The sequence below is a fragment of the Thermobia domestica genome, chromosome 9 (assembly GCF_964235325.1).
Source record: "Thermobia domestica chromosome 9, izTheDome1.hap1.1, whole genome shotgun sequence".
Lineage (NCBI taxonomy): Eukaryota > Metazoa > Arthropoda > Insecta > Zygentoma > Lepismatidae > Thermobia > Thermobia domestica.
Window position 1 is genome coordinate 93445123 of NC_137462.1, and position 144179 is coordinate 93589301.

General features: G+C 36.6%; 2 protein-coding genes across 3 annotated transcripts in view; one reads left to right on the forward strand and one right to left on the reverse strand.

Moving 5' to 3' along the window:
* The window catches only part of Der-2 (Derlin 2), a 25984-nt gene extending 10006 nt beyond the window's left edge, over positions 1 to 15978 (reverse strand). Inside the window, exons 1-3 of the mRNA XM_081771563.1 lie at positions 15582 to 15978; positions 10710 to 10775; positions 990 to 1157 (exon numbers count right to left, since the gene is read on the reverse strand). Of these exons, the coding sequence (XP_081627689.1) occupies positions 990 to 1157; positions 10710 to 10775; positions 15582 to 15674 (327 nt within the window). The 5' untranslated portion in view covers positions 15675 to 15978. The remainder of the gene's footprint in view (positions 1 to 989; positions 1158 to 10709; positions 10776 to 15581) is intronic.
* Positions 15979 to 18265: 2287 nt separating this feature from the next.
* LOC145694863 (P2X purinoceptor 4-like) lies at positions 18266 to 90264 on the forward strand. 2 transcript variants are annotated; one of them, XM_081771564.1, is made up of 11 exons: positions 18266 to 18471; positions 28786 to 28897; positions 37370 to 37510; positions 42371 to 42549; positions 55965 to 56060; positions 61952 to 62093; positions 68321 to 68454; positions 71882 to 72029; positions 75519 to 75620; positions 81877 to 81945; positions 87135 to 90256. In XM_081771564.1, the coding sequence occupies exons 1-10, from the start codon at positions 18305 to 18307 to the stop codon at positions 81907 to 81909; spliced, it is 1254 nt and encodes a 417-aa protein (XP_081627690.1). In that variant the 5' UTR covers positions 18266 to 18304; the 3' UTR covers positions 81910 to 81945; positions 87135 to 90256. The 2 variants fall into 2 exon arrangements, with proteins under 2 accessions (XP_081627690.1, XP_081627691.1); XM_081771565.1 differs by lacking the exons at positions 61952 to 62093; positions 68321 to 68454 and having other exon boundaries at positions 87135 to 90264.
* The last annotated feature ends 53915 nt before the right edge of the window (positions 90265 to 144179 follow it).

Consider the following 144179-nt stretch of genomic DNA (forward strand, 5'->3'; position numbering starts at 1 on the left):
AACTGATGCTTCATTCATTACATTTCCATACACCTCAGTGATTTGTCTATAAATTTCTATCGGACGCACTTTTCTTGCATTCAAAAATCTTATCACACTACGAACCTCACACTTGGCGGGATCAGTAATTGTATCGCACATTTTACAGTCGCACAGCGAAGCAATAACGGACCATAGCGGATCGCAGCTGGTGCCAGACTGAGGCTAAAGCATGCCCAGGTCAATAACCCAGCGGCAGCGGGGGTGGGGGAACACGCGCACGCGCTAGCGCAAAACGTTCTTTACTTTCCGAATGACCCTCGTATAAAGAGCTCCTACCGTGAATAGGTGCATGACCTTGCACACCTTTTACCCAGAGCCCGAAATATCCTACAAATATGAGCTCGCTTGTTCGCATTCTCGCTATATAAATGATAGCGGAAGTGGGGATGGATTCCTATGCATCGTTTTTCCTGAGGATAATAATGGATCAGTTGAAGATAAGGGCGATGAGGCCAAAGATTTGGTAGATGATACCGAAGTAAGTAGAGTTGTGCTTGATCCCATGGGAATTGATTAGTACTAAGTATTTTAGTAAATATGTTCATTTTTTTTTAATCATATACGTTTCCATCCTGTCACTATTTTAGTTTATATCTTACGAAATTGATGTCACAGGAAATAGTGAGAATTTAAAGTTCATAGTTATAGAACCTTTCTTATCAAATTTATATAAAAAATAAAATTTAAAACAAACAAACAAACAAAAACGCAAGTTGGAAATTCATTAGAATAAAGAGTTCACAGCGATTATATTTCTTCATTATGTCAACTCGTTTGCACAGTTACAAGAACATAATAAATTATTATTTAAAAGTGATTTTACTTCTTATTACTTAGAAATTGTAGCTTTAAAAACGAATGTATCACATATCAAAATCCAAATTAATTGCTACTTTATCAATCTAAATATACTAAAGATTAATGATATTTGATGATGCAAAGGATACTATCATGCAGACTCCACCGAAAAGAAACATCATTACAAAATCAGCTGTTCTTCCACGAAATGAACCTTCTTCCAACATCCTGCAATACCGGTACGTGAAAATCATATTGAAGAAAAAATTGAAACCTACTGTTCCGAAGAACAGAAATGCTGTCACAAGGCGCCATACCTGTAAAACAAAATAAAAAATAAGCAATTTATACTAAAGCCAGCACACGGAACATCTACAAAAGAGTTAAAAGAAATAAACAAATAATAAAGGTAATTCGAAGAAACTAACCAACTTCACGTCACAGAACACTATGGTAAATGAATAATCTTGATAACGCTACACTAGTCACTGTTCATTTTTGTTCTTTCCAAATGTCAGTACTATGTACTTTACATTAGTCAATGATGGTTCATTTACTATAGTGATCTGTGACGTGAAGTTATACAGTTGAATCGTATTACCTTTTTATCCTTTTACCTATTCCAAATGTTTTTATTATTTTTCCTTCTTTTCAGACTTGAATCTGATCATAAGGATCGTGATACCCGAAAACGTTCCTCCGTTTTCGTAATCATTTCGTTGAGTATTAATTTTCTTTTGGATACTATAGTGACTATTATCACTGCCCGCAATCTACACTGTGATATCTGTAATGAACTATTTAAATTTTAATGTATTGTGGTTATTATTTTTTATTGTTCTTGATTTCAAAATGGCAGTTTTAATTTACAAGTATTAGATGTCTTCTTTTCGGGAAAAGTTAATGGTTTCAGTTTTATGCCCTAATTTTGGAATGAGAACATTGTAATTACAAATCTTCTGCACTAAATTTATGAAAAAAAGAAAAATGTATTACTATTTAATTAGAACAGAACTACGCGAGATGAAAACGCGTACAAGCAACAGCAAAAGTGAGTATGAAAAAGTTGAACTTATGTTGAAACCTCATTCATATTTGTTTCTGTTATAAACAAAAAGGGAATGTAAATTTTTATATTTTTCTATTTGTCATAAAGGACCAAATATATATTTTAACGTTTGACAGTAAGCGTTATTCATAATTTCAACACGTTCTATCTCAAAGCTTAATTATGCTAAGTCATTTTTTAATCCCATCTGATATCGTGTACTTTCCTGAAGCTGCCAGCATTGGAACTATCTTCCTTTTCTTTGGAATCGATTCTCCCCTCTCAGTTCATTGATTTGATTGTTATTTCGTCTCGGTGCGAAGGAATGGATTCATGTTTCATCCATGGCTATGAGTAGAAGCAAAATCTTAGCTCTATTGTTGTGAAACATCGCCAAGCCAAACACTCGACTGAAACATTCTCACGTTTTTTTTTTTTATTATTATTATTATTATTATTATTATTAATGGGGCACCCATTTCTCCCACAGCTTTTTCATGTCCAAATATTCAGTAAATATGCGATGTACAGGACTTTTTGAAACGCCTACTACATCTGTTAGCTAGCACACTTTCAGTCGACGGTCATCCAATACCATTTTGTGGATTTACTTCACCATATTTGGCGTGGTCACTTCATTTAGTCAAGTACTGCAATGTTCGTCTTTGCAGCTCATACAGCCTCATTTAAACTCTGGCATTCAATATTTTACTGTTGTGAACGAAGGAGCAGATTTTCCCAGAGTAGAATCTAGCTCGACTTTGATTTTGGTTAAACTGAGACCTTTCAAATGAAAATATTGTATCACATAACGATAACTTTTTATTTTCTCAATGTTTACAAATTCAGTGAGAGCGTTTACTATTGACGGCTGCTGAACAAATACTAAACAACATAGTGTCTTCAAAATTAAGCTTTGTTAGGATTGGTACTTTCGACCATAATGTTTTCAAACAATAACCATCTATACGTCACGTCGGATACTTCTGGGACTACCCCACACAGTGACTCATTGCCCATGTAAGGAAATGAAAATGCACTGCTTTGTTTCCATTGAGCTAGTAAGCGTTCATCAAAGTGCTGAACCTTAGTCATGATAGGAGCTTTAAAGCAATTTGTTTGATCAGCTTTGAAGAGCCTCCCAGAGATTTTCAGCTTTTGTTGGCATGTGTTCACGGACTGTCATGTGAAGTTCATTCCACAGTAATTCGATGCGTAACAAATCACGAGACTGTGGCCGCCACTTCATTTTCATGATAATGTGAGCATCTTCTTTGTTTTGCAGATAATTACTCCATAACTGGGATGGGATCAATATCCTGTTGCCACATTCTTAATGGAATTGCATACCTCAATTTTTGTGTTAACGTTATTGTCTATTATTCCGTTGATTTGACTCGATTGCCTATAAAACATTCCCATATAGTAACAATTCCTTTTCCGTGTTTTACTGAAGGCATTACACAGTCGGGATGAAAGCGCTTTTGGGAGAGCGATGCATAAACATCTTACGTTGAAGATTCAAAAGTTTAAATGTTGATTCGACTATCCAGATAACTCATCCATTGTTCATCGATCCAGTGTTTATGTTCTTGCCCAAGAGCACTATTTTGCAATGATTCCTGCTCGAAGGAATGGTTTCTTTACTGCAACTTACCTCCAAGACCAAAAATATGCAGACTTCGGACCATCATCCTATCTGATACCAACTGCGAATGGCTCTTCTGTAGTTCTGTTGCTACTTCCGAAGCAGTTAAGCGTCTATTCCATTTGTTGTAGTCCTAATGAATTCACCTTAACGAGAAGTTATTTTTGAATAACCAGTTTGTCTCCATGCAATATTTACACGTTTGTGACACTTTTCAAGAGTACGACACATTGCATCGACTGATTCTGAAACTACTGAGCGATTTTCTGCAGAGGTAACAGCTGCAAGCGTACCCAGTGTGCAATCGAGGTTTGGATTAGTGAGCAGTCGTGAGGCTGTGTGCGTATCGTGTTTGAGTGTTGTTTAATTGAGCAAGCCCATTGTGTCCCTGAATATCAATATGACGCATACGTTCACCCATGCGGAATACGCAGACATGTTTGTGTACAGGTACTGTAATGGCAGTGCTCGCGCGGCTGTGACAGAATACCAGACGACGAACCCCTTGTGTGAGGGTATTTCCCAGGATTTTTCAAACATTACATGAATCCGCAGCACTACTTACTGTACACGTTAACATCAGAACGTGAGGTTGTCCAGTCAGTTGAGGAGAGAGAAGACATTCTTGTAATGGTACAACGGAGTCCCACCACGAGTACACGGTGCATTAGCCGTCTGCTCGATATTCCACAAACGCGACTGTGGCGTACGTTACATTCCGAAGGTATCTACCCATTCCATGTGCAGCCCGTGCAACATTTGCATCTAGGTGATACAGTAAGCAGACAACAATTTTGTGAATGGTTGACTGTACACAGAGTAGTCGTGTAATAATTTTACTTATAGATGAGGCTACATATACAGGCAGTGGTATCATGAACACCCGCATTTCTCATACATGGGCGATGGAGAACCCACATGACACTAGGGAAACAAGATACCAAGTTAGGTTCTCAGTAAACGTCTGATGTTGTATGATTAATAACCTGGTGATAGGATCTGTGTTCCTGCCAAATCGCATGACAGCCGAAGCATACGTACATTTTCCGATAGAAGGCATACCTACACTTTTGGAAGACGTGACATTAGAGCAATGACGGTAAATGTACCTCCAACATGATGGAGTACCGATTCACTGTACCAGACAAGTATCTCAGTATCTGAATAACACATTTCCTCAATGGTGGATTGGCCGTGGCGGGCCTCCCAGATCACCCGACCTAACCCCATTAGACTTCTGTTTATGGGGCTGGTTAAAGAGGGATGTGTACGCTACGAAGGTGGATACACACGAAGAACTTGTCACTAGCGTCACCGACGCTGTTGCCCGCCGATATGATGTTCGACGTGCAATACAACACATCCTCTAACACGTTGACAAGTGCATTAAGATGGTTGGGGGACTTATTGAACACCTCTTGCGGGATTGATCAGTCATTTGTTCCATCATTATTCTGTCCACCAGAACGCCTACACAGTATTTCGGTAAGTAATGTTCACATATGTCTTCATAATCATTCATGGATGTGTGTAGCCTTGAACCCTCTCCAGTTCCGTAACGATAAAAAATCGGACACATGTTCATAGGGCTTTTTCGGTTTATTTTCACATGTAGAATCACTTCACAATTATGTGACATTCTTCCTGAATCACCCTGTATATAATGCATAATTTATCCCTTTCAGTCACCTTGTCCTATAAATAGGACAGTGAATTTAAACCTTTTATTTTCTAAATTATACTATCATTGATCCCGTCGTATCTTTAAAGGTCTCTCTTTTAAGTTCCGACAACAATTATACAAAATTATAATAGTTGTAATGGATATTTTGAAGGCGGGTTTCATTAAACAATGAAATCGAAGAAGTGCTCCGCTGAAATCAGGTCGAAAGCCTTAAAACAAAAGAAAATTCGAGAATTTTATTTTTTTCCTAATAAATTACATACAAAATACATCAATCAATTAGTTTTGAGAAATTTATAAGGTTTCATTCAACGTTTTATATATATATATATATATATATATATATATAATTGTGCTAGATATAGCACAATGTGACTTTTATTTGCCTATTTTGCTTTTAGGTTATATTTTTTGGATTTATTTGTTAGGAATCCGAAAACGATTTACACGTGAACAAAGCATTATGTACGCAGTTTGCTAAGTTCCATGCTATACGTTTGACGAGTTTTATCTTTGCTCGTTCAAAAATGGACGAAGAATACTTCAGGTGTTGTGGAAAAGGTGAACCAGGAGTTAAAGCAAAGAGAAAGAAATTCAGTTCTGATGAAATTCTGTTATTGATCAAAAGTGGCGATATCAGATTTAGAAGGTTTGTCTGACGAAGAAGGTGACGAGCTCTAGGATTTTAGAGCTTATTCTCCAGCGGAAGTCTGAATCACTACTGGACGTCGAAGAATTGGAATCAAATCCTGTACCAGATAACGATCCGAGTTTTGATTCACAATCAAATAATTATCCTGCTTATTTGAACGTTAATAGTAAGCAATCAGTTAGCGAGCGTGTTAACCAATAATGTCCATATGTGCCTAACTGAAAAAGAATTACGGAAGTAGTATTTTTGTGACAAGGGACTGACCGAGGAAAATTATATTACTTGGATACAAGGATCCAGCTTTGAGACATCGCCTATGGAATGTTTTGTGAATACCGTTGAGTTACGAAATCCAACTCAAGGTATTTTACTTCCGATCTTCTTGATATGGTATTTGCAACAAACTTGTATGCAGTTCAAAAAATGTTGCAAATTCCCGTTCCACGAATATTGATGACATTGAAACCTTTATTGGAATACATCTTATCATGGGAAACTTAGGTCATCCGCTGGTACAGTGTACTGGGAGCCAGGGTTTCGGAATGGATTTGTAGTAGATAACTTCTTTGGAATTAGAAATGAAAACACATACAGAAGATGGGACAAGGAAACAGAGCAATATTGTAAGTTCCTAGACCAAAAGCGATAAAACACTATAAAATGAGCATGGGAGAAGTGGATAAATTTAATTTTCTAATTGCATTATACCGTTCCTTCATTTGGTCTAGAAAATGGACATTACGTTTCTTTACGCATGCGGCGATATGGTCATTACTAATTCTTGGCTCGAATACCGAAGAAAAGGCGTACAATTAAAAATTCCCGAAAAGAAGATGATAGATCTCATTCATTTTCGCTAGTGTGTTGGAGAAGCTTTCATGCTACCTGGGAAAAAGGGTTGTAGGAAGAGGGGTAGGCCCTCGCACGGTCATATCAAATGTTTGAGGAAAGAGAGTATCCGGTATTCGTCCAATAGGAGACGTTCGTTTTGATGGTTTCAACATTTGCCAGAGTACATTGAGCACAAAACTCAATCAAGATATAAAAGGGAGAGTTGCAAAGGTAAAACATATATTGTATGTTCCAAGTGCAAATTAGCGCTATGCATAGCAAAAGGCAAAAACTATTTCAGTTCTTTCCTCAGAATAAAGAATGAGAGTTTTCATATGATATGAAGATTTCTGATTTAGTTATATGTGTACTTATAAATTTGTAACACATTACGCAATAAAATACATAATATAAGGTATATATAAAATTCATCTTCAGTCAATACCATTCTGTACTATTAGATGTACCTATTACTACTGGTCATAATGTCCTATATATAGGAGTGTTCGAGGTAATGGTAGTCACAATCTCGCAACCTATAAGTGAAATTTAAAACTTTCGTGTATTTTACGTTTAATAAGTTCAAATAACGTTAAAAAATAATCACACACACACACACACACATATATATATATATATAGATAGATAGATAGATAGATAGATAGATAGATACCATGTAACAAAAATTCGTGACTGAAAGGGTTATTCTGATTCTGAAATCCCTTCGTAACAATTGAACTAATACATAGAATTCGGTGAACTTTTGTAACATGCAAATATCAACAAGGGAATGATGCAATACTACCCATGCATTATGTCAGCTTATTACATACTTCAAATCTACATGTTAAACAAGGACTTACAATACCATGTTTATTATTCAGTGTACACACTAAATATGCTGCAACATATTACAAACATCACAAACATCCGTAAATATCTAAATTTTGGAGGCATCTACAACAGTAATAATCAAGTTAAGAGGGTATCTCAATGCACATCGGAAATAACTTAGTGTCGAACACAGCGTCCTAGCTTGCAACACTGAGTAATCAATAGTTTTGACATGTAAGATCTGAAATATGTAACAATCTGACGTAGTGACACTAAAAATACAGCTTTATGCTGGGTTGGCAATATTGTCAAGTCTGGTGATATTGAAGAAAATATCAATGTCCCTATGTCGATATTTGCAGAATGTATTAAATTTTGTCGAATAGTTTCAAGTTACAAGGGCTTTTCACGGTAAATGGTTACTCTATATAAAGATTCAAAAGCATTAATTTCAACACCCGACAACTTACCATGAAATAATAATAAATTTTATATACTCTTTTACTCGCAAGCGTTATCACTTTTACAACTTAACGTCTATACAATAGAGGACAATCATACAAAAATGAGAATGGAATGATTCATAAATTGAGATAAAGAAAACTTTGAAGAAATATACAGATTTCACAAGTAAATCACAACTAAAGAAGCTTATATATAAGTCTGCTATGATACCTTTCGTTTGTGTTCCGTAGTACAAGGTGTACCACATAAAACCGGTACGCCTCACGCCTGAAGAATTACAGCATGTTGCTAGTGACATCATCAAACGAGATCAGCGATGTCTTGATGCCCATAGCCATCATTTCCAAAATCTCTTATAAACAGGTAACTCTTTTAACGTTATTGTTATCTAATCATTATTACTGCTAAGGTGTTACTTGAATCTCGTGCGTGAGGTGTGCCGGTTTTATGTGGGATACCCTGCATAACCTCGTTATAAATATGAAAGTTTACCATACACATATTCAATTAACTCCTCAGGTCGGCCCACCGTACCCGTATACTTAGGATAAAACCGTCCAGCGAAATGTACACCTGTACGGGTTTTTTAGGAGTCAGAAAAACTACACTCTGGTGAAATTTAATTAAGTCGACTCTAGAGGTTATGATCTTAAATTGTTCTCCTAAACCTTCTCCAGCGAAAGATTAGAGCCCAGACTAACAAAAGCACGTGGCGCCGACCGAATTTCTTATCACTGGCCTCTCTACTATATTGCCTCGATGAGTTCGCCATGTGTTTCGTATTAAGTCCGCTAAAATCGTTCGAATAAAATATGTGACTGCCAGAAGTAATAAGCTCTTTCTAATGTTTAATGTAATGTTACCAAAAGTAATGTTACCATTATTTGATAAAACACACAACAATTGAACAGAAATACTTAAATATACTTCAAATACTTTTTATTTAATGATAGATGCTATAGGATGCACCTTAATTAAAATGATAAAATTTACCTTTACACCCGTGGTCCTTTTGTTTTAATTTATGTTGATACTTTGACTCGTGCTAGTGTCATGTTCGCAACCACTTGTTATTTTTTATAGCAGGAGCTTTTAGGCCCTATAATATTACTGTTGTCCGCTTATGTAAGTCTAGTAAAGAAAATTAACCTCTAATTCCCGGACATCATTATATATATCTTTAATCTTATTTACGTTAACACTTTATTTGCAGTTATTATCGTGTAACAGTGGGCCGATAGTAATCGCAAAGAAGTGCTGGAGCGCATAAAGTTAAAGAAATACAGTGAAGTCTAAAGAATCAGAGATTCATTTTCTTCACAAGACTTGCATAAGCAGGCAACGATGGTATTATATAAGCTCCAGCCTACAAAAAGTAACAAACTGCTGCGAACGTGGTTCCAGCGCGAGTTGAAATATCAACATAAACTAAAAGAGAATGATCACGGGTGCAAAGGTAAGTTTTGTCACTTTATTAAAATATTCTGTTTAAAGGACATGCGCAGAAAGACTGCATAAAAGTCAGAAGCCAATGTTGTATATTTCAAGCTATAGTTGAATCAAATCTGGGTTGGAAAGTATAATATGATTTGAAACACGGTTATTACGATATGGCTGTTCGAAATATCATACCAATATCCCCATATACAAACGCAAACTGAAGAAAGAAAGAAAACTTCACACTGGAATGCTTCAACAGAAGATTTTTTTTTTATTTGATTTTAGTTTAGCGTCCCGTTCAGCAGCGAGGCTATATGAGACGTGGACCTACTGATTAACGTGGAATCCGAACCACATGAGCTCCCGCCGGGAATCGAACCCGGGTCTCCCACGCCAAAGGCGCGTACGCTAACCGCTTAGCCACGAAGGAGCTCGCTTCAACAGAAGAGTTTGTATTTGAACATTAGTAACTGTGGAATTAGGGATGTCACTAGTATATGTTATAGATCAGTGATCGCAAGCTACTAGCAGCTCTTGGGGACATTTTTAGTAGATCGCCTTAACGCTCCGGTTAGCTAACCTGATTCCTTTACTGAGCTGAACCATCTGAATGTAAGATTTTTTTTTTTTTTTTAATAAGTTAATAGTTCTTTTGGTTCATAGCTCAAAGTAGGATTTAAAAACTTCTCACAATAGTGTCACGTTATGCACCCCCAGGAACTCTATAAGAGAATTTTATTTTAAACATATTAAGTGAAAGGAATTTCTTCAAGAATTTCATACCTAGGGTACGATGTGATCAACAAAAAAACTCTGAAACTTCTTAATTTGCGGAACTACCGTTATGTTAAGTTGGCAACCTTGACAAGAGTATTCAAGTCAAGGCGGAGTCTCCACTTCGTGTCGTTTAACATAAGAAGGGAAAACTTTTAACAAGCGACGTGAAAAACAATCTAATTTTAAGTGTATTCATTACTTTCCCTTGGCAGTATAGCGAACTGGTAATTTCAAATATTGTGACATTAACACACATTTACATGATTTCCTCTGTGGTTATTTTCAATGCGTGTTTTCCTCCCTATGAAATTGTTTCTTCGACGACTACGTTTGTTTACTTCGTCTCTAACCTTTCGCTGGACGCTATATAAAGCAATATAAATACCTCTAGGAGTAGTAGAGCAAGGGCATTTAAATTACGGACTGAGGATTTAACACATAACTGTACTTTAAATTCTCAGAGTTAAAAAAATACACATTTTCTACGTACCTGGCCTTGTTTTATAATAAGAATTGGATTGAAGTACAGTTGAAATGGGGATACCAAATCAAGTTGCTGTAAAGAGATGAAGAAAGGAAGTTTATGGAATGTTAAAATAAATAGTTCTTTGAAAAAAAAAATCATTAAAGTCAGCAATAGATGTATGTGATTCGAGATGTAACGTGCAAGCCAAAATCATTTTGTCCTTATTTGGATGAATGATACATTCCCTTTCGTTCGAAATTCATCATAACAATTTATGTTTGAAATTTGATTAAATTTGTAAAATTTACAGAACAAATTTGTAATATTTTAATAGGGTAGTGCATAAACAATATAAACATCTGTTCTTACCTGTGAGATGTGGATCTACGTATAAATACATTAATGAAACTCGGACCTGTTATGCATGGATTCGCCCCATAAGGTAGCTAGCAGGGTTGGCAAAAACCATGGTTTTTATTGAAAAAAAAATAAAAATAAAAAAAAATAACGGGTTTTTTGGTTTAAATAATTTGCTCTATGTATTTATATCACATATCGATAGAAATAAGTTTGTTTCGTCTTGGTGTTATTATGCAACAACCGGTTTATGCTGAAAGAGGCCACATACGCTTAAAGCGGAATCCAAACCGCTTCTCAGCTTACACCCGAGAGAAACTGTCCTCCATTTGAACTCGAAACCGGGACTAATTGGTCACAAATGCGATACGTCTGCCGACTCACGAAGGACTCCTCATAAAAATACGTTGTACTCATCTTTACATACTTGTTAATATAATTGTCAAGAGTCATTTAAGAAGGACAAAACGATAAAACAGCTGCACAAGTGAAACTATTATACTGAATTATATATGGACAATTTCAAAATACTGCAGAGTACAGAAGAACTAATTTAGTCCAAGTAAGTTCACTACGACTTTTATTAGTCAAAGTTAAAGAAATACAACGACTTAATTTGCATATCACTAAGAAAAGTAAATAAAGATACGAATTATTTGAGTCCACTTTGGCTCTGACCCATTTATACATAAATAGATACCAAAGATACTTCTGATTTCAATAAATGTCTCTCGTGGGGTTTGTATGATCCCTTCCCAAAAAAAAGTACTGCATTTCGATGTTTTTTTATCAATAGTAAACATTATTAAAACGAAACAATATTTAGAATTTTTCTTTGATTGCAATTGCATAACAATAATAATAAACTATAATAAATCACAAAAGAAACATTCATAAACTTATAAAAAACGAAAGTTGTTTTTGTGGTATAATCTCTTTGAGTAATGAGTGGGGAATGTAGACCTGAATACAATACGAATAACATACGGGAGTGAAACGTGATAACCCACAAATATGTATTCGTATTCATCACGATTTTACGAACACATACACTTTCACGAACATTTTTCGTTTTTTGGTTTTTTTTTTTTTTTTTGTTTGTTTTTTAACCAGCTAACCCTGGTAGGCATAGTATATGAAGTGAAGTATCTGAAGTCAATGTGCTAACTCATGACGCTCAACTATAAAAATGTCCGAGAGTTGAGATCCACATAAGTGTAAAATTTACGTTATTGTGTTACGCTACTTTGAAACACATGTATGCAAACAATGAAAATATATCGGAATATTATGTGTCTTTAGTACAGGGATGCAAATAAGCAACAAAATTTTACCAGCCCAAGAAAAAAGCTACTAGACCACATTCTAGTCTTTACTGTTTGAAATAACAATAGTGATATTGAAAACTCACCCGCACCGGGCGAGTAGCTACTTGCACCCTGTTTTATAGTTCTCGCGCCGAGTCGTGAAGCTTGGGCTCTAATCCAATCATTGCTTGAGCTCTGATAAATCGGAAAACTTCGGTACAATTCGTGGAGCTGCTTCCCGAGCGTACACTTGGGGAAACGTCAAACAGCTGAAATTCGCCAACAATGTTGCCAAATTCTGAAGACAGTGTAAAAGAGTATTTAAAAAAAACATTTAAAAATTACCAATAATAGCACTGCACAACAATAACCACAATAACAATTATTCTAAAACGGTAACAAAAACACTAATAGTAACAATGAGAATATAATGCAACAAAAAGCAATTAACAAAACGGAACTTGGCCCCAATCCGACAACACTGTACTCTCAGGAGATGTTTTCCGTGTAGCGCGAGAGACGACACTGATAAAATGTGATGGGTGGGGGTTGACGACCGGAACACACCCTCGCGTTCTATTGGGTGGTGAAATCGGTAGATCTAGGTCAAGCATCACGACTCGGCGCGAATACTATAGGGTGACTGGTAATTTGATGCATTCCTTGCAAGGGAATATACTACAAGTACTTTGGAACGTTTTCACCTATATGAACCGGGAGCCGCAAATCAACAGTTTCTGAGTAATTTATACACGTGCGATTTCTTTGAAATTAGCCGGCTAACGAGATGTGCGCGAGAAAGTTTTATCTTGGCCCAGTTCCAAAGATCATAGATCAATGGAATTTTACATGTGTAATCCTGTATACCTACATAGGTTATGTGGTAATGTAAACGCGTAACTCTGCGCCGTTGCTGTGTTATAAGTCCGAACCTAAAGGAAGATGTAGTTGTCCAAAATCCATTACTGCACCTCAGAAAGCAGCGTGGCAATATCGCAGAAGTACTTGGCTCTAGGAAATAACGACATGGTTGGGGGGAGGAAGAATGAGTATAGTGTGTGGTCAAGAGAAAACACGAACTATGACGGATTCCATAGCCAGGGTCGTGCAACTGTCTGGCAAACATTTGAGCAATGAATGGGTGGGTTGATTTGTAGGAGGCGGACGCCTTTCATCAGGATGCCACGATGTGGGATTTCACAGAATCCCGCAACACACCCCAGTGAAGCAGAGTATATTCTGGTAAGTGTGGAACTCTTTGCCTAGAAAGAAAGAAGTAATACCTTATGCTGATCCTAAGTAAACGTGATCCTTACTTGGCCGCTCAGAGTTGAACACGGAATTCCACGTTTTCAGTTATTGGAGAGATGTTTTAGATTGCTATTTCTTCTTTCGTTCTCTCTTTCTTTATGTATTCATGCAAGGAAATGACTCAAGGAAAGGTTCGGACCTCCAACTCCGGATCACATCGGTCTTTAACGTGTATCTAGGCTTTGGGAAGGAATTGGCCCTGGCCTTTTAGAAGGTACCATCCTGGTCTTCGCCTGGTGGGAGTGAAGAAAATCAAGGAAAACCTACTCAAACCAATAACAGCGTGCCGACGTACCGCCATTAAAGGAAGTCCGTGATCAACTCTGAGCGACAAAAATTGTGATCACGTTTATTTGGGATCAACATGGGGTTTTACTACTCGCTTTCCAGACAAAGGGTTCCACAATTACCAGGATATACTATATTTCACTGCTGAGTGCGTTGCACAATCCTGTGCAATCCAAGAACGTAGCGTGCTGACTAAAGGTATCCGCCTCCTGGAAAACAAAGCTTCTATTCACTATATGAATGCTGGCTAGACTGATGCACGACCCCTGGTATGAAATCCGTAATAGTTCGTGTTTTCTCTTGACCGCACATCATCCTCATGCAACATCTTCCCAACCATACAGTCATTTCCTAGGGGCAAGTACTTCTGCGATGTTGCCACGTTGCATTGTAAGGGTAGTAATGGATTTTGGATAACTACATCTTCCTTTAGGTTCGGACCTATAACACAGCAACGGCGCAGAGTTACGCGTTTACATTACCATATAACTCTGGGGGTTTCTGTGGGGCTCTAACCCGCTTTCAGTCACTAACGCTCGCTCGGCAATACTATGTGCATCAGGAACTGTAACGATATCTAGTGGGAAAATATAAAAACTACATTCGTATGAATTAGGAACAGCAAGGAACAAGTGGCAACTTGTGAATAATATTAACAGTGACAAGATATCATCGCCTTGCCCAAACTAAAGAGTTACCGAGTAATGCAAGTCCACATCTCAAAAATTATTTATTGACACAAGAAGTCAATTTACTGGAAAAGAAGCATAGGCCCCACATGCAATGAATTTATGCATAGAACCATATAATATAAATCTGTACCTATGAAAAAACATATGAAAACCTTTTTAACGTTTTAATGAAACTACAGATGCACAAATATGACTGCAATCTAAAGAAGTCATTTTTCAAGACAATACACCTATACTGGATCCAAGCAAAATATTTTCTTCTTAAAATGTTCTAACACAATTTACAAAACAAAAATTAATTTATGTCAAAATCTGATGTGTGATATTATGTCTCGGCTTGAGTATAGCCCGCTCCCAAGTGATTTTTAACGAATCATAATGTTTCTAACGATTCATAGTAGTTCATAATGAATCGGAATCGCATGTTATAAAGATTTAATATGTAAATCTTATAAGTAGTAGTAGTAGCAGTAGTAGTAGTAGTAGTAGTTAGCAGCAATAGTATTACTAGGAACGGGTTAGAAGCCCCGCAGGGGTTGGTTGGGTTCTGTTCTCGACATTTGTAGTAGTAGTACCGGTATTAGTAGTAGTAGTGGTGGTGGTGGTGACTTTTCCAGTTCCGGTGCCAAAGAACTGGGGGGAGCGGGCTATACACAAGCCCAAGTCTCTAACAAAAATAGCTGAGAATGAGGGTTGCATCAGCCATCGTACTATCTGGCCAGTTACGAAAAGACACATCATCCTTTGTATACATGGTCATCATATAACGATCATAGTCATTACAACATAAGAGATAGAATTTCGTAGCTATAAAAGAATACAACAGTTAAATTATTGAATATAATTATTGGATAATTATAAGAATATAGTAAACAAAAAATTAATCTCAGAAACATGAAATTTCTTAAGTTATCAAGTACAATAACAGTATATCCATTTACCACAGCCAATGTTGTTATAACGCATGCAGTAGTGTACGCTCTTGTCACCACTGGCATTTGCATATATTCTTGTTGGAATGTTTGGTATGCCATTATGCTCTCCTATAATATTCAACATATGATACGAAATGTCATTTCTTCAGCAACATAAAATCCGCCAACGTCACTCAACACAATACTTCAACTCCGAGTTGAAACCTTATCAACTCCTCTCAGAAAACATTTTCACATAAAGAAACAACATATTAACACTTGTATACTTGTCCAGCTAGATAGTACTTGAAATGTAATGATCATTCATGTTATGGACGACTATACATCACATATGTGTCCGTATCACGATAAATTTCTGCTACCGCCTATCAACTTACGCCATGTTACACACAATGTTGCCAGTTAGATATCCAAAATTTCAATAAACTTCTCTATGAAACATATCGGGCCTTATATAGAGTCATTTTGAAGATTGATTAGAGCCATTCTAAAGAGTCGACTGACATATCTTTCCTGCAGTAGTCAAACATTTAGTAGGATACTAATCATATATCGAAACGACTCTGCATAAAGCGGATTGTGTTATACTGTATACAGTAGAGAGTCTGTGAAGGAATAGATGATTACATCATTTGCGTTACTTGCACCATATAGTAATATCCTACTGTTGTAAACACATACAGTTCTATTCTCTACCAGTCTTCGTATAATTTACTATCTGCAAAAAAATGTAAAATTGCAACAAGTAAATTTCCTTTGAGTTAACGCTAAACGTAACTTTCAAAAGTTCAAAATCAACATTATGATACCGATCATACCCATTTTTGCATTTTGTTGGCATATATTGTACATATGTAATGCTGCACAAGGGGACCTTATTCATTACAATGACCAAAGCCAATCAGGCATGAAGATATGTAACGATCTCTTACTTATGTGTTGTGAAGAAAAGTGGTTCATTTTGTATCACCATCTGCAAAAATTGCAGAGAGTAACGTAACGCGAAAATCAATTATTAACTGCTATGCATACTAAGCTACGCCGTGTGGATTTTGTGGTGGACAAACACCATGCTGGTGGTTTTCTCGGGGTTTTATCGTTTCCTCCCAATTTCTTCATTCCAACATTTCATACATTTCTCATAATCACCATCTCCTTTAGCTTAGTCAGCGTGGGATCTAAAACTTAAAGATCTCATTTTTTTATACTAAGCTATTTATAATTATAACTATTTTTATTGCAAACTGAAACGCAAACCATAACTTCATGTCTCCGAAAGTGTACCACCAATTTTGGAATGAGGCCCAATATCGTCATCTTTTGGGAAAATGAGAACAAGAGTGTTAGCTAAACATTAAGCCAATAGAACAAGTCTCATTTTGTTCATCTCGAGTTTTCCAGTAGCAGCGCTAGCGCTGTTGGTATGAGTGAAAAAAACAATAACAAGAAGAAAAAAAAAACACTTTCCTGTTTTGAGTCAAATCGTTGAAAGCAATAGAATTATCTCGATGAAATTATCTCACCGGAAGATACACACTCATACACTGTTACAGTGTTGCCAGGTCTCCTGATATTCCAGGAGATTTCCTGGTTTTTCAAGTTATCTCCTGGTCTACTGATTTTTCTTTTAAAAATGTTAAAAACTCCTGGTTTTGCGCATCATCCGAAAGCTCTTATAAAATGTAGACTTCAGAAACCAAAAGGAGTTGTTATTTACTTTGCAGCAAAAGTTTCCCTTCCATGGGATCAAGAAATCACCCAAATTATGGACTGCACGATTTTTAACGCGGGTGTCTTGAATTATATATTGAAGCAGTACATCAAATTCGAGAGAGATATGAGCTCCTTCGTAGCTAAGCGGTTACGGTACACAATTTTGACGTGGAAGGACCGGGTTCAATTCCCGGTGGGACCTTATGTGGTTCGGATTCCACGTTAATCAGTGGGTCTACGTCTCGCATAACCTTGTTGTTGAACGGGACGTTAAACTCAACTCAACTCGAGAGAGAGATACGCTTCATGATCTCATCATGAAACATTTGGAGATGATAGCCCATCAAATGAGATAAACAAATCGGTACAATCAATTGCTTTTCTCGTAGCTGACTTTCCTAATGATATAGAGTAAATTGCAACAAGTAGATACAGAATGGCGGTTATTGCGAAACACAGATTTGTAAACTGAAAATGATGTTTCTATTCAAGATTTTTGGATGCTTGTCAGGAGCGTCATTTCAGATTTTGCTTAGGGGAATTAGACCCTTTGATATAAGTAAAATTTCGCACATTTCATTGATTCATTGTAGAAATGGTTCTGCCTTCCTCAAGTATCACTGTAGAAAAAGTGCTTTCAATCGTAAATTTGATGAAAGCGAAACAGACAGACTTGATACCCAAATTTTGCAAGGATTGCTGCACACAAGAAGTCTCACTTCTAACAACTCAGGCTAGGATCCCCTGTGCATCGCTCTCTGACCAGCAGAGTCAATGTTGACATGTACGCAGATAAAGATGAGTAGCCTTTTATTGGTAAGTATAATCATTGATGGGTTCAGTGTTTGCCTTGTAAAAAAACATAATCATCCTAATTAACATTTTTAGTTATTAAGTTGTATCTCCTGGATTTTTCCTGGATTTTGGATAAAAATTTTCCTGATTTTTCGAAAAATTGGTTGGCAACACTGCACTGTTATGAAATGATTCAGAGGTAAACTTGTATTAGATGCTAGATGCTAATGGGAGATGAAAACATGAGTGGAAGCTGTAGTATTTGTTTTCGAAGACTTGTATCCTATCTTTTTGAGTATGATACTCCGAAAATAGTTCATATTCGGAGTATTAAAGTGGGTGTTATAAGCCGGATATTACAATTGTGTGTTCTAGCTTACATTGGAGGGTATGTACCCATGTTTAATATCTCATACAATGCTCGAAATTTAATGTAACTTCCAAGAATGTTAATGAATGAGAGAGCTATTTTCGGGTTCACTCGAGCAGATGGTACTACCAAATAGATAATTTATAGGTAAAATACGATGTGAAACATTTTTCGCAAACAAATGTGGGCTTGTCTATAGCCGGTTCCCCGCAGTTCTTTGTCACCGGAACTGGAAGAGTCACTACTACTACTACTACTACTACTACTATTACTACTACTATTACTACTACTTATATAGAGAACAGAAACCAACGAACCCCTGCGGGGCTTCTAACCCGTTCCTACTACTACTACCGCTACTACTACTACTACTACTACTTATACTAAAGCTTCCTTACCACAAGATTTACATCTTAAATCTTTATAACATGCGATTCCGATTCATTATAAACTAATATGAATCGTTAGAATCATTATGATTCGTTAAAAATCACTGGGGGGAGCGGGCTATACTCAATCCGAAATGTCAGTGTGAAAGTAAGTAATAATGTCTGTGCACATCATATTGAAATGAAGTTTGAGTGATAGTGGAAGTGTTCTTTTCCACTATCCTGAATTATACGTATATCCTCGTCGCTGACACGCCTACTCCCTACTGATGCACCCCCTGCTGCGCTCCTGCAGACAGCATTCATGCTTTTTGGTGGCAACCTAGCACAAGTTGGTTCGTGTGTTCTTATGTCATATTTCAACATTGTATTTGTACTGAGCCCTCCTAAAGTCAATCTGCAACTAGTACTAAAGCTGCTCATTTAGTGCATGCTTTGCTAAAAGAAATACAAAGCTCTACGCTGCCCTAAAAATGCAAGAAATGTGTAAAAATTTGGTACAACCGTCTGCTCGAGTAATGGCCTATTTTCATGTCTTTTTTATATATATAAATATATAGATATGAGTCGAAATTAAAGCTACCGATGTACTATAAATTCCTTAGTATCATCTTCTACTGATACATAAATTCGTGATTTATATAGTTCTTTTATCAAGAATTGCACTGTACCGTTTGAATTATTCTTGTGGGAGTAGTTGCAATCCTGGGGGGAAGAGTCACTTTGGGAGTTCTTCACTGTGACGGCTATAAATACAACGTTTGGACATACGACATAAGAATTATAATGCAAACAACAGCGGGTTAAGTGCCGGAGACAAAGCTCAAGAATATGAAACGTAACTTACGCCTTAAGATCACAGATTTACCCTGCGGCACAAAGATTCAAAATCTCAAATCAGCCAGTGTTAGGTGGTCACTAAAACAAAAATGTGTATCTAATCTAGTCCAGGGAAGGCATTAGCGATATTGAGTTTGCCTATAAGCGAAAATAATAAAAACAGTGTTCCTCAGATTACTACGTGCTTTATGTGTAAGAGAGTTTTATCGTTACGGATACAAATACTCAAATATTTACTAAAAGTTAAGTTATTAATAAGATATAGTTTAGATTTCATTTTATTGAAAATGCAAAACATCCTATGCATTGTTATTGCATTTGTTGATAATTGTCCAAATCAGTCAAAGGAATAAACTTGGTGTCTTAAGAGATTTTTTTAAAAGGAAGTTTATACTTTGGCCATTTCGTTCAATGAATCAATTTATAAGAAACTGGTTCTTCGGAACATTTCATTAAATATTGTAACCAATTCGTGGTCTCTGTTCGGTGTTCTGTCCTCCGTGGTCCTGCCAATAAGTATTCTCTTTGAGACCTGATCTTACCTGGATAGGACGATGAAGGACCTCTCCAAGAAGGGATTACAATTGTTTCCAAATCGCTCGTCGGTCTCAATGATGAGATGAGCATTACGCGCCGAGAGTTTCGGATGTCTCGTCCCGAAAACCTCACGGACGATCAGACGGTCATCCAGACCATACCGCATACAAATATCATTCACACAAACAACGAAAACACACTGGATTAAATAACATTATACTTATTTATTAGAATACTATTATATAAAAAAAATAACGAAGAGAAATGAACACAACACTTAACACAGAATATGTATAATAATCTTCATTACTAAAATCAATCACACTTAGCCTTTTTAATGCCCTGTAGCCCTTTTTATCACTTTGATTTATATATATATATAGAAGATTATGACTGAGATTGCACTATGAATACTTTTCTCACACCATTGACGCACTTGGGGGAAAAGTTGCTGGGATAATCCCGCGTAGCAATCTAGTTGCTGCTCCAAACAATCCTGAAGAATTGAGATGAGTCTTCAGCAAAATAAGTTTCCAAAGTGGAAAGCTAATGTTGGAAAGCGCGTTTATAACTTTTTAGCGCATAAGGTATGTGATCCTGGGACGTCACTATTTGGGGCTAGCTGTAAAAAAACGTCCCTCACCGGCTAATAGCTTGTGCCCCTTGACACAAAGTCTTACTTAATTCCCGACGCAACGTGCGTGGTGACTGCACACAATTCCAGATCAAATTCCTCGAGTGAAAAAAGTTCTAGATACGAGCTGCAGTGGTTGACTGAAGTGTGTTGGCAGTTCATTCTAAAAACCACTCAGTTAAAGCACCTGTATGCACATGCAAACAGAATACGGAAAATAATTTATGTTAATTTTAATCCACTGGCCACGATGCACGAGACATTGCGATAACTAGGGCGTGAGAAAGTACAGATAAGGAACTGCAAAAGCAATGTGACTGGCGTCACTCTGGTCACTCGAACATCTGGTCAGCTAGTATTTCCATAAATTATTAAAGAAAGCACTTAATTCAGTTCCAAATAACTGTAGAATATATACTGTGCATATAAGAAATCAGGGAGAAACACTGAGAAGGTTCGTCGCTTACTGAAATGATCTCAGCGAAAAGCAATCATTTAAATATATATATGAATAAACAATGAGAGACTTCTTTGTCCAGTTGCGTGGGAAGGAAGCAATTTCCACCGAAGAAAGAAATTATTTGCGTCGCAAAATAAAGTATAAATTGAAAATAATAATAATATCTGTCTTTATGAAATATACAGAGCGTCCACAAAAAATACTTTTATAACCTGGTAGCGGTTGTAATATCACCAAGAATCAGTTCTGCACGAATTCATTGTATTTAAAATCATGGTGATTGGGACTGTAACGTTTCTACAATCATTTTAAACATTGCAAGGTTCGCACGCTGATAGATTTAGAACCATATTAACTTTCTATCGTAACACAATTAATTTATTAAAACTTGAAATGTACAATATATAAAATAATAACAGAAAGACTACGTCAAGAACCAGCAGTGCTATAAACGGTACACAATAGACAATAACAAACAGCAGGAAATTATCAATACCCGAAAGCCAAAGTCAAAAACACACCAAAGAGAATGAATGAAAAACATGAATTATATATTAAACTATATGCATGAAGTTAGCAAGACCCGCTAACCACCATGAATAACAATTAAAATAAAAAGGGCAATTATTTACTTTGACTCGGACAGTGACTGCAACCGATTCATCTGACCCGGTTCCCGGAGCAGTTTAAGAATCACATTGAAGTTGTTTAACCCGATCGTGATGTAATGTAATGTGGTATTATCATGGGAGTAAAGGTGGAATAAAACGATCCCTGCGGGGCTTCTAATCCCCTTCGCTCGCTGACACTCGCTCAGGTATGTTTCGTGACGTAAATAAATCTTTTTTTTAATCAATAGAGTTGTGTGTTAAAAGTGCACTATATAGCCTACGACGTGACAATACGAAAAGCACAAACAGTTCCAGGAAGTGATCGAACCTACAGGAACCGATTGAGTTGAGTTGAGTTGATTTTAGTTTAGCGTCCCTTTCAGCAGCGAGGCTATATGAGACGTGGACCTACTGATTAACGTGGAATCCGAACCACATGAGCTCCCGCCGGGAATCGAACCCGGGTCTCCACGCCAAAGGCGCGTACGCTAACCACTTAGCCACGAGAGAGCTCTAGGAACCGATTGAAATCATTGGTCTGGCCTAGTCAAAGTAAAATCTTGCCTAAAAATATTAAAACTAATATAAATAACACAAAATTATATACGGTACTTGAAAGGGAACAAGCCCTCGAAATCTCCGAACAGAACTAACTATGTATCTTAAAGTATGAAAAAATAATTAGAAATAAATGCTTGAAATTTTAATATGGTAAATATAGTTGGGCAGCTTGCTTCATGAATAAATATTTGTACCTAATATTATAACCAGAACAAAATTTCTTATTCCATAAATAACTGCGGAACTACATCACCATTCCTTCTGAACCATGCGTACAGCTGAAATTCCTTCTCGAATGGCACCAAACGTTACCAATGGTTTATGTCCTACTAATAAAATTAAAATTATAGTAGTAGCTCACAGTTAAATGTCTTCACTGATCAGTCCCTCCATGTAGCGGACCGTCATTGTCAGGGAGGAGGTAGAACTGAGAGCGGCTTCATTTTCTCATGCATGCATTGCCCTTCATCCGCATGTTCTCTCATGCCCTCTCAGCTGCGAATACCGCTACAGAACTTAAGGATGGTTAGTGGGTTATTTTTGGGAAGTGGCTAGTTCTTGGACGTCTTCCTTCATCGGGGGTGGACGTGCTCCCATCCCGACCTGCTGTTGTAAGTCCAGTGTTTGTGTTGTTTGGTGTCCGAGTCTGAAAATATAAAATACCTCCCTCCCTCCTCCCTCCCAAAAAAATCACACTTTATGTTCTCTTGTGGTCTGGTGGGACTCTTTCTCGTTCGACAGGTTGTTTTCTTCTAGTTCCAATACTTCTTTTTCCAAGGCCACACGTTTCTTTCGACGGGAATGGTTCTCTTGCTTCACCAATCCTCTTGAGCACGTCGACCTCACGCTGATCCTGCGGTAGGGCGTGCTTATGAGATAGCCAAAGGAGTAGCGTAAGTTCTCCTCGCAGACGCCCCGGTGTGAAGTTGCGGCGTTCCGACACGTTTTCTATTTATAAATGTGTATTTAATAACTACATTTTATGGGCACTAAAAAATCTTGAAGATCGTGTCCGGGCTCACCCTCTCATTAAAAGCCCAGACCAAGAGAGAGTGAGACAAATTCTGAAATTGTAGATTGTGTGGAAAAGACAAGTATCGCGACGCCCTGTAGTCCGATATCTTGTAATTAAAGATACTAATAGTACCAATGGTGAAGCTAACCGTCCAAGTGCTATTAAGAGCTTATCCTCTTTCCTCAGCTATAACTCCGCTATACAAGTTAAAGATATCAAGAAATTGCGGAATGCCACTTTATTGGTGGTGCTTGAGTAGCTAAGCAAATAGCGAAGCTACTCAAGTTAACCTCCATTGGACTAGTAAACGTATCGGTAGAACTCCATCGTCTACTGAATGTCTCTTGTGGTAGGATGTTGGAACTTCCTAAACCTCACCAAAAAGAAGATTAAACCGGATCCGGCTGACCAACAAGTTGTAGAGGTGGCTTGCCTCAAAAGTAAGAAGTCAGGTGAACTTGTAGCTATTCAGTCACCAATTCTTACTTTCAGTTTACCTGTTCTTGCGGACTACGTGAAAACTGGTTATCAGCAACGACAAAATCCCACATTCGCCTCTGACGTATTATATAGTGATGAGGCAAACTTTTACGTGTCGTGCGAGGCAAGGATACAGAATGTGCGGTAGTGGTTGGATAATTATTCGCATTGGTCTAACGCAACCGCAGAGGTTTCCTGCAAGGTGATGGTGTGGTATTCGCGTTGTAGGTCCATTCGAGACCCTAACGGCGATGGTGGGTTATCAATATCTAATCATTACTATTGTCGGAGAATAGGTCATTTCCTAAGTTTTTCCAAGACGATGGCACCCCACCCGATGCGTACCTGTATCCGTGTGTAGCTCTATTGGCAGTTTCCTAACCCGGGAATTGGTCGGCAAGGTGCTATGAAATGGCCACCTTGTTCCGCTGGCCTGTCCTACTGCACTACTACCTGTAGGGCTATATGTAGTTTGTTGTATATGCGTTGAAAATTAGGGATGTTCAGCAAGTCAAGAAACAAATTGTGGACACATGTTCCGACACTTTGCGCAAGGTTTTGCGTAAATGGAAGCAAAGAATACATCAGACAGTCGACCTGGATAGGAACACTTGAAAACGTTCTAGCTATATGACTAGCCTCTTTTGTTGGAAACACAACAAAGAAACAGTCGTGATTAAGTAATGGTTAGGGTTAAAGTAAAATTAACAATGCTATTCAATTTATACGAAAATTTAGTATTAAGATGACATATCACATGCAGTGGTTTCCGTTTAAGACTGATGCGTGAAATTCAATACGGCGGACGTCATTGTAATGTGTTCTCAAACTCCCCCTCTCCCCCTCCCTCCGCACGTGACTCCTTAGCTACATTGTTACTTTGGTTATATTTTGCAGCATTTACCATTTGTTAGGCTGTTTCCACACTTGTGGACTACTTATATATCCGAATCCGTGGTTTAGCTATTAAAAAAAAAAAAAAAAAAAAAAAAAGACTGGTGTCAAAAGTACGGTTTATTGTTACAAACTTACTAATTAAAGGCGATCTCATCTCCCTCAACATACTCCCCTACTTTCTATATACACGTTTGCATACGTAGTTTCTATTGTTCTAAGCAGTTGTGAAAATCTTCAGGTGTCACCGTCTTTAGTACCGCTGCCGTTTTCTGCTTCACCTATTCCACAAAATCACACGGTGCCAACTCTAGTGAATAAAATGGGTGTCCCAACACTGGAGTCCTCTTAGCTGCCAGAAACTGTTTAACGGTCAAACCAATATTCGAAGGAGCATTGTCGAAATGCACAATCCATTTATTGTTCTTCCACAAGAGGGGGCTCCTCTTTCGTACATGTTCTTTCAGCTTCACCAAAACCTGCTGATTTATTCACTGTCTGATCTGATGGTATTCACTCAATCAGAAACAGGCTATTGATATCAAGGAACAGAATGAGCATGATCTTTACTTTCGATTTGCTCTTGTGTGCCTTTTTGATTCGCGGTGATGAGGACGTTTTCCAGTACATTGATTGCCTTTTCGTTTCAGGATCATATTGCAAGTTCCACTTCTCGTCACCAGTGACGATTTTCGCTAACAAGTCTGGTTTTGCTTTCAGGCGTTCCATTATGGCACTGCACACGTGCTTCCGTAAGTCCTTCTGCTCCAGTTTGATTTTTTTTTTTGGAGGGGGAGGGGGCAATTTAAGCACAAACTTTACGCATATTCAAATGGTCGTGCAGAATTGCTCAAACAGACTCTTTTATCGATGCTCACCATGTCTGCTATGATTCGAATGCTGAGCCTGCGATCTTTTCGTACAATATCAGTCACTTTCGCCATGTTTCTTCTCTGTTGCTACTGTGACAGACCGACCCGGTCTTCCATCATCATCAGAGCTCCTTCGTGGCTAAGCGGTTAGCGTACGTGCCTTTGGCGCGGGAGACCCGGGTTCGATTTCCGGCGGGAGCTCATGTGGTTCGGTTTCCACGTTAATCAGTAGGTCCACGTCTCATATAGCCTCGCTGCTGAACGGGACGTTAAACTCAAAATCAACTCAACTCAATTCCATCATCATCATCAACGTTCTTACGTCCCTGGCTGAAGCGTTTGTGCCACTCGAACACTCGTATACGTAACATCGTATTATCACCATACACATCCCACAACAATTTCACACATCCACTCGGTGATTTCTTTAATTTCACAAGGAACTTCAAGTTAATGCACTGCTCAATATTCACATTCTTGCGGCAACGTGATTACACTTACTCTTCTTGAAGGTTCTGCGCTCTCCACTGCACCACTTATACTACTAACAGGGTTGCCAATCCCGTTCTTTTTTAACCAGACCTCAGATTATATCTCAAATTGGCAATATCATGGGACACATCGAATGGTGGTGTCGCGGTGCCCCGCAGAGACGCTCTTGATAGCGGCCCAAGACCCAACCTTAGAATTTTAAATGGAAACGTGGGGCGAGTGACATCTCGTTCGATAGATCTTCAAACATTAAACAGCGTTGTGGCAAAATATTTTTATATACATCACCGTTTTCAAAATGGCCGCCAAGATATGGTGCCTGTATCAGATGAAACGTCCAGTACCACTAATATGAATACAGTTAGAGATAAATGAACAGAATAAAACTCGTATAGGAAATCGCATAGGGTATTTATCATTCCACGACTCGAGAACGATGAAATAGAGAAAAAGATAATTAAAGTAAAAGTGACATAATGCAAAGGAGAAAATCTGATTCTTCGATAATCGTCTTTCAGACCTCTCTCCGTAAGTGGGTGAAGCGGGAAGAATGAGACAATCTCAAGTTAGAACCCGACTTTTACTTGCAATAAGTATGATTTCTCTGTAACATTTGTGTGTACAATTGACTGGTACTGTAGTGAATAAAAATAAATTGAAATTCGTTTTGAAGGGTAACAGTCATTTATATTACAAAGTGTTATTTGATTGGAAAAAGGGGGCGCGGTCGCTCAGTGGTAGAGCGTTCACCTCCGGTGCTTGGGGTCCCTGGTTCGATCCCAGCTCGTACCGTGTGGATTTTGTGGTGGACAAACACCGTGCTCATGGGTTTTCTCGGGGTACTCCCATTTCCTTCCACTTTCTTCATTCCACCATTTTCATTCATCTCTCATCATCACCGTCTCCTTTAGCCTAACCGGCATAACCGTGGGACGTAAAACTTAAAGATTTCATTTCATTTCATTTGATTGGAAAAAAGAAGCAATTGAAATGCGAAGCAAAGGTTTTAATAATACATTTTTGGAATTTGCAAACCTTTTGTCCGCCCCCCTTCACCCATGGGAATTTCACGCAATGCGTGCAAAAAGATGTTTGGGAGGCATCTGCATCAGTATATACTGTTTCGTTACTGACCATCACAACTGAAATTACTGCTGAAAGTTAATTGGAATGTAACTATGAACAACATCTCAGTGAACCTCATATTATATCTCCTAAATTTTCCTCGCAGAAGGTGTTGGGTAGGTTGAAAATGGGTGTGCATCCTGCTCCGCCTGTTATAACTGAGATTGTCCTTGTCTTTCTTTTCCACTAGATGAATATCGGGATGGTACTTTCTGTATTGTCACAGCCCTTGACTTTCCACATTTTTGCCGCTAATCCGCGATTTATGCATATTAACTGTTAAGTAATGAAAATAATTAAAACAGTGTTGTGTGAATTATTAAATAATAATGTGCTAATACTTCGAATTCAAAAATGTTCTCAGAAGCTCTTGTCGAAAAGACGTTTTATCTGATATAGGTGCCATGCCTTGATGGTTATTTTGAAAATAGTGACCCATATAAACAATCTTTTGTCACAGTGCCCTTTAGTTTTTAAAGATCTATCGAACGAGGTATCACTCGCCTCATGTTTGCATTTAAAATTTTGAAGTTGGTCCCCATGACGGACGACCCTGGGGGTCACCGCGACAATACCATTCGATTTGCCCCATGGCATTTTGTATTTGAGATTTGTTCAGTTCATTTGTGTTCAACCATTTTCATATTAGTGGTACTGGAAGTTTTACCTGTTACAGGCACCATGTCTTGGCGGCTATTTGGAAAACGGTGATCGATATGCAGAATCTTTTGCTACAATGCTTTTTAGCTTTTAAAGATCTATCAAAGAGGTATCATTCGTCCCAGGTTTCCATTTAAAATTTTAAAGTTGGGCCCTGAACCCAATGAAGGGCGGCCCTGGTGGACACCGCGACAACACCATTCGATGTGTCCCATGGCATTTCCTATTTGAGCTCTTGTTTGGTTCAGTTATGTTCAACTGTTTCTTATATATATATATATATATATATATATACACATGTGTGTGGGTGTGTGTGTGTGCGTGTGTGCGTGCGCGCTAGCTTTAATAGAAAAAAGTTGATAATATAAACTAGCTATTTACATTATATTTAAGAAGCTCATGATTTAGCGACCATAAAATCTTTCATTTAACAAGTTTTCTGACTAGTTGTATTCCACAAAACGTTTTTGCCATTTGTAGAGATATAAAATGTTACCAGTACAGAATGAAATAGAGGCTTTGTTTGTTGAATAATGAAAACCGTTAAGGTTTCCGAAATATTCAGAAACTGAAATTCATTTTTATCGAAGTATGAGGAACATAAAGGTAACCAGTGTTTAAGTCTGTTTTCTATTTTCTGTAAAATTTTGAATTTCAATGTTTTGCGAGAAACTTTTTCCTCCTGAAATAGTTTGAACTGGCGTTACGTAAAGACTATTTTGCTATAGACATCTTTGAAACGATGTATGCATATCTTTTTAGGTATGTTCTGTATTGGAATAAAGGCTACCAAGGAACAGGAAGCTTAGAATCCGCCGTCACAAGCAAATTAAAGGGAATTACAGTGACAAACTTCTCATCAAGTGAGCTTAAGGTTAGTGGGATATATTTTCCATACCTTACCCTTCTCCTCTCAGTCTCATCTTGCTTAAGTGAGTTCTGACTAGACAATTTGAATCCTATTATTATTCAAACTTTACAAAATAGGAATTACAAATATGATGTTAGTGTGAAAAGAAAGTTTTCTAAAATTATATATATAATGCTGTATAGATGATTCCTTGCCAATTAAACGAGGAAGGAAAGACAGAAAAGACACGTGTTGGTGGAATGGATCTAATAACGTCTTTCTTAGTAGTTAGGCTATGTAGTACTGGACCAACTAGGTAGTAGGATCAAAGTATTACCCGGTTTTTTATCTGAGCTTTTTGCGTCCGTCGGCTGTCGAACCCGGCACTACACGTGTTAATTATTTGGCCACGACGAAGTACGACACTGTACGACTTTAGGTTACAGTTACTTACAGTCTTAGCTTTTGTTGTAATATAGGCTTACAATTTCTGTAGGAATATGGAGTTCTCCCTTTATTTCATAACTAGTTAATAATTTATTGGATTTTAAATTTTAGTCAATCCTTACTGCTCATAAAAAGCTACAATACCGAAATAACTTATTTTTCCGACATATTGTTCTATATAAATTAGAATGCGTGCGGCCCCGGGTTCGGTTCCCAATGGGTACACTCGGTCGAAATAGTATAAAAGCTTTTTAAGGAAAGCCTCCTGAGTGAGTTTTTTCCTGGATTTCCTTCATTCGCACCAGGCATATGCCGGGATGGTACCCAACCTGATGATCCCAGGGCGCTTCCTTCGTTCCATTTTCATTTCTTCCTTCCCCAATTTCCGGGGTAGTATGATTGCCGAAAGACGTCATCATGACAGACTAAAATGGCAATAGATGCCGAAAGCTCAGAAATCTAATTCTTAATCCTATATAAACTAGGTGTCCTGAAATAACGTTCGTCCTTTCATCTAGAAAAAAAGTTGATATTTCTGACAAACGTTGAAACTCGTAACCTATTAATTTGAATAAGCAGAATTTTAAAATATCAGAGGTATGAAGGAAAGAACCAAGTAAAAAGTTTAAAGAAAGTCAAGTAATATATTGTCTCAGACTTTTGTAAGACAAACACAGGGTGTTTACCATCCGAGAAAACCAGGAATTAGCTGGGAATTTTCTGATTATACAAGAAAATCCGGGAAAATGGTTAATATTAAGGTTTATACAAAAATTGTTGTCAATTTGCTTTCTTACAATATGTTTTACGATTAAAGGACCATTGCAACATACGCTAATCGGTAACGGAGATGCTAGGTAAGACACACACACGTCATCTTTTAAAATGGCTGCTGTGTTTATATCAGGCATGATATGTAAGGTTAGATATGAGCCTCACGCTTTGGTCGCTTTTACCGTCTCTAGGCTGTTCCCAATACAGTCTAAACGAAAAGAATTGCATTAGTTTCCTGTGTTTTAGGATATCCTTTATTGACAGAATGTTGGTTAAAACAAAGAAAGTTTGTCATTTCTTATATAAAAAATGAACGAAAAGTATTTTAAAATATGTTTTGTTTAAAAACCATACTAAAAAATAAAACAATAATTCTTTTTTCTTCTTTTGGTCATGATACAACGAAATGTCAAAAATTAATTTTCACGAGAATTGGAAGACCGATTTCTCATGGATAAAGAATGGACCTACGACTGCCAATTAACTTTTATATTGTGCAATAAAACAAACATATACAAGGTAATAAAAAAATTTATTTCCATTGTAGAGCAGTAATAAACAAAGAGCAATACAGTGGACGATACGTACCTTCAGGCTTCGAAGTAATCTCTATCAGCATCCAACACCTTTTGCCAACGTTTCTGCAGCTGCACGATACCCTGATAATAAAACTCGACGATTGTGGATGCAGAGAAATCCGTGATTGCATTTCGCAGGTTTCCCTCATTTGCAGAGAATCTCCCACTGAGGTGGTTGTTGAGGGAATGAAACAGTAAAGTCATACAACAAACACACACGAACAAGCTACTTCAATACATTCATTTCTCTTCAATAGTGGACGAGCTATGATTGTTGTGTGTGCGCAACGTGCTGGTATTACTGAAGGTCGATCGTCAGACTAATTCGCGATCTCTTGGCAGGCAGGTGTGTCATTTTGTTTCCTCTCCTCTCAGAGCGCATGATTAATGGGACGTCAAAAATGGCAAGAACTTTCTTGGTTACCTTGTACTGTGCATAAATGGGGAGATCAGCTCTATTAAGTCATGCTAAAAGCAATAATCATAAAATAAACGAAGCACGGAAATCGCTTTCTATTGAACCTTTTTATCAAAGCTTACCACTACACAGAAAAAACAATCTTTTCGTGAGCCAATATCCAGCACATCTAGAGCCTACTCTTCCGTTGTCATGTTATCTTCATCAGCTGCTGTGCCAGAACGAATATCTACTGCTTCTGAGATGCCTGACTTTCTGCACTCAAAGAAATTATAGAAAGGGTAATATGAAGTAACTGAAAGTGAAACACTTTGATGTATTCAAACTGTTATATGTTTAAACACAAACATACTATTTGCTAAGCAGAACAATATATTCACAATAAAAAACTACATACGTGTGATAGTTTCGCCAACTAACACTTTGGCTTCATCAGACATTGTGAGATACAGGAGAAATGTGCAATCTTATATACACACTTGAGACATCTTGCTTCCGATTGGCTTCTGGCAGCAGAAAATCTGATTGGCTTCCGATTAGCTCATGTTATATGTCTTTAGCAATGCTAATTTATTTACAAGAATATTCAAAGATAGCAAGTGCAAGATAGTGATGTAGCAAGTACTATGAAACTAGGAAAGGATAAGATATTATATACAACTGTGTATGAGCTTGCCTCTTAGTTTAAAAGTTAGTTAATGTAGTTGATAACTATGAGTGGTTTCATTAGTGTCGGGTTTGATAAAGCAATGAATAGATGGACTTATTGGTAAGATCTTGGGACAGCTCGAAAGATCAAATAGTGTCATGTTTCTGTTCATCCAGGGTGTCTATCGGTCACGAAAGTCACGAAAAAGTCACGAAATCAGAAAACGGTCATGAAAGTCAAGAAAAAGTCACGAAATTTAGCTTTTGGGTCACGATTTTTTTTTATCTGCACACATATAAATACTGGCTGAAAAACTTTGTTCTATAAAATGTCAAAATTCAGCGCCAAAAATGCCTACGGTCGGCTTTAGACCCTAGCAAATCGCAAGCAAAGCACGTTTCTGTCACATGCATGGAAATTCCTCCTGATTCGCACTTAAATTCGCTGTTGCGAGAGTTACGAAATTTTATTGTTCAGTAAAGAAAAGGTCACGAAAAAGTCACGAAATTTCATTTTGGAATTTTAGTAGACACCCTGTCATCCCAGTTTCTTCATAATACGACGGCTTCAGATTTCTAAGTAGTCTAAGAAACGACGTCGAAGGTTTAGATTAAAAAACAAACAAAAAAATATCCAATTGTCAATGGGTGGTCCTAATATAAATCTCAGACTACTTCAGAAGGAGACAGACTGCTTGATATCGGCAGTTGTGGTTTTCATGTTGTGAACAGAGCATTCAAAGGTGGATTGATCAGTATCTCTTGGGGTCTACTTGCCTTTTTCAGGAATCAGTACTACCTGTTTAGAGACGCACCTAGTCGCCGTGGTACAATTATAGCTTTTACTAATTTTTCACTATACCGACTGAAGTTTTGTAATGTGAGATAGCTCGAAAACATTCATGCAAATAGAAGAGCCTTAAATATTATTGAAAAGGTTAGGAATTAGTTGATTTTGTCATAAAGAACAAAACTCAAACCAGCCAAAAGTCTCCATCCATCCATCATCTCCGTAGCTCTTCACGACAAACTGTTGAAACCGAATATAGCTTTCTTCCAATCAGTTGCCGAAGACCTGCAACACTGTTTGAAGAAGTTTCAAATAGATTCTCCGATTAACCCTATTTTCACGGAAACCTCTTGAACCTACTTAAAAAGGATATGGGCAGGAAGGTCAAAGAAGAGGTTCTGGCAGAGATGCCCCTGCAACGAATTCAGATGACTGTAGAAAACTTGAAAAGAGCCAGAGATATTGATGTTGGTTATGAGACTCGTGCTGCTTTAAAGAAATGCTCTGGCGTGAAAAGTGTTGAAACTGCAACTCAGGAAAGATTGTAGAAGATGATTAGTTGGCTTAGTAAAGAAGTTTCCTGAATTTCTCCTCAGGCATCCACTATTTGAGGCATTTACATTTTTAACCCTCACAATATAGCGTTGAGTCCAGATGAAATGTTGTCACAGATAACGAAAGTGTTGAACGTTCTTGTGTCATCCGATGTGATACTGCTTCTGAGGTACAGAATGGAGATGAGCTGCCCATGAAGCTTATTAGTCAAGAAAGGGTGAAAATTGATACGAAAGCTAATTCCAAGAAGGAAACCAGATTAGATATCTTCTGGACGGACCTATTGAGAAATAAATAGTTCCAGGACTTAAAAACAGTCACCATATTCTTGTACATCTCTCACAGGAATGCTTCCGCTGAGAGGGCTTCTCAATCAATGGAGATATTTTAGTGAAAAATCTCCGTGAAGATTCAATTATTGCACAACGATTAATGTACGATTCCGTAGTAGATGCAGGAGCATTGGAAGAAATCGGTATGGGGAACATTAACAGCTGTCGGTTGGGAACATTAACACACATTGGAAACTGGTTTTGCAAGAAAAAGAAGTCTGCAGAAGAAATAGCCAAAGAGAAGAAAAGGACGGCAACAGTAATTATAGGAATTGAAGCCAGAAAGCAAAGACTTACGATCGAGTCTCAAAAAGCTTTGGCCGAAATCGCTATCAGCCAAGGATTTGGAAATGTTTAGCTTCTTATACACATAAGTAGTAATGTTGATGCCGAGTAATCTGTTGATTGTGTAGAAAATTGTCTTCCTTATCAAACATTTGTGTCAGGTTGATATCATATATGCATTGTATTATGTTAAAACATTTAAGATTAAAAGTAAGGCGTATATTTAAAGATGACATACCAAGTCAAATATATTATTTATTCCTGCAAAATATGTTGCTTATTTAGATTGGCAATTTCAGACGCTTATTAGGGAAAATCAAGAATTTGGCCGGAAATTTAATGAGAGGACATTATTAGTTGCCCTGAAATATTTGCAGCGACGGACTAGCAAGTTTCAGAAATTGTTGTACCAATCCGCCATTTTGGTTAGAGGTCATATAGAGGCGGCGTACTTGCACCAAAATGTTTTTCTTTGAAAGATATTTCAAGCAGTGTACCTGATCTTCTTTGCTATTTTTTTTTAATTACGCCTTTGGGTGATGTCCCTGGTCGTTTTTATCAGTAGTATTTTAATTTATATAATTTGTAATTATAGTATCCCAATCCCTATACTCAAAATATTATCATATTAATTTAATGGTCTAGGGTTTGGAATTTGTTCCACTTTAATTTCTCAGAAAATAAAGAGAGTAGATTCAGTCTTAATTAATTTATGAAATTTGCGCGTTCACCATCTTGGATACAGGTAGCACACATTAACATAATAGTTGCACCAAAGTGTTTGATCTTGAAACTGTTTGATGTACTATTCGATCCCCTTTGTTATTTAAACTGCTGAGGTGCCCTCTGTATCCCGTCGAATAACGTCATTGGTCGAATTCTGTTAGTTCAATTTATTGGCTACTCAAATTAATGTCACTGTTCATATTTATTTATTTATTTATTTATTTACCATCAACACAACAGGCATAAGCCCAATTATAGTGTTGGTGTATTACATAATACATTTACAACAGTTTTCTTAAACATAGCGTCCATATTGCAGATGTCAATTTCTTTATGTTTGATACATATTTTGTTATAAGTAGAACACATTCTCCAAATTGGTGATTTCAATAATATGTTGGTCCTTGCTTTTTTGCAGTAAAACAGACCAGAGTTATTAGCACGAGTTTTAAGTGTCGGGACATGAAAATTTAATGTTGATATGAGATCCGTACAATTAAATTCGTTTTGTACTATTTTATGGAGAAAAATCAAATCTGTCACATTTCGCCTTTGTTCAAGTGTAGGGATACAGAAGTTGTCTATTAATGTTAGATAATTTTCATAATATGGATAGATTCCAGTTGTCTTGTACGTCAAGTATTTGATAAATTTAGATTGGACCTATTCCAGTTGGTGTCTGTATTGCTGTTGTGATGTTTTCCAAATCACAGCAGCATATTCCAGTTTTGATCGGACATAGGCATAATACATTTTTGTTAGTGTAGCACTATTGTTAAATTCCTTTCCAGTTCTAATTATGAACCCTAACACCTTGAGAGATTCGTTAATTATGTTCTCTATATGGTTATTAAATGTCAGTTTCGTATCGAATATAACTCCAAGATCTTTGACTGAATGTAATCTATTTAGTAAGATCTGATTCATTGAGTAATCAAACTCTATTTGACTTTTGTTTCTGGTAAACGATAAAATGTTACATTTGTTTATGTTTACATTAAGTTTGTAAAGAGAACACCAATTAGCAATATTTTCCATGTCACGTTGTAAATCGAGACAGTCATGGATGGTCCTTACCCTACCGTATATTTTGAGGTCATCAGCAAAAAGCAATTTGTTACTTAATAATATATGATCAGGGAGATCGTTAATGAATAAAAGGAACAATAATGGACATAGATTAGAGCCCTGGGGAATTCCAGAATATACAATATAATCAGATGACTTATATTCCTTGTAGATAACAGTTTGTTTTCGATTATTTAAATATGATTAAAAGAACTTGATCAAGGGAGAAGAGAAATTATATTCGCCTAGCTTATGTAATAGTACCTTGGGATTGACTCTGTCAAATGCCTTTTCAAAATCTATATATATTACATCAACCTGACATCCTACATCTAACGAATTTGCTATAAAGTCTGTGATAAGTGCAAGGTTTGTTGTTGTTGATTTGTGTGGGATAAAGCCATGTTGATATGGTGAGGTTACGGGTTGGATGTGGTCAATTATCCGTCGGTATAAGATTTGTTCAAATATCTTTGCAAAAGTAGGTAAAATTGATATAGGTCGGTAGTTATTTATTTCGTGTTTATCATTGGTTTTTGGTATTGGGCAAACTATAGATGATTTCCATTTATCCGGAAAAGCGAGATTGAATGCAATCCTTAGCGGATATGTAAACGCATCTATACAACCCTTTACGATATATGGAGGTATTCCATCAGGGCCAACAGCAGTTCTGGGCTTTAATTTTTTGATTGCCATTTCTACTTCAGATTGAGTGATTTCCTCAATGATAAGTGACTCTAGTTTGTTACTTACATAAGTTAATAAATTGTTCGTAGGAATGTCAGTGAAACCTGTATCTGGCACATATACTGACGAGAAATACTGTGCAAAAGCATTGGCTATTTCATCATTATGATAAAGTTCGCGTCCCTCATAATTTAATTTCCCCCCAAGAAGATGCTTAGTCTTATTTTTTATGAAGTTCCACAATTCATTAGCATTGTTATTAATGTTATTTTCAGAATCTTGTATGAACGCTCTGTATGCCAGCTTAATTTCTTTCTTTATTTCCCTACGCAATTCATTGAATTTATTGAGATAATTTACTTCTTTATTACATTTGTATTTTTTATGATACCTTGCTTTAGTTTTGATTTTTTTGATAATTTCATTTGTAAACCAGCACGGATAAACTGTTCTTGAGTTGTTTTTAAGTGGCACGCACTTGTCAAATACACTATAAATAATATAATAGAGATTATCAACTAGATCGTTGGCGTTTTCATATTTCTTTAGGCACTTCCAGTCAATAGATGAGAATTCAAGATACAAATCTAAGAAATTAGCTTTCCTAAAATTATATCCTGATATATTAGTTTTCTTTTTAATTTTCGCGGTCCCCTGCTGCATCACGTTTATTACTAAGGATGGATGCTGTACATCTTCTGGAATTAGTACATAATATTCTCTACTGACTTTTATATTCGTTATATTAGACAGAACCAGATCTAATGTACGATTATTTTCGTTCGTCACATTATTTAATGATTGCAAATTATAATAAGACATAAATTCTCATAAATTCTTACATTTAGAAGAGCTTGTTTCAAAATTAAATTCCGTACCGTTTATTTCCGATAAATTGAAATCACCAATCAGGAGAACAGACAGCCTTGAGGACTGAGCCATATTTTATGATTCAGTTTATAACAGCATTGTTGTTGTAGATTATTTGTTGCCCTGCCATGTCATGCACACATTCCAGAAATTGTGTGATGCTTCAAAGTTCTCCGGCTCGATACGTTTGGTATTACTTCCACACGGATGATGTGACCGTTATTAATCGCGGTACGGGTAATCAATGTGATAGTCGACTGAATTGTATTCAAACGACGATAATAATAACTGTTTTTTTGTTTTTTTTTCTCACAGGTACCTGACGAGTATAAACCATTATATAATAGGGTATGGGATGTTGTTGAATATGTAGTTCCACCATCGGAAAATGAAGGATTTTTTGTGACTACAAATGTGCTAATTACTCCAAATCAAACGATGGGAGTGTGTGACGAGGTAAGTTAAATAAGATTTGTCTAGTAGGATGCGCTTCGAATTGCGAGTTACTGTTAATAACGCTGTCTTATCTCATTATATGCAGTGTTTATTTTCCCTCTGAAAATCTAAATATTTTAATGAATTTCGATAACAAAATGATCAAAATTATTTAATTGCGATACTTGGTTGGAAATTAAGCTTCAGATGGACTTAAATTTTTGTATTGGGCGTGAGTCCCTTTGCGATGTTTTAAAGTAACGTGTATGTCTTGTTCAACATTACCACTGCCGATAAAATTGTGTATGGTCTAGTTTTACATACGTGTTGTAGGGTAATAGAAAATGTCTACAAACAGAACAAAAAGTTTGATTCTACCTGTTAGTTTGATTTATTAGTTCTGTTGACTTTTTCTGTTAATTCTGAAAGAAACGTAGTCTTTTTGAAATTTAAAATTATTGACTTAAAGATAATAGTGAAACCAAAATATTTCAGACATGTATAAGGGCATCAACGAATTTAACAAAACCTATCAATCTCGCTCTTATATATTATAAAATAGATGGTACAATTCTCACAGATACGGATAGTATTTTAAATTTCTTTGCTTAAGACGCAGCCAGAAAATAATGTTCGTGGACAAAAGCAAAATGTGCGTAATAGAACCGTATATTCCAGAGCTTAACAGAGAAGAAATAGAAATTGCAATAAAGAAATTAAGGAAATAAAAATCTTTGAGTGTAGACAAAATTCCTGCTAAGTTAATTTTACCTGGAGAAGAAAAATTGTGGAATGATATATACAAACTCATTTTCCTCATCCGGAATAAGAGAAATTGCCACAAGCCTAGAAGGAATCAATCATTGTTCCAATTCACAAGAAAGACGACTAAACTGATTGTAATAATTATCGAGGCATTTCTCTTCTGTCAGCATCCCATAAAGTTCTCTCAAGCATTCTGTTAGCAAGATTAACCCAACATGCAGATGAAATTATTGGAGATTACCAGTGCGGATTAAGACGAAATTGATGAACTATGAACCAAATTTTCATCATTCGAGAAACACGCAAAAAGAAATACATCAATTGTTTATTAATTTCAGAAAGACCTACGACTCGATTAGGAGGGAAACATTGTACAGCATTCTTACTGAATTTGGTACCGAAAGTGCCAGTTACATTAATTAAGATGTGTTAAAATAAATCCCTAAGTAAAGTCGAGTAGGTAAATACTTGTCCACGAGCTTTCACATTGAGAATGGCCTGAAACAAGGAGATACGTTGTTACTGTTTTTATTCAATTTTGTTCTGGAATACGGTATAAGGAAAGTCCAAGACTGTAATCTGTCAAACCAGGGAATCTGTTTTTCTCTCTTCGTACATACATATACAGGGGCTAGACAAAAAGATCTAAAAACACTTCATACAGGACACGTAAGTTTGGCCCTCCACTGTATAACACGTGTTGCGGTTGCCGATCGTGTTTTGTTTTCAATGTGTCATGTGGACCTTCCTCTTCCGTCAGCAGTAACCAGTTCACCTGTGAGTGTCGTGGTGTGAAAGTGGTGCGGTAAAATGGGCGACCTGACAGACTTCCAAATAGGCATGATCGTTGGTGTCCGTCTGGTTGAAGTTTCAGTGGCAACAGTGGCGAATATTGTGGGGGTATCGAAAGGTACTGTGTCCAATGTCACGAGGGCATACACAATTCATGGGCAAACGACGTCTGCAAAGCACAACAGTGATCGAAAGACAATCCTGTCAGATAGGGACCAGAAGGCATTAAAACGGATTGTAGCAGCTAAAAAGAAGACTACTGCTGAAAAGAAGAAGAATGAAAATTACGTCTGAACTCAATTCCGGCCTACAAAACCCGGTTTCATCGAAAACAGTGCGACGACGGGAACTTCTTAAAATGAAAATTCATGGCAGGACCGCTATCGCCAAACCCCTGATCACAACAGTAAATGCGAAGAGGCGTATCCAGTGGTGCAAGGACCATAAAGCGTGGACTCATGAGCAGTGGAAACATGTAATGTGGTCCGATGAATCGACCTTCACCTCGTTTCCAACAACCGGACTTGTTTACGTATGGAGAACACCGTCGCAGGCCTATGATACAGACTGTCTGCTCCCAACTGTAAAGCATGGGGGTGGTTCTGTTACAGTATGGGCAGTGATATCGTGGTTTTCTGCAGGTCCCATCATAGCCCTGCATGGCATGATGAATGCTAAGGCGTATGAGGCCATTTTGGGGGACCGGGTTCTACCCATGGCCCAAATATTGTTCCCTAATGGTGATGACATCTACCAAGATGATTTGGCACCCTGTCACGCTGCCAAAACGATGAAATCATGGTTTGAAGAGTGACCACGAGCTATTACACCTCCCCTGGGTCCCACTATCACCAGATCTGAACATCATTGAGCCATTGTGGTCTGAGTTAAAAAGGCGTGTTCGATCTCATTACCTTCCACCAGCATCCCTTAAAGAACTGGAGCATGTTTTGGAGGAACAATGGTACAAAATTCCACACACCGCGATTCAGAAGCTGTACACGTCCATTCCACGTCGGATCCAAGCTGTTCTGGACGCAAAAGGAGGCCCCACACCATAGTAGGTATGATTTTCACACTTTTACAAACGTTTTAGATTTTTTTGTCCAACCCCTGTATATCTTGTATATTTCTTCAAATATCCGAGCGTGGTGTTGATGTACTTCTCAGAGTAAATATAAGTGGTCAAATTATGATTCAGTGGACTAAGGGATTTTTTTTTAACCTGTAAGTTTTTACTATTATTCTTTGATTCATTTGTATGTCGTGGGTTTATTTTCAATTTATGCATTGTTACTAACAGCATACTTCGTTAAGAGAGTTCATTTGTTATTTTGCATTTAGATGCAATATTGTGACTTGTTATTACTCTCATTGAGTTTCCTTGTGTTTATATTTTATTGTATTTATTTATTCATTTATTCTTTTATTGTATTTATATGTTTTTGGACCCATTTGACTGAAAAGTTTAATGTATCATTAAAATAAAAGTAGAATAAAACTTTTCATACAATTGAAAATGAGCAATGATTGAGCGATCCATCAATGTATGATATGAGGGCTTATAGTTTAGAGGAGACTTCACAATTCTCTTCAAATAAATCTACTTAGAATACACTGAGGATGGAAATAACAAGAAACTTCATACATTAGATTATTGTCACGGACTACGTTAGACTCATTTATTAAACTTTCGTCCGTGATTGTACTTTTAGTTTATTACTCTTCAATATGATTTGCAAAGGACAGTGAAAGGAAACTTTGGATATTTCAAAACTCAATTATGGTAACTTAAGAATTCTTTTCTTTAAAAATTGCTGTGTAATTCAGTCTTAGAATTTGTTTCCACGTATCGAAGTGAACTATCTTACACAAGCCATCATGTAAGTTCGTGCATTGTCAAACACGGTGGTAGAACTATATTTTTGTAGGTACACGTATCTACTATTTCACTACACAGAACTTCTAGTACACCAACATCTATAAATCTAAGGTATGTACTCACTTCATATTTGTCAATGCCTAGTCATGATACGATACTTGGAATATTTGAACAGGCACAAATAAACATAAATTACACGCATTAAAATCATTCCCCGAAATCCGATTCTTTTCATTTTATCATAAACAAAATGTTCACAAAAAAAGATTGGTGTAGGAATTATCGTTGTCTAGATTTTAAAGAAATATTGGTTATTGCTATGACTACGATACCTCATGCGTAATCCCGTTCTATGTTAATCAAGGATAACTTTTAGCGTAACCGCAGTATTATGGTTAAATTCTGTGTTTCGACTGTAGTCGTTCCTTTTCAGTGAAATGGTTAGTTTTAAAAGGTTTGATATTAGATATAAGGGAGAGAATCTAAGTTTTCAAGTAGTACTAGTTATTCCTCTCAAACCTTCGGCCCGTTGTGCATTATAGGTGCTTAATTAAAAGTTCTGATTGTTTACATGTAACAGTTTATTTGTTTATGTATTGAGTTTATCCGTGAACCGTCCCAAAGTTCATATCATATTTATACAATCATTCAAAGACTTCGTGTTATGTTCAACACAGCATTGATTTAAATCATTAAGAGAATAAACAATAGTGCAGCTAGTAACATCTGTTAGTGCCAGGCAGGGAAGCGATAGCATAGGTAGTGACACCTATTAACGTGACGCACAAACTGACAGATTGAAACAGTCTCCTTTCATTATTAGGATGTTGAAACCAAAGCTTAATTTATGAAAGCTCCATTGCCAGATGATTTAGATCTTTCGTGCTGTTATCCAACAATGCAATGTATAAACATTCACAAAGTTTAAAAACATCTGTAAAATTGTAAAATACTTGAATAAAAGTCCCCCAATCCTCTGTTTAACGTCAACTTTTTACGTGACCAAGACTGATGATTACAACCGAAATACAGTATTTCAAAAGTAGTAGTACTAGGATTTATAAGAGAAAATTCTTGTACAAACCTTGTCTAGAAACAAACTGCTAAAGACACAAGCAACGATTATTTTAGGCAAAATAAATAAAGAATTCAAAAAATAAAAATCAAACATTGATTTGTAACAGATTAAATTTTGTGGAACATGTGTTAGTACGTTAATTTTACGAGTTACAGAGTTTTATGTAAATATAATTATTTGATTACAGTATGCGTGTAAAAATGTCTGTGTGTTAATTGATCAAAATTCTTTGTATTGGATTAAAGAGGCAGGTGCAAAAAATCAGTCAATTTCTGAAGTTAATGTCAAAAGACATGAATGATTTATAATAAGCAAATAAATTAATCATATATATTTTTGTTAAAAAAAAAATGCATTTTATCAGTCTCCAGATGTTCCTGGGGCCATTTGTGAAGATGACAGTAATTGTACCAAAGGAAATATGTTACCTACGGGGAACGGAGTACTAACAGGAAAATGCATTAATAGCACTCAGAAGGTGGGAAAGAAAACGTGTGAAGTGAAAGCATGGTGCCCCGTCGAAAACCAAGAAAATTTACCGCTGTAAGTAAATGAATTTAATGATATGTCTGAATAGATTAAGGTTCAAATATTTTAAGCTCTTTTTAAGTATTTTTAACTGTTAGTATAAAATTGTTTTGCTTCAACGATGAAGTGCAAGTCTTACTTTATGGCACTGTAGTACGCTAGTTCGTAATCAGTAATGAACCAGAAGTATAAAAATTTCGTTATCTCATTTCCTTTAAGGAGTGTTTATGTGTGTATTATTAGGACAAACAAATCCAACTGTGCCTTCTTTGTTCTGATAACATATATACACAACCACTTCCTGAGAGATTTGAGGTACTTTTTTTTTTGTAATATTTGTGGTTCATTCAATGAATTTAATGATATGTCTGAATAGATTAAGGTTCAAATATTTTAAGCTCTTTTTAAGTATTTTTAACTGTTAGTATAAAATTGTTTTGCTTCAACGATGAAGTGCAAGTCTTACTTTATGCCACTGTAGTACGCTAGTTCGTAATCAGTAATGAACCAGAAGTATAAAAATTTCGTTATTAGTCGAGTCAAAATACGGTTTGACCTGGGCAAAATTGCAACCTTTAGTTTTACACCTGTATTTTGTTTAGGTACCCCACCTGATGAAAATATCCAAAATCCGACAAAATCGGACCACGGGAACACCTCCAAAAACGGGTTTCAAAATGGCGGACCATGGTTTTTCGAAAAAATCGTAGACCTTTACGTTGGCGGCTCTAGTAGTCCTCTTAATTGACACAGAGACATGAATGATACCTCGTTGAAACACTCATAGACAACAAATTCCAACGAAGTGACTTTTGTACCCATCATGCCCAACCCCTAGAAAAAGAAGAAAGTTGATTTTTTTTTGCTTTTTCTCTTCTAAATTGATATTTCTTGGACCCTTGAAACACTGTACGTCCTCATACGCCTTCAGAAAAATTCCCACGCGTAGGCCAGATATTGGTAACAATAACATTAAAAAATGAAGGACGTAGGTTTAACAGTAAGGGAGATAAAAATTTGGAACCACGGACCAAGGAGGGTCACTCTGTATATTTTTTACAGTGGTCTAACTTATGTTTCTTAGATCTAGCATCCTCCCTAATTGTCACAGACATGGAGCATACCGCATTGGAAAGCTTATGGAACCCCCTTGCCAACGACGTATCGTTTGTGCCCCCTGTGCCCAACCTGTAGAAAAAGAAGAAGAAGAAACCTTGAAAAAATTGGGAAAATCTACACTTTTACCTTTCTTAGGCTCTGGCAACCCTGATAATCGTTGTACGCTTGAAAAAATCTTGTTTCTTTCTTTAAATCAAAGGTCGCTTTAATATAAGTACTATACATAAAACAAAAATATTCTTAAGCAAAAGAATTTGAATAACGAAAGACTTTGGGAGGAAAATTACACATCTACATCGTCATTGCCTAAGCTAACACTGTCCTCACCATATTCATTTAAACAGTTAAAACATTCAGTTTCTTGGCACACACCACAAGAAATAGCAAATAGAAGGTCATACCATAATACAGTGTACAAGACAATTCGTTTTATAGAAACATAACACCTATATATAAAGCAAAAATATTCGAAAGCAAAAGAATGGGAAGACGAAAGACTTTTGGAGGCTAATTACACATCTATATCGTCATCGCCTACGCTAGCACTGTCCTCACTATATTCATTTAAACAGTTAAAACATTCAGTTTCTTGGCAGACACCACAAGCAATAGCACATGGAAGGCCATGCTTTCTGCAAGTACAATGCGTTGTTGCACACCCGGTAACACAGTTGCAATGAACAATGGTGAGCAAATTCGCTGGAGCTGGTGGTAGATCACATAAGATTGGGTGGAGCTCACCATTCCTTTCTTGCCAGCCCAATTCTGTAGCGTTTGCAGGTTTCGACTTCCACACCTGGACCTGGTGGTAGGTGCGAAGAGAGTGGAATTTGGTGGAAGACGCAGTTGGTGGCATTCTTTCTGGAGCTACGAAACATTTGGCTGTTGTGACTTTTGCACTGAACATGCGATGTCTAAGACGAGTGAGGTCAATGTGATCATCACCCCCAAACAATAGAACCATTGCTTTATGCCCGGCTTCGATTATTGCGCTTGCTGGCTGGCCAGGAAAACAAAATACAGAAGCTATTTCTCGAATTCTAGAGTCTTTCTGCATTTTTATAAATGCCTTCTGCTTTCCAAGCTCATACACTCGTGATGTGCTGTCGCAACCAGTAAAGGCATGCAAAAAGAGGAGATGTTCACACAAGCTGGGACTGAGACTTTCACGAATTAGGTGTATGTCATAATCGGGCTTAACGTTTTTTCTTGTATTTATGTCACTGCGGTAGACGAGGCGGAATGGAGTCGGTTGTGAGTAATATAGGAGTAAAAGTAGAACTCTGTGTCTTCTCCAATCACAAAAGTGTGATAGGTTTTGGAAGGTGCGGCTGCTATCAGAACATCAGTATCTCCGTCAGCGTGAAGCACTGTGCAACCTACTTTCTCTAGGTGGACTGTTATGAGGTCGATCATTTGTTCCTTATTACTTTTGTTGGACAAGAAGCTGTCCTTTTTGCCCACGAATTCCATCGATGGCATAAAATGCACTGTTGAACCAGCACAGGATCCAGCTCGACGGCGGTGTGTGACATCTTTCGTTGATGGTGATCCATACCCATTAAACACGATAGTTGATGTGCCATATTTACGAACTATATACTCAGCAAATGATGCAGCGATATTGTCGTACGAACTGCCTTTACACCATTTTAGTCTATGTAACAAAGATCCTCCGTCTAAGACATATAGAATATTGTCTGGCTCCGTTTCCTCAAACTGTGCGGTCTGCTGCTTGCTGAACTCTAGTATCACATGGGCCAGTGGGGCTTTGTCTGCCTTACGCATCACGCTGGGTGACTCAAATAAAGCTGGTGGGTAGGCACATAATTCATGAGCTAAGGTCTCCTCTAAAGATGTGCTGCCTGCATTAGCGACAACTAACAGTCTTTGAAACAAAAGATTCGAATCGAAGGAGATATCGTTGCTGATTTTAACACTACTCGGGGATGCTAGAGTTTTGACTTTATCAGCACGCTTCCACTTCACAGTGAACAGGTCTTTGCCAGATAGTTTCTTCGCAAGCTCTTCCCCAACTGAAAATAAATTATGGACGTTGACCGAGGAATCCGCTATGACGCCAGTGACAATGTTTCTCAATGATTTGTCTCCGTCAAATGGTAAGATGGGCTGCAGTCGTGCAAGAATGCGACGTGTGTCACTGATATCACGTGACATTCTTGACGTTTCGGCTTCTTTATGTTGTTCGCTAGTGACATATGCTGTGTGAGTAACAGTTTGCATCGCCAGATTATACTCGGAGCATGCTGGCATTGAGAGTACCCACAAAGATCGTTGCATCTCCGACATTCCACTCCCATGGGTTAGACCCCCAGTGGATTTTAGCGATCTCATCAGAACCTGCTCTATGACTAGATCAGAAGACAACCCAGCCCAATAACGGTTGCTTCTTCTAATAACTCCGAACCCATTTTGAAAGCTTTCGTGAACTGTTGGATTAACCGATGGCAGCGTTAACATTGTTTGCAGGTACAAGCATGTCGACTTCAAATAATTGAAGTGTCCTGCTGCAGCGAATATGGGAATGCACTCTGCTATAGCTTCAAGGTGATCATCCCAGCTTCCTGTTCGGTCTGCTGCCACAAGTTTCCTTGCTGTAGTCAACATGCGCTGGTATGCAAGCCACAACTGACTTGTTTTTGATGTGTTAATAAGTTCTGACTTTCGTTCTTCTATTTTTTTCTGGGCTTCTTGAAGAAGAGGTAAAGAACTAGCTCCAGTTACATTAATCTCACCCGACATCAGACTCTGGTAGAGAGAGTAAGCATCGTTGATAGTTCTGTGTATTCCGTTATTGGTCTCCAGAAAAACATTCTCCACAAGCAATGCACTTAATGCGAGGTCAACCATCATGTGCGCACGGAAGGCTCTTGCTACGGACTTGCCACTTAACATATGTACAACCGAATTTTCTCCATAAACCTCATGCAAGATTTCACGTAAGCCTGAACCATCCATCAGGGAACCAATTGCTCCTAGAAGGTTCATCAGAGTATAAAATGAGCCCAACAGGAGAACCGTGACCTTAATACTGGTGTTATGTGCTCTGTCATGCAGGATACGTGAAGCTTTCCAAAACAGTGGTTGGTCTAAGGTGATGATTGGTGTGACTTTATATTTTCTCGCAAGATTATTCAGGTACACTAAAGTGGAATAGATGCATGACATATCAGATGGAGGGAGGTCAATAATCGGTAAGCAGAGAACAGTGGATTTCCCTGGATGATGAAGAGATGGATCTGCGTGAATGGCCTGCATCATTCCTGACCAGTTTGGAGTGCGTGACGGAAAGTGCCAGGAAAGTTTCCACAAAATGTCCAGGGAGCTTTCGTTCGGTGATGGTGCTGTTACCAGTTCACAGTTGACCTTTTCAAGAATAGCCCTGGCTTCAGTGTATGCATGAATGGGAACACTGGCAAGGGACTTCACATCAGCATCAGAGACAGGCTTCCGAAGAATGGTTAGACTGGTAGTAGTGGATGGAGTAATGGCCGCCAACATTCCCATACTATGGAATGTGCCTAAACCACTCAGCGTTTGGAGATTATGGTCTACATTATCCGCTGCAAAGAGGAGAGTCTGGTCTGCTGACATTTCGGTCACACGATTACCAAATATACTTGCAGCACAGCGTTCAAACCGCTGCACTTCCGCGTATGAAGAGCAAAATCCCAGGTGATGTAGCGTGTCAATCAGGTGTTTCGATCGATAGTGGTGGTGCAGCTGCACAGCAACACCTAACTGCAGAGGAGCTAATATAGCTCTTGGTCTGGCTGCTTGCATCAAACACTGGCCAATCGATGCTATTTTGGTTTCATTGTCCTTTCCGGCAAAAAGTGTGGCACAGAATAGTTTAAGGCTAGGTGGAATGTACTGAAGGGATTCCTGAATGGTCAATTCGCTGGGTGAAGGATATGTATCACTTCCAGATTGTAGTTTGGATTTTATGTCGCTTTTGATCAGTCGAGCTGCGGTTTCTATGATTCTATCTTTTCCTCTTCTTCATCATACTTTCGTGGCAAATCACGATATGCCCGTAGAATGTGATTGGCAGTTTTTCGAAGTGTAATGAAGTCGTTTTTTCCACTGTCACTAGAAATTATAATTTTGTCATCGAAGTACTCCATTAGTTGACGCTTCATGTGCCGTCTGTCATATGCAATGTGATCAGTCCCTTCAAGAAATGTGCCCATATTTGTTACAAGTTCTCCAACAGTTAGTTGCTTATCATCGTGCTCTTTCAAATAACTATAGATGCGCTGAAATGCACGGATTCTCTTATGATTAGTAGGTCGGCCAGCCCGGAACTTTTTTGACGCTGACTGATTATCGGTGCAGTATTGTTGAGGAATTGCTTTACCTGTTCGAAAGTTGATACTACATGATCTGTGATAGACACAATCTGCTGCATGAAGATCAGATGAGAAGTACTCAATTCGACCTCGGACAGTTTGTGACCAGTTATCGTTTCGTTCATTGCAACACTTTAAAATGCTGTGTGGCAATGCTTGTGTTTTCACTCGCACATTTTCTGATTTCAACACGTGACGGTCATCAAATAAGACAGGCGTTCCGCAAAACAGGCAATCACTGTTGCTGTTGAAGGACCCATCCGACGAGCGAGTAACTCGTTTTTGAATCGGCGATGACGTTTTTCTTTTTAGGGCAATCGCAATATCTTTCTTATCAACGTAACGTTTGCGACAAGAGACATGAACCACCATACCTGCAGCGGCGAGAATGTTACTACCGCGAGCCTTACTGGCAATGTTCACTACTTCAGCTCCCTTTTCTTGAAGTGTGATGAGGTTATCGTCAGGATCTTTTACACAACGATTTTTAAGGTTGCCAGAGCCCAAGAAAGGTAAAAGTGTAGATTTTCCCAATTTTTTCAAGGTTTCTTCTTCTTCTTCTTTTTCTACAGGTTGGGCACAGGGGGCACAAACGATACGTCGTTGGCAAGGGGGTTCCATAAGCTTTCCAATGCGGTATGCTCCATGTCTGTGACAATTAGGGAGGATGCTAGATCTAAGAAACATAAGTTAGACCACTGTAAAAAATATACAGAGTGACCCTCCTTGGTCCGCGGTTCCGAATTTTTATCTCCCTTACTGTTGAACCTACGTCCTTCATTTTTTAATGTTATTGTTACCAATATCTGGTCTACGCGTGGGAATTTTTCTGAAGGCGTATGAGGACGTACAGTGTTGCAAGGGTCCAAGAAATATCAATTTAAAAGAGAAAAAAACAAAAAATCAACTTTCTTCCTCTTCTTCTTCTAGGGGTTAGACATGATGGGTACAAAAGTCACTTCGTTGGAATTTGTTGTCTATGAGCGTTTCAACGAGGTATCATTCATGTCTCTGTGTCAATTAAGAGGACTACTAGAGCCGCCAACATAAAGGTCTACGATTTTTTCGAAAAACCATGGTCCGCCATTTTGAAACCCGTTTTTGGAGGTGTTCCCGTGGTCCGATTTTGTCGGATTTTGGATATTTTCATCAGGTGGGGTACCTAAACAAAATACAGGTGTAAAACTAAAGGTTGCAATTTTGCCCAGGTTGAGGGTAAAATTGCTCTAGATTTCCTGGACTATATCTCATTTCCTTTAAGGAGTGTTTATGTGTGTATTATTAGGACAAACAAATCCAACTGTGCCTTCTTTGTTCTGATAACATATATACACAACCACTTCCTGAGAGATTTGAGGTACTTTTTTTTTGTAATATTTGTGGTTCATTATAGATTAGATTATATTTACGAACCTAGTGTACTAGAGTGCCACAAAATAATGCATATGTAAATTCAAATGAAATGAAAGTGAAAAAATGTAATAAAAACTCAACAACAGCATGCAGTATCTTCATTTCGAAAATTTCCGTCCGTCCTTGCCATATATAACACTATTTTATGATTTGGTCATCCGTAAAACGTCCTGTACTTCTCCACACCATGAAAACTCTAACGTCATCAGTTAATAATCTATTATATATATACCACTGAAATGTTCATTTCTTAAATTCATATTATACCCTACTCGTAAACTTATCTACTTCGTTTTTCCATTTTTTAAAAAATGTTTCAAATCGAACACATTTCTTTCGCCATTTCAGGGAAAACAAGATGATGACAACGCTATGAAACAATTAGATGTCATTTATGATGTCCGTGAACTTGCCCCCCCACTTTGAGCACTAACGATAAAATTAGTGTCAGTCGTTAGTGCATCGTTAGTGATTCTTAGTGCACCAACCCCTAACGTTAGTGCTTAATTAGTGTAGGAGCTAAAAGTAAAAAACCTTTGTGGGGCCAAGTTCAGGCTTCCCCCACTTCAAGCACTAACGAAATAACGTGCCATTCGTTAGTGCATCGTTAGTGCTTCCTAGTGAACCAACCCGTGACGTTAGTGCATCACTAGTGTAGGCTCTAGAGCCAAAACTGGTACACGCTGTCCCCCCCACTTCAAGCAATAAGGAAAGGAATAGTGCCGTTCGTTAGTGCTTCGAGAGTACTAAAAGTTTCGTTAGTACTTCACTATTAGTGTAGATATAGCCAATTATAAGTCACGAAACTCCCATAAGAAATGCATGGGGAATTTTTCATTGCGTCAAATTACCGCCAAATTCAAAAGCACTATTGACCTCTTCTAGTGCAATCGTTAGTGCATCGTTAGTGCTTCTTACTGCAAAAATCGCTAAGGTTAGTGCTTCATTAGTGTAGGAGTTATAAATAAAAAACATTTGGGGGGCAAGTTCACGCTCCCCCCACTAAAAGCATTAACGATAAAATTAGTACCATTCGTTAATGCATCGTTAGTGCTTCTAGAAAACACTTATAGTTTCGTTAGTGCTTTAATATTAGTGTGGTTATGGCTAATTACATGTCACGAAACTCCCATAAGAAATGCATGGGGAATTTTTCATTGCGTTAAATTACCGCCAAATTCAAAAACACGAATGACTTCTTGTAGTGCAATTGTTAGTGCAACGTTAGTGCTTCTTAGTGCACCAACTCTAACATTAGTGCTTCATTAGTGTAGGAACTACAAGTAAAAACCTTTCAGCCTAGCGTGAACTTGGCCCCCCACTTTGAGCACTAACGAAAAGATTAGTGTCATTCGTTAGTATATCGTTAGTGCTTCCAGAAAATACTAATAGTTTCGTTAGTGCTTCATTATTAGTGTAGATCTAGCCAATTGTAAGTCACGAAACTCCCATAGGAAATGCATTGGGAATTTTTCATTGTGTTAAATTACCGCCAAATTCAAAAGCGCTAATGATCTCTTTTAGTGCAATCGTTAGTGCTTCTTAGTGCACCAACCCTGACGTTAGTGCTTCATTTGTGTAGGAACTACAAGTAAAAAACGCTTTGACCCTAGTGTGAACTTGGCCTCCCAGTTTGATCACTAACGAGAAGATTATTACCATTCGATAGTGCATCGTTAGTGCTTCTAGAATATACTAATAGTTTCGTTAGTGCTTCACTATTAGTGTAGATATAGCCAATTATAAGTCATGAAACTCCCATAAGAAATGCATGGGGTATTTTTTATTGCGTTAAATTCCCGAAAGTAATAGTAACCATTACACTAATATATGATTATTAGTGCTTTTAAATTTGGTAGAATAATTTTACAAAATGGAAAATGCTACGTGTCTAAATTTAGCCCCGCACGCATCTCAAATACTAAAAAAAAAAAAAAAAAAAGTTTGACATGGTTAGTGCATCGTTACACTAAACTCTACCCATTAGTACACTAAACTCTAACGTTAGTGCTTTGATTTAACTCTACATTAGTGAATATTATTTGCAAGACTAAATTGAAATTTTTCTAAATCTACAATTATTGTCCCTCAAAGGTGAGATAGACGTCAAAAGTTAGTGCATCCTTATTGCTTCCCGAAACACGAAGCATTAGTGTTAGCGCTATTATAGTTTAAAAGTTAGAAGTGAATAACTCACTCTGTACTAAATTTAATTTTAGCGAATTTTACAATAATTGTCCCACAAAGGTTGAATAAACGTCAGAAAGATTAGAGCATCGTTAGTGCTCCGAAAGACACTAAGCATTAATGTTACTGCTATCATAGTGTAGGGGTTAAAAATGAATAACGGGGGGGGGGGATACTTTAGATCTTTAAATTTTGTACAATTTTACGCTAATTATCTGACAGAAATGGACAAAACCAGCGTTTAGTCCTCCGCTGAACAAGCACTAATGCTAGTGTTATCATAATTTAAGTATTATTAGCGAATAACACGCACGAGCGTAAATTCAAATTTGTCGAATTTTACAATAATTGTCAATCAAAATGTAGGATAATCGCTAAAGGATCGTGCTTTTTTAGTGCTTCAAAAATACTAAGCACTGACGATAGTGCTATCATAGTTTAGGGGTTATCAGTGAATAACTCGGACGGAACTCAATTAAAATTTATCGAATTTTACAATAATTGTGTAAAAATTGAAAAACCAGAAGCTAGCCCCGCTCGAGTTATTTGGTAAAACTCCTAAACTGTGACGGCACTGACGTTAAGTGATTCATGAAGCACTAACAGTCACTAATCTTCGGTGGTTATCTTACCTTTGTGGGACAATTAGTGTGAAGTTCGAAAATTTAAAATTCAATCCTATCCGGATTATTCATGAAAGCACTAACGACAATGCTTAATGTTTTATAGCTCTAGCAATGCAGTAAGCGCTTGTGTTTGTCCTACTTTTGTGTTACAATTAGTGTAAAACTGTTTAAGTTGAAAAACCTAAAGTTAGACCGGGTTGAGTTTTCATTAATAAGTCCAAAAATATGATAGCACTAACGTTAGTACTTATTATTTTTTGGAAGCGTTAAGGATGCACTATCCTTTAGCGTTTGTCCTACCTTTGTGAGAAAATTAGTGTTTTTTGATACTTTTAAATTCAGTCTCGTCCGAGTTATTCATTAATAATTCCCAAACTACAATTTGACTTACGTTAGAGCTAAGATAGCATTAACTTTAGAGCTAAGGTAGCATTAACATTAGAGCTTTTTAGAGTATTAACGCTGTACTAACCTTTGACGTTTATTCCACCTTTGTGAGACAATTATTGTAAACTTCGATAAATTTAAATTTAGCCCGGAGTGTGTTATTCATTTCTAACTCCTAAACTATGACAGCAATCAGTGTTTCATAGGGCTCTATTAATGCACTACCAGCTGGTGTTAGTCCCACTTTTGTGGCACAATTACTAAAAAAATGTGTAAAAGTTGAAAAATCTAAAGTAGCCCCGAACGAGTTGTTCATTAATAACTTCTAAAGTATGATAGTACTATCGTTAGTGTTTAGTGCACTGATGGGAAATTACTTAGCACTAAACATGTAAATAGTTTTACTAGCACTTAAGAATTGTGCGGGGCTAAATTTAGACACTTAGCATTTTTCATTTTGTAAACTTCCCACATATTTAAAAGCACTAATAACCACATATAGTGTAATAGTTATAGTATAGTGTAGTGTTAGTAGCTCTTATTGCAGAACTCCAAACATTAGTGCATCAACAATATGGACGGTAGAAAATAAAATTTAGGGGAAGCTAACTATACGCTAGCCAATAAAAGCATTCACGATGAGAAGCATTAATGTTCGGTCTTAGTGCACTAGAAAGCAATAACGAAACACTAACGATGCCACTAGAAGAGACCACTACTGCATTTGAATTTCGTGAGAATTTGACCTAATGAAAAAATCCCCATGTTTTTCTTATGGGAGTTTCGTGACTTATAATTGCCTATATCTATACTAATAGTGAAGCATTAACGAAACTATTAGTATTTTCCACAAGCACTAACGATGCAATAACGAATGGCACTAATCTTTACGTTAGTGCTCAAATTGAGGGGCCAAGTTCATGCTAGGCACAAAGTTTTTTTTTTACTTGTAGTTCCTACATTAATGAAGCACTGATGTTAGAGTTGGTGCACTAAAAAGTACTAACGATGCACTAACGATTGCACTAAAAGAGATCATTAGTGCTTTTGAATTTGGCGGTAATTTAACGCAATGAAAAATTCCCCATGCATTTCTTATGGGAGTTTCGTGACTTACAATTGGCTAGATCTACACTAATAATGAACCACTAACGAAACTATTAGTATTTCCTGGAAGCACTAACGAATGACAGTAATCTTTTCGTTACTGCTCAAAGTGGGGGGGGGGGCAAGTTCACGTTAGGCTCAAAGGTTTTTTTTTCTTGTAGTTCGTACACTAATGAAGCACTAACGTTAGGATTGGTGCACTAAGAAGTACTAACGATTGCACTAAAAGAGATCATTAGTGCTTTTGAATTTGGCGGTAATTTAACGCAATGAAAAATTTCCAATGCATTTCTTATGGGAGTTTCGTGACTTACAATTTGCTAGATCTATACTAATAGTGAAGCACTAACGAAACTATTAGTCTTTTCTAGAAGCACTAACGATATACTAACGAATGGTACTAATCATTTCGTTAGTGCTCAAAGTGGGGGGGAAGGCAAATTCACGCTAAGCCCAAAGTGTTTTTTACTTGTAGTTCCTGTACTAATGAAGCACCAACGTTAGGATTGGTGTACTAAGAAGCACTAATGATGCACTAAAATAGATCATTAGTTCTTTTGTATTCGGCGGTAACTCGACGCAATGAAAAATTCCCAATGCATTTCTTATGGGAGTTTCGTGACATGTAATTAGCCATAACCACACTAATATTAAAGCACTAACAAAACTATAAGTGTTTTCTAGAAGCACTAACGATGCACTAACAAATGGTACTAGTTTTATCGTTAATGCTTGAAGTGGAAGGACAGCGTGAACTTGGCCCCCCAAATGTATTTTATTTGTAACTCCTACACTAATGAAGCACTAACCTTAGCGGTTTTTGCAGTAAGAAGCACTAACGATGCACTAACAATTGCACTAGAAGAGGTCAATAGTACTTTTGAATTTGGCGGTAATTTGACGCAATGAAAAATTCCCCATGCATTTCTTATAGGAGTTTCGTGACTTATAATTGGCTATATCTACAATAATAGTGGAACACTAACGAAACTTTTAGTATTTTCTAGAAGCACTAACAATGCACTAAGGAACGGCACTATTCCTTTCCTTATTGCTTGAAGTGGGGGGTGCAGCGTGTACCATTGTTCTGGCTCTAGAGCCTACACTAATGAAGCACTAACGTCACGGGTTGGTGCACTAGGAAGCACTAACGATGCACTAACGAATGACACTAGTTATTTCGTTAGTGCTTGAAGTGGGGGGCAGCGTGAACTTGGCCCCCCAAAGGTTTTTTACTTTTAGCTCCTACACTAATTAAGCACTAATGTTAGGAGTAGGTGCACTAAGAAGCACTGACAATGCACTAACGATTGACACTAATTTTATCATTAATGCTCAAAGTGGGGTGGGGGCAAGTTCACGGACGTGTCATTTATGAACTCATTAACAGAGATTGGAACAACTGTGAAAAGATAGAAAGGCATAATAATAATAATATTAATAGTAAAAAAGTGTCCTGCTAAATTCTTGTTTTTATTAGTGAGTTAGTTTCCGAAAATGAAACTGGGATGCTGCATCTCGAAATGTTTTCCAGGAGCTTCAATTTATTCTAGATGCAATGAAATTCATTGCAATTCAAAGTGCACAAGATTTCCTTATCATCAATTCTACGGTCAGTTTTTAGTAATATGGTTTGCTGGTCGCAGTATATTGGTTTTGGTTCGTGAAAACCAAAAAAAAATCACGTAAAGGGAAACATCATATTTTCAAGTGAACATTTATCATTGAACTTTAACTATAGATCGACAGAGGATCGTTCTATTACGAAAGAAAGGTCTATGATATGCAGTTTTTTGTCTTAGAAGTGACTCTCTTCAGTTTTTATTATTATTATTATTATTATTATTATTATTATTATTATTATTATTATTATTATTATTATCAGTAGTAGTTAAAGTTAAAATCCTATTTTCGGTTGATTTAAAGATGGTTTTCAATGCGCAGTAATTATCGGTATGTAACTCCTATTAAATATTTGTTTAAGAACTCCAGTTCATAAATCCTATTAGTTTCAGATTTAAAATGTTGTGCTTGAATTATGATTTTTTTTTCTTCATTGCTAAACTTACTGGTGTTATCTCGGGGAGGTATCGTGGAAATTATTATTATTATTATTATTATTATTTTATATAATTCAAAAAGTGAGTTAGTTTGTTTTATTCTATATAAAATATTGTTGCTCATTCATTTTTTCATTGTGATTTTAAATTTATTACAGAGGAAATGATAAAGGAATCTTGGAACATTCTGGAGAGTATACAGTATTTATTAAAAATACAATCGGATTTCCTTCATTTGGAGAACGTTACAGAAGGTAAATGTAATGATAATTTTGTTTTAAAATTTCTAAATACCGAATGTAGTCAATAAAAAAAGGAATGTAGTTTATTCTCGTTTCCATACCGTTGGGTGTTTAGGAATATTACCAATCATCGCACTGTTCAAATTTTAATTCCTGAACAAACCTTACACTTCCAGGCTTTTGGAGTCTTGTTCATAGAGAATAAAATTAGGAATTAAAGTAATATAAATTTAGCAGTAGAGGATCATGTAACAAAAAAAAAAAAAAAAAAAAAAAAAAAAAAAAAAAAAAAAAAAAAAAGTAGGGTTTTATATATACGCTGAACGATCAGAAACTAAGATTACAAAGCCGATATGTCCCGAGTTTTGTCAGTTATAGAGGAATGAGGAGTGTGCGGTAGTTGTAATACATGGAGTTGGCAACTGTGCAGAGCTTCAGTCACCCGCCACCTATGGCGCTAGTTGTAGGTAAACACAAATGGCGACTTGTCTGGAAACTGGTCTCGCGAAGAAGTCTGCTCAGTTTGTCGATTTCTGTGGGTGAAACATGTAATCGCGGCTGAAATTCACCTGCAGATGGTAGAAGCTTACGGAGAGACTCTAATGTCTCGTCAGCATGTCGTAGAATGGTGTCGAAAGTTTGCAGCTAGTAGAGAAAACGTGACCAACGAGGAACGCAGTGGCCGATTCAGAACGGCATCAACATATTTGAACTACAAGCCCAGCCCTTGGTTCAAGCAACTTTCACCTGTTCCCGCACTTGAAGGAGCACCTAGGAGGAAGTGAAACACTTTCTGACGAGGAGGTGAAACACTTCGTGACAACGTGGCTGAACACGCAAGGACAGGATTTTTACCAGGAGGAAATCTTCAAATTCATCCCACGATGCGACAAATGCCTCAACCAATATGGAAACTATGTCGAAAAATAACGTAATGCATGTAGTAGTATCTGTATCTGTATTGGTTTTATGAAATAATACATACACGTTTCACTGCAGGTTTTGTAATCCTACTTTCTGATCACTCTTCGTATATATTTGCCCAAAAACACATTAGGGTTCATCTGTTTACAGAAATACAAATATATGTACACATTCATTGTCTAAAGACGCCTGTTTGGGGTTCTGCAACTACTGGAGCCTATTTTGGAGGTTAGGTGTTATGTTGCAAGCAGTTTGAAAAATTGTGCTAGGGCTTGTCTTCTGGCTAGGTCTTATTTTCAAGGAAGGATGGTGGTAGTAATCAGGAACAGACTCAACTTAAGAAGTGCAGCACACAAAGACTTTCCCCCATATATTGCTAACGTTCACCATGTGAAGTGTAATTTGTTGAAAATAGTGAGGTCATGCTATGTATTCTTTTATTTGGTTGTTAAGCAAGTGACGATTTGCCAACTCATGTTTTTATACTATCATTACTCAATGTATTGTTTATTAGTAGTATATGTGTCACTGTTGGAAGATAAGTAGCAATCATTTTTTTAACATATACAGTACATTCTATTATTTATTTGTTTTTAGATCGTCTTGAAAAATTACGCTTCAGAAATGTACTCTCAAGCACTCCATTTTGTTCAGCTGGATGTGATCTCTTGTTTTATGTTTCTCGTCTTTAGACAGTATTGTAGCTAAACAGAGATTAAAGTTTAATAGTTAATCATAATTTTGCGCTATATCTCCAGGAGTCCTAATGCTCAGGGAAGTCAGGAAAGTAAGGGAAAATGGTGCAGATCAGGGAAGAGCACTAGAAATCAGGGAAATTTTATAAAATACATTTTTCTTACATTAAGTGCACATCAATTTCAGCTCAGCCAACCATTATAATACCTATTTATGGGAGGTAAATGGAATGTACTTATGAGCAATTGATTAGAATTGTATTGTCTCTATAGAATAAATGTTCTCATATATAAATATTCATCGTTATTTATTCCTTATATATATATCAACGTCATCCCATCCGACATCTGTCATGAAAGTCAGGGAATATCCTGCCAAAGGTCAGGGAAAGTCAGGAAGAAGTCGCAGCACCTAGATATATAATAAAAGAAAAACCTTTTTACCACAATTTCTTAACCCCTTTTGGATGAATCCGCGACATTCTTCTTATTCGTGCTTCTACGAGCCGATGTGTGGCGATGGCCGCAGATGCCAATTTCAACGAATTCGCGACGTACCGGTCAACTCATTTTTGCTTTAGTATTATCTATCGACACTTTGTGTACTTCGGTGAGTGAGAGGAGTTTTGCGGTAGCAGAACAACGAGGTTTTGCGATGTGTTTTCATCTTTTGCTCTAGTATAAAACAAATAAGTACTTGCAATATAAAAACTGTCTTAACACTTACGAATATTCAGTGGTTACAGAGACATAATATTGTCAGTTTTGGACGATAAATACAATAATACACACATAGTAATAGCGTGTACTGCATGTGTATGCTGCAAAAAAGTTTTTAAAAATACATCGAGAAAGAGGAAGGTGAGAAGCCCTACGGAAAGGGGATTCCCCCACGCTTCAAGTTTTTCCCTCACAAATCCCCTATAAGTCACTATTTTCTTATGCATATGTATGTTGTTGCTTCCCTCGCCAACAATTTCGTACACTGATTGAGGGAGGAGTCGAATTCGCGACATACCGGAAATACATATTAAAAATTATTTTTCGCACATTTACATCGTTGCGCCCTGTCCGTCAGTGCATAGAAAGATTGCTGGAAGTCCTTTTGTGGAATGTTGTTGAAAACCGTTGTCGTAGACCTATTGATGGTTGTTCCGTCATCAAAAGTACGAACTTTTTAGTGAAAACTTGTGTTTAGCAAATAGAAAAAAATCGCACAGTGCCAGATCTGGTAAATAGGGAAGGTGGAACAAAATACACAGATTCACTTTTGGGACAAAAAGTCTTGCACAGTCTCTCTGTCTTGTGCCTTGGAGTATTGTCATGGAGTAGGCGCTACTGAACATCACCCCGATGCTCGGTCTCACATGTATGATATGTTGCAGTAACCGCTTCAGTGTTTCAAGGTAAAATGAGGCATTAAATGTCTGTCCTGCAAGCACAAATTCCTTATGCACAATACCCTTACAATCGTAAAAACAACGAACAAAAGATTTTGGATTTTGATTGGCGCACTCTTTTGGCTTGCAGAGAGTTAGGAGAATTCCACTTTACACTCTGACGTTTTATCGACGGATCATATTGAAAAACCCATATCTCATTCCCATTAACGATATTCAGGAGGAAGTTAGGGTCCCTATTGGTGGTAGCATTAGTTCTTTGCAGTGATCAACCTTGTCCTTTTGTTGGTCGTTTTTTAAAGAATGAGGCACAAAACGTGCACAGACCTTCCTCTTGTTGAAATCATGGGTTGTTATTCGCCACACAGTTTCTTCATTCACGTGCATTTCCTCAGCAAGGATTTATAGTGTCACATTTCAGTCTTCTGTGATCAGTGTCCCCACTTTCTCCACCAATTCCTATGTTCTCACTGTCTTTGCATCTTCATGTTTGTCTTCAATTGACTCCCGTTCCTTTCTGAAACACCCGCGCCACGCAATACACGCTCACGGGAGAAACGAATGTTTGCTCTTTGTTCCATATTGAATCACGACGCAACTTAGGAAAACCTGTCTATAGTCATCACACCACACATGTAATTGTCAGTCAGAATCAATGCAATTGGTATCAGTTATTCATGAAACATTCCTCTTTTGTTTGCGCTAAAACTCATTTGCACAGCACCGCCATATGTTGAGGAAAGAAATCAGTCTCGATCTCAAATTGCAACACTGTATATATATACACACACTTGAGTCTTTTATACTTGATTATACCAATTTGATAAAGTGGATACACGATAGCCATTTAAGTTACGAATGTTCAATCTTTTCCGAAATCGGTTTCAACGAAGTGGACATTGAAACAACAGAGACTGATTTTTGAAATTTGTTCATTCAGAATAACTAACACTCAACTTAGATAAAAATTGATTTAATAACAAATGGCGGACAGTAATTAAAATATACATTGAATACTGGCACAATAAAAACGTTAAGTGGAATTGACAACCTCGAATGCATAACCTAACGTCGTTATTCCACAGCAAACTACTTTGTCACGCCATTAGTAAAGTTTAGCAATATATAGGAGAAAGTGTTTCTGCTCTGATCTTAATTTGATTAATTTGAGTTTACGTCTGTTGTGAACAGAGAGGCTATATTGGACGAACCTTACAGTTTAAGTGGGATCTGAATCACCATAGCACATTTAGTGCTCTCCCGTCAGGAATGAAACTCGGGACCTCGTGCACCAAAGATACGCGCTTTCTGGTCAGCAGACCAACGAGAAGCGCTTTCATTGTTCTTCTGAATCTATTCCTTTTTACTGTCCTGAATGTTTTTATTATTTTTATCCTCCGCGAATAAGTCTCCAGATGAGAGCTCAAAACATCATTGTGTTATTTAGAAACTAAAATTACTGTGGTAAACAATATAGTTTATTCTAATTATGTCAGTTTGATCCTCTGATTATGTATGGCACGAAAACGTTCTTCTTCGTGAAATGGGTATTTTTTTTTTTTTTTTTTTTTTTCAGAAAAATTACATTTCAAACTTGACGTAGTATGTCTATAACTTCTGGTTGCAATAGATTAATAGAATTAAAGATAGAATCTGTTCCTCGGACGCTGAATCATTTCTAAAAGCTATTACTCGTTATCTCTTACTGTTTTTGTTTTGTGGACATTAATATTGAAACCGGAAGTACTAATTGGTATCTATCACTTCCGGCTACAGTAAAGGAATAAAATCAGAGGTGTATAATATTCTTGCGGACTGAATCCTTATAAAAACTGCGTATTGCTCTCTCTTTCCATCTTATCCATTTCGCGATCAGTGTTGTAACTGAAAAGTCGTAGATTTCGCCACTTCCGGTTTGAATAGATAGATGAAAGTCGAGACAGAACTCATTCTTGAAATGCTGAGTCTCTGTTAAAAAAAAAAAAACGCTTCTCGATATATCTTACCGTTTTCAGTGTATGGAAATTATGTATTGAAAGCGGAAGCACTCGCAAATTTCAGTATTTCCGGTTTTCGTAGAATGTTATGGGTGCTGATTATTTGTTCTCTTTGTGGCGCTGAATCAATTGCAAAAAGTTGCTTGTCGCTATCTATTACCGTTTAGTTCTATAACGTTCAACGTTGAAGCCAGAAATGGTTGATTTGTATCACTTCCGGTTTAACAGAGTGGGGTGGAATATATTTTTGGGACACTGAATTGATTGCAAAAAATAGTTTTCCGATATCATTTACCGTTGTAGCTATGGAAATCAGTAATTGGAAGTACTAGTAAATTAAAACCACTTACGATTTCATAAGTGTTGGGGATGGTGGTGATATGATTTCTTGAGACGCTGAATCGATTAAAAATAGTCAGTTGTCATTATCGTTTACCGTTTTTTGTTCTATGCCGATAAACGTTGGGGGCAAACCGGAAATAATGGCTTTTTACCATTTCCGGTTTGAATAGTGTTAAAGGAAGAAATTAAACGTAACCTTGAGACGTTGAATCAATTGAAAAAAAAACAGCTTCTTGATTTCTCGTACCGTTTACGCTCTGATACCTGTCGACAGACGGACATATCCGTTCTATAATACTCCCGAGATTCATGCACAGCATAGTTTGGAAGCCTAAGACACGAACCTCATCTCTATTTCCTTTATTTTGTGTTCTCGGAGTTCGATTTTCAATGAATGTTTTACACTACGAGCTTATAGGGCACAATTATAGATCATTTATACTAGAGATCTTATTTCTTAGCTTATATACCTGTTGTGTTTTACTGAATCTCTCATGATGATTCGAATTTCCAGCTATTTTGAACTGTGATAACTTCTATTTCAGAAACAATATTTTGAAGAATTTAACATCAGAACTATTGAAAACTTGTACATATAGTAAAGGACGTTATCCTTACTGCCCAATATTTCGATTGAAGGATATAGTAACTGAAGCAGGAGGCAACTATTCAGAAATGGCAATTAAGGTAGATGTTTTTGTTGTGTTTTATTTTTTCTTGGTTTTTTCTAGGTTGAAGTAGACCAATCGTGGCCAACTAAAAGTTTCTTGTCTTGGAGCAAAGTTGCTAATAAATTAATGCCATATCTGCTAACTCTTGAACAAGGAAGACAGCAATTGCAACTTCATTCAAAAGGATGCATTTTCAGTATTTATTAAAACTATTCAGTTTTTATTTATTAAACCCCAAAAACACCCAAATTATAATTCAACTACAAACAGTTCGGCGAAACTTTATTGCAATCCACATCAGAGATCCTTTCAGGAACCGTGACTAAGCGGTTAGCGTACGCGCCTTTGGCGTGGGAGACTGGCGTTCGATTCCCGATGGGAGCTCATGTGGTTCGGTTTCCACGTTAATCAGTAGGTCCCGTCTCATATAGCCTCGCTGTTGAAAGAGACGTTAAACTCAAAATCAACTCAACCCTTCAGGAAACTAACGCTGCTTCTAGAAGTATATTCCATAGATTAACTTCTTGTGTATATCATAATTCATGTAATTGCTATAGTATTTCAACGAAATTTCCCTTGTATGTATGTACTTTTCTTTCTATGCACTAACCGGCATCATATAAAACTAGCAACTGATAAATAATTAATGAAACATTTCTTGAAGTCTCATTGGCAGGAGCGTCATTTCAGATTTTGCTTGGGGGGAAGGGGCAAAATCCCTTGATATGAGTAAAATTTCGCGTATTTCACTGATTTACTACTATTTTATTGATAAAATCTATAGAAATCTCAAACTCAAGAGGGGGAGCAATTGCCCCTCCCTGCCCCCCTAAATGACGCCCCTGCTCATTGGTTTAACCTGTCTTTCATTTCACTTTAGTAGTAAACGTAATCAGAGGAACTAAAATAACGAAATTTACACTGTATCTTGATACCTTAATATCTTCCACGTACAAATATGAAATCTCTGCCTAGTTATTTCATTACTAAACATACTTATGCTGAGAAAAATTAAAATCTGTACCTCAAAATCTCTTATGTAATCAGTCAACAAATTTTACATCTGTCTCTTCTAATTTACTCATTCGCAATATATAATTCAATCGTGGAAAAATATTGCTTAAATTCTGTTCCTCATTGGATACGTGGAACATGCCTTGTACAGATTTTTTAATCTGCACCTTTAAGATCTTGAGCCTCAGTAGTTTTGCCAGCAGCGTTTTACCAAAGCTTTCAATGTTGAATTTTAAATCGGGTGTTTGTGGGTAGGTAATATTATTAAATGTTCTGTCTGTCTGCAGGTCCTGTGACTAATAGTTTTTTTTTTTTTTTTGTTTTTTTTCCTTGCTTTCTTTCTTCCTTTCCTTTCCTTAGGTTCGGGTCTCAAAATATTTCTTCCACGTTTCTCGATATTCAACTTCCTCTTTCAACTCCCAATATATTCTTCAATTTTTTTAAATCATCGATCAATTGTATTACTCTTCTTTCTACTCGCTTTCTTTCTGTCTTTCTTCCCATGGGGTTTTGAAAAAGACAATCTCTTCTCAAGATATGTCCAGTCCAATTGGTACGTTTTAGTAATTGAGGAAGACAGGACGTTGCGAAGTTTTGTGTGTATCAATAAGAAGGCGTAGAGAAAAGGTCTAGTGTGACGTCGTAGAACGATATCATTTCTTTAGTGAAGAAGAAGAAAATAATTTTTCTTTAAATAAATGCAAGAAAGAGCTCTCTCGGGGCTATGTGTTTAGCGCACGGGTCTTTGTCGCGGGAGATCCAGGTTCTTTTTTCCGTGAAAGTTCATGTGGTTCGGATTACACGTTAAGCTGTAAGCCCACGTCTTGTATAGCCTCATTCTTGAAAGGGACGCTAAACATTAATCAATCAATTAAATGCAAGAAAGCTTCTTAGTAATATTATTAATCATAAATAAGTTCTAATGTATGTAATTTGTCCAAACGGTTACATAGGCAACATATCCAACGTTCAACTCAAGGGCTCAGTGATACAACTCGTAGCACGAGGGGTTGCTGCTTCGATCCAAAGACGTATAAAATTATGATAGACATCGTTTTGGTTCAAAGTCTCTTCCATTATATTTATTTCATAAAATCTTGCAAAAACATTCCTGGTATTGTCTTGAATAAGAAGATAGGACAGAAAGTTATAGGCAGCTGGAGATATAATGAAAGGATAGTAATGTTGAAGATATCAACTGAACCGAGGAATATGACAATAATCCAAGTATATATGCCTACATCAAGCTATACAGATGAGGAAGTAGAAGAAACCTGTGAGCAAATATTAGAAGTATTGATGAAAGTTGAAGACCAGGACAATTTAATTATCATGGATGACTGGAACGCAGTAGTCGGCGAAGTCAAAGAAGAGAATGTAACTGGGAATTTCGGCCTAGGAGAAAGAAATGCGAAAGGTGCACGATTAGTTGAATTCTGCAAAAGTCATAATCTAATTGTAACGAACACTCTCTTTGAACAACCACTAAAAAGAAGATACACATGGACAAGACCAGTAGACAAAGAAAGATACCAAATAGACTATGTACTGGTCCGACAAGGATTTAGAAATCAAGTGAAGAACAGTAAGAGTTACCCAGGAGCAGACGTTGACTCAGGCCATAATTTAGTTTTGATGAAGAGCGAACTCCGACTAAAGAGGAAAAAAGTGGTAGCACCAATCAAAAGATGGAACACAATCAAGCTAAGAAGAGGTAAGAACATGAAAAGGGAATTTGCAAATGCGACAGACAAAGAGACATCTAGGATAGCTTTAGCAGATGATCACATCAACTCGAAATGGGAAGTCATGAAAGCAGGGATTACAAAAGCTGCTGACGAGCACATAGGAAGAGAAACGAGAACCCAATATAAACCCTGGATAACAGCAGAAATATTGGAAATGATGGAGCAAAGAAGACAGTACAAGATAACAAACAAAGAAGAGGAATACAGAAGCTGCGGAAATCACATCAACAGAGAAGTAAAGAAGGCCAGAGAAAACTGGATAAACAACTTGGGCAAAGAAATTGAGGAAAATATAGTCAAAGGCAATACAGAAACGGCATATAGAAAGGCTAGGAAACAGTTCGGTGAGAAAAAGAAACGCACAGACATAGTCATAGACAAGGACGGAACACCGCTAATAGAAGAGGAGCAGATAACAAGAAGATGGAAGGAATACATTGAAGAACTCTACAAAGGAGATAGAGTGAACGAAGAACAGATAGAGAAGGAAGAAGACGTTGATGAAAATGAATGAGGACTTTCAAGTTTACAGTGCGAATTTGACAATGCTTTGGAGAAAATACAACATGGTAAAGCCCCAGGAATAGACCAAATACCAACGGAAGTGATTAAGAATCTCGGAATAGCAAGAAAGAAGAAACTATTTAATCTTATTAATGAAATTTACATTTCGGGAAAAATACCAAGAGACTTCGAGAAAAGCTTATTGGTACCTATCCCGAAGAGAAAAGGCGCACGAAAATGCAAAGAATACAGAACGTTAAGTTTCCTTTCCCATGCATCAAAAATACTGTGCAAAATTATCGCACAATGAACGGAAGGGAAAATCGAAGAACGGCTATCGGAGGACCAGTTTGGATTCAGGAGGAAAAGGGGAACAAGGGAAGCAATACTGAGTCTACGGTTGATCATGGAACAGCACATCAGAATAAACAAACCAATTGTGATAGCATTTGTAGATATAAAGAAAGCTTTTGACAACGTAAATTGGAGTATCATGATCAGAGAGCGTTGAAGAATCTGAAAGTGGATTACAGAGACAGAAGAATAATACACCAACTTTATAGGAACCAGACAGCTGTTATAGGAAGAGACCAAAAGGAAGCAAGAACAAGTAAAGGGAGTGAGGCAAGGATGTGGACTTTCACCTCTCCTGTTCAATGTTTATATAGAAGAAGCTCTGAAAGAATTCTTTCATAAAAACGAGAAAGGCGTAAAAGTAAATGGCCAGGTTTTCAGCACAATAAGATTTGCTGATACCATAGCATTGATAGCGGAGAACGAAAAGGACTTGCAGGAAGCACTTTCAAACCTGAGCGACCAACTGGAAAAACATGCAAAATGAAGATAAATAAGACGAAAACCAAAGTGATAAAGTGCACAAGAGCAGGACAGGAAGAGGCAAACATATGGCTAGATGAAGAGAAAATCGAAGACGTTAAGACGTTCCCGTATTTGTCAGACGGAAGAAGTGAAAAAGACGCAAGTTCCAGAATAGCGCAGGCTAAACAAGCATTCAATAGGAAAAGAGGGCTACTAACATCAAGAAATGTGTCACTGGACGCTCGTAAATGATTTATTAAGACACTGGTATGGAGCGTAGCGCTTTACGGATCAAAGACGTGGACATTAAGAAAAGCTGAAATATCCAAGTTGAAAGCATTTGAAATGTGGTGTTAGCGACGAATGCTGCGCATATCATGGATAGAAAAGAAAAGTAATGAAGACGTACTAAAGGAAGCTAATGAAGGACGACAGATCATGAAGATAATAGGAAAAAGAAGAAACAGCATGCTTGGCCACCTTATTCGGCACTCCTATTGGATCACCGTGCTGATAGAGGAAAAGACAGAAGGAAAACCAGGAAGAGGAAGACCAAGGGTCGAATATCTAGATGCAATTACGAAGAAGAGAGCTTATCAAAGTATAAAACAGCTCTCTCAAGCGAGAGAAAAGTTTTAAAATTTCCATGTTGCCCACCAACCTATGGTTGAGGTGAACAAGAAGAACCTAGGTTTGTCTCCTGTATCCTTTAATTGATACGGTAAAAAAAAATAGGAAGTCAAAAGGTAATGGAATCCGTTTTTTTTTTTTTTTCCTTTGTTGAGTTCACCTTATACGACAGACATAAACAAATATGTGAATTTAGGTTACACAATAGAGTAGTGGCGTCATTTGAGGCTTCAGAAGTAGAATTGTTCCTCTCCTCCCTGAGTTTGAGATTTATAATCAATAAAAAACTTGAAATTTCACTTATGTTTGAAGGTCGTGCCCCATCCTCACAAACAAAATCGTAAGTGGCGCTGCTACAATAGAGACTTCACAATAGCTAGAGGTCATTGAATATTTTGCGGATAATACAACGAGACGTCTGAGATGGGCGGGGCGTGGGTTGCAGTGAGTGAGTGAAAATATATAAAACTCGTATGGCCTATGGAACCCGGAGGATCAATGCCGCATTCACAAATGCTCTCCACCGACTTCTATCCTTAGCCAACTGGATCCAGTTTTTAGTTTGTATACCTATTTCTCCGAGATCCATCTTAATATTGTTCTCCATCTGCGCCTTGGTCTTCCTAATGGTCGTTTTCCGATTGATCTTCCAGTCAAGACTGAAAGCGTTTCTACTTTCTTCCATCTAAGCCTCTATGTTTCTTCTTTATAACTGTGTAATGTTTTTTTTTTTTTTTGGGGGGGGGGGGGCACGAGATCAAAGCCATGTAATCATCTCCAAACTGCTCTTATACCGATTTTACATCCCACCAGACTCAACAAACAACTGATGTTCTTAACAGTTATCTTTCTCTTACTTAATTTAACATTCTTAAATATTCTTTCTGGTCTTAGTACTGTACTTTGTTGAACATACTGGTTCGCCCATGTCCACTTTTGTGTTCTTCCTGCACTTTGGAGGAAAAACATTACGTTTCATTGCTATTTCACCCAGTTGTAAGTTAAAATACTTGAACAAAATCTCATTTTTTTCTTTTTACTTGAAGTCAAGTATTTTATTTCACTTCTTGTTATTGATTCCTTCTTAACACATACAGAAAGTTGAAAACATCCAACAAGATTGAAGTAAACCACTTTCGTTTTCAATATTGAATGTAAACTAAGAAAAACAAAACTAACAATCTGAAAATCTTAGCACTCACCATCTGCTGGAGTGAAACGTCAAACCTCGAATTCCTCTAGTGGGAAATAACCACATCCCCTTCATACCCAAATCAAAAGGAATATTGGACATTTATTTCTAAGCAAACAGAAGCCCCAGTTTGCGTAATGATACTGAAAGTTGGTGAAATGAGATCCGAATAAAAAAAATCCTGATTTATTGTGTAACCACCTGTTATAGTGTAGTATTTTGTTGTCCAAGTACTTTTTTATTATTCAGAAAGAGTACCAATATTGTTTATGAATGAACTTGTGCTTTTAACCAGCCGAGCATAAGTAGAATTAATTGGCTAATTGTTTTTGTTAGGGAGGAATAATATTAATCAACATTGATTGGTTTTGTGACCTTGATTGGGATTTCATGAAGTACTGTCTTCCCAAGTACAGCTTTTACCGCTTGGATGACCCTGCAAGTATTGCTTCTGTAGGATGGAATTTCAGGTAAGAATAAAAATAAAATCAGGTTATAGGATGATAGAATCGAATGTACTTTTATAGATCGCTTGAGTAAATTGTAGTATTTACAAGCAAATTCTTCCACTTGTTACTGAAGACCATATTTTGCGTTTTTTCTTGTGTCTTTGATATAGAATTCATTTGAATTCCAAGTTTCGCTTGAAATTCAAACATCTCGTATGAGCATCGTAGTAATCCTTTTCCTTCTCTTCCAGGAAAAATATTAAAAAAAAAATGTTTTAAAAACTCAGAAGAAAAAACGCATAATATGTATCTCCTGCCTTGGTTAAAGGCGCAAGCGCCATTATGTATCCAGCAGAAAGGTCATATACTTCTCCGTTGGGTGGACGTACTTACCATCTTTAATTGTAAAGATTCAACCAAGGTATCTAAACCTTTCGTTCACTCCAATGATCTTTACTTTCACAGGGCCGATACAGACTTCTAGATTGGTACAGTACCGAGCCTTCCTAGTGGAGATAATTTGGAAGGCAAGGCATTTACTTGCACACCGGCTCAAGAACTCATCCGCAGTCTGTAATGTATCTTAAAGCTGTTTTGGGGACATGTACGCTAGGAGAAAATCGTCTCCTTACGGACGATCTTCTAGCAGAAGTTCATCGTAAGAACTCTTCCGTAGTCCGTAATACATCTTAAAGCTGTTTTGGGGACTCATACGCTCAGAGAAAGCTGTCTGCATAGGGCGATCTTCTTCTAGCTTATAATTTTCTAAAACAGCTTTAAGGTGCATTATGCACTGTGGAAGATTTCTAAAGTAGGCTTTGTCAGTCGCCTATCGTTGATCAATATCAAATCCTCCTTTAGCCACCTCCAGTCGTATCAAGAGTTCGTTCATCAAGATATTAAAAAGGAATAAAGTCAGATGATCTTGTTTCACTCTTCGCTTTATTGGCAAGTTTAGCCCATGATCTTCAATTATGATGTTGTTTCCTTTATACAAAGTACCAACTAATCGAACAGAGTTTATCAATTGCCCTTTACTCCAATACTCGTTTTATTGCCCTGTGAGGCACAATATCAAAGGCATTGCAGATATCGAATACCTAAAATGCCCTCTTTTCTTTTTGACCTTTTGGAATAAAAGATTTCAAGATATGGGTACCCACCCCTTTTTCATTCGCATCTTTTATTCTCTTCTAGGTCAAATTAAAAAAAAAAAAAATGGAAAACATTCTCTTAAGCACATGTTTAATTCTTTTAAAGCAGAGGTCTATGTGCCAAATTTCATATCTATAACTATCAGAGATTCCGAGATGTGGACATTTTAATATAATAACTTCCGCCCCCCTATTCCCTCCTTCCTCGTCATATTTCCAGAATTTCTTCCTTGATGATATCTTACATCACAAATGTTATGCACTGCAAATTTCAAGTTTCTAGCGTAAGCGGTTTGGCCATGCCGTTCATCAGTCAGTCATTTACTTACACAGGACTTCTTTTTTTGTGTATAGAAATAGTTTCAAAGTATAAATAAATATTTAAAAACTCCTGAAAAATTACATTGTATGTTCGAAGATACCAGAGTTTCTGTGGTGTTACAAGTGAGTGATCTTATACTCTTATTTTGATTGATTGGTGAATAAATAAATATTGTTTCAATTAAACGTTGTTTAAAAAATAATTTAAGAAACACTTCCACTAAACACGTACACAGGATGATGAGATAATACACCGACAAACTAAAAGAGCTCGTAGTAGACATGAAATTAAGAAAAAAAAAGTCTAATGAATATGGGTCGAAAGCTGCACCGTCTTCAAGTTAGAGGTACTGCATCACTAACGAATCCGAGTCACATTACGAGTACTTCTGAAGAAGACGCTCATGAACGTACTATGACTTATATGGCTAATGCACGATGGACTTCCTCGCACTTTATCTACACCAACGCATATTCTGGAGGTATGGAACTGTTCGAACACAAGTTAGAATCTTCGAACGTGTACACCAGTCTCTGGTGAAAAACACTTGGAATATTTGCTGTGATATCTGCAGGTCAGTATTCTCTTTTTCATTAATCAGTGTAACATCGCAGTTTGTGATGTGCTGTATTTATATGCCTACCTCCAACCTTATCTATATCACAGTGTTTCGATACGTTCTGTGTCCCATATTGTTCCTGTCGCCGGAGTCCATAGCCGTATGCTTACATCTGCTATCATATCCCAATCCGAAGGAACATTTTTGTGTGTTTGACGATAGCTATACATTCTGGTTTGCCAGTGTTCTATGGCTCCTAGTGTTTATATTGGTTATTCACAAGTGGTGTCTCGGTGATATGACGGATCCCACTTTCTGCGTCTGTTTGATTTTGGGAATCTCCATCCCTGGCTGTCTCCCGTTTGATTTTGGGTTGTCCTTGGAGTTCCTCTTTGCGCGTTTGTTAGGGCTCATGTTTGTGTTATTCGTACATTGTTGCTGTTTGTAGAGTTCATTGTGACGCTCTTTGTTACATTTTTATGTCTGGCACCTATATTTCGTTGCGGATTTCACCTTGTCTTTGAATATTCCTGTTGCGCGGCGACCGCTCTGCTCCCATCTGTACGTCATTGCGTATTTTGAGTGAGGCTTTCTATGTAATCTTTTGACCCGACATCGATATATTTCTACGTTCGTGAGATATTCAACATTATATCAGCATCTTCGGCACTTTTTCAATGTCTCTTATTCAAAACGGTGCCGCGTTTTTATCTTTAGTCGACCTTTTTTTTTTGCTCAATTTCATATCTACTACTACCTCCTTCAGTTTGTTAATATATTATCTTACCACCCGGTATGTATTTATTCACCACCTCCATCTTTCCATTCAAGCGACTAATTGCTTCTACCCCAATTTAAAGTATTCTTGTAATATGTTTGACCAATCACAACTTTTAGTGCGAATTTAGTTCGAGGAAGCAATGTTGAAAGGACACAACTTTTAGTGCGAATTTATTTCGGGGAAGCAATGTTGAAAGGAGTCAGCCAGGTCATGTATATATCATATCTACATTCATTTTGTTTGCCTGTACGGTTATGGTCCAGATTTGTAGTCTAAGAAAGTTCCAGATTGACGCGATGCCCTGTTATTTTTAGATTTACATGCAGGAGCTTCCGTAATAGTTGGATCAATATAGCAGAACTTATTTAGAAGCGAACTCACACCTAAGGAGAGACGAGTATATCCATCATTCAGCTATTAAAAAAGATGAAATAATGTGTTATTGTTGTGAGAAGAAATGCAAGTGAAAACAAATTCGACACTTCTGTTCCTTCCTCGGTAGTTATTGATTGGTAGAAGCTAAAATTTATAAATGTTAGAAAAGTCAGTAAGTCAAAGTTTGAAGGTACAAGTGTGGTATTGAATATATATGTACTTGTTATTAAATATGTATGTTTATATGTGTTCTTTAGGTATGCTGAGCATCATGAATTCGGAAGACGAACGTTAATTAAAGCGTACGGTATAAAATTTATAATTGATGTCCAAGGACAGGCTCGAAAATTTGATCCCATTCCTACATTGCTTAATATAGGCGCTGGAATAGGACTTCTAGGAATTGTAAGTAATAGTATAAGGTATTTATTTATTTATTTAACATTTTCTCCCCTTGCTATTATAGACATAAACATTTATGTTGAATACAGAAACTAATCAAAGGATGCTTAATGCTGTTTGTAGTGGGAGAGTACGTAGCTCATAATTAGGTGCACGAGTTTTTCGCACTAAGAATTTGAAAACTTCGCGTTTCGTTTTTCATATTTCGCGTTTTGTCGCATTTTCCAAATAAAGTTTTGCATTTTGTAGTTACTGTGGAAAAGGTATTCCCTGACATTTTTACAATTGTTCCTTTTATTCATAGATCACTACGGAAATAAACTATTGATTTCCTAAAAACAAAATACACAGAATATTTCACTTAACATTGTAAATTTCACTTATACAAAATTATATATTTTTTAAATCAAACTGAAGGAAAATCAGTAATTAAACTTACTATGAGTAGGGAAGTTTGCGATGGTGATAGCTAACGCGCAATATGTTTTATATAGCCGTGTCCGAATCACCCAAAATGCACCGTTCATGCCACGTTCTACCATTCCGTCCGCGGAAAACTGCCGTTTTTAAATTAATGCAAACGTATTTTTAAATTTTAGCGCAAAACTGGCAATTTCCCGTTTTATCGCGCAAAGGAAATCAAGGATACACACAAAATACCATAAAATGTCAACAAACTGAAAATTACTTAATTCTGACACATGTCGTTTTATCGTGCATTGCGATAAACTCGTGCCTCTACTCATAATTAATAGCGGTAGACATATTAATTTGGTGGAGTTTGCAGAATTAAAGAAGTTGTTAATTAACTAATTAATTGAATCGATATTATAAGACTTTTTCGTGTACTTTCAATTTCTAAGATATTTTATGAGTGAGTGTAAGGTAGAGACTTAGGAGTAGACCGTTATGGTTATACTAATCATGTTTGATTTTCAAGTTAAGAATAACAATTTTAGCTCCCGGCATAAGCATTCGTGAGTTTATATTTTCACTCCAGCTGTACGAGATTTAGCTTTAAAAAATAACGGGACTAGTGCCAAAAGTACGGTTTATTGTCACAAACTTACAAATTAAAAGTAATCCCTTTCAACATACTCCCTCCCTTCACTGTACACTTTTGCATACGAAGTTTCAATTGTTGGAAGCAGTTGTGGAAATCTTCAGGTATCATTACCGTCGTGAGTACCGCTGCCGTTTTCTGCTTCACCTCTTCCAATGTCTGAAAATGAGTTCCTTTGATGGCGGATTTCATTTTCAGGAAAAAAAAAATCACATGGTGCCAAATCTGACGAATAAGATGAGTGTTCCAACACCGGAGTCTTCTTACCTGTCAGAAACTGCTTAACGTTCAAAGCAATATGCGAAGGAGCATTGTCATGATGCACAAGCCATTCATTGTTCTTCCACAAGAGGGACCTTCTCTTTCTCAAGCGTTTTCTCAGCGTCGCTAAAACCTGCTGATAATACTGCTTACTCACTGTCTGCCTGATAGTACCCATTCATTTAGAGCAAGCTATTGATATCAAAGAATACAATGAGTATAACCTTCACGTTCGATTTACTCTTGCGTGCCTTTTTCATTGGTGGTGATAAGGGAGTTTTCCAGTGTATGGATTGTCTCTTCGTTTCAGTATCATATTGAAAAATCCACATTTTGTCATCAGTGACAATTTTCCTTAGCAAGCCATTCTGCTTCCAGGCATTCCATTATGTCACTGCACACATGCTTCCGAAAGTCCTCCTTACTCCTGCGTGAGATGGTTGGTACCATTTTATCGCAAATTATTGTGCAGAATTGCGGGCTGAGTCTGCGATCTTTCTGGACAGTGTCAGTCACTTTTGTCACTTTTTTCTCTATTGTTGCTGTGACAAGACGACGCGATCTTTCATCATCAACGGTTTCGCGTCCTTCGCTGAAGCGTTTGTGCCACTCAAATACTCGCGTTGGTGACATCGTATTATCACCATACGCATCCTGCAATAGTTTTACACACTCACTCGGTGACTTCTTTAATTTCACAACGAATTTCAAGTTAATGCGCTGCTTAATTTACACATTGCCATGTGGCAACACAATTGAAAACCTGCCTCTTCAATCGTTGCTTACAGACGGAAGTCAACTGAGAGTGGCAACTTATGTATATAATTCCCATCTCAAATGTTCAAGGTTGTTCTGCGGGCATGAGTTCCCTATTGCTCTACGTAAACTACTGACAGGGCTGCCACTTGCCAGACCCGTTACTTTTTAGTCAAGATTCGTTTCTGTGTGAGGTGAGGGTACTTAATTTTTCGGTAACTACTGGCCGGATGTGAACTTAGTGTACTTAAGTATTATGTCATATTTCTGATCTGGTTCGGTATGGTGCGATAAAGTTCAGTGTTTAGTAACAAGGTCCAATTATAGCAAGAAGAATAAGAAGAAAAGAAAATCTGGCCCAGGAAGAAGTATACAAACATTAAATGAACATAAAGTTGTTTGATCACGACAATTTTACAAACTAAACGTAGTACCTAAAACATGCATTGTATAAGTTAAGCGAAGTCTTTCTTTAATAAATTTTGTATTTGAAATTAATAAAACTTTTTCTTCTCTCTCTTTGATAATTCTCACTGTGATGTTTTTTTCTTGTTAATGAATTGATCAATTAGAAATGAAATTTTGTTTTTCTGTATTATAGTTAAGACCGTGAAATCTATGCATTGTTTTCAAAGTTACTAACACAAGAAACAAAGTTATAAAATACATACATGCTGATCTATGGTATGGTCGTATTGTATAAAAGGGTACATGGACTCGAATAGAACATTGGAGTTTTTCTCCTTGTGAAATTGTATAATGCAGTAATTTCTTTTTATAATGTTATGTAGCTTCTTATAAATATTAAATTTGTCTAACACAGTGGTTCATTGTTGAGGCGCTCTAGTGCGAGGGTTCCAGGTTTGATCCCAGACGTATGATCAAATAACAGCGTATCTTGTGTGTGTTTTTTTTTTCTTTCTTTCTTGCGATTCTAATATTTCAATAATTTCAATAATATTTCAATAATCCTTACCAAAATAATTTGGCGCTTAATTAAACAATATGTGTCTTTTCTCAGAATACATCATTTTATTAAATTACTTAACGGTTTCGATATGATCTCATATCATCTTCGGTTAAATCAAAACTTTAACTGTTAATCCACTTCATATTTCATGGCACTAACTGTAATCACTTGAAACTTTACCAGTATCGTTTAGGTGTGTAGGAGGTCCTATCGAAATCGTTTCGTAACTTCATATAAGGACGCATACTGAAGTAAATTCAATATTAATATATAGCAATATGTTGCAGTTTGCAATTGACGCATATTGTAATTACTACGAAAAGAGTTACCTGATATGTCCCACTTGAGAAAGGTGGGACGTATCAGGTAAGTCTTTTCGTAGTGTGTAGTAATATCTAACTTAGTGCTAGTTATGAAGTAAAACTTTTTGTTTTTATTTCAGTCAACTATTGTCTGTGATGTTGTAGTCTTGTATTGTATGAAGGCTCGAAATTACTACAGACGGTTTAAGTATGTCGATGTGAAAGGAGAGGATGCGTTTGAAGTACGTAGATTTTAGTTTTCAAGAAAAGTATATGCTTGCTGTTATCTTGTTCATTATAGCTTGGGAAATATTCGACAGTATTATAAAACAAAACTGACTAAAGGATCAATTATATATTAATAATACTTGCGTAACCGTTTCGGTAGTGTAACATCACGTTTTATTAATATACAATATATTTGGTACTTTGGTCAGTTATGTTTTATTTATGTTACTATGATCGTTTTGGCAGTTTGAACTAATATGAAACAGATTTATTATGTAGGCCTTTCAATATTCACGTCGAAACAGTAATTTTCATTCATTTGAAATATAGAAGATTGAGTTGGAACACGAAACATCATCATCATCATCATTATTATTATTATTATTATTATTATTATTATTATTATTATTATTATATTATTATTATTATTATTATTATTATTATTATTATTATTATTATTATTATTATTTAGTAATAGTAGTAGTAGTAGTAGTAGCGTCGTCGTCGTCGTCGTCGTAGTATCCATTCTATCTAATACGTATAAGTACATTCAAATAAGTGAAGAATAAAACGCTCTATACACGCCACAGTGAAGGATTATTTTAGGGATGTGAAACAATGTAATCCGCAATCGAAATTTGTCTATTCATATGAGGCCGAATCACAATAAAATGTGAGAGTATTGAATAAGATTATGAATGACATATACAAATCTATGAAAGAATTAAGAATTGTAAAAATGAGTCTAGGCTTGGAATAGAATGCACATAAAAACAGGAAGACCAAAATCGAAAATAGCGTTAAAAATCCATTAACTTGCAAACAATCTTTATTTGTTTTAGCAGTATGAGAAATAATAGAAGAAGAATTACATAAAACTTTCTGTTTTTTAATTTCCGCATATGGTAGGTTTATAACCGAAATAATCAATCAATAATGTATGAAAATACATGGACTGACTCACTGACAGAAAATAACGGGTACTTCCGGTTGACGTGGAAAGTTGAAATTTGGCATGATTGTAACTTTTCGGGACTAACCCACAAGAAAATAGCCAAAAGCAAATATTTTTAATTTTTTAGGAGGATGAAGAAATTCCCCATGTTATTTAAATGAGACTCATTTTTGACCTATAAGATCATATTTTAGGTGCTTGGAATTGGAATAAAAACTTAGAATTCGGTATGCTTCTACGTTTTTGTTAGCGCTACCAAAGCAATTCGAAAAAAAAAAAAAAAAAAAACTTTAGAGTGGTTTTATGAGAAACTGAAAAATATTTCCTGCTATTTATATGGGACATCCTCTACACCCTAAAATTATTGGGCACTTCCTGTAGGGTTACAATAATTAAATGTGGCATGATTGTAGCTTTACGAGACTAACCCACAGGAAAATTGCCAAAAGTGAATATTTTTAATTTTTAGAGGTTTATTTTTTACCGATGATATTTGCCGACGATACGAAAATAATTTTCGTAACTTCTCTTTTCCTTATAAAGTATTTAATTAGCTTTTAATGGCTAGTTTTTGTTTTTTAAACTAGGAGGAAGACACGATAAGCGTAACGGCTGCTAAAACGTTGCCGGTGCATTTTCACGTGACTAAAACTGTCTGCTCAAAGATACTGTTGCCAACTGACGAGAAATTTCACCATAGTGTCAACCTACATTCTTGCGTTCATTAGTATTGTCACTTCCACTAATTTCAAGTAAGAAAAATGGTAGCTAAAAAGGAATATAAAGTACGGCCAGAAAGAATTGAATGAAATCTTTCTGATTTGAAGAAAAAGTAAAATTTTACTTCCATCGCCTTTTCTTTCTTTTTTTTTTTTTTCTATCTCAACCAAAGAAAATATTTTAATCAAAACAGGAAAGGGAGCGGAAATGTTGCAGCTTAACGCGAGATTCGAACAACTTGTGTCCCCACCGGGAATCGAACCCAGGACCCTTTGATTACAAAGCGGCGAGCGTAACCACTCATGCACGGGGGCACTCTGAATAAAAAGGCAGTAATAATTTCAGGGGATGGTCTGCGGGATGTTTTTTCAAGTACTTCAGTTTTATTAGGTCTATTATTATTATTATTATTATTATTTAATCAAGCTACAGCCATAATCCATCTTTCCAAAACTATTAACTTATTTGTATTAAATATAAACGCTAAATGTAAAACTTCTTAGGCCAAACACTGATTCATGAAGTTTTCCTCGGAACATCTGAGTTCGATTATTAATTATATATAGGTCTATGTATTTCTCGTCGGGAAGAAAATTTCAGCAAGAATTGCTGCAGGACGCATTTCATATTTCTTTTATCTTTCGTGCATTGAAATTTCTTTGGGAGTTCATAACTGACTGTGATTTCTCTTGGGTTTCATAATAGCATTGGTTTCAGAAACTACACTAGGAAATAGGGAGACAGTTTGGTGCGGTGGGTGGGGCCAATAACTTACCTACTGTATCGTCTATTGTCGCGCTAGAAGACTTATGTCAGATTCCAGACGAAATTCTTCTCTGTTGTGTCTTTGCTATTGTGCAGTGTGTGGCGGAGTGTGATCTCTGAACATTCGGCATTTTCTTGATTGTGTTCATTTATTTACTATACTGTTCTGGGTAGTGGTGTGAGGTGGAAAATTTTCCGCTATATTTTTCCGGAAAATTTTCCGTTCTGAAAAAAAAACAGTAATCAAGTAACAGTTCCTCAGCAACCATAAAATTGGTTGAATTCGTGTACAGAAATGTAAAAATGTGAAAGATCGTTTAAAGAATCTGAAAATTTTTCATGGCTCACACAGTTTTCAGTACTATGTAGGAACAAGTTAAACCATTTTTCATGAATCGAAATATTTTCTGTCTTATATGGAAAAATTGAAGAACTTTTTATGAGTCGGAAAATTTTCATCATTTTGAAGCAAAAAGTAAAGCAACCTTTTGTGCATCGGAAAGTTTTATTGCTCTGTAGAAACAAATGAAAGGAATTTTCATGAATCGAAAAATTTTCATCACGATGTAGAAACAAGTGGAAAAAACTTTTCATAAGCCGGAAAATTTTGGATATTATGTATAGTGATGTTAGGTGGAAAATTTTCCACTATATTTAACTGCACATTCAGCTACAAAATTGAATTTCTGTAGAGGTAAGTTAGTCACCAACAAATTAGAATTTTCCAATTAGCTTTCGGGAACCGGAAAATTTTCTAATATTTCAAGTTGGGAAGTAAATTTTACACAGCGTTTCTCTCACTCTCTCTTCATCTGCGAGCTCCTTCGTTGCTGAGCAGTTAGCATACGCGCCTTTGACATGGAAGACCTGGCTTCGATTCCCAGCGGGAGCTCATGTAGTTCGGATTTCACGTTAATCAGTTGGTCCCGTCTTATATAGTCTCGCTGCTGAAAGGGACGTTAAACTCAAAATCAACTCAGTTCAACTCCTCTCTCTCTCTCTTTCTCTCTTTCTCTCTCTCTCTCTCTTTCTCTCTGTGTGTGTGTATGCAAAGTTCAGAGAACATGAGTTCGTAGAGTACAAATATCCCACTCTATTATTTAAAATTTCAATTTATTAAAAATCATGAATGTTTTCCGATTCATAAAAACGTACTCCACTTATTCCTACATCGTTGTTTAGCCGTAAAATTTATTGGTAATAAATATTATCTTAAAAATTTTCATGAAGTGAAAATCTAACAATTCTTCATTTCAAGAATGTTTCAAAAACTTCAATGCGTTCTTCCCTCAGAATCCACCTTTGGTCTTACAATACTAGATTTCGTCAGTTTAATACGCATTAAGACGGTTTTCTCATAGCTTTACTACTTTTATAGATTTACATTCTGCAACATTTATAAATAAGTAGATATAATAGAGAGAGAGAGAAAAAAAAACACTATGTAAATTTTTACTTTCCAACTTGAAATATTAGAAAATTTTCTGGTTCCCGAAATCTAATTGGAAAATTATAATTTGTTACTGTCTAATTTTCCTCTATAGGAATTGTATATCTTAATGTGCAGTTAAATATAGTGGAAAATTTTCCACCTAACATCACTATACATAATATCCAAAACTGTCCGGATTATGAAAAGCGTTTTCACTTGTTTCTACATCGTGATGAAAATTTTCCGATTCATGAAAATTCCTTACATTTGTTTCTACAGAGCAATAAAACTTTCCGATTCACAAAAAGTTGTTTTACTTTTTGCTTCAAAATGATGAAAATTTTCCGACTCATAAAAAGTTCTTCAATTTTTCCACACAAGACACAAAATATTTCGATTTATGAAACATTGTTTCACTTGTTCCTACATAGTACTGAAAATTGTGTGAGCCATGAAAATTTTCAGATTCTTTAAAAGATCTTTCACTTTTTTACATTTTTATACGTGATTTCAATCAATTTTATGAATACTGAGGAACTGTTACTTGATCACTGATATTTGTTAAGAACGGAAAATTTTCCGGAAAAATATAGAAGAAAATTTTCCATCTCACATCACGGCTAAACAACGATATAGAAATACGTGGAGTATGTTTTTATGAATCGGAAAATTTTCCGTTTCAAAATTTTTCGGAAAATTTTCATCGCTATGCAGGACAGAAAATTCTTCGATTCATGTTTCACTTGTTCCTACATAGTACTGAAAATTGTCTGAGCCATGAAACTTTTCAGATTCTTTAACCGATCTTTCAATTTTTAACGTTTCTATACATAAATTCTATCAATTTTATGAATACTGAGGAATTGTTACTTGATCACTGATATTTGTTAAGAACGGAAAATTTTCCGGAAAAATATAGAAGAAAATTTTCCACCTCACATCACGGCTAAACAACGATGTAGGAATACATGGAGTATGTTTTTATGAATCGGAAAATTTTCCGTTTCAAAATTTTCCGGAAAATCATCACTGTACAGGACAGACAATTCTTCGATTCATGAAAAATTGTTTCACTTGTTCCTACATAGTACTGAAAATTGTCTGAGCCATGAAAATTTTCAGATTCTTTAAACAATCTTTCAATTTTTAACATTTCTATACACGAATTTAATCAATTTATGAATATTGAGTACTTGTTACTTGATCACATATTTGTTAATAACGGAAATTTTTCCGGAAAATATAGAAGAAAATTTTCCACCTGACATCCCGGGTGTACAACGATGTAGGAATAAGTGGAGTATGTTTTTATGAATCGGAAAATTTTCATCACTGGTTCTGGGAACAAAATCGCGCGGTCTGTGTGTGCATAGGTGCGTGTTATCAAAATGGAAGAAATTACAGTCAACACCTCTTTTAATCGTAAGAGTGGTCAAGTGTTGAAGAGCAAAGAAAGGGCTATTGTTATGAATGTGTTAAATTGTTTAAAGCAGAAAAACCCGGGTAAAAGTATAAGTTGGGTTGGGTTGAGATGATGATGATGATGATATGGAAGGAATTGATTCTTTGGAGTGCAATTGATTCAATGTGGTAAATTGTTTATTATTATTATTATTATTATTATTATTATTATTATTATTATTATTATTATTATTATTATTATTTATTAATCGTTGTGGTGTGGATTTCGTTTTTTACTACGTGAGTTGGCAACATCAGTCGGCAGTATAATAGAAGCGCGATCTGTTCTGCATTTGTTTTTAATGCTCAACTTGGCATCGCTGTTCCCGTAAGACCAATAGTCCACTCTTAAGTCTGGATAAGCTATAAAGTGGGGATGAAGAAATTTCCATGTTATTTAAATAGGCTTTTTCTTGGGTTATAAAATCTCACCTTTTAGGTAGTTGAAATAGGAAAAGAAACTTGAAATTCGGTAGAATTGTGGGTTCAAGAGGTGCGAAGCCGTAGGTTGAGCAAACGCGGAGGGGGGAAAAGGTCAGGAGGGCAAAGGCCCCAACTGGCCAAATTCAGGAAATATTAAAAGCAAATGCACGAAGTTGATGCAAAGGTTGATACATAAGAGATGCGAGGCCGTAGGCCGAGCAAATACCGGGGACTGGGGCGGAGCTTCCAGCTAGCCAAAGGCTAGTCGTATTATAGAATAATACTTAATTTCCTTCGTTATAATATCAAAGGTACTGACAAACGTTATGGAAACAAAGTAATGTGTTTAACAGGGAGCGCTAGAAAGAATAAAAGAAAGTTTATTCATTGCGAATTATAAATAAAATTCCAATCATTAGTTTACAACTAAAATTTATGTTATATATATGTTTTGTTTTGCTTTAGTGTATGTATGGAATTATGTTGTGAACGTAATAAAATTGTTTATTTGTAGGTAGCGCCTGAAGTGTACGAGTCAATTCCGTAATTGTGAGTGCGTACTCAACAGTACTGTCATTCCAAGGTGAATGTTTATTTCATTTATGTATTGTGTGTGTCCAAAATTTTGATAAAATGTCTTCTTAGACGGCGTAGCCTGGTTGTTTATTGACTATTTAGATTAAAATAGTAGACGTTGCAAATACTGTTTTGAGCTATTGCTTGACTGATTTTTTAAAATGTATTATTTAACACGTTGGAACTTTGTAAAAGATGTATGAAAATATATTTGTGTCAGCTTTTGAGAAATCAGTCAGAAATTGAAAATTAGTGAGGAAATAAGTAAGTTTGAGGTAGGGTAGTATGAGGAATAGTGTCAAACTGGGATCGTATTCAGGAAAACATCGCAATAGGTAACAAAAATTTAGAAAGAGTGATAAATTCAAATGTTTAGCTGTAGTGTTAATTAATAAGTAGTATAATGAATTAACAAAGAGGTGTGAAGTTGGGAAGTCTGCGATAAAGTTTTGATGCTAGTTGGGAGAGTTCTGTTTCAAGTTAAATGGTGTGATATAAGATTCGTTAGTTTTATGTAGGGAATAGAAACGGTGTTGTTGTCAAGTATGGAAATTTAAACTAAAGGATTGTTTATATACAGTTGCTTTTTATCTTTGAAAGATGGGGTGGGGTGGGGATCTTGTATGACAGTATTATTTGCTGGTAAAATTGAGAAGTATCTTCGGTTGAGGAATGCCGACAAGAGGTTCTTGACGAGTATCTTGTTAAGAAACGATCCCTTTTGAAATAGGGACAAGTTCCCCTAATGGCTATGGCAAAGGGTAGATAGAACTCTTGAAGTGAATCTATTGCATACTGTTGATAGGTTTGACATGTATGACAATCTCAAAATGCCTATTCTCAGGTCTGATATCAACATCAACGAAGGTAATGGTTTGACTGGATAAAGATTAGGTAAATTTGACTAGCTAGTTATTGTTTAGGAATTGTAGAAATAGTTCTAATCGGGACTCGAAAAATTCCGGCTCCAAGTCGTCATGGCGATTGAAAATACGAATCTGACGCAAAAATAACCTAAGGCCAATATATGTAGATCCTTGTGTCAAATTGTTACGGTGCTTAGTATTGTTATGGTGCCTAGTTTTAAAACTGGCACTAGGTCAGAAGGAAATTTTTCAAGCACTGATTCCAGTCGTAGCTAACTGTGGGTCCATATTATGGAAATGTCGTCTACAGAAACTTGTTGGTTAAGGGAAACAGAGCTAGTAGAATTGGAAATGGTGTGTTGAGGTTTTGACTTTTGGAGCGTGTACGAGTATTAAAGAATTCTTCAAGGGCACTACGAAGGTTGGAATGATACTGGACGATCTTTGTTCAGTGATAGCACATAATATATGGATAATTTTGAAGTAAATGTTAAACTTCCATTAATATAACGTTATGTACTAAATATGAAAGTTCCCGTAATCATATAGAAAACTTTCGTTTGGAGTTGGTCTCGGAATGGTGTAATAAAAATAAATAAATAAAGGTATGCAGTAAAGTGAAAACAGGATAAGAATTGGAACCAAGTCCTGTTAGCAGCGATCTATTCAATATTTCCGAAGAAGTTTGCGAATATTGTAAGGCGAAAGCTTGAGAATATAAATCATTGCGAGTTCTTTCGTGTATGATCAATAATAATAACACATGATCCTCTGAAATTCCTGGTCGTATATCATCATGGATTGTGTTCCATTAGAAAAAAAAAGTGATGCAGCTGATTTGCGAGTAGGGGTTTAATTGAAACTGTTCTATTCTGTTATAACTCAGTATGAAGGATGATGGTTCGTCTTACATTTAGCTCTTTGTTAGTGTTTGTAGTGTGGTAGTTTGGGTGTCAGTGCGTTCGTGTGTGTGGTTTTTATGTGAGATTAGTGTAATACATTGAGTAATTTTGTGTAAGTATTATTGTGAGTAGATAGTTAATTGGCATATTTTAATGTTGTTAATTTACATGAAGAGACTTGAAAGCTTTAGGTTGACGAAGAAAGTTAAAATTAGAAAACTTACTCACTGATTTAATAAGGTACACATTGCATCCCGAAATAAAACGATTGAAAGAAAGGAGGAAAAAGAAAAGAGAGTGGTGATCACCTTAAAATAAATCGCACCACGGCTACAACACCGCCACAACTTAAAAATTGTCAGTTTTATGTTATGTATATATACAGATTTGTGAGCCTGCCCTCTATCCGGCAATGTAAGTCATGGCTCTAGTTTTACTAGAAGCTGCGTGAAAGCGGTAGTTTCACCAGTGAATAACATTAAAGTGAATATATTACCAACACCTTCAAATGCGATTTACACAAAACTAACTTTATTGAGTTGTGGCGGTATTGCAGCCGTGGTGCGATTAATATACAAAGGGTAATAGTTAATTACAATGTTTGAGTTTCGTCAGAAGGTGTCGCTAATTTAACTTATTTTAGCAGAGAAAAAGTAACAATTTATATCTTGTAAAATCATTCCCGATATAAGACGAAACGATAACAAATTATTGAAAAATACATTGAAAGTTTCAGTAATTAAAGTGTGTGTTTTTTCTGTTTGAACAGTGGTTTGCTCATATGTCGCTTGGCAGAACCCATGTAAATGCATGTGTAAAATAAATGGAAAGAAGAAAAATATAACTTCTATTGATAAAAAAAGCTTTTAAATAATCCAGCACTACAACTTATTGGTCGTAACTTAGTGTCATCAGCATAACGTAGAAAACGTAGTGTTTCTGTTCAGTATGTAGTTGCAATGCTAAGCACATGCTCCTAAACTGCTAGTATGAGTGATCTATGGGCTTTCAATATATTATCAAATCAGTTAACTTTCTGTATCGTAAATGTTAAGAGTCGTTTTGTCCAGTGGCGGCCTGAGAGGAGAGCTACATCTTTATAATATTTTTACAGATGTGACGACTTCCCTTCCAAACCGCTACTATTTTTGTCTTTTTATCAGGGTGGATTGATTTAAATCAGTCTGATTTAAATCACGATTTTAATCAAGATTTAAATCACTTGATTTTTTTAATAAAAATCGTTGATTTAAATCAAATTTCGAAATAAATTAATTTAAAGTGAAAATAAGTAAAATCTCGTTTCTGTTCTGTTATTTCGATTATGGAAGATAATAATCATAATACAATGAGACTCCAATGTATGTACAACACAGTATGAAAACGAGTATCATGCAGAGGATGATTAGGGAAAATCCCGTTTTGAACGGGTAACGGGAGAATCCTGCTTTCTTCTCTTCGTAACATAGGGTTTTTAAATCGTTAACTATTTCAACGGAGAAATCACCATCGACATTTAAGACAAAAATTCTTTTATGTCCACGTCTATTTGTTTGTTTCCAGATAATAGGGGCGTATTTAGAGGGGCCCGATCCCCTTTCCGAAACAATAAATAAATAAATAAAACTTTAGGCAAAATTTATGTACTAAATACATAGAACGAAGTTCCTCGGGATCGTAATACGGCAAATTTTGGATGCGTTAAAATATCGAATAATACTTTTGATAAAGTGGATTCTTTCAAATATCTAGGATCAATATTTGAAACAGACGAAAACGATGTCTACGAAGAAATTAAATGTCGACTAAAAGCAGAGAATTCGTGTTATTATTCAGTTCAAAATCTCTTGTCGTTACGAATTCTGTCCAGGAATTTGAAGATTAAAATATATATGCTTGTTGTTCTCAGGGTGTCTAGCAAGCAAGCATAATCAAATTCCCTGACTTTTCCTGACAAAATTATAATTTTCCGTGACTCCGTCATTCTTTTTTTCTTAGTAACTCATGAAAAGTAAGTTATATTTAAATCATGAAAATGAAATCTTTCAGTTTTACGTCCTACGATTATGCCGGTTAGGCTAAAGGAGACGGTAATGATGAGTAATGAATGAAATGAAGAAAGCGGGAGGAAACGAGAGAACCCCGAGAAAACCCATGACCACGGTGTTTGTCCACCACAAAGTTCACACGGTGCAAGCTGGGATCGAACCAGGGAACCCAAGCACCAGAGGTGAACGCTCTACCAGTGAGCCACCGCGCCCCCACCTTATATTTACTGTAAAGTGAACTGTAAGTTTTCACCATTGTTTATATGCTTATACAATATTCTACAGACGTACAAACGAACCAATTCATTTACCTGTAATTTATGACTATTTTAGTGGCATTTCTTCACCCCTCACAGCCTGGGAAAGATTTTTCCCTGATACACAATGAAATTCCCTGACATTTTCCCTGACCCTGCAAATTCCCTGACTGGTAGACACCCTGCTTCTGTATGGTTGCGAAAAATGGTCGCTTACTATGAGGGAAGAACGTAGACTGAAAGTATTTGAGAACAAGATCCTGAGACGAATATTCAGACCCAAAAGAAGCGGGAATGGGGGAAACTTCATAACGAGGAACTACTTAATTTTTACGGTTTACCAAACATTGCTAGGGTCATCAAGTCTAGGAGACTCAGGTGGGCAGGTCATGTAGCCAGGATGGAAGAAAATAGGAACACTTTCAAATTCTTAACTGGAAGACCAATCGGAAAACGACCATTAGTAAGATCTAGGCGCAGATGGGATGACAATATTAAGATGAATCTAGCAGAAATAGGAATACAAAATAGAAACTGGATCCAGTTGGCTGAGGATAGAAGTCAGTGGAGAGCTTCCGTGAACGCGGCATTAAACCTCCGGGTTCCATAGGCCATAGAGTTAAACAGTTAATTTTGGGCGAAATTTATGTACTTTACATGTATTTCGTGCCGCTGGGTAGTTTCGATGTTTTAAAAAATATACTCCTGCCAAATATCAGGAACTTTCGTGAAAAAAAAAAGTGTCATGTTGATAAACGTTGCTGTACGTTTTTTCCTTAATGCTTAAGAAATATTGTTTCGGATTGAAATAGGTTAACGATTGAGGATTAATTCGAAATTAAACCAAAATACTTTCACTTAAATGGCATAATTGTCATTTAATATTAATTCCTAATGTTTTTTCTCCAGTTCGCGACTTGTATTATACGAGGAGAAAGATTTGATTTAAATCAAAAAAATCGATTTAAATCAAAAAAATCAACAAAAATGATTTTTATTAAAAAAATCATGATTTTTTTCCACCCTGCTTTTTATAGTAATTAGTAAGTCCATACATGCATGTATCGGTAATTAGTCACTTGAAACTAAAAAAGCTAAAGTAATTTTTTGCTTTCCATTTCAGACATATAGGTGCTGTACTCCTCTCGACGATGTCAGTGCATTAGAAGACAGTGCTTTACTAGAATAAGATGGCGAAAAGTATGAATTCGGTATATTTATATTTCATTTAGAAAAGAATAAACTGAGGTTGAATATGTTAACATTATATGGATCGCTTGGATACTAACTAAATGTTGTAACTCCAAGTTGGAAAGTTTTCAGGAGAGAACTAGTTTTCAGGAGAGAACTTTGTTCAATAACCCATGAAAAATTCGTATCTCTTTTATGTTTGAAACCAAAAACGTAAATATAAAGTTTATTTCTAATGCTGATAGTGAATAACATTCTCTTGATGCAATTTAAATGAGATGTTGTAGTCCAAAGTTCTCTCCTGGAAAGTTTTAATTTAGGAGTTACACTTGGCATTCAAGCGGTATATATAAATTTTGACACGGTTATAATAGTAATGAATATGTGATTATAAGTGCCTAGAGGTGTCATTCATATTGATAATTGATATGTGCAATAATAGTATTTCATGTATGTGTGTGATTATGCGTGATTTGTAAATAACTAAACATATCAACTCTTTTCTCCGAAAATTTAATTAATTTGAGAATTAGTGGAAAGTTGTAATGATAGGATTTTGTACAGTCATCAAGAAAACCACATTCCAACCTTTACGTATTGCTTTACTCACTACTCGGAACAAATAGATCAATTGAAGTATAAACCCAAGAGGTGTTTTCCTTTCATTTTCTTTATCCTGGTACAGATTCATTCTACAGGTTATTATGGAATGATTCATTTGGGGTAAACCTGTACTTGCGGCCACAATATGTTTGTGTTTTACACGTAGTGAATTGATAGTATACATAGTTAATACCTGTGTGATAAATTTCTATTCATCCTATTGCCACTTCATCGTATCGTCCTTTTAACTCCCGGCGTAAACATACGGGAGCTTATGTATGTGGTACTTTATTTCTGTATGTGGTACTTTATTTCTTGGTAACTATTGGCTGAATCTGAATAAAATTTGGCGGGCAAGTTGCTCGACAGGAGAGATTGTATTCCATAGTTTTGCACGTCGGAAGCTTTTAAGTTCGGTTCATGGAACTTGTTCCACTTATATCTTGATAATGTTAACAGCATAGTTAGCGACAATTCGACAATTAATGATTTTTTCAATGAATCGCTAACAGGATAGAGAAGAGGAAGGTTGGCATATTTCTAGTTATATTTATAAGACAGCTTCTTGAAGCTTATAGTGACAATTTGTGTATAGTTTTTACTCGAAATGGAAATGACGTAACCATCTATAATAATTTATTGACGACTGCATTAAAGTGTCGTTTTTGTTCTAAAATTATTGATGAAAGAAATAGATGGAAATACCTTCTCTTTTACTGGTAAATTGACATGCTAAATTATAATATAATGACAGTAAATAAAGGGTAAAATTCCAAATAAATTAAACTTACATGAAGATCTCTCTGTAAGCACTGATCTCTTTCGTTTATAGTTAAGAGTTATTTTGTAAAGATAAATTTGTCTTTTAAAGCTTTAATACGTTCTAGTCTCTTTTCTATATACTAAGTAAAATCGTTGATTTATACTAAGCTCGCCCTTTGTCAGATACATAAGAATAGAAGATAAAAATTAGAAAGATACACAAGAATAGAAGATAAAAATTAGAAAGACTTCATATAATGAATTTATTTACTTGAAAAATTATTACATTGATTTGACTTTCTTCTGATCCTTCAAATTTTGTCAAGGTGACTAGCTCAGAGGTCAAAGATAATAAATGACTGGACCAAGAAGATTACATGGTCTTTTTTGAGAATACTGGATCATTATACTGTACACTTTACACTGGGAAAACAAAAACATTTGTAGTTATATTCGTAATTTTATAATTGTAATATCAAATATGGACTTTAAAAAATAATATTTGCTCCCAACTTCGGTTTTACTGAATTTTAGAAAAAAATCTCGAAACTTTGCAAATACAAAAGCTTGTTCCAGTTTCACGTATTTGGATTGAATTGAATTTATGTCAAGTAGTGCAGGCGTGATAATGTTGTTTCAATTGTTTAGATGGATAAGGTTATTGTTATATTTTTATTGTATGGCTGAAACGTTAGGTGTAATATAAACCTTACGTCGGTTAATTTGGCTTTTAGTAAATTTGAGGACAAAGTAAATCAACTATCTGAGTGCGTAGATTCATCGTAAGTTGGATTGATTTATCTTTTTATTCCTCAGCTACGGTATACGAGCGTAGAAACAATGTTGTTATATTCACAATAGTCATCAGAAAATAATAGTGATTTTCAAAGACATCATTTATTTATTATTATCGGAAATTTCATGATATTCTGAACAGACACACAAATATGTATTAAATCTTCATTTTTTTTCTCTCACGAGATCAATAAACATTAGTATTATCTTGTTTTGAACACAGTATATGACGCAAATTAATACAATGTTAAATTAGGAAATAAAAGTAGTTTGTTCAATTTTATGAATCATAAAATGCTGGTTTCGTATGTTCAGTGAAAAATATTCAATATAGTTGAGTTTGATTTTTGTATACTAAGTTCTTTCTTTCTTTTATATATACGGTATAATATAAAAATAAAACAGGACGACGATCTATTGTATACAAATTTGTTTGTTGCTATTATAAAGATTGTTTCAAGCTTTCTTCATATATGTTACGTACAGAGAATATGTATTCTATTCATTAATAAGTCATTGGAATCCGTGCAATATATGTATGTGTATGTAGTCCTAGAGTAACTGTGTTTTGTGCTTACAAATCATGTTTTTATACATCACTTGAATGATCTTATCTATTTTGATTAAAAATTATATTGTTGCAGGAATTTATGATTGAAAATTATACTGTGATGAGTCAAATAGACAGTATATAATGTTGATGTCCTTGTTAATTTTGCAATATATTTTTTATAACATTAGAAAGTAGCATTAATTATATCCTTGAGTCAGTGACTCACTCCATGTCATAGAAAGACATTAGCGTACAGTTACGAGGTGTGTTCAAAAATTATCGAACTTTTGGTTGGCAAAAACACATTTATTGATTTGGAAATTCGAAACAATAATCCCCCTTCAAAGTAATCTCCTTGGTAATGCACACACTTGTCCCAGTGCTCCCGCCATTGTTAAAAACACTTCTGGAACGCAATTTTTGGAATGGTGAGCAACGGTCATTGCATTCTGCATGATGTCTTCTCTTGACTCAAATCGGATCCCTTTTAATGGCACTCTCAGCTTGGGAAATAACCAAAAGTCACACGGATCCATGTCGAGTAAGTAGGGAGCCTAACAACACACAGGAATGTTGTATTTGGCGATAAAAGCCTGAATCAAATTGGCTCCATTGTTAGCAGCTTCGGTACAAATTTCGCGTACACTCTCCTCATGCCCAAATTCTCGTTCAAAATTGAATGTATTAATCCGATGCTTACCCCTATAACGTTCGCAATTTCTCAAACTGTGATACGACGGTCCTGCACACTTGCTCAATGACATTGTCATTCCGACTTATTGATGTCCTACCTGAACGTGGTTCAGTGTCTACTGATGTGCAGCCATCTTTGAAGCGGTTGTACCACTCCTTATTGCGTGAGGTGCTCATGGCATCGTCCCCGAAAGCCTGTCGAATCTTGCGAATGGTTTCCGCTTGGGTATCGCCAAGCTTTGGCAAAATTTGATGCAATATCGTCGCTGTTTTTATTTATTTATTTATTTATTTAATTAATTTATTTATTTATTTATTATTGTCATTTTAGAAAAACTGAAGTCTGACGACTGCTCACATGTTTTTACTCTTTGGCCGACTGCCAGCGACTGACGCTTCTGCGAGCGGAAAAAAATTCACGACTGCGCATGAGTGTCCCCTCTACATCTACACTGAAGAAACTCTCCGCGCTTCGTTGGTTTAAGTGGGGGAAAAAATAAGGTTCGATACTTTTTGAACACACCTCGTATATTTAATATTCTATGTAACTTTGACCTTCTGAAAGATATCTCTTTAAAAAGATACAAAGCATAAGTTGTACAGTCAACAGTGTTCTTTTTGCGTAAATGCTTTTGAAAAAAAATATTTTAAATATATGGTGTAAATTCATTCCCTTTCGCAGTGATATATAAATCTCTACAGTTTTGATTTCGCGAAAGTTGAGGCAATTTTATTAAACGTCGTGAGATAGTTACATCATGACTTTACGGGTGTCTGTTGTTGGTTTAGAGGCTTCGTACAGCAATGTATTATCTCAAACACATAGTCAAATTATAGATGATTTGAAGAAAAAAAAAATGTTGCTATGTAGCCAATATTCCTTGAAAAATAAGTATCAGTTCACACACCTTATAGTTGGAACAGTAAAATCCTGAAGCGGGAATAGAAAATGAATTACTTAGTTGCTTATAATACACTACCGGAAAATAAAATTGCAACACCACGAAATTGTTTTTTAATCTGAACCACATTTATTTCATATACTGTACATGGTACGAATATGAGATGATTACAATATTAGCTCTTTCAGTACATTGTTTTGTGAACGGCACGTTTATCATCACACTACCACCACCACTTTAGTACCGTGTATACCCTCCACGAACTGCAATACAGGCAGGGATTCTTGCAGGCATTCGATCATAGAGATGACGGATACAGTCTTGCGGTACATTCTGCCATGACTGCTTGATCTGGTCGCGCAAATCAGCAACAGTTGTAGGTGGACGTGGAGCAGTTGTCAGCTGTCGACCCATAATGTCCCATACATGTTCGATAGGAAACAAATTTGGGGAGCGTGCTGGCCAGGAAAGTCGGGACACCTTGCAGAGCACGTTCTGTTGCACGGGCAGTATGTGACCGGGTATTGTCTTGCTGAAAGAGTACAGAACCTTCCTGTCTCAAGAAAGGTAGTAAAACCGGTTCTACCACATGTTGCACGTAAGCGGTGCTTGTCAATGTCCCATCCACAAACACTAAAGGTGAGCGAGAGTTGTAGCTGATCGCGTCCCACACCATAACACCTGGGGTGGGACCACTGTGTCTTGCACTCACGCACTGTGGGAGCAGACGCTCTCCAGGTCGACGTGCGTCGCACTCGCAGTCTACCATCACTTACCTAGAAAGAGAATCGGCTTTCATCGCTGAACACAACGGAACGCCATTCCCTCCTACAGGTTCTCCTTTACTGATACCAGGCCAACCGCGTACGGCGATGATGTGGCATCAGTGGCAGACGGGCAATGTCCGAAGTCCTGCCGCTAGTAATCTGTTCCCAATAGTGCGAGTGGAAACTTCATGGGCCACATTTGCTCGAATGTTGGACATGGTAGCTGTGCGGTCTGTCAATGCCGTCCTCACAATACGCCGATCTTGGCGCACGTCCGTGCTACGAGGACGTCCAGAACCTTCTCTGTGGGTGTGGGAATGGGTTGCTATCCATCGCTGCCAACACCGCTGTACCACAGATGCATCACGACCAATGAGGTTGTCAATTGGACGAAAGGACCAACCAGCCTCTCTAAGGTCCACAATACGACCCCGTTCGAACTCTCATTTGACTGTATGGAGTACGATTGCGTCGTCGTGGCATGTTGTCTTGTTTGTGTTTACTGTGTGAGTCACTTTCATGCACCTGCTGATCTTCGGCCTGTGCTAATTCACAACACAGACTCAGCACAGGTGGCGCAAATGTCCTGTGGCGCTGCCATCTGTTGGCCGGAACATAGTTAATCATCTACTTCACTATCACCAAAGAACCCAATACTGGAAGCACATCAATCTCCCTCATGTTTTACAGGGTGTTGCAATTTTATTTTCCGGCAGTGTATTTATTACAGTTATTATAATTAATGAAGTACGATAGTTGCGACTCTTTCAATCTCATTTACATTGTTAAATGAAACCACGATTCAGCCTTCTACTTTGGAGAAATTCTCTTTAACTCCTTTTTCGATTCGTGTTAATCATCACGATTCCGGCAGCACTCACATCTTCATCTAACTCTCCTAGATAATAAAACTCGTCCAACAGTACATTTGATCACACTGTCCACATACGTGTCCTCAAAATCCTTATGCGCAAACCACCCCTTGATCTTAATCATTTATAATACATTACCTCATACAAGATATTAATGAACACCGTGTCGTACATTTGGGAGATGATGCACACAAAAATAGAAAAAAAAAACATATGAACATATGTCCTAAACCGCATAGTTTCCAAGCAAGAGGCTTCTGAAAATGGAGGAAAAACAAACATACTCAGTGACTGCGCAACGATTCCCCCAAAGTCTCTGAAGTAAAGGTGACTCGAAATAAGCATGGAGAGAAGTGAACGTAAGTCAGCGAGCTACAATTTGTTGTCGGCAACTGAATATTACTATAGGATTCAATATGGCGGAAGAGATTTAAGTGCTATGTTTCGTTGCTGAAGAGCTGGCTGTGTAGACTTGCAACACAGAGATCATTTATGGGGCGAGGTATAATTACGAGGAATCTTAGGTATTTGTAGCGCATGCCTATAATAACTCTAGGAACACCAAGGTATTTTTGGGTTACATGGAACACCAACGAGGAGTCCTCTGAGGCCCACAGCATAAAGGCCATTATTTTTCACGGAAAATAATTTATCTTGTCTGATATGAACTTGGGATGTCTAAGACATCATATATTTTTATTCTCTATTATTACTAGGTTTCTAAGTACAGTGTTGCCAATTATATGCGTGTAATTGTTTAAGTTACCATTTTTTATTTATGTCAGTAACTCTGACCTATTTATCTTATTTGTTTGTATAGAAAAAAAACTATCAAACAGATCAATAGCGACTTAGTACAGTGTAGTATGTATACAAAGGCGGCTTCTAAAAGCATTTTGGTGGTTGTGCAGTAAAGTCTGGTAGAATGGGGTATACTTCAGTATTCCAATGAATTCAGGATTAATCTTTTATAATTCCATCCCGGTTATTCTTGGAATGGCGAAATTCTTTCAAATTTTGTTTCCGCGAAAAGATAGATAGTGTGAGGGACATTCATTGGACACTATGGGGGATGTCACCAGAGAAGCAGTGTTGCCAACTGAACATGTTACAATTTTTCTAGTAGCATAACGTCAGGTTTTTGCACCTATTCAATGAACATGTAAAATGTAAGGAAACAACACCATTACAACATTATGAATATTACAAGGGATTCATAGCAAGAAACGTACTACTGCTTCCATTTGTTCCATTTGCTTTATCAAATAAAATGTTCAAATCACTGTCTTTTGCATCCAAATCTGACAGTGTTATTTCTACCTTGCTATATTCGAGCTCAGTATCTTTATGTCAGATTCATTTAAAAGTTCTTTGAGTTCTTTCCCAATTAAACTTTGGCGAAGAGCACGATTTGCCAGTGTTCCAATGTTGCTGCAGATTCTCACATACAGTCACAGAACAACAAACTGACAATTTCCTATGAAATATGCGTCTTCAGTCAGTGTTGCAGGCACCTGCTTGTAGATTCTATGATTAAAAATACTTGATAACACCAGAGGTGCAGCAGTATAGTTCTTTCCAATCACTATTGAAACTTGATTCTTTCTCTTTTATATATATATATATATATATATATATATATATATATATATATATATATATACATGTGTGTGTGTATGATTATAATATAAAGTGACATATTTAGGTGTTAGCAGGTTTCAAGGAATACACTAATAGAAAATAAAATATTTAGGTGCCAAAAAAATAATTAGAAAAATGTATATACTAAAATTTTTATAATGTGCAGTTGACAACACTGCACCAGAATAATAGCTCAGAGTGTCCCTGCATGTTGTAATACCAAAATTGTTTCAAGGGAAAATAAAATAAATAGCCAAAACACTGGAATATAGGAGTTAGCTTATGCGGTGAATAGCCCCTTAGTACTACCAGGAGAGAGGGGCTCTGAGGTTCACAGCACTTTCTTTATATATAAGTAAAAATACGTTTTATGATGAATGAGGGCATACGTTTTATGATGGATTTTTTTATGCAACTATAAATGTTACTAAATGTAACAAAAATAATTTGTGGGCCTTCGAGGCCCCCCTCTTGGTTTTCTTAGGGATAAAGCGGAGATACGACATTTATAAGTAATCACTCTCTCGTTTTCGGCAGCCTGTCGTTTGGAAACTATGCACATTATTTTTCTTATTTTTGTGTGCAGAATCACCTTCCAAATTTATGACGCCAGTGTATACCTGTTTTTATCCTAACCTTTTTTCAGTTACTTTTTTTTTTTCTGTATTATTAAATTTCCAAATTATGCTGTGCATAAGTATAGAACGCTATGTCCATCTATCGGCAACTGTCAGAGCAGAACAGTTAAGATAGCTAGGAAGAGGTTCTGTGGGATTCAGCGTCCTAAGCATAATTCACATTTTCCCATTAACCGTCTTTTCAAACTGGAAGTGGTAAAAATCAACTATTTCCGGATTCAACGTTGACCACCGTAGAATAAATGCGGCAATCGATAGTCAGCGGGTTTTTGCAACCGAAAGTTATAGATTTGTTACGTAAGGTTTCAGTATTGAGTTTGGATAATTTGAATCTACCGTAGTTCCACAATGTGAAACGAAAGTTTAGTTTTCATTATTATTTTGTATTATTCATAATACAATTGTGTAATTTTTAAAAAAAAATCTTCATTAATTGTTATTTTTTATATTTTGTCTATATTATTTGTATATAAATGTTTATCTTCATGTATTACTCCCTTGCACAACTATGAATAGTTTTATCTTCTTTCACTAAACTTGTCTATATACTTTCAATTTGACAACATTATCGCATGATAATGCATGCCAACGTGGATGTTTCACAGCACAATCCACTCGGGAGAGTAATGCTCCTGGAAGTACGTTTTTCTCGTGGTATCCTACCCAGCTGTTTTAAGTTGGTCACAAAATTTATATCGTGGGGGTCAAGGTGGAACAAAACGAGCCCTGCGAGGCTTCTAACCCTTTCCTACTACTACTAGCAGCAGTAGTACTAGTACTAGTACTTATCTGCATAAAAGTAAGTATTATTTTCATCTTATTTTAATGCAAAAAAAAGTATTGTGAAAATTAAAAATAACTTTCCTTAGGGGGGTTTGAACTCACGCCAAAAGCGATATCCGTTACTAGCCTGTAGCGCTAATACGCTCGGCCATGAAGGCCGACAGCAGCAAGCGTTTGTTTTCTACTATATGTATGCTACGTGGCAAGAAACGGATAACCCCAACCAATCAGAACCGTATACTTCGTTGCTACTACCGGGAGTATTACTCTCGCGAGCTAGTTCTTCACAGCTACTTTTCTGTTCTTTAATTTCCTTCTTATGAAACATTTAGTGAAAGCGCTTTATGGCATGAACTTATGTTTTTAATATTTTATAAATAATTCATTTTATACATACATAAGATAGAAGAAAAGAAAAATTATGTCAGTGCTAGTAATTTTTTAAAAGTATTAATTATTTTTCATCTTTCTTTACATTCATATATAGTGACTAACCGTAAGCTTGTAAAGTATGTATTTCTTATTAACATTTGCTGAAGTTACATTATGCTATACATACAGAAGAGAGATTCAGGATAACAAATTGAAAGACAGAACATATATTAAAAGTGCATCATAATGATGAAAATACCGTCGCACTAAATTCTATTTGACGAATTGTCGATACTGGTAGCGAAGATAGTTTTCATAATGCTGAACGGAACATCCAGAATAGGTAGTATAAATATAATGCAATGTATGCAGTATAATCCAGAGCATAAGTGCATTCCGTCACCGAGGCTTCCAATAAAAGTCCAGAAAAAATTGCAGTACTTTGTCTTGATGATATCTGTAATGCCTGTCGGAAGACAAATATACCACCAGTGACTGCCTGATATGTAAGATTGTCTCGTGAACTTTACATAGCGTTCAATACTGGTCGGTCAATGCAACATAGCAATATTAATGCAATATAGTATCTTGTGGTATGTGATGTATTAGAATATACCACAAACTTTGGATATAACTAACTAACTAACTCTATGGCCTATGGAACCCGGAGGTTCAATGCCGCGTTCATAAAAGCTCTCCACTGACTTCTATCCTTAGCCAACTAGATCCAGTTTCTACTTTGTATTGCTGTTTCTGCGAGATCCATCTTAATGTTGTCCTCCCATCTGCGCCTACGTCTCCGTAAAGGTCGTTTTCCGGTTGGTCTTTTAATTAAGATTTTGAAAACGTTCCAACTTTCTTCCATCCTGGCTACCTGACCTGCCCACCTGAGCCTCCTAGACTTGATGACCCTAACAATGTTGGGTAAACCGTATGAATTACGTAGTTCCTCGTTATGAAGTTTCCGCCATTCCCCATTCGCGTTTCTCTTGTGTCCGAATATTCGTCTCAGGATCTTGTTCTCAAATACTTTCAATCTATGTTCTTCCTTACAAATAAGCGACCATGTTTCGCAATCATACAGAACAACAGGCATGATTATCATTTTATATATTTTAAGCTTCAAATTCCTCAACAGAATTCGCGACGACAAGAGATTTTGAACTGAATAATAACACAAATTCCCTGCTTTTAGTCGACATTTAATTTCTTCATGAATATGGTTTCCGTCTGTTAATATTCATCCCAGATATTTTAAAGTACTCACTTTATCAAAAGTATTATTTAATATTTTAAGGCATCCACAATTTGTCGTATTACGGTCCCAAGCACTTCCATGTATTTAGTTCCCTCGGCATTTACTTCTAAACCCATGTCCCTACAAGCATCCCTCTGCATTTCTTCTATTCTTCTCATATCATCCCCTATTAAATTTACATCATCAACATACGTCATAACCTGGTGAACTCCATTCAACTCTAGACCCTGGTTGCTATCTTTGATTTTCCTTACAGCGTATTCCAGGACAAAGTTGAATAATAATGGCGACAACGCATCTCCTTGTTTCAGGCCATTCTCGACGTGAAAGCTCGTGGACAAAAATTTTCCTACCCGGACTTTACTTTGGGATTTATTTAAAATATCTTAATTAATCTAATTAGCTTCTTTGGTATTCCAAATTCTGTAAAAATGTTGTACAATGCTTCTCTCATAACCGAGTTGTACGCCTTTCTAAAATCAATAAAGAGTTGATGTACCGAGGTATTGTATTCCCACTTCTTTTCGAGAATTTGGCGAATGGTAAATATTTGGTCGAAAGTTCATCGATTTCACCTAAATTCGCACTGATAATCTCCAATAATTTCATCTGCATAGCATATCTAATCTTGCTAATAGAATGTTTGAGAAGATTTTATAGGACGTTAACAGAAGAGAAATACCTCGATAATTATTACAGTTGGTTTTTCGCCTTTCTTGTGAATTGGAACAATGATTGGTTCTTTCCATTCTCGTGGAAATTCTTCCTTGTTCCACATAAGGAGAATGAGTTTGTGTATCTTGTTCCACAACTTTTCGCCTCCAGCTAAAATTAACTCAGCCGGAATTTCGTCTACACCCGGAGATTTGTTTAATTTCTTTATAGCGATTTTTACTTCCATTCGGTTAGGTTCTGGGATATATGGTTCTGCGGTGTGTTTTTCCTTTTCTCCATGCACATTAGTTTTTGGCTGCGTGTTAAGCAAATCGTCAAAGAAATCTTTCCATCTATTTAAGATGCTATCTGTGTCCGTGAGAACTGTTCCGTCAGCTTTCTTTAATATATAGGCACGAGGTTAATAGCCCTTCTTAAATTCCTTGATCCCCTTATACATGTCCCGAATGTTTTTATTTTTACTATTATCTTCAAGTTCCCTAATTTTAGCTTTCAAAAAATCGCGATTCTTTGTTCTAAAGGTTTTGGAAGTTTCCCGCCTGATGTCTACGAAATTCTGTGTAGTTATTTCATTCGGATTTTGTAGCCAGCGTAATTATGTCTGTTTTCTCTTCTCCGCTGGTTGAATGCATTCCTGGTCGAACCATGGATTTTTCCTATGTATTTCCGCGTGTTCTAATTTTTCTGTTGCGGAAATTTTAATGCTGTCTCTAATTTCAATCCAAGTATCCTCAACACTAGTACACGCCGAAACTTCTAAAACCGAGAATCTATTTGAAACTTCAATTTGGTATTCATCTGTAACGTTCCTCTTTGAGCGTTACATTTTCTCAAAGAGATTATTCGTAGAAATGTCTAATTAGCTCTTAGTAAATGTTATTTTCTTTTATATTTTCTCAATTCTCGACCCTCATGAAGGATTCAAGATGGTCGACAATTGGACTAGTGTGTGTAGTCGTAGTATGCTACTTTCTTTTGTATGTCTATGGTACGTGTCGAGCGGATATCTTTCAGCTGCTGAAGATAGCGCTGACTGTTTGAAATAATTTGAAATTTTGTGTTTCGTGTAAACGGAGGGATTATTAATGAATGTGCATATATAAACATTGATTCACATAATTTCTCTTTTTATTTAGTCATATATATATTATTATTAAAGTTGTTGTTTCGGCACCGCGCTCTGATGCGTAGTAAGGAGCGACCAATCAAAAAGCGAGCGGGCTGCGGAAGCGTGCTCCCCTTTGTTTTAGCTCTTTGTACCGAAAAATATGGCGGGAGTCGAAGTGGAAGCGTAGTTTTGGTGTCCTGTCTTTTGACTTGTTCACTGCGTGTTATGTAGTGAAATGATTGTTTCCCATCACGAACTTTTTAAATATGAGGTGCTGTGACGAAACAATGATGGTAGATTAGTGTGTGTGTGCAGTGAACTGCGATAAATTACCTACGAACACTCAGCTCATACTCATATGGGATATTACTAGGATAGTCTCAATACTCGCTAATCGTTTGCTGCGATGTAAGAAGTTTAACGGTCCTCTTTCCCAAGAACTGTCTCTGGGACCAATCTCGATTGTGTATGGTCTTTTCCTCTTGACGTAACGAATCTCCGTCCACTGCCTCTCCTCAATATGGGACTCCGTCCTTTGTTACGTGCTGTCTGATTCCACCTGCATTCTTGGGACTCAAGTGTATCCTTCAGTGAAGCTCCTTTGTGCGGTCGTTGTTGTGAATGTGAGCGTTACAGTAACTTTGCAGTGAAATCCTGTCCATCTGGTGGGAGTAGTGGTGAAGTGTACTCAGTTGCTATTAACCAAGAGGAGGTTACCATTTGGTCAATCTGCGCCCGAAGTTATGATTACGGCTACTACATGGTGAGATGTCTAAGAAGTCGTCGGAGACCGGTAGCCACTCTAGGATGCTGCCCGGAATGGAGCCCTTAGAACTGGCCCGTGGTGTCATTGCTGTCTACTTGTAAAGCGAGAAAGGTTGGGTGAGCTTTGGTCACCGTCCCAGGTAACTATGTTTCATTATTTTCTATCTCACTCCATGGAAGGAGTACTGTCGTCCAGGAAACTGTGAAGAAATTTGTCCACCGTTCATATAATTCGTCCAAGTTGTCTCTGTTTACAATATCTAGTGCTATATTATTACCGTCGTGTGTTTACTCTATTGTCTCAAATCGTTTTATAAAGCAAAACAATATACATACATTTATTAATCATTGGTTCCTCAGTGTATTTACATACTATATGTGTATCAATTCTACAATGTCTATAATGTCGTCTAAAGTAAATCCTGTCCGTAACATGTCCGAGTAAGCGAAAGTGAGTCTCTATCCAGTAAGTCGAATCATACACCTGCGGGGTAGTCTGATATTAACACCGTTTCTCTCTTGCTTTGAATGGAATCATTCCCCGAGTTGCGTAGATGTATAATGTATCACTCGCTACCATCTAGCTCATGTTCGTCCAGTAGCGGGCATTCCGTATTGTCTATTTTTCAAGTACTACTTTTGATAAAGTAAAGATTGATTAGCGATGGCTAGCTCATGTCTGTCCAGTAGCGGGCACTCCGTATTGTCTATTATATATATATATATATATATATATATATATATATATATATATATATATATATATATATATAGTTCATAATCCAAGTATTAAGTTGCCATACAACAATAATCTATGTAAATCCTCGAGTTGTCTTTATATTATATCTTGAGCTATGATGCCGTTCACTAGTTCAGTAAGGCGTGTCGAAGACGGTGGGTATACGATAACACTCGCACTTTGATGTGATAGTGTCAGGGGTAGAGTCTAATTTACTGGCTGGTCTTGTACTTCCTATAATGTTTCTGCAGTATGTATTGTTATTACCGCCACTGTTAATTGTAAGTTATGATGAGGGAAATGTCCTCTTAACAGTTGGTTGCGGAAGTAGTGGAGACGTTATGTGCCTAGGGAGGAAGGTTAATCGACACGGCCACATGTTTACTCCCTCTGTGATGAAATGTTTTGTGAACAGTAATGTAATTGGTAATTTCCTCTCTGTGAAGTAACCTACCGAAGATTATGTCCTAATATCTAGTCGAGGAATGTAAACAACTCTCTTACTGTTATTAAGGATACTGTTTAAATATTGTTGTTACTCATCTTTGAGTTGTGTTGGCGCTAGAAGTTTTCTGAAATCTTTTAAGACTGAATTCATAAAAGTTTTTTTTTTCGACAATCGAGTTTAGCTGTCCATGATCGCTAAGGTTAATGATAATTCCAATATTATACGTTGTTTGCAAGAGAGTTAAATAAATATGATTGCAATATATGTGTTGTTGTATCTGAAATGATTTTTTTTCTTCCTTCTTCTTCCTCAGTGTCGACGATGCCATTAGTGTGCAAGAGTCTGGAGTTAAATAGCGTTGTGCTTACTGGTCTATAATTATTGCGTAAGAAAGGAATAATATCGTCGACCCAAAAAATTTTTTTTCTCTTTCTCCTTTCCCCTAACATCCGCTCAGAATACATTTTAGAGTAAATGTTACTTATCAAGTTGGCTTCTCGCAGCCAGGATACCATTTAGAGTGAGTGGCTCTTATCAAGTTGGCTACCCAGCCATAGAATCGAACTAGCGTATATAGCGCTTTTCACATCTCTTACGTGGCTCTCTTCTAATTTCTTTAAATTAAGTTTCTCCGTTTTCAGACATTGAATATTTCCTTTATTCAACGATAATCTCTGTCTTATTATCGCTGCTACCAGGTTGTGACCAGTGTGAAAATCAAGTCCTCTAAACGACCGAACATCAATTATGCTAGATTGTCTTCTTTTGTCTACTAAAACGTGATCGATTTGATTGTGTGTTTTTCCGTCAGGTGAGGTCCAAATATATTTATGAACGTCGCGATGTGGAAATTTTGTACTCTTCACGATAAGGTTTTCGGATGTTGCAAAGTTCACGATTCTAACACCGATGTCATTACTTTCCTTATGTAAACTTTCGTTCCCTATAATCGGTTTGAAAATATCGTCTCGTCCTACCTTCGCATTGCAATCCCTTAGTAGAATTTTCATATGGTATCGCGGGAGTTGGTCAAATATCCGTTTCACTTCTTCGTAAAAAATAAATGTCTTTTATATCGTCATCCTTATCTTCAGTTGGGGCTGCACATTTAAAAGATTAACACACCATATACCCTTAAGAGTGATAAAAGAAAGTTTATCATTAATAAATTCAACCCGCTTAATTGCTGATATTATTCGTTTGTGAACGAAAAACCCTGTTCCTAATTGGTGATATTTATTTCCTTCCCCTTAAAAGAAAGTAAAATTTCCGGAATGCACCGTCCTCTTTCCTTCCCACCTAACTTCTTGAACTCCTACTAGGTCCATTTTATATTTCTCTAACTCGTTCGTTACTGATTTTAACGCGCCTGCCCTATAAAGACTTCTAATATTCCATGTTCCAAATCTCATGTCCATTTTCTTCTGCTGAGGTCGTGCCAATTTATCACTCCTTGTACGAGGCTTCTGTGAATGTATCTGAACAAGCGCCTTTTTTACAGCATAAGGTTGTTAGCCTCACCCAGACGCCCAAGCTGGAGGACCACTCCTAGTCGTCTGTCCGCGGTAAAACCGTCTATATCCAAAGTTTGTTAATGTGGGTTCCTGTCACCACGGCATGGCGCGTCCTCAGGTTGCGGATCGAGGAGAAGGCCTCTAGATATAGAGGTTAGCTGCGAATATACTGAATAAGCAGTTGTGGACAGCCGACTAGGAGTGGTCCTCCAGCTTGGGGGTTTTGGATATGGACTGGTAAAACCGGAACGTGCAAGTTGCGCCAGATACGTCTCTAATTTTTAGTTAGAAGATGAGAGATTAACTGCGGAATATGACGGTTCTCCTCTTCTTGGAAACCGATACAGAATCTGAACTGATCTACACACCTGGAAAATTCTCGGGTGCACATAGACAAGGAAAATCAGTTCACAAATAATTTGGACAAGTCCGTGCAAGCCGTAAATATGGTGGATTATTTACATTAAGGTCACATTCCATTGTCGGAACCTCTATCGTACTCTCTGGCATCAGAAGTGCCAGAACTACTTTGCCATCAAAGGGTCCTGTAGATAATAGTGTTTATAAGCAGTATATAGAAAAAAGAGGAACACGTGGTCTGTATATTACTGAGATTAAAACCACCGTCAGAGCAGGGGAGATATAATGTTTCTCTTGGAGTACGGAAGTACAACGCAGACCCTATAGATCATTCAAAGAGGGATTGTATTTTTCGAAGATAAGAGCGTGGTAACGGATAAATATAAACTGCATAGCCGAGCTTCGCCGACATATAACTGCGAGGCGTATTCCAAAAGTAAGTGTCGTTTGATGATAAAGCACAGACGCTCGTGCGAAACGGGATTTATTGCTAGAAATACGTGCCTACAGAGCTACTTCACTTTTCTATATAATCACCATGCCGTTCCAAAAACTTTTTGTATCGCTGCACCATCTTCCGCAAACCCTCTGCATAGAAGTTTGCCACCTGGGATATCAATTTGTGATATCCAAGCGTTTCTGTGACAATCCTGTTGATGGTGGTTCGTGCAACATGAGGAAGATCATTAACCAGAGCACTGATCGTCAATCGCCGAACACTTCGCAGTTTTTGGTTCACTTGCTCTACGAAGTCATCGGTCTGAACACTAGGCCTGATATTCCGGTCTTAATCGTGCACGTTGCTGCAGCCATTTTGAAACTCGCAATACCATTTGTGAACTTCCTGCACTCATTACTGTAGGTCCATACACTAGGCACATCTCCCAATGGATATTAGCAGCAGAACTTTCTTTTGCAAGCAAAAATCGTATCACACCGTGCACTTTACAAATAGCGGGAGAAACGCGGTTATTTCGATCTGCCTTCCACGGCTGCCAAACTCCTACTGAATCACGACAGCCACTGCAGTGGCTTCGTCAATATTTCGTCGTTGACAGTGCATGCGTGAAATTGTTTTCCGATCTACCCCCATTTCACTATACGTCGATGGCCCTTTCTTTTGGAATACGCCTCGTATTAAAGTACAGTAAAACTTGTAAACTTGGCCACCTCTCTAAGTTGGCCACCTGCTTATCTTGTCCTGGTTCGTCTTGAACCTGCATTTTCCCCATAAACATAGGTTGCTTACTACTCTGTCTATCTTGGAAGTTGGCCGCATTGAAGCAATCTTTACCCTATGACGATAATGATAAATTTACCTGCGTATCTTGCACACGCGAAATACCGTTTTGTTATTTTTCTTAACTCTTTCGTATTCCCGAGGCAGATGTTCTGCATTTATGTCTGAGGACAAAGAAGCATGGATTCCCACGATTTGTTATTGGAGGTCAATGGCTAGAACGCTACCCTGATAAACGGGTGGTGAAGGAAGATGTGAATAAAAAAAATCATGTACAAGAATTCAGGAAAGGACTGTACGTATTTGTTTACCCTTTTTCTTTTGGTAAAGCCTTTAGTTATAACAGCTCCTTTCATCAGTGGGAAGTTTTAGTAATTCAAGGTGAAAGCTTACCATCTTAATTGTCAACAGGGGTGTGCCGTCAAGGGGACTAGGCTAGTCCTCTGGCATTTTAATTAAAGTACGTTGTGATAAATATATACGGAAGAAAACGGAACCAGTGTTTATATTTCTCTATTTTCTTCGTAAAATAGCTGTTTCAATTCTCACACAACTTTAATCCGCGCCCGTCCGCTGGCTGCGATAGCTGAGTAGAGATCGGAAAAGTTTGGGCCGTAATCGGCTCTTCTCGGGGAAGGGAACAGGTTCCAGTCAGCTAGTCCGCGTATCGCGCTGTGTAGAATCTAAGTTTGGGCGTTCCGTCGTATGTAAATTTAATGTTCGTTTGCTTTTTACTAGTTACAGTACTGACCCAATTGAACTTACATTATTATTCTTGACACTATAAGAGATCTAGTGAAGTATGAACTTGTTGCATTATCAATATATTTTGAAAGTGAGTCGAAGTGTAAAGTATGGAAGGGGACTCGGCTGAGAAATCTAGTCCCTTGCAGCAGAGGGATGGCGCAAGCAATGGTATTTCAATTGATACAGGGGAGTGTAGGAGTGGGCATCGGGCCTTCCAATGCTGTGTTCTGGACAAATTATTTATGGTATCGTTTGGGGGCCTTAGTTTTCAGGAAAAGCAACAAATAATAACCAATGGTAGACCAACTCCAAGTATTTCAATCCAGACAAAAATGAAAGATTATACACGTAATTTCAAAACTGACTATTATGCTTCTTCAAAATGGTTAACTGCATGTAAGTTAAGAAACAAACTATACTGCTGGCCTTGTGTTCTGTTCCACACAGAAAAAATACGTGTGGTATAATGATGGATTTTGTGATATAAGCAATTTTCACAAAGCCAAGATGCGCCACGAAAAGTGCTATTCACACCTGTCCCCAATAACAAAATTGAAAACTTTCGGGAGAACCAGAATTGATTTTCAATTGAGCGAGCAAAGAAGGTTAGATGTTTTAAAGCATAATGCAGAGGTTGATTCAAACCGAGAAGTAATGAAGCGATTGATAGATGTCTGTTGTCTTTTGGCTAAACAAGAGCTGCCATTTAGAGGACATAACGAACAGGAAGATTCTGTCAATCAGGGAAACTTTATTGAAGTAATTCAGTCACTCTCTAAATACGATAGTAAATTAAATTCTCATCTTCACAGTGCGGGAGCGTTTAAAGGAACATCAAACAAAATTCAGAATGATATTATTAAATGTGTTGGTGACGTAATTCTGGATAAAATTAAGTTAGAAAAAGACAATACACTTTTTTATAGCAATAATGTTGAACGAAACTACGGACATTGCAAAGCTCTCTCAACTTTGAACCATCATTCGGTACGTGAATGACGGCATTATTCATGAAAGGTTCATTGGTTTTATAGACGTCAGTAGTGATCGCACTGCGACTGCTCTAAGTGAGCATGTTTTCCAAGTTCTCTTTCACTTTAATTGTGAGCAAAAGCTTGTAGCACAAGGCTATGATGGAGCTGCCACGTTTTCTGGACATTTGAACGACTTACAATCTCTTGTGAAAAGGAGGTGTTCCAGTGCACTCTTCATACTGCTATGCTCACAGACTCAATCTCGTTCTTTCACAGTCTGTTAATCACATCAAGGAATAAAAATATTTTTTAAAACATTGAGTGGCATTCCAAATTTCTTTTCGCATTCATCGAAACGCGTTAATGCTCTTGCTGAATCGGAGGTAACTAAACGATTTCCAACGGCCGCCAATACAAGATGGAATTACAATTCAAGATTTGTGAATGCAGTGAATGAAAATCAAACACAGCTCTTACGTTTTTTTTTTTTTTTTTTTTTTTTTTTTTTTTTTTTTGAGGACATTGCAGAAGATCCAGATAATTGGGACACTGAGGCTTTCATGACTGCAAGAGGCTACGTGTTATCATCGAAGGATTTCGATTTTGTATTTCTACTAAAAGTTTTCAGTCATATTTTTTTTTTCGCTCACGGACACATTATTCAACATTCTTCAAAGTAAAACATTGGATGTGAAATACTGCATCGAAAAAGTAAAAGAGACGATATCTCACCTTAGAGATGCAAGAAATGATTTTGAAGAGATTTATAGAAAAGTGGAAGTAAATGATAACGTGGAAGCTCCTAAGAAAAGACGTAAGGAAGGTGACCAAGCAGATCCAAAAATTAAATATGTGCGTCTCTACAATGAAATTATTGACACTGTGATTGGACAAATGGAGGTGAGATTTCAAGATCTCAGTGAGTTGCAGTTTCTTGAACTGTTAGATTCAAAGAAATTTCAGTGCTTCAGAACTTGATTTCCTGATTTTTTGTTTTTGACTCTTAAATCAAGTTACGGGAGTTTTTTCGATTTCAGCAATTTGCGGAGTGAATTAACATCAGTTTACAGGCTCTCTGATTTTTCAAACAAAACTGTGCCTGAAAAGATACATTTCTTGAAAGAAACAGGTTTAGCAGAAGAAGCGTTTCCAGAAACATATTAATTATGTTGTTTGGTGTCAACAATACCAGTCAGCACTTCCACTGTAGAGCGCACATTCTCTTGTTTGAAACGTGTAAAGACGTCTGTAATACGCAGAGCGAGAATAGAGTTTCTACACTTTCCCTGTTATCTATTGAAAAAAGCTTGCTAGATGAACTGCAAAGTCAAGGATCCTTCTACGACGCAGTGCTAGTCGTAGAAACATATATATATATATACAGGGTGACTGGTAATTCGATGCATTCCTTGCAAGGGGATATTCTATATGTACTTTGGAACATTTTCATCTATTTGAACCGAGGGTCGCAAATCAATAGTTTCTGAGTAATTTGCACATATGTCATTTCTTTAAAATTTACCGGCTAACGAGAGGTGCGCGAGAAACTTTTATCCTGACCCATACCACGCTCTGTTTCTATTTTTCACAAGCTTTTGTTAGTGCTACAGTGCTAAATGTGTTATTTTGTTAGGACTTTCCGAGGCTTACATTTTTACTTTTGTAGAAAGCTTATGACATTAGATTCTCATTCTAGCAATTGGTACGGCAATGGTCGTAATTTTGTTTTGAGTTATTCAAGCGATGTATTCGATTATTCTTTCTTTCTGTATGTATCTATGCAAGGGCATCACTCAAGGAAGGGTTCGGACCTAAAACTCCGAGATCACATTGGTCTTTTACGTGGGTCTAGGTTTTGGGAAGGAACTGGCCCTGGCTTTCTAGAAGATACCATCCCTGCCTTCGCCTAGTAGGAGTGAAGAAAACCAGGGAGAACCTAGTCAAACCAATGACAGCGTGCCGACGTATCACCATCAAAGGAAGTCCGTGTTCAACTCTGAGTGACCAGAGTGATAATCATTCTTTTTGCGATCAGCATGGGGTATTACTACTTGCTTTCCAGACAAAAGAGTACCACAATTACCAGAATGCCTCACTGCTGCGTGCGTTGCAGGATTCTGTGAAATCTCAGAGCGTGACATGCTGACGAAAGGTGTCCGCCTCTTGGAAAACAACGCACCCGTTCACTGCCCGAATCTTGGCCAGAGATATGCACGACCCTGGGTATGAAATCCGTCATAGTTCGCATTTTCTCTTGACTGCACACCATCTTCATTCCACCTCTTCCCAACCATGCAGTCATTTCCTAGGGACAAGTACTTCTGCGATGTTGCCTCGCTGCTTTCTGAAGTGCGGTAATAGATTTTGGACCACTATACCTTACTTCACGTTCGGACCTATAACACAGTAACGGTGCATAGATACGAGATGTACATTACCATGCGTGCGACCTACATAGGTATACCGAATTACATCTGTAAAATTTCATTGTTCTACTGTATGTGGAAGTGGGTCAGGGTGAAAATTTCTCGCGCACCTCGCGTTAGTAGGCAAATTTCAAAGAAATGAGACATGTGCAAATTACTCAGAAACTATTGATTTGCGACCCCCAGTTCATATAGATGAAAATGTTCCAAAGTACTTGTAGAATATCCCCTTGCAAGGAATGCATCGAACTACCAGTCACCCTATATATATTACATATCGGGAATTTGCAAAATGGAGTTATTACCATCACTGAATGGAGCTTAAAATTCTGAACAAAAACGTACCTCTATAGAAAAAAAAATATCTTAGAAATTGGATTTTTAATAAAATGACTAATCATAACTGACGTAAAAGGGTTGTTTTGAGAAAAACAAGGTTAGTTTTCCAATACAAAATCACTTTATTTATTGACTTAAACTACTTAAGGGATGAAACTTGTTTTAAAATATTCTTTAAAAATCTCCTTTACAAAATCCATTAACTTTGAAACAAATAGACATGTTTGCTGTTAGGTGAAACAAAAAATTAAAAGGAGTGCTTGCGTTTCCCAGTGCGTTTGGTGGCATGAGACGGTCCAGCAACATCGGGCGTCATGGGCATAGGATCATCAGGCTTGTCACGCTCGTCATTAGTTTTAGGATCATCATCTTGATTTGGAGCAGGGCACAGCAAATCTTGAAATTCTTCCTTACAATATGGTCTGATATGTGTGTACAAATAGTTCTTTCGGGTTTGCGAGAGACCAGGCGGTTCAACAATTTTGGGAAAACCTGGAGGGCCACGCTCAGCTTGAAATATTTGGTGCGCAAATTCAACGGCATGTATGTCTGTTTTAGACACTACATTTCCTTTCTCGCTTGACTCGAATATAAAATGGTTGTACTGTGTGAGGTTGCGAACCTACTTATAATAACAGGAATCAGTTGGCCGCTCACTTCAAACCCCTGTAAAATCTAAAAGGGACCATTTGTCGGTAATATTCACCCTCTTTGTTTGTCCCTATCTGAAAAGGTACCGAATGTTGGGTGATGTTATTTTCAAAGAGATGCTATCCTTCTTCATTGTTAAAGTTCGACCTAGTTCCATGTTTTCCGCTAGAATGCTAAAGAGGACTGCTTTGGAGCCTATCACCACCAGTTAGAAAAGGTACTGAATGTCGCTCCCATGTTAAAAACGCCATAACGACATTTGGTCTCTTTTCCAACAATAACATAACCGCACAAAAACAATTTTCTTACCTATTTAAAAGTTGTTTTTACATCGTACAGTGCATTTTTCTTGTAGTAAAAGAGTTGTTTTATCTAATTTACTCAACAACTGAAAATGTCAAAAGTTGACTTTCTTCACGTTATTTGGCTCTCCTGTAAAATGAATTTTTCCGACAAATAGTCCCTTTTAGTTTTTCGCATCATATATATATATATATATATATATATATATATATATATATATATATATATATATGCGTTTGTTGCGTCAAAATGTTTAGTGTCTTTAGATATTTCTTCGTTGTTTCTCAATTGCCGTTTCTCGAAATACATTTTCTTCGCCAAAATTAAAACCATTACTGTCTTGCTTTTCTTTCTAGCCATTTCTTTAAAACATTTTACAAATCTTTCTCTGAATTAATATTTTGCTAAGATTTTTCTCTATTGTCTTTTAGTTTCTTTGTTTACACATTTTCTTCACCGAAATTAACATAATTGTTTTTTTTTTTTTTTTTCGCTTTAACCACTTTTGTAAAATGTTTTGCGACATTTTGCAATCGCAAAGTAAATTTTTCATCCCGAACACGTCTGACTCAAGCAAATCTTCTGAACTGCTCTAATTGATCAAACATCAGAGATTGTTGTTAGAGAGTCACACGCTGCAAGTCTTTACAATTATTTTCCACCCTCTCCTGTTAACAATTTTTCCTCAAATATTTTCCTTCTGAATGAAACCAAAACAACAAAATCAAATCTTTATTTTTACACCTCCTTTCTTTCCTTCTTTTTTTTTCCCGTGTAGGTTAAACCATGTTGTCATGTTAGAAGAACTTGTAGCTGTCATAAAAAAAATCTTGAAACCCTATCATATTTCACAATGTAAACATAGTCTTGAAAGGGGGACACATTTTTTTCCATCTTACAAGGAGTTGAACCATGTGCAACTTTCTGGGACGTCTTGCTTGCTACTTGCTATCGCCCTCCCGCTGATATAAAGGGAAAAAACAGTTTCGCCGTTTCCGAAACAACGGATTCTTTTGGACAGGGAGGGGGAGTGCGCCAAAATACACGTTTTTAATGAGGAGGTTCACTATTTGTCCACTAGAGTGCAGTGCTACATGAGTGGTGATACCTTTCTTGCTTTCAAGAAGTTGTAAAATCTAAACAGTAAATAGAAAGATAGGGTTTCAAGATTTTTTTAATGACAGCTACAAATTCTTCTAACGTGACAACGTGCCTTTAAGGACACTAGCTGCTGAGCATTTATCGAAGTCCATTGATCGCCGCTTTCTTTAATACCAATTGCGGGAAGTTTCCTGTTGTAGTTAATCCTACTGGGAACGGCGGTGAATAATTCAAAATATTCGATGACAGGTCACGTGTTTTGTTATTTTTGTCGAGGTTAATGATTTCTTAGTCTCAAATATGTCAATTCCTTCTTAACCCTTCAACTAAGGTGAAGCATTCTTTTTTTTTTCGGAATCTTCTTCTATGATCAGAAAGGAACTAATTCTTTTCAGTATTTCCTAGCTCAGTCTGCAAAGGCTTTGGGTCAAAGAAGATATGTGCAAATGTGGTTATTGCTATGTGAAACAGTAGAACATTAACTTGAAGATCACCATATGCATGTAGACCCTCACTCTCTTTCCTTTCTTTCCTTTGAACACCAAAGATTCCTAGAAAGCTCGATTTCCATACCTCCCAAAATGCAAGCATTTTTAAAGAATGAAGACGACATTGGCAAACATAGCTTGTTAAGGAACCGTTTAGTGACATATTTTGTTTTGAAATAGAGTACATGGAAGGCAATTGCTGTTTCTTCCTAGAAAAAACTACAAACATCCAAATACCAAAGTACATTGTTGGAACCCTTTGGGGGAGCCAGGCCCTCCTGGCCCCCTTCCCTACGCCACTGATGGAAGGCAATTGTATCTTCCGAGAAAAATTACAAACATCAGAGTTATCAAAGTACACTGTCGGAACCGTTTGGAGGGACTGCCCCTAGGCTCACTTCCCCTACGCCACTGGCACAGAGAGACGCAATGTTGAATCTGAGTAAGATTTTGGGTTATCCCGTCTCTAAAAGATGTAGTGAGAAAGCTGTATCTCTAGAAAAAAAGAATGCTGCTTTTACTCATTTCGTAATTCGTCGCGAAAATTCTGTCTTCCTTTGTCTCGTACACAGAGAAAAATCCGTTCTCCGGACAGCGGTATATTATACAAATATACGGTATCCTCTTGCTTAGTATAGAAATCTGTACCGAGCATACGTTGTCCGTATGCTACATAGGTACTGCCCTTAGATGTTACATCATGCCGTTGGAGGATGTCTGACATCTAACAGCTTTCCTTATATCACATGCATATATTTAAGTTACATTCGTCGGCTATATGTTATATACATCCATTTGTATGTGAGATCCTGACCGCCTACATTGTTTCACACGGAAAGTACGTATAGATGAGACACTTATACAGAAAGTATTATAAAACATGCGTTTTCAGTTATACGTCTGCTGTACGTTAAGTCCAAAAACTACAGGAATTACGCATGTAACCTATCTTTTTAAGTACGCCACCTACAATTTTTTTTCTCAGTGTAGGCAATTCTAGAGACATAAACTTAACCGGGACCCGAACCACACGAAATCACATCGGAAATCAAACTGATTTTTCAAGCACCAAAGGTAGTAACAGGAATCCTCTTGAAACTTTGCATATATCACCGAGCGAGCGTGGGTGAGTGATAAGCGTTGGCTTTGCAATCGGGAGATCCTCAGTGCAAATCGCGAGGCCGACCATCCTGACTGAGGTTTCCCATGGTTTCTTCAGTCTCACCAGGTGAATGCTGGAATGATATCTTTAAATATATAGGCCATGGCTGACTTGCTTCCAAATTTTCATCCCGTAGTTTCAGTGTAAAATATGCCTTCAGTTGCTGTCTTTGAAACCTTATTAATAAATAAATATGAAATAAAAGAATATCTTAAATGAGAGAGGCTCGTTTGTGCAAAACGACTATCTGTTATTCTGTGCATGAAACAACAACTTGACGCGCTGAAATACATTACAAATAAAGTTGTACAAGTTTTGTATTTTATGCGAAGTTAACGTTTCAGTGAAGCCACAAAAACTCTGTATACATTTTAGTGTTTTCCTTTTAGTTTTCTGGGTTCCTTCGTGGCTAAGCGGTTAGCGTACGCGCCTTTGGTGTGTGTGACCCGGGTTCGATTCCCGGTGGGAGCTCATGTGGTTCTGATTCCACTTTAATCAGTAGGTCCCGTCTCATATAGCCTCGCTGCTGAAAGGTTCAATATCAACTCACATTCAACTTTCAGTTTCCTCATAGTGTAGCATGATAAAACTGATACAATCTTGTATGTAATGAATCTAGCGCTTTTTTCCTTACAAGACGCTGTAATACTCTAAAATAAATATTAGCTAATTAAAAGATAACAATTTTCTTATTTGTATTTCAACCTTGAATAAATGATTTGAACTATATCTCGAGTTCTATCAGTTAGTATTTTAGTTATTCTAATTTTTACTGCATAATGTAGTCTAGTGCATAATAAGAATGAAATAATTTACAGGGTGAGTCAAAAGTCCTTGGACATCTGCATAAGTTTGAAAATCGACAGGAAAAGTAAAAGGTGATGATGGGAACAGAGGTTTGATGAGGAGCTGCAACTTTTGGAATGTATTTCATTCATGGCCTCCATCTTGAAATCCGCCATTTTGGATTCAAGTCATTTTTTTAAATAGGAAGGGGGTGTTTGACACATCAAATAACATTACCTTGAGCTCAGGAATTTAGTGGTCTAATTTGTTTTTTCTTTCTATCTTGTACAGTTTAGAAGTTATTAATATTAAAAGGTGGAAAATTACCTTGATATTGACCCAGTTCTCTCTTTGTTCCAGGTGATCTAAAATTGGTCTGACACGTGAACAGAACATCAAAATCATCCTTATATCAGGGGAACGCAGCTACCGAACAATAGCAGCTGACTACAACAGACGGCATCCACACAGAGAACCGGTATCGCACAGCACGGTGGCTCAGGAATCCCACTACCGTGCTCAGGTGATCACCAAATTCCGGGAGACGGGCTCTGTTCAAGATAGGGCACGTAGTGGGCGACCAAAGACTGTCACCAATGAGGAAACTGCAACGGCGGTTGTTGCGTCGTTTGTGAAAAGTCCTAAACGAAGTACCCGTCGTGTGTTCCTAGCATGTGCAATAAGCCAATCCACCGTTGTCCGGATATTGCACGCCAATCAGTGGCATCCTTACAAGCTGCACATGCAACATAAACTAAATGAGGATGACCCTGATCACCGGTTGGAGTTCTGCATGTGGGCTACTGAAAAACACGAACTGGATCCTGCATTTGCTAAGGGCATACTGTTCGGCGACGAGGCGTGTCTCACTTTGAACGGGGAGGTATATCGACATAATTGTCGACACTGGTGTGACGCAAATCCGAACTGGGTTGACCCGAGTCGAGAAAATAGTCCAGCAAAGGTGATGGTGTGGTGTGGCATATGGGACACCCGCATCATTGGGCCATTTTTCATTTACAACACCTTAACTGCACCACAGTACGTATCTAATGCTGCTGCAGGATCTTGTGTTCCCTGCCACACTGAACGCTGACGGCATTTCCCATCTTACTTTCAGCACGATGGAGCCCCTCCACACTATGGACTTGGTGTCCGTGAATGGGTGGATGAACAACTGCCAGGGAAGTGGATTGGTCGCCGTGGTCCCTTGGAGTGGCCGCCCAGATACCCTGACTTAACGCCCCTTGATTTTTATGTATGGGGACATCTTAAACAGATAGTGTATGCTGAGACAATCCGTGATTTGAGACACCTGGAGGAACGCATCCAACAAGCCTGTGACCAAATTTCAGGAGACATTCTCCTCCGTGTGCAGTCAGAGTGGTTGCGGCGACTACAGTTGTGCATTGCACGGGATGGACAACACGTAGAACATATGTTGTAGCATTCAGTATCAAGGTAATTTCCCAGCTTTGAACATTAATAACTTCTAAATTGTACAAGATAGAAAAAAAATTACACCACTAAATTCCTGAGCTCAAGCTAGTGTTATTTGATGTCATACCCCCCTTCCCATTTAAAAAAGTGACTTGAATCCAAAATGGCGGATTTCAAGATGGCGGCCATGAATGACATACACTCCAAAAGTTGCGGCCCCTCATCAAAACCTCTGTTCCCATCATCACTTTTTACTTTTCCCGTCGATTTTCAAACTTACGCAGGTGTCCAAGGACTTTTGGCTCACCCTGTATTTCGTTCAGATATTATTATACCAATACGTAAAAGTAACGGAATTCATGCTATTGTTGCAAAATATTATTATTATTATTATTATTATTATTATTATTATTATTATTATTATTATTATTATTATTATTATTATTATTATTATTATTATTATTGAGCTCGAAAACAAGTAGCTTTTCAATTGACAAATAAATAAAGGGGAACAATAATAATTATTGTATATCACGCTTGATTTTTGGAGTGTACCATAATACCCTAGAAAATACCATAATTTTGATCATCATGCACAATAATTGCCAGCTCCAGCTATTTAGTTGACAGCTCTGCGTCAGGACCACATAATAAACGCCTCTCTTCCATCAGAGTCTCTACATGCTTATCTTCAGCAACAAGGACTTCGAAAGCGAAAACGTTATGAAGAGCAAACACGACACTGTGAGAAACATTTTTGCGCTCTATTTCCACGCTTTATGACAAAAAAGTGGATTTCGACTCAAGGTTGGATTAGGAGACACGCCTGTTTACTTTTTCATTTGTATCTCGGTGCAGCTCAAACGCCGTATCGATTATATCAACAATGTTATCGTAACACACCCCTGTGCTACTGTGGTGAAGAAGAAGGATTATTTCATCTTATCTTCTTTTCTTTTTTATCATCTTAATGTATACTTGCAATTTTTGTTGCATATCAGCGTATCTTTTGTATTCAATTGATTGTATCCTCTTTGTATAACTGAATGTACTTCCTTGACAAGGATTAGATGGTAGAGCAGCAATATGCTGAACCCCGCCAGCTTGAATAAAGCCTTTTTCAATTCAATTCAATTCAATGTCAGTTAATTCCAGTTTATCGCCCGACTCTTCTTATGGTGATCCATCATTTCCATCATACTACCGCAGTGACGGTGGCTTTTCTATTAGCGAACAGTATACGCACCGTAGTTTATCAACTCCTCCTATATATAATAGTGAACAACATTTCGCTCTAGTTATAATTTACACATCAGTGCAGTGCTCCTTTTCCCCGAGAGTTGCTTACACTTCATCTACAGCAGTATAACCGTGTGCAAGTGAACTGCCCAAAAGGTTAGGAGTCGGGGCAAACAAAGGAAGAACAGAAACATGAGTGGTTGTTCTAGCTTTTTGGATTATGATACTCCGAAAATAGTTCGTATTCGGAGTAAGATAGTTGGTAGTCTAAACAGGATATTACAATTATTTGCACTAGTTTACATTGGAGGGTATGTACGCGTGTTTAATATTTGGTACAATATTCGGAGTATAGCTTTAATATGGATTCAGTGTCTGCAGAATAGGGATGCGCACAAGTCGAGAAAATGTCTCGACTCGACTCGAGACACACTTTGTAAAATTCGAGACGAGTCGAGACAAACGTATTTGTCGACTCGAAGTTTCGAGTCGAGACTGCTCGTAAAACAATCGACTCGACTCGAATGTCTCAAAAATCTTTCTATAATTTTTTAATATTATTTTGAAGAAAGTATTCACTCAGAAACAGCCTTGAAACCAATTCCAGCATTTATTAACTTAGAAAGGTACAGAACACAATAGTTAATCTTTCGAGATCAAGATTTAATTTTCAGCTCAATTCAGTTAATTAAAACTAATAATTAATATCGTGATATTTGATTGTACTCCAAATATAATAATAATAATAATAATAATAATAATAATAATAATAATAATAATAATAATAATAATAATAATAATAATAATAATAATAATAATAATTGATTATCTAGCTTGTATAAAACTATTATCCGTAGCTTATATCTAGTTTGTATAAAATTATTGCGATAAAGTGAACTTCATAAATTCTCTGAATGAGCAATTGGCAGTCTATAGTAATTTAGCATAATTATAATTACTGTGTTTTTGTTCCCATGAATGCAATAGGGTTATGTAACTTCTGGATTATTCGCTTCCCCAACTATTTTGAGGCTTTCATGTGTTGCAGCATATCACAAGATACGGATAATATATAATGTAACATTTGTTGTACGTCACGTAGTATGATACGAAAGTATTTTACATAGTGTATTACAATAAATGGACTAGTACAGATAGGTATATTAAGATAAAAGAACTAGTACAGATAGGTACCTTTCACTTGAGTAATTAGGTAGGTAGTCATAATGTTCTGGCTGATGTGTGCGTATATTTTAACTCGTATACTGTATTTTGTCTCGACTCAAATTTTGAGACGCCTCGTCTCGAATTATAGTCGAGTCGAGACAACATTTACTCGAAACGAGTCGAGACAGACTTAAATCTCGACTCGACTAGACTCGTACGCATCCCTACTGAAGAAAGGCCCGTATCCAGGGGGTCTAAGGGGTGCCGGTCTCCCCTAAATTTTTGCTGGCCCGCCTAAAATTTTCACGGTAGGCTTGCGAATGAACTATAATATGGTCGGATCGCCCCCCCCCCCCACACATTTTTGGGCTGGCTAGGCCTACCGGCCTGGCATATAGTCTCTTCTATGACATTACTTTTAAGTATACCAAGTCAGCGATGTGAATTTGTATACCGGACAAACACACACACACACGGTTTTATATATACCGTAAGACTAACTCAGTAATTCGAAAAGATAGCTAAGCAGTTTTTCGAAATAAAGGCTTTTGAAAAAAGTCAAATTTTCGACCCCTTGTAACTTTGTTCCTATTCATTTGAAATCCATGAAATAGCGATCATAGAATTAGATACTGAAGTACTTTAAATGTGTATTGACCCTTCCATCTCACAAGGAGAAGGCAGACTTTGGTAAGTGAACATCGGGGCCATTTTTTGAGAGGTGGTAGTGCACATTTAAAGAATTAATATTACAAACTAGGAGGGCGCAATGGCCAAAAATAACCGAGAAAACTCTTCTTAAAGTTTTCTGCTCGCCGCATATAGCGTAAGACGTGCAAACTTATCAAGTGACAGCGTGGCAGAGTGAGATGAACCTGAGACTCATGTGCAAAGGTTCCCGGGTTCGATTCCCGGTAGAGCCGAAATTTTATTTTCGTTTTTTGCTTCAACCAATAAAGTAAAGTAACTATAAGTAAAATATTAATTCACCACATGTTTATAATGTATTAAAACAATAGAAATTTTCAATCACTTGTAAAATCTATCAATGTTCCATGTTAACTAGCAAGAGAATTTAATCTATTCCGTAAATATGCTTATATCACGAGTTATATTATGGTTACGACAGTCGTTGTGTAATAAATGTTCTCTACTGACGCTTTTTGTTTACATCTGTTGTCGAATTACAAAGGAGTTGAGGGGGAAATCCATTTTGCTAAAACTGGATGTTGCTATAACCAAAAATTTCCCCCTCATTCCTCTTGTAAATTGCCCACTGTCAACAGATGTAGACACGAAGCTTCCAGAACATTTTTTCACAACGACTGCGGTAAGAATAATATTTACGCAAGAGATTAAATTTTGTTCATAGTTAACATGGAACATTGAAAGATTTTACAAGTGATTGAAAATTTGTATTGTTTTAATACATTATAAACATATGGCGAATTAATATTTTACTTATAGTTACAAATGGCTACTTTATTGGTTGAAGCAAAAAACGAAAATAAAAGTTTGACTCGAATGGGAATCGAACGCGGAACCCTTTGCACTTGCGTCTCAGGTTCTTCTCACTCTGATACGCCGTCAGTGAATAAGTTTGCGCGTCTTACGATATATCAGGTGGGCAGAAAATTTTAAGACGGTTATTATCGGTTATTTTTGGCCATTGCGCCCTCCCAGTTTGTAATATTAACTCTTTAAATCTGCACTACCACCTCGCAAAAAATGGCCCCGAAGTTCACTTACCAAAGTCTGCCTTTTCCTTGTCAGTTACATTATTATTGCTGTACAATCATCAAAATTTGGATACTGGTGATACTGTAGCTAGTGATGTGAGGTGGAAAATTTTCCCCTATATTTTTCCGGAAAATTTTCCGTTCGAAACAAATATCAGTGATCAAGTAACAAATCCTCATTAACCATAAAATTGATTGACTTGGTGTACAGAAATGTTAAAATGTGGAAGATCGTTTAAAGAATCTGAAAATTTTCATGGCTCAGAAAACTTCCAGTAGTATGTAGGAACAAGTGAAACAATTTTTCATTAATCGAAAAATTTTCTGTCGTGCTGCAAAAATTGAAAAACTTTTTATAAATAGGAAAATTTTCATAATTTTGAAGCAAAAAGTAAAACAATTCTTTATGAATTGGAAAGTTTTATTTCTCTGTAGAAACAAGTGAAATGAATCATCTCTCATTCACTTTATGGATCGGAAAATTTTCATTATGATGTAGAAAAAACTGGAAAAACTTTTCATACCCCGGACAATTTTGAATATTATGTATAGTGATGTTAGGTAGAAAAATTTCCACTATATTTAACTGCACATTGAGCTATAAAATTGAATTCCTGAGAGGAAAGTTAGACAGCAACAAATTATAATTTTCAAATTAGCTTCCGGAAATCGGAAAATTTTCTAATATTTCGACTTACATAGCATTTCTCTCTCTCTCTCTCTCTCTGTGTGTGTGTGTAAAGTGCAAGGAATATAAATCGCTTTCCTAGAGTACAAATATCCCACCTCATTGTTTAAAATGTAACGAGAAAGCGAAAGGAAACCTTTGTGAAATTATTAGTTATTTCAAAAACAGAAAATTCCATTATTTCCTCACATATACACCTCCCTATGTAATGAAATAACTACATAAAAGTTCCAGTTGCTTATGATGATTATTTTCGTAACAGAAAAGAAGAAAAATGCTTTGATTTTATTTTACAGTTATGAGAAAACATCATCTTGGGAGTATTAAATTAACGAAATATGATTTTGTGATATCAAAGGTGAATTTTGAGGGAAGAATATATTGAAGTTTTGAAACATTTTTTCAGAGATGAAGAATCGTTAGATTTTCATTTTATAAAACTTTTTGTCAGACAATATTTATTAGAAATAAATTCTACGGCTAAACATCGATGTAGGAATAAGTGGAATGTTTTTATGAATCGGAAAATTTACATCACTGAGTGTAGCGTCCTTAGTTTGGAACAATGAATTACAAATCTGATACTGTAGGTTTTCGTCTGACATGTAGATATGAAATGTGTAATATAACTTAACGTAATACCATTTGAAAGAAGGGGCCGCCGTGGCTCAGTGGTAGAGCGTTCACCTCTGGTGCTTGGGGTCCCGGGTTGATCCCAGCCCCCGCCAAGTGAACTTTGTGGTGGGCAAACACCGTGTGCGTGGGTTTTCTCGGGGTTCTCCCGTTTCCTCCCACTTTCTTCCACCATTTTCATTCATCACTCATGCCACATTTTTCTCTGTTCTTGCTCTCACAGGACGATCTGGTTTTTCATCATCAACAACGTTCTCGCATCCCTCGCCGAAGCGTTTGGGCTACTCAGACACTCGCGTACATGATATCGTATTATCAACATTCACATCCTGCAACAATTTCACACACTCACTCGGTGATTTCTTTAATTTCACAAGCAATTTCAAGTTACTTTGCTGCTCAATTTTCACATTTTCCATTCTTCCGGCAACACGATTGCACACCTCTCTTCAATCAGAGTGATAGCGGCAATTCATGTATGTCATTTTCTTCTCGAAGCTTCACGGTTATTTGCGCGCATGCACTCTCCACTGCTCCACGTACTATACTGATAAAGTTGACAGGGTTGCCAGCACCATAATTTTTACTCTGACCTCATATATATTGTGTGGTACCGTATTTAATAAAAAAAAGTTTTGATAATATAAACTAGGTATTTACATTGTTGTAACTAGCTACAGTATTTATTTGAAAGATGGAAATATTCAGCAACTGAAATTGAAGCTATCGAAATATGAGAAACATGAAGGTAAGTAGGGTTTAAGTCTGTTTTCTATTTTCTGTGAAACTTCGAATTTCACCGTTTTCTAGAAACCTTTTTCTCTTGAAACTGTTTGAACTGGCACTACGTAAACAATATTTTGCTATAGAAATCTTTTGCAGCGCATTATGCATGTCTTTTCAGGTGGGTTCTGTATTGGAATAGAGGCTACCAAAAAACTGGCAGACTAGAATCCGCCGTCACAAGTAAATTAAAAGGAATTACAGTGACAAACTTCTCATCAAGTGAGCTTAAGGTTAGTGGGATATATTTTCCATACCTTACCCCCCTTGTCTCACTCCCATCTTGCTTAAGTGAGTTCTGACTAGACAATTTGAATCCTAATATTATTCAAACTTCACAAAATTTGAATTACAAATATGGTGTTAGTGTCAAAAGAAAGTTTTCTAAAATTATATAAAGGGGTATCGACGATTCATTGTCAATTAAACGAGGAGGGAAATACAAAAACTGACACATGTTGGTAGAATGTATATCATAAAGTATTTCTTAACAATTGAGGGGTTAAGCGCAACAATGGTCTAACCCACATTTTTAAAAGTGGAGAAAAATCAAGTTAAACACATGTGCTTCTTGTACAATATATCAAAAACAACCACAAGTGGTTGAATGTGTCATATATTGTACATACATACATACATACACACACACACACACACATATATATATATATATATATATATATATATATATTATACAAAAAGCCACATGTGTTTAACTAGATTTTTCTCCATTTTTAAGATTGCGGGTTAGACCACTGTTGCGCTCACCCCAGGCCCGTAGCCAGCCCAAAAATTTAATGGGTTGGCCGGTAGAAGTTAGGGAGGGGGCGACCCAATCATATTATACTTCATCACCATATTATAGTTCATTTGCAAGCCTACCGTGAACTTTTATGGGGGCCAGCCAAAGTTTAGGGGGGGCGTCCCCCCTTGCCCCCCCCGTGGATAAGGGCCTGGCTCACCCCCACAATTAGGCTATATAACACGAGACCTATTAGTTGGATCAAAACCAGTGGAGTATACAGGTTTGATGGCTTAGGCTACCACTAACCTTTATAACACCTCTACATTATTTTTATTATTATTATTATTATTATTATTATTATTATTATTATTAATAATAATAATAATAATAATAATAATAATAATAATAATATCTCCCTCTTTGGAGTAATGAGTAATTGCTAGTTGAGCCTAGTTCCTCTTTAGTATGTTCTTTATGTTGGTCTAATTGCTAGAGCGCGCGCCTTTGATGAACGGGGTCCCGCGACAATTTTCGGTGGGAGAGTGTTGAACGCATTACGATTGTTTAGATTCTACCTTAGCCTGTCGGTCTGTCTCATGTAGGCTGGGTGTTGCAAAGGAACACTTCTATCGTACAAATAAATAAATAATAGAGAAATAAAAATTAAATGAAATCTTTTAGTTTTACGTCCCACGATTATAGCGGTTAGGTTAAAGGAGACGGTGATTATGAGAAATGAATGAAATGGTGGAATGAAGAAAGTGGGAGGAACCGGAAGAACCCCGAGAAAGCCCAGCACAGGGTGTTTGTCCACCACAAGGTTCACTTGGCGTGAATAGGGATCGAACCAGGTACCCCATGCACTACAAGTGAACGCTCTACAACTGAGCCGCCGCGGCCTCTTATAAGAGAAATGGTACAGATAAAGTGTAAGACCAAATTTTCATGCTAAACCAATCATTTCCCTCTTAAACAAATATAGTCTTATTGAGAAAGTGTACAAATATATGTTGAGTTAGGATGTTTTAAGGGGAGTCAGGACCCGTTGGACCCCCGTGGGTGTGCTATTGCGTGCGAGTCATAAAGAACGCTAAAGTAGGCGATTAGCAACAAAGGGGCCTCTGTCTGTAAAAGCATTCACAACGTAACGCAAATAATGAAACAAGTAATTATAACTATGCCGACGAAAGCAAAAAGCTGTAAAACACAAAATTTGCATTGCGTTGACGCAAACCGCTAGGGAACGAGGTTCAACATTTTCGAAACAATTCCCAGAGACTCCCACAATGCGCTGTCATTCTCGTATAATCTTTACCTTCACTAACGCCCAAGGAAGAAACTAATTACAGACGTGATCGTTATTAGATTCAAGCTCGAAAAATGCAAAATTTACGCTGCAGTCCTAATTTCGGAGTTCTAGAACATGTAATTTAATGGTTAAACCACTAATATAGGATCTTTCATTTGTTTACTGTACAATTAAAGTGGTGATATCATCGTTGGACAGCAGATGGCATTAGATGGGGGGTCTAAAAGTGGTGTTTCAGTTGTACATAACTATTGTGGTTTCTATCAACAAGTTGGGGGCGCGATGGCTCAGTGGTAGAGCGTTCACCTCCGGTGCTTGGGGTCCCGGGTTCGATCCCAGCTCGCGCCGTGTGGACTTTATGGTGGACAAACACCGTGCTCGTGGGTTTTCTCTGGGTTCTCCCGTTTCCTCCCACTTTCTTCATTCCACCATTTCACTCATCTCTCACCGTCACCGTCTCCTTTGGTATAGTCGTGGGACGTAAAACTTAAAGATTTCATTTTTCTATCAACAAGTTACATTCTGAAGTGTTGTGGTTACAGTCGTAAGCAGTTACGACATTCAAAGCGTTCAACAGTTCGAAAGGGCAGTTCAAACTGATCGTGACTTGTTTTGTGTATTAATCTTTTAATCTATGAAGTCCTGTAATCGCGGTATTATACAATGGGAAAACCAGAGATCTTTCTCCGCGTAAAATGGAAGTTATTTAAAACAAAACAAAAAAAAATGTGGAAGGAAGATATACACAGCGAAAAATTGCTAGTAAAGTTGGGGTAGGGCAAAAATATGAGTAGAATCTTTGTTGCAATGAGCAAGAAGCAAGTGTAACAGCAAAATAGGATTGGGAACTGTGGGCGAAAACCAAAGTTATCGCTAAGCGCTATCAGAAAACTGCAAAGAGTAGCTCTGGGAAACAGAAACACAACTTCTAGAGACTTAAGCATAAAAATGACTGAATATGATGCAAACATTTCGCCTGAAAGTATTCGAAGGGTTCTCTATGCTGAGGGAATAAAAGCACGCAGGCCAAGAAAGAAAACAAAAATTACTCCAATCATGGCAAAGAAGCGCCTCGAATGGGCACGAGGACTAGAACAGTGGACCGCTGATGATTGGAGAATTGTGTGTTTCAGTGATTAATCATGTGTCTTCGTGTCTGATGAATGTTCACAATATGTGCGACGTCGACCTGGGGAGGAATTCAAGTTGGAATATCTCCAACAAACCGTGAAGCATCCTACTTCCATCATGGTCTGGAGTGTGAATCTGTCTTCAGGCCTGGGAGACTGTATTTAGTAGAGGAAGCAATGAAGCACGACCAATGCCTACAAATTCTTCAAGAAGAACTGCTTCCCCAGACTGCAGTCTGGTTTGATGACGCACACTTCATCTATTTGCATGATGGAGCTCCATGCCATCGAGCCAAAGTTGTGACAAAATTCTTCGAGGACAACGAAATTAGTGTTCTTCCGTGGCCGGGCAATAGTCCTGATATGAACCCGATTGAAAACCTTTGCAGCTTCATGAAGGAAAAGCTAAGCATCAATTGATTGAGGAGATGAATAATTTGTAGTATCACGATGCTGAATTGAAGGAAAAATGTGCTAAACTCGTACATAGCATGCCACAAAGGATAAAAGACTTAATAAAGAATAAGGGATTTCACATAAAATATTAATCTTTGTGTGAGAGATAATTTTCTTGTAAGTATTCCATTTCATCTTTTGTTTCTAATTTGGATATACACACTGTATAGTAATTATATTTGAATGTCACGTACGCATTCGTTTTATTGGTATTGAAAAACATGTGCCATATATAACGGTTCCTTAATTATTGAGCCATTAAGAATACACCAATTTATCCTCTCAATACGCTTCATTTAATAATTATATAAGAGAAGCGTACAGATTATTTACTACACACTTTTTTAAGATGTCTGTCTTCTTAACTGAATAATTCTATTTATTATATGTTGTCATGACGACGACCTCAAGATTAGATTACATAACAACATTTTGAATATCTTTATATATTAACATTATAACTATATTATTTCTTTTTCTTTCTCTTCTTCTAATAACAGAATCAGCCTAGTACATATTTAAAATACATCATGGCCCAAAATTACAAGCAAATAATAATTTACAAGTGAAATAACAAGTAAAAAATATACATACTGTTGTATATTATGGCGGTCGACGGACTTTTCTTTTTATTCAATTATTCAATAAAAAGAAAAAGAACTTTGGACCGTTAACCTTTATACTCTTTTTAAGTGCCGCTCATATATATAATAGCCCTCATATCATAGTATACACGTATTTCCTTATTTTTACACAAAAAATATTATTAATAATTATATTCCTTTATAATTAACTCCACACTCTTAAAAATTTCCTTGCTCAGAAATGAGAAAAATGCATGTTCAAAACAAAATAAGTAATTTTTACTCATATTTGAGGAAAAATGTCTCATTATTTCCAAATGTGTTTTCATTTATGAGCTCAAGGCAAATTTTCAGGTTCCCATTTATGAGATTTTCTCACTTCTTAAAAGTGAGAATGGAATAGTGCGTGATTTTCAATATCATAGATGATTTAAAAAACAACGATAACAATCTTACCGAAATAATATTACTACGTTTTAATAGGGAGTAACATTATTAGGGCTTAATTACTATTCAGGAAAGGAGATAAAGGATTTCAGCTGTAACAGAGTGCGAATGGATATGCAGCTGAGGTGGCGTATGAATACACGTCATGTGACAGCGGCGGGGAGCAGCGTACATATCAACTTTCGAACGTAAGTTTGGGTGAATTGTAAACACTACCATAGACTAAAAGTTACTGTAGTATACTGTAGTATAGTAAAAGTACTGTAGTGTAGAACGCTGACCCCCCCCCCTCATACAGGTTATATAGGCTATAGCAGTCAGGTTGGCTCTTTATGTATCAAAGCTCAGTACTCAATTTACATAATAACGAGTGCAGCAATAACAAGTGAAGGCGGGTTAGAGCCCCGTAGGACACGTTGTTTTCTATATTACAATAGAACGAGGAGGCATGTCAATGTTTTACACCCTTCGTCATTCGTTATAATGTGCAAAATAGCTTATGTACGGAAACAAAGAATACATAAGTCATCTGTGTAGTTAGAAACAGCGTTACAAAAGTGTGATTTATTATTATGGAATTGTAATACAAAGGTACTTTGTACTGATCACCTAGCATAGCTTGGCGCCTCCGTTCTTTCACTAAAAGTAACTCTTTTAATGACACGCGTTTGCTGGTTATTTATGACATAGTACTGTACGCATTTGCTCTTGATTTAACGTAGAGGCTGCGGTAGCTCAGTGGTAGAGCGCTAACCTCTGGTGCGATGAGGCCCTTGGTTTGATCCCAGGATTTCCAGCTCGCGGCAAGTGAGCTTGCTGGTGGATAAACACAGTGTGCATGGGTTTTCTCGGGGTTCTCCCATTTCTTCCCACTTTCTTCATTCCACTATTTTTTTCATTCTCATCATAATCGTCTCCTTTAGCCTATCCAACACAACTGTGGGAAGTAAAACTCAAAGATTTCATTTATTTTTTTTAACCCAACGTCCCAGAATTGTGCTCCAAGGCTAAGAGAGACAGTGATAGAGATGGATAATAATGGTGTAATGAAAATGTGGACGTACGTTTCTTGGCAGTTTTTGCATCGGTTTGTGACCTTGTTTCCAATCTGAATTGAATCCTAGCAGTGGAGTTTCAGCACATTTATGAGGGGCACAAACTGTCGCATTCCCCTGCAGTAATGAAGAAGGTGGAAGGTAAGGGGGTGATTCCTGGAGCTCCGGACCTTCCCCGAAATCGCTACTTTTATGTAAATTTTATCTAATTTTAGGTACAATTTTACATGTTTTAATACAATTTGTCCTCGTATTGCACTTGGAGCATCTCTGAAATAAATTCCTGCGTGCGTTTCTTGTAGGAGGAAACTGAAAAATCCTGGAAAAACCCACGAACACGGTGTTTCTCATGTAGGTAACTTTTTTATGGTAGAGAAGTAGGCATATTGGACTGCGATAACTCAGTGGTAGAACTAAACTCCGATGCATGGGGTCCCTAGTTTGATTCCACCTCCGTCAAGTGAGCAGTGTGAGTAAATATACCGGTATTATGTATGTTTGCTCGGGATTCCCTCACTTTCTTCATTACAGCATTTTCGCTCATGATCATCATAACGTCTCCCTGAGCCTCGTAGCATAAGCGTGGGACGTTACACTCCAGCAGAAATTGTTCTGTTATTCTGAAGTAGACGGATAATTCTTGAATCTGAATTATCAAGAAGTTAGTATAATGTTGGATCAAACGGGACAATCTTGAGTAAACCACGTCGATGAAAAAGAAAAGTCTTGAGAAAGTGGACAGTGATGAAAAGAAAACTGTTCAACTGTCTGATACAGTAGGAATAAGTAACGCACCTAAAATACAAGTCATCGTGGTATTCGTGGAATTTTCATGAATTGAAGTGAAGATTAAAATGTTATGTTTTAAAAAATATCTATAACTGTAGGTGTTTATTTAGTATAAATTCTTTGTGTACTAATAGTTTGAATTCTTTTGCAGGTTTATATTTTGTTTATATTCTTTTCCGTCTTCTCGTATTTGAGAACCCTGTTTCTGTGCACCGTTTCTCGCTTTTGAGGGAGATATTTCTCAAATCTTTTTGAGAAATGTGTTTCTCAAAATTGGGGCAATACTTCTCATTTCCTCAAATGTTACTTTCTCAATTTTAAGAAAAAATACATTTTTTCTCAAATTTGAGAAAGCATTTGCACCCTCAGAAATGAGACATAATTCCTCGCATTTGAGTCATTATTTCTCAAAATGATTTGAGAAAATCGAAATCTCACTTATAAGAATGTATTACTCGGTGCACAGGTAAGAAACGGATGTTCTCAAATACGAGGAATATTTTCTCGAATTTAAGAAACCATTTTTAACAGTGCATAGTTGACGATTACATGGCACGTTACAAAAAAAATACGGTCAATATCTTAATTCAAATCCATTATAGGCCATAAAGGAAAAAAAGGTTAACAAGAATATATGAATTTAAATTCAAAGTTCTTGGAAAAACGTATAAATTTGATTTTCATTACTCGTAATTTTTCCATACAATATGTGACATCAATTTTACATAACTGTCATTACTTTCTTACGTTTCCATTCCTTACGTCTTACGTCATTCCTCTTTTATTCTTTAACATTTATATTATTTGCATAAAATTCAAATAGAACAAGAACGCAAAAGCAAGAATTGCTTAAATACGAATTCCTTAGAGAAAACATAAAATATTAATTTTAATATATTCTTGTATTGCTTTCAAATATACTCTATAACATGAAACACGAATAATGCAATCGATATTGCGTTCTGCAATCATATGAAAACGCACGAATAGTATGAAATACGAATATCAAATAAAACACATAACATTAAGATATATGTTGACATAGATTGAGTAATTACTATTATAAACATGAACTCAAAGATTAAATAACATAAAGTAAAATACATTAAACCAACTCACATATCCATAAAATATTTCGTTTTTCTCTTTTGAATACTAAGTTTCCACTGTTAAGCTTTCTTTACATTAGCTTTCGTTATAACTCCAGGAGGAACTAAAGTTTTGACTAAATCCATCCACCGTTTTCTAGTGTTTTCGGTAGGCTGCCATAACTTAATTTCATCAATATTTCGTAATCCTGAAATTTTCCCAGTTCTTATATCCATAAGTTCAAATACTTTAGAATTAATTTGTTTGATACCAAAATGTGTTACGATTATTTATATTATCTTCATAGAATTCAAATAAAGTATAAATAACAAACGAAATCATAACGGTATTTACAGTGAAATGAAACAAGAATCAATTGAATATATCCTTTCGGACGCCCCTACATTAGGTTAAGTTACATGACCTACGCATTCATTTTAGTTGCATTGAAAGTCATAAACCGGAATACAGTCTTGCGCTTTGTTTACATCTACAGTTCCTTGTTTCCTATTTTGAGAATTTTTGCCATCTGTAAATCGATTTTGTGTGAATAGGCGAGGATTATTGTTCCTATCGAAATTCCGATTACTATTTCTAAAATTCCTGTTTCCATTTCTGCGATTAGATTGCGTCTGATTACCGGTAACATTGTGGCCATTTATTCTACTATTAAAACGATATGAGTTAGAAGTATTTTCTGGTTGTACATTTAAGTTGCGAACAGGAGCATACTGTATATGATTACGACCAGAATTACCTTGACCTCTATCCTGCCCTCTATTACCATTTTGTACTACAGATTGACTCTCATAATTTTGAACAAGCATAATCAAATGATTGAAATTGATACATTGTGCAGACCTTAATAACTGTTGTAACCTAAAAGGTAATAGAATTCGAATAGAAGCAAAAATTCGGGATTCCGGATGACTTGGATTTAATTACCTTAATTCATTATAGGTAGAAACCACAAATTCAGTAATGCTTCTATGGACCTTAGGATTAAATGGTTTCGTTCTCAATAAAGCATCCCTATTTGCAATCATAAAATCATTCTCATAGTTGGATAATAAGGCATTCTTAAAATCAGAATAGGTTTGAAGACTACTCCTAATGGCCTTGAATCATGTTAAACAAGGTGGCAATAATATATGGGGTAGTAATTTTAAAAATTGAAACTCGTCTACGCCCATTAGTTCGCATTCATCCTCAATTTTTTCAAGAAACCCTCGCGCAGGTATGTCTTCCGGTATACCACTAAATTTAGTAAGTGCTTTTACTTCACTAACTCTTTGGGGATTACGGCTTTTTGGGGTATTTTTTAGACTTTCAATCAAGCAGCTACTGCATCGTCACTATTTATCCTAGGATCATGGTTCATACCTCATTCTCTTCAAAATGGAACCACCTTTCAAATGGTACCACTTGCATGCTCATACCGTATACCAGGAGAGGGAAAATGATGTCAAAGGGAAAATTTCGGAGGGATTTTTTTTCACACTTTGGGCCTCTCTGGAACGGCCCAGTGTGAACGTAGAGATCTAAAAAAATATGATGAATAGTACTTGGTATACTGAATGTGTGTGCCAAATTCCAAGTTTCTATCTTGAATACTAAGGGCGGGAGAAATTTTATCAAGAATTCCCACAATGCCCCAAATTACCGCAAAACACCATGATCTCAGGTAAAAAATTTCCTGAGACATCTCTATTTACTCTAGGACTATAATCCGCCAATCATTCTCTTCAGAATACAACTGCCTTTCAGGCGGTGCCATTCGCATGTCTCCATCATGTATCTAAGACGGGAAAATCCCGAAAAAAGGGATTTTTTTGGGTCTAAATATCCCTTTTTTCAACTTTTAGCCCCTCTGGACCCCCCTGTTTTAACGCAGAAATCTGAAAAAAATCTGATAAATACTACTAGGTAGGCTGAATGTTTATACACAATTTCAATCTTCTAGGTACAAAAGTAAGCCCGCCAAAAAGATATATACCGACAATGTACCATATTCCCGTATATAGAAGGATATTTTGTAAAAATTCCCTGAGACATTCCTAATTACCCTAGGGTCATGTTTCGCCCATCATTCTCTTCAGAATAAAACTGCCTTTCAGACGGTATAACTCACGTGTCTCCATCATGTATCTAAGGCGGGAAAATCCCGAAAAAAGGGATTTTTGGGGTAAAAATGTCCCTTTTTTCAACGCCTTGCCCCTCTGGATCCCCCCCTGTTTTAACTCAGAAATCTGAAAAAAATTGGTAAATACTACTCGGTGGACTGAATGTTTGTGCAAAATTTCAATCTTCTACGTGCAAAAATAAGCCCGCCAAAAAATAATGAACATAGGCTTAATAAATGAAAATATATATTTTAGAATTATGACGTCATCACCTCCTATGTCTGGGCGGAGGAAGGTGTGAAACCATACGTAGCGTGTTCTACAATGCCTCTGGACTTGAAAAAAAACCGGACGAAAAAGCTCAAATAGGAGAGTTATAACGCAATGTACCATGAAACACCCGTATGGTACAAATTGTACCATGAAACACCCATATGGTACAAATTGTACCATGTGATCTCCAAAGGGCTAAACCGTAATGATTTACCTGTATTGGCCTTCAAATACCTGTGGTGATTACGTTTCTGCCTGGGTGATTGCTTCGTTCTCCTTTCTCCTTCGGCACTATCTTCATTACAGCTTGCAGGTTCATTACATTCAAACACTGCTCTAGGATGACGTGTAGATTCCCAACCGATGGATGTGGGGTGTACAGTATTCGTGTGCCCACCATTTCGCACTGCACTCTCGTGAATACACTTTTCTTTAATGAAGTTCACTTCATCCTGAAATTGCTTAATTTGATTGGCATGTTCATTTACCACTGTTTCTATAATATCTACAGAGTCCTGAACCTCAGTGCATCTCTGTACTATCTTTTCCATATCTTCATCATAGCGTCCAAATTTGGCTGCAGTTTGCTGGTTCACCTGATTTAATTGTTCTTGTATTTGGTCCCATTTGCCATCGTTACGTTGCTGCAATTGCTCCAGCTTTTCGTCAAAATGTTGTGCTTGTAGATTAATTTTTTGGTCTAACTGTTCAAACTGTTGAGCTTGATCCCGAGCTTGGTCCTTAATTTGTTGTGATATTTCCCTTAAAATATCAACCATGTTCTCTGGAGAAGTTATTGCAGTAGGAATAGTTTGATTATTAGTTGTTCCACTATCTGTAGCACTCATAATATTCCTGTTTATTATTTTGCCACTTCTCAAAATAGTGAAATTGATGTTGGGCTCAATGTTGATCGTTTTTACTATACTTCTAAACGATTCAACTTTTCTCTCACTCTCGGCGTTTCGGCACCAATTTAAAACGGTTCCTTAATTATTGAGCCATTAAGAATACACCAATATATCCTCTTAATACTCTTCATTTAATAATTATATAAGAGAAGCGTACAGATTATTTACTACATACTTTTTCAAGATGTCTGTCTTCTTAACTGAATAATTCTATTTATTATATGTTGTCATGACGACGATCTCAAGATTAGATTACATAACAACATTTTGAATATCTTTATATATTAACATTATAACTATATTATTTCTTTTTCTTTCTCTTCTTCTAATAACAGAATCAGCCTAGTACATATTTAAAATACATCATGGCCCAAAATTACAAGCAAATAATAATTTACAAGTGAAATAACAAATAAAAAATATACAACATACTGTTGTACATACTCACTAGAAATTAGGGCATAGTTACAAAGCAGTACTTTGGACTAAGTTTGAACGTGTTTTCTCACGTAATATTGAAAGAGGAGTAAAATAGTCAGAAACTGAATGTTGAGTCTAATAATTTAAATACGTCTGTACTTTAGAGACAACTGGTGTTACCTGCTAGTCCGCTCGTTCACTGCGGCCGGTCGCGGAGGGAAGGGGAATGCGCTGATAACTATACTCGCCGCGACCTTATCCTGATAGCCGAGATACGCAACTTCAATTCGGGCGACTCCGCGCATGTTACATAGTTCTTCACGTTACACACGTAAAACATTACTTAGGAGATCAATTCAAAGAGCTAATTGAGTTCAAGTATATAAAAATGTTAATTCAGAAACAATATTTAAAATAAAAGGTACTAGATTTATTAGTAACAGGTTATGAAAATGACGTCACGACTCAGAATCGGAAAGAGAGAAGGAAAGAAAAGAATGAAAAGCCGGTAGCTAAGATGCGAGTATCTTGCAAGTGTTGCAAGATTATAAACTTGAAAAATCTTATATCAAAAACAGAAGACCAGTAAAATTAGTTAATTGATCAATGTTAGAAATCGTCCACAATGGATAGGGAATTGCTTAATATTTTTTATATGATATATAAATTAAATAGAGTTGCTACCCCGTAAGAAACTTCTATGCTTGCTGATAAATGAAACAAAAGAAAGAACGGGACTCACATGTAACTTCTGCAATTTTTGTGCAGAGAGTAACACTGCTCTGCTAAATATCGTCTTCGCGCGTGTGTTAGTGTGGGTACGTGGGTGTAGTGAAACTGAAACCATGGAGAGTGTTAAGCGCGAAATTGAAATCATGAATGAATCCGAATTATCTTCTCAGTATTATCGCAAACACGAGGAAGGAAAACCTCTTTAGTCAAGCAAAGTAAATTGTCAACAATGTGTACTCTTGACTAAGAGAAAAAAATGCGGACAAAACTGTTGAAGAAATTGTTGATATGATTGTTGCCGGTTCGCAGCTGGTTTAATCATTGCTAACGTAGAGTTGCTGTGCTTTGAGAAAAGAAATCGTATTTTTAATTTATTATGTGGGAGGGTGGCTGCTTGAGTGTTTCTGTTTATGATTGACCTTTTCCAGGTAGATATATGAGAGTAACTTAATTTCTTATCCTTTCTTACCTTAATCAATTGAAATGAATAATCAAAATAGTTTTCATGCTCTCGAGTTTTAATTGTGAGGGTTGCAAATACATCACGTGCGAATTTCCAATACATTTATTGCTATTGTCGTGCCTTCATGACTTATTAAAAACAAATAAACCAAGAAACATTCTTCGTAGCGGCAGGAAAAGAACGAGAAATCACCGCTCCGCGCATATCAGCTGAGACCCAGAGCAGCGCCAGTTGAAACCCTGGCGAATGAGAACCCAACCAAAACACACACACACACATTCAAAGGCTTCCCAGCGAAAAGGTTCGCGAGCCAACATGTACTAATGCGCTTGTGATTCGGCTCTCAAGTTAACATTGCGTTTAGTATACACAATTACTCTTTTGCAGTTGAATAACTACAGGAGGTTTCCTGCTGCGTTGCTAGATTGAAAATCTCGTAAGGAAGCGAGACAGAGTGCGTGAAAAAATGTTAGAGGGTGTTTCTAAATTCATACATTTCGCAGAAACTTTTAACATTGAAAGAAGATACTAAAGTATAAAACTATCAATATAAATTAGTTTGTATTATATTAACTTCATTTTGTAATATTCTAGGGCAACTGCTGGTAGGCCCTGTAGCTCACAAAATAAACCACTGATCAAAACTATTACCCGGCTATTTATCTGATTTTTTTTTTTTCATCCATCTACATTTGAACCTGGTACCAAATATGATAAATACTCGGCAACGGCGGAGTACGAAACTGTACTTACGACTTTAGGTTACAGCCGGGAGTAGGATTGAAACTTGCAAACAGTGCGAGATATTGAAAAAAAAATTATCGAAAAGTATCTCCTCTTTATGATACCCAGTGCCAATTTTTATCAATACGCCTTTAACTTGTGTCTGTAAAGGGACATATACAGATATTTTGAGGAATGATAAGGAGATTCATGCTCATATGTGAATGATGCGCTGTGTAGAGAGCACAGGTTCAGCTTATTTAATTTCTGTATGAATAGGAAATTTTCCCGTTATTTCGTAAATGGTTAATAATTTGTTGGGTTTTAAGTTTTAGTCAATCCTCAACTTTTACTACTCCCGAAATTCCGTGAAAAAACTACGATACCAAAATAACTTATTTTGCCGATATATTGTTCTATATAAACTTGGTTTCGAGCGGCTCCGAGTCAAATTTCCGATAGAGACACTCGGTCAAAATAGTATAAAAAATTTTCAGACAAATGCCGGGATAGTACCCAACATGAAGATCCCAGGCCACTTCCTTCCCCAATTTTCAGAGTAATGTGATTGCCGAGGGATGTCATCGATCATCGTGATGAGCTAAAATGGCCATATATGTCGAAAGCCCAGAAATGTAATCCTAATCGTATATAAACTAGGTGTCTTGAAATAACGTTCGCCTTTTATGTAGAAAAAAATATGATTCTTCTGAAAAATGCTGAAACTCGTAACCCATTAATTTGAGTAAGCAGAATTTTAAAATAGTCGAATTTGACCACTGGCTTTGAAGCAGAGGTACGGAAGAAGAAATCAATTAAACATTTTAAAGAAAAATCAAGTAATATATTGTTTCAAATTTTTAAAGAACACAAGGTGTCTAATATAAGGGAAAATCATGAATTAACCGGGAATTTTCTGATTATACAATAAATTTCGGAAACATAGTTAATGTTAATGGTTTGTACAAAAATTGTTGTCAGTTTGCTTTCGTACAATAGAATATATGATAAAAGGCCTTTGCAACATACGATAACTGGTAACGGAGACTCTAGGTAACACACACATAGTCTTTTAAAATGACTGCCATGTTTATGTCAGACACAATATGTAAGGTGAGCCTCACGTTTTGGTCGCTTTTACCGTCTCAAGGCTGTTTTCAGGTAGAGTCTGACCAAAAACAATTCTCCATCTAGTATCTTATGTTTTAGGGTATTCTTAAAGACAGAATGTTGGTTAAAGCGAAATGGAAATTTGTCATTGTTTTTTTTATATATATAAGAAATGAAATAAAATATTTTTAAAATACGTTTTCTTTAAAAACCATACTAAAAAATAAAAAAAACATTTTTCTTTCTTTCTTTTGGTCACGATTACCGAAAGTGTCAAAAGATTAATTTTTAAGAGCCTTGGAAGACCGTTTTCTCATGGATAAAAAATGGACCTATGGCTGGCAATCACCTTATATCTTGCGCAACCAATCAAACGTGTACTATGCATCAATGGGGAGATCAGCTCGGTCAAGTCATGCTAAAAGCAATGAACATGAAACAAACGAAGCGCATGTCAGAAAATCGCTTCCTATTGGCACTTTATTATCAAAAACTGACCACGACACAGAAAAGCCAATGTTCTTTTCATAAGCCAGTACCCAGCACTCAAAGAAATGATGGAAAGCGAAAGATGAAGTAACTAAAAGTGAAGCACTTTGGTGTATTCAAATTGTTATGTGTGATACGAAATGCAGAAAGCAGTGCTAATTTATTTAAAAGAACTTTCAAAGATAGCGAGATAGCAAGTAGTATGAAACTAAAAAGGATAAGATATCATATACAATTGTGTATGAACTTGCCTCTTAGTTTAAACGTTAGTGTAGTTGATGACTATGAGTGATTTCATTGCTGTCGAGTTTGATGAAACGATGAATAAATCGACTCAGTGGTAAGATTTTGGGACAGATCGAAAAGATCAAATAATGTCACGCTTCTATTCATCGCAGATTCTTCATAAAACGACTGCTTCAGATTTAAGTAGTCTAAGAAATGGCATCGAAGATTTTACTTATTAGCTATCTACTAGATGATGTATGTGTTTTGGTAAGATATTCATTTTCCTTAAGACCATGGATGGCTCAAATGTAATAAAGGTAATACTGATTGGTTAACACACAACCTACCGGGCTAGTGCAGATGTGCAACTAACAATCAATAATGCATTTGTGCATCCACATGTTCCCGGAAAACAAAACTCAAATTTGGCCCATAGAAATTTCCAGGATATTTTCCATAATAACGAAGAGTTCCACATCCAGACTTGTAGTCTGTTGTCTGTAACCGCCTGTGGAGAAGGTTGCAAGTTCCAGACTATCGATACATGATATCGATCTCCCAGTTGAAATGGAACTGATGATCATTGAACTTTCACAAATATGGAAAGCTTCCCCCCCCCAAAAAAAAAATCCTTAACCTAAACAAACTTTTGACCAGAATTTTGCGCAAGAAAATAAAATGAAACAAAACCACGAATTATCCAAACTGAGAACTTAAAAGATAAAATGAAAACATTCGGTCGTATCTATTTCCGGTTACATTTGTTGTATTTATTCACTGTAATAATATTCCTTACTGGACTACAGGACCGGATTAACCCATCTGGATGCACGGGGCTAGAAAAAATATGTAGCCTATGCTGATTTCGCCTAATACTTTTCTGTAAAAATACAATAGGAAAGTTAAGGAAATATGTTTCATATTTTTGGTCATATTTTATTTTATGATGATAATTGTAATCTTTATGATTGTTTTGAGATTTTGATCAGAGTAGAGGCACCTGTCCACCTGGCGGCCCGGAGCTACAGCCCTTTAAGCCCCTCTTTTATAATCTGGCCCTGCCGGACTGTAAAATACACCTTGGACTGTTCTGCTTCCATTACACTGCATTCCTCTGCACACATAATTATATACATTTCAATAAAACACACTACAAAATAATAATAACAAATAATAATAATAATAATAATAATAATAATAATAATAATAATAATAATAATAATAATAATAATAATAATATTCCCAATGTGCTGAAAGGAATAGCATATTTAGGGGAAATCAGTTTAATATGAGCAGTCCGAAAATTTGAACAGCACGAAGGTTAAACTCACACAGCACACACATACCTCACGCAAGTGGGAAACAACGAAGTTCGTAGCATTGTTTGGAGTTTCATGAATTTGCAGAAAGTAATAGAAGTTCGTTCACTGGAGTTGTTGTGAAATAAAACAGCTGAAAAAATAAGACAAGTTTACAAGTACGTATAATAATAAAAAAAAAATGAAGCTTTTTGGAGCCATAGTTAAATCAAGGTAATGGATAATAAGCTAAAACTTGGTATCTATGCGTTGTATATAATTGTCACTGGATTTGTAGTCAGCTCTGTCTAGGAACACAACGCCAGTATTTCATTCACTTATTTCTATAAACAGAGTTGCCAACTACAACACATTAAAATATCAATTGCAGTCCGTGAAATATGAGCTTTTGAATTCAGTTTAATATGGGCACAAATATATATATATATATATATATATATATATATATATATATATATATATATATATATATATATATATATATATATATATATATTGAAAGTAATGAGAGAAATGGGTGTGAGGCGCTTTTGCAAATGTTAAATAAATTAGACACTTCATAATAACATAATTTGTAATAACATGGATGATATAAATTCTACAATCTTCAAGTTCATAATGAACTTGGATACATTTCGTCCATTTCCAGTCTATCATCCTAGCTCTGTGTAGGAGGGGTATTGTCACAGTATATGTGTGTGGAGAAGGTGAACAAGCAGACACCCATAAATAAATCTAAAGCACAAGTGGATAATAATAGTTTCATTGAAGAAAACTCGAGAAATGCTACGGCAAGAAAGAGGACAGGCTTGTCCACACAGTGTGAAGAGAATGATAGTATTTGTCAAATTTGTGAAGGAAAATTTAGTGAATACTCCAAAGGGGAAAAATGGCTCAAATGTGATGTGTGCCAAGACTGGTATCATGTCCTTTGTGGAACGTTCAGTGCCCTGAGTTCTTTATTGGTGATTACTGTAACAGATTTAGTGCCCAGTTATTTACGTCACACCAATAGACAGGACTCTTGAAATGAACTGTGTTTTACGTGTATGTGCAACTATCTTTTGCTCGTCATTGTAATCACTTACGTTTTATTTCTTCTTTTGTACATTTTTGTATCTGCTTTGTATTTTATGCGAAAATATTAAAAAAGTATTGCTGCTCATATTTGCCCTATGAAGTGCTCATATTACCCTTGTACTACGAAAAATATGAGCACTGCGCACCTACCTTACTAACCTGTTTATTACTCACAAACAAAAGTATGTATAAGCTTGTACTTTTTACCGTTTGTAGGCGAAAGATCAGGCTTTCTTTTGGTGAGACTTTGACTTTCTGTAATACATCGTTTTTGAGATATACTAGTGATTTCATTAACTATGCTCATATTCAACTGATTTCCCCTACAGTTTCTACCTGTTTATTGGAAATACAGCTATTAGTTATACACAACTTACAACGTTCAAAATAAATAAATAAATCCTGCATGGTTTCATATTTTTTCGAATTAACTCGACGGTTAATTAAAGACTGGCTACATGTGCATATTCGGTTTTACATTACATTTTTAGATAATGTAAAATGTAATTCCATAAATTTCCAGAAAAAAAATCTTGACATTTGACAGCCAATAGTTTACAATAAAATCCTTCCATTTTCTATATCAGAGTAGTGTGAGTGTGGTGAGCAGATTCTTTTACTAAAATTTGTTCTGCATTTTTTTTCTTGTTTTGTATGTGGCTCCTGATAATCCATGGTTTCATTGTTACTTTCCCGGCTGCAGGATTTACTGCCCCATTGTAACATGCCACAGTAGCTAGGACAAAATTTGCAGTGCTATTTATATCGTAAAAACATTTATTCATAAACTTTATAGGTACATGTGAAATAAAAACAATAATATCTTAACTTTAACCCAGGGCCGTCGCGTGGGTGGGGTGACCGGGGCGACTATCCCGGGCGACGCGACCAGGGGGCCCCGGAACGACAAATCAACAAAATTCAAGAAATTCAAATTATGTTGGTAAATTATTATTTTAAAAAAAAATAATGTTAATTCAGATATTTTAATAATGATCAGGCCACGGCTAAGTAAAATTTATTTATTTCATAAGGACAACACAACAGGCTTAATGCCCAGTTATAGTGTCGTGTACGTAATTATCTAACATATACTATTATACATACATAAATACACGTCGTTTAATTATGCAGAAGTTATTGCCTGACATTTGTTTTGAACTTATTTTCGGACATACTAAATGCATCTATTACATGAAATCAAATAATTTCGTTATATGAAGCACACATTCCCCACAGTGGAGACTTATGTAATATGTTAGTTCTTGCTTTTCTACAACAGAATGTCCCAGTATTGGCTGTTCTAGTCGTACCTGTTGGGACACGTAATAACACTTCTGAAAACAATTCTGGACAATTTTACAGTTTAATAATTTATATAACAACAGCCGATCAAACACCCGTCTTCTTTTTCCTAATGTTTGAAAACTAAAATTCATTACTAAGTCTTCATGGGGGACATACTTTGGATAGAAACCGGTTTTCTTGTATGTAAGCATTTTTAAAAAATTAAACTGTATATTTTCTATTGCATCAGTGTATTTAGTGACAGTTGGTGTCCAAATAATACAACTGTATTCTAATTTTGATCTCACATAGGAAAAATATAATCTTATAAATGTTGATTCTTTTCCTCTATTATCCTATAAATTAATCCTGGGTTTCTATTTGCACTACTCGTTATTGCGTCAATGTGTTGAGCAAAGATTATTTTTTCTATCAAATATAACTCCTAGATCTTTGATAGTATTTGGGGTAGACAAGGAAGTGCCACTTAATGTATAGGTAAAGTTAATTGGATTTTCTTTCCTCGTGAAAAATCAGATTTACATATGAACATATGGACTAATTTATTCTTATCACACCATATTTGAACTCTCTGTAGATCCTGTTGAAGTTTCACGTAGTCATCAGTTGAACTTACTTTGGATCGTCGGCAAAATGAAGAATTTGAGAAGTTTTAATACACAGAGGAATATCATTAATAACAAGAAGAAACAACAGGGACCTAGATTAGATCCTTGAGGGACTCTCGATAGAGTATTGAATTCAAAAATTACCGGTAATGTAAAACATCGTCTAGGATTATTCAACTGGAACTCTCTCCAGTCCTCTGTGAGAACAAGTTCTTTTTTATCTTGGAATTTAATATTTGTATATTCTATACTATTACTATGTTGATGTGTATCAAACGCAAAATAAACAAGAATAGCACTCGATTTCAATAATTCAAAATCACGTTTTCATTAACTTTTATGCTTTAACTACAAAAAGCCATTCATTTAAAAAGAAATCACATGATACCAATTTCTTTTATATTTGATATTTAAATCTAGGAGCACAGAATAAACTCTGGTTGTTCTTCATAGCATACTTGGGGGGCGTCTGGGAATTCTCGCCCTGGGCGCTTACAACCCACCCGACGGCCCTGCCTTAACCTACATACTCTCTCTCTACTGTAGCGACGTGTACAAAATCAAACCGGCTGTTACCGTTTAATGTTTACTAAGTAGAATCTAACACATTATTTATATATTCAAAGTAAAACTGTTCTTCCTTTACTATATATTTTATAAACAATAAAATAAAAAATAAAATAAAATACTATCGATTTCACCAGAGCCAAATAAATGTTAACTGAAATTAGAAATGTTCTTTGTTGCCAGTAATATACTATGAACCATATTCCGTACTTGTGCCGTCTTAAAACAAACTTCCTTAGCTTATATATTTCCTGAAAGGGTATGTCGAGCAAGTTCCAAAACAGGTTTCAATTCTTTGTCCAGTCATCAACTCATTTGGTATCACAACTAATGTGACTCATTGTTATAGCTAGAGGTGACACATTGGTGTTTTTCAATTTCTATATTTCCTCGATTTTACTTACGTACGTTGTCAAATCAGTACGTTCATTATATATTCGTCGGTTGCTCATCTAAAGGAGTTGTTTGATAGGTCACGGTACAAAAACGTTCAATAGATATTGAATTACTAATTAGGGGAACACTAATGGGTGGTAATTTGAGCTCATTTACTCCATCAGAAAGGCTCTTTCTTTGTAGCTATATAGACCCAACTAGTCACCCTTCAGGATTTAAGCTGTCTTGCCACGACAAGGATCGGGTAATGAGAAGGAAGAAAGCTCCGGCTGAATATTGTTTGCCGGAGCTTGGTTTTTGTTTTGGGCCATGTATGAGAGCCATGTAACTCACACGTTATGACAGTTACGTGGTCCTCACACCTTAAAAACAAAGGCTAAGTCCTGGTAGCACCACCTTGCCAGGACCGTGACGTATGAGTTACATTGCTCTCACAAATGGCCAAAAAGAAAAGGACAGCATCACTAATCATAAGAATTGATGCCAAAAATCAAAGACCTATGATCGAGTCCGAAAAGCTTTAGCTGAAATCTGTTAACAAATTAAAATACTAGTAGAAGATTGACGTGTAAGTCAAAGATGAAGCTATCAGTCAAGAATTTGGAACTCTTTAGCTCCTTATACACATAAGTAGTAATGTTCGTGCCGAGTAATACGTTGACTGTTTCGAGTTCCAGAATTAAAAAATAAATTTACAGAAGTTTGTTTTATTGTATTTAGACGACGATAATAATAACTGTTGTTTTATCCTCAGGTACCTGACGAGTATAAACGATTATACAATAGGGTATGGGATTATGCTGAATATGTAATTCCACCATCGGAAAATGGAGGATTTTTTGTGACTACAAATATGCTCATTACTCCAAATCAAACGATGGGAATGTGTGACGAGGTAAGTTAATTACAGATTTGACTGGTAGGATGCGCTGTAATGTGAACAAGTTACGAGTTACTATTAATAACACTGTCTTATCTCAATTATATATATATATATATATATATATATATATATATATATATATATATATATATATATATATATATATATATATATATATATATATATATATATATATATATATATATATATATATATATATAATGTATTTATTTTCACTTTGAAAAGCTAAATGTTTTAATGAATTTCGACAGCAAACTAAATCAAAATGATTTAATTGCGTTAATTGGTTTGAAATTAAGCTGCAAATTGACTTAAAATTTTCTATTTGGCATGAATTCTCATAGGCACGGATAGTATTTTGAATAGATAGAAAGATTTCTTTGGCAATTTGATGAACAAGCAGCCAGAAAATAATTTTCGTGGACAAAGCAAAATGCGCACAGTAGAACTGTATATTCCAAAGCCTAATAGAATAGAAATATAAATTGCTATAGAGATATTAAGGAAATACAAATCTTTGAGTGTAGACAAAATTCCTGCTAAATTAATTTTAGCTAGAGAGGGAAAAATTATAGAATGAGATATACAAACATATTTTCCTCATCTGGAACAGGGAGAAATTGCCACAAGACTAAAAGGAACCACTCAATGTTCCAATTCACAAGAAAGGCAACTAAACTGATTGTAATAATTATCGAGACATCCCTCTGTTGTCCACATCATATGAAATCCTCTCAAACATTCTGTTAGCAAGATTAACCCCACATGCAGATGAAATTATTAGAAAATATCAGTGCGGATTTAGGCGAACTCGATGAACCAAGTATTCATCATTCGTCAAATACGTGAAAAGAAATACATCAGTTATTTATTGATTTCAAAAAGGCCTACAACTCGGTTACGAGGAAACATTGTACATCATTCTTATCGAATTTGATATCGAAGGTGCTAGTCAAATTAACTAAGATGTGTTTAAATAAATCCCAAAGTAAAGTCCAAGTAGGCAAATATACTTGTCCACGAGCTTTCACGTCGAGAATGGTCAGAAACAGGGAGATACGTTGTCGCCGTTGTTATTCAATTTTGTTCTGGAATATGCTATAAGGAAAGGCAGCAACCAGGACCAGGGAATCTGTGTTTTTCTCTCTTCGTACGTACATATATACTTCGTATAACCTTCAAATATCGGAACGTATTCATATTCTCCCCAGAGTAAATGTAAGTGGTCAAATTATGGTACGAAAATTCAATAGCCAAGTGACTTTTTTTACTTGTAAGTTTTTGCTATTATACTTTGGTTCATTTATGTGTCGTAGGTTTGTTTCAATTGATTCAATGTTAGTAACCATAAACTTTGTTAACAGTGTTCATTCGTTATTTTGCTTTTAGAAGCAATATTGTGATTTGTTAGTTCTCTCATTGAGTTTCCTTGTGTTTATTTTATATTGTATTTAATTAATTAATTATTTAATTATTTTTTATGTATTTGTTTTTATAATAAAACTCATTCGACTGTGAAGTTTAAGTATCATTAAAATAAAATTAAAATAAAACTCCTCATGCAA

Excerpts from the sequence above, each read along its gene's own strand:
- LOC145694863 (XM_081771564.1), top strand. The coding sequence starts at position 18,305 with ATGCTAATGGGAGATGAAAACATGAGTGGAAGCTGTAGTATTTGTTTT. Across the intron at positions 37,511-42,370 it reads CGATGGGAGTGTGTGACGAG|TCTCCAGATGTTCCTGGGGC; the intron begins GTAAGTTAAATA and ends GCATTTTATCAG. Across the intron at positions 72,030-75,518 it reads GAATAGGACTTCTAGGAATT|TCAACTATTGTCTGTGATGT; the intron begins GTAAGTAATAGT and ends TTTTTATTTCAG.